The 135,418-nt window shown below is 32.4% G+C and overlaps 6 protein-coding genes and 1 pseudogene across 12 annotated transcripts; 2 read left to right on the top strand and 5 right to left on the bottom strand.

Moving 5' to 3' along the window:
* Window positions 1-50,993: 50,993 nt before the first annotated feature.
* LOC107930117 (protein LIM1) lies at window positions 50,994-51,735 on the top strand. Its single transcript, XM_016861687.2, has 2 exons — window positions 50,994-51,439; window positions 51,541-51,735. Exons 1-2 carry the CDS (start codon window positions 51,103-51,105, stop codon window positions 51,555-51,557), a joined length of 354 nt encoding a protein of 117 aa, XP_016717176.1. The 5' UTR covers window positions 50,994-51,102; the 3' UTR covers window positions 51,558-51,735.
* Window positions 51,736-52,211: 476 nt separating this feature from the next.
* On the bottom strand, window positions 52,212-53,852 carry LOC107930116 (ras-related protein RABA4c). The gene is made up of 2 exons (XM_016861686.2): window positions 53,320-53,852; window positions 52,212-53,050 (listed from the first exon to the last, which is right to left on the bottom strand). Exons 1-2 carry the CDS (start codon window positions 53,544-53,546, stop codon window positions 52,588-52,590), a joined length of 690 nt encoding a protein of 229 aa, XP_016717175.1. The 5' UTR covers window positions 53,547-53,852; the 3' UTR covers window positions 52,212-52,587.
* A 1,015-nt stretch (window positions 53,853-54,867) lies between these two features.
* On the bottom strand, window positions 54,868-58,038 carry LOC107930091 (SURP and G-patch domain-containing protein 1-like protein; annotated as a pseudogene).
* A 501-nt stretch (window positions 58,039-58,539) lies between these two features.
* Window positions 58,540-61,998, bottom strand: LOC107930081 (terminal nucleotidyltransferase 4B). 3 transcript variants are annotated; one of them, XM_016861644.2, is made up of 8 exons: window positions 61,294-61,950; window positions 61,134-61,190; window positions 60,779-60,874; window positions 60,638-60,708; window positions 59,935-59,977; window positions 59,371-59,451; window positions 59,219-59,278; window positions 58,540-58,976 (listed from the first exon to the last, which is right to left on the bottom strand). In XM_016861644.2, exons 1-8 carry the CDS (start codon window positions 61,465-61,467, stop codon window positions 58,968-58,970), a joined length of 591 nt encoding a protein of 196 aa, XP_016717133.1. In that variant the 5' UTR covers window positions 61,468-61,950; the 3' UTR covers window positions 58,540-58,967. The 3 variants fall into 3 exon arrangements, with proteins under 3 accessions (XP_016717133.1, XP_016717134.1, XP_016717135.1); XM_016861645.2 differs by lacking the exon at window positions 61,134-61,190 and having other exon boundaries at window positions 61,294-61,998; XM_016861646.2 differs by lacking the exon at window positions 59,219-59,278.
* A 608-nt stretch (window positions 61,999-62,606) lies between these two features.
* On the top strand, window positions 62,607-68,676 carry LOC107930111 (putative tRNA (cytidine(34)-2'-O)-methyltransferase). 5 transcript variants are annotated; one of them, XM_041074372.1, is made up of 9 exons: window positions 62,607-63,234; window positions 63,379-63,452; window positions 63,550-63,618; window positions 63,725-63,783; window positions 64,101-64,161; window positions 64,254-64,307; window positions 65,346-65,580; window positions 66,170-67,460; window positions 67,765-68,676. In XM_041074372.1, exons 1-8 carry the CDS (start codon window positions 63,066-63,068, stop codon window positions 66,307-66,309), a joined length of 861 nt encoding a protein of 286 aa, XP_040930306.1. In that variant the 5' UTR covers window positions 62,607-63,065; the 3' UTR covers window positions 66,310-67,460; window positions 67,765-68,676. The 5 variants fall into 5 exon arrangements, with proteins under 5 accessions (XP_040930306.1, XP_040930304.1, XP_040930305.1 ...); XM_041074370.1 differs by having other exon boundaries at window positions 62,610-63,234; window positions 63,370-63,452; XM_041074371.1 differs by having other exon boundaries at window positions 62,610-63,234; window positions 63,370-63,452; window positions 66,170-67,474.
* Window positions 68,677-79,250: 10,574 nt separating this feature from the next.
* Window positions 79,251-80,397, bottom strand: LOC107930110 (zinc finger A20 and AN1 domain-containing stress-associated protein 5). The gene has a single exon (XM_016861679.2). The coding sequence runs from the start codon at window positions 80,085-80,087 to the stop codon at window positions 79,545-79,547; it is 543 nt and encodes a 180-aa protein (XP_016717168.1). The 5' UTR covers window positions 80,088-80,397; the 3' UTR covers window positions 79,251-79,544.
* A 30,233-nt stretch (window positions 80,398-110,630) lies between these two features.
* LOC107930080 (uncharacterized) lies at window positions 110,631-111,894 on the bottom strand. Its single transcript, XM_016861643.2, has one exon. It carries the CDS (start codon window positions 111,639-111,641, stop codon window positions 110,811-110,813), a length of 831 nt encoding a protein of 276 aa, XP_016717132.2. The 5' UTR covers window positions 111,642-111,894; the 3' UTR covers window positions 110,631-110,810.
* Window positions 111,895-135,418: the final 23,524 nt, after the last annotated feature.

The raw sequence follows: 135,418 nt of genomic DNA, 5'->3' as shown, positions 1-135,418 counted from the left end.
TCTCCATTGAATCCTCTTTTGTTTTTGTACGTGAATACAAAATTTTGATGATAATAGCTTTTTTAGTCAATTGAAAAAGAAAACTAAAAAAAAGGGGAGATGAACGGGTTTTTAACTAAGATTTAGGGTTTAAAATTTTTAATTAATTAAATTTATTTAATAAAAAATCTATTCTCATCCCATTAGGAAATTCAAGTTGGCACTTAAAATCTAGTTAGACTATCACGTAGGATTACGGTTAGGAAGATAACGGAACTTAACGGAAGAGTGATCATTTCGTAACAAAATAATAATATAGGTGACTAAAACGTAACATTTCAAACATAAGTGACTACAATGTAACTTGAAACAAACAAAAGTGACTATTTTTGTGGTTTATCCAAAATATTATCTCTCTTGAAAAGAAATTTAAAATTTATACAATTGAGATATATTTATTATTTAAATAGTTATTAAATTTTATGATTTTATGCTAAAATTTGGATTACATTTTAGGAAATTATTTGGTGTAATGAGACTGAAGTTTTTACACTTTACAACAGGTAAGAGATTAATACATGTCTTATAAAATATTCTCACAATTTTTTTTATTAGTTTTGTACCATGTGCAATGCATACGAAAATCTTATTTATTTAAATGTAATTAATGATTATAATTAAAATTAAAACATCTAGTTTTAGACTGATAAATCTTAATTGTAATCCATGTATAATTATAATACTAATCTTAAAATATTTAATTATTAATTTATGTTAATTTGATAAATTTAATTTCTAACTCAATTGTATAATTCAAAAAAACTCTATTATACAAAATATTAAATTAAATTATTATTTATATACCTTTATCCATTATTAATAATTAATTCATATTATCGGTTAAATTAGTCATATATGTCAAAAATAAAAGTTTATGGGCTAAATAGGTTAATTTTTGAAAATTTAAGAAAATAGGTCCTTTTTAAAGAGAGCGTGGGAAAATGAGTTCAGCTAGGCGCGTTTTTACTTTAACTTATATTTTCTAACTTTTTTTTAATATAATTAGTTTGTTTAGTTAGATGATTAAATATTAGTGGTTTTATCTTTAAGTCCTAAGTTCGATTCTTCTCTTACTCACATTTATATTTTGGTTAAATAATAATGATTTCATTTTTGAGACCTCGGTTCAATTCCCCTCTTTTTAACACAATTGTAATTTTTATTTTATGTTATTTCAAGTTTTTTTATATTTAATTAATAAATATATAGTTTTTAATTTTTTTCTTTTTAATTAATAACTCTTTTATCGATAAAATCAAATAATAAATATGTAATTATATAATAAATATATATTTTACATATATCATTATGTTAAAAATACTTGATATTAATAACTCCTTTACATATAATATAAACGTCAACTAATTTTTTTGATATATTTTTCTTTATGTATAATATTTATATGTCAAATATTTATTTTCTTCACATATATTGTGCGTATAGTGATTTCAAATATTTTTATATGTGAAATATTTCAATTAATTAGTTCAAATACCATTATGTTTATATTTAAAATATTTTAAATGCACATACAAAAATATATAATACTAAAATTTACTACATTCTTGATATTGATTGAAAATTAAATATTATACATATAAATTTATTTACTAAAAATAATCATATTTTTAATAATTATTTGATTTTATGAATAAAAGAGTTTCTAATTAAAAAGATGAATTAAAAATAAGTTTTTAAATAACATATTTATTAATTAAAAAATAAAAAAAAAGCTTGAAACAAAAATTACAAAATAATTATTATATTTTTTAAAAAAATATATTTTTAAACAACATGAAATAAAAATTACATATATGTTTAGAGGAAGGGAATTGAACTTCGGTCTTTAGGATAAAATTATTATTTAACCATTTAACCAAATCAATTAATACATTAAAAATATTAATTAAAATATAAAAAGCTTAAAACAAAATGAAATAATATATATAAATAGGAGTGGGAGAAGAATCAAACCTGTAACTTAACAAAATCACTAAGATTTAACCGTATGACCAAACAAACTAATTGTATTTAAAAAAAATAAAAACAAAAATACAGCTTAAAGGGAAAATATGTCCAATTGGATGCACTTTCTCACTCTCTATTAAAAAAAAATCTATTTTCTTAAATTGTCAAAAAATCAATTTATTCATCCAATAATTTTTTTTTGTCATATATAATATATTTAGTCCATATTACTTATATTTAATTAACTTCTCAACTGTCTAATTCAATAATTACAAAATGAATGAACTTATTTTACAAATGCGGCTACCAAAATAAAGCAACTTCAACCTACCAGGCTATTGCTTCTTCTGAAAGCTTACCATACACATATCAAATAATAATAAAACTCAAAACTTTTTTGTGATGAAAACAAAATATATCAAATAATATTAAAAGGTTTTTTTTTGTGATTCTCTAAGTGCTACTTGAATGAAAATATTTTGCTAATACATATATTTAATAGGGTTAAATATTAATTTTAATTCGTATATAGTTATAACAATAATTAAGCGATAATCATTTTAAAATAATAAATATAATTTAATATGAATTCAAAGTTTAATTATATAATAATAGTAAAATTGAGAAAATTTAATAATAAAATAAATATAATTATAATTAAAATTATTTTATGTTTTATATAAAATTTATTAATAAAATAATTATAAAATTTATATTAACCCATGATTCTGGTCCAAAGTATCCTCCTATCTGCCGAATTAATAATATTTTACCATTCTTATGAAATTGTGAAAGTAAAAAAAAATTTATTCAATTACTTTTAATAATTAATAATTCACCTATCATTTATTTAATGGTTTTTAATTAATAGTTAATTAATATTATTTTGTTATTATCGGCTCATAATTAATATTTAATGTCAAACTAACATATATATACTATAGAAAGGTTTTCTTGCAAATATGAAAATTTTTGCTTAGTTGGCATAGTCCTTATGTGCCAAGTGTACATACTTTAATATGAATTTTTAAATTTGATATAAAGAAACATGTTAGTTTATATTTAAACTATCTATTAGTATTTCGAACATTGGTTGTGTATTTTTATTTTAATTTACAAAAGGCTTTAAAAAATTGCCATATGTCTCTCTTTTTAAGTAATTATTTTTTAATATTTTATTATATCATTTATAAGACACTTGTCGACCCATGACATTGTTTGTTTAGTCTAAATATTCCACTAACAATGTACCAAAAATTATTCCTTAAACTATTACGTTTTATTTTATTTACTATTTCTCTTATAATTTTATTATATTAAAATAGGCTATTTTGATTTTCTTTATATTACTACATAGATTATACTTCCACTATTATTCTAAAAATTAATGACGTATAAATAAAGTTTCCAGTAAGTTTTAAAATAAAAATAATAATGATATTAATTTAAAGTAGTTATTATAAATAAATAATATTTATTTAAAATCTATAATCTATTATATATATATAAGAGTGCAAGTTTGAAAAAACTTTTAAATCAATGAAAATAACATTTATTTTCTATCATATTACTAAATTAACATTTAAAAAATTTATAATATTTAATTTAGAATTATTAACTAAAAAAGTTGACATAAAATAGAACTTGTGATAACTATATATTTAAAATTAATTATAATTTAATAAAAGTTATGATCACACATTTAAAAATAATTATAATTATATATTTAAAATTTTTAGTTAAAATAATTATAATTGAAGTAAAGTTGAAATAAAAAAGTTTTTTCAATTACAATCATTTTAAAAAGTTTTTTTAAATTTATTTTTATTTTTTAATTGATATTACTTTTTTCTACATATTAATTGTGTATTATTTACAAATTATTATAATCAAATTATTGGTTATTAAGAAAATAAAAATTGAAATTGAAGATTTTACTTTACAGTATACCATTTTTTTATTGTTCCTACAAATGCTTTAGTAATAAGAATTTTTTATTCGTACTATATTTGAATTATCAGAATAATTAATATATTTTAAAAGTATTTATTAGTTATTATTTTAAATAATGATTACATAAAATAAAATTATACTGTATGTTAAAATAGTACAAATTTTTTAATTACTATTTATTTTTTTAGTATTATTAAAAATTATTAATCTACAAAATATTAGTCTTTTTAATATGATATTTAATTTTTTATTATATTTGAATTTTTAAACAAGTTAATATGTTTTATTTATATTTAATAGTTTGAATAATAAATTAAAAATTAATTAAAATAATTAAAAATACATCATTTATTAAAATAATTAAAAATTAAATGCATAAAATCACATGTAACACATGTACAATTAGAAATGAATTTGGAAAAACTTTTGAACTAAGTTGAATACCTTTTATTTTTCATCATGTTATTAAATTTACATTTAAAAATAATTATAATATTTAATTTAGAATTATTAGTTTAAAAGAGTTGAAATAAAATAGAAATTGTGATAACTATACATTTAAATATAATCATAACCTAATAGAAGCAGAGATAATTACACATTTAAAAATAATTAGAATTTAGATTACAATTATTAGTTAAAAAGAGTTGTGCTAATTTTAAAATATAGTTATTACTTGAATAGAACTCTAAGTATAAAATATAGTAAAAAATTGTTTTACCTAAACAAAGGCTAAACACTCCTTTAATATTATCACTTAATTGATACTAAAGTTCATTATTAGTTAGTTATTATTTTAAATAATGTTTCTTTGCCTTGATTACTTAAAGTAAAACTATATTGTATGCTGGATATGTTAAAAAAGTTTTAATTATTGTTTGAAAAGTTTTTTTTTATAATATTTGAATTGATAAGTTAATATATTTTAATTATATTCAATAATTAAATTAATAAATATCATCTTACTCTAATTACTACAATTAAAAATATAATATTTAAAAAACTAATTAAATATTAAATACATAAAATCACATAAAACACATGAACATTAGAATCTAGTAATACTAAATTGTAACTATAAACATTAATTTTTCAACACTAAAATTTTTATATTAAATTTGAATTAAAAAATACGATTTATTCAACTTTTCGTTATGAACAAACTAATTAAAATTAATAGATATTGAAATAGGGGTATTTAGACAAATATGCTAGTTCTGAAAGGAAACTAGAGTTTTGGCTAAACATAACATGTCATGTAACATCACGAAATTTGTGGTTAGAAGTTTTGCAATTTGTAGGTAGGGTCAGTGGCTGGATAGGACAATTGGATTTGTTGTTGTGTTTTATATCAAAATGAGCCTGCTGGTCTAACGGTTGGTTGTATGTTAGTTAGCCTCTAGGTTCGAATCCTCATATGTGTTTGAGGAATTTATTTTATTTGAGTTTTTTTATTTTATGTTATATATATTTTGTGAAATTTATTTGATGGTATTTTTATTTTTGGAAAAAAATGGAAGTTGTTTCTAAAAAAATATCATCTCATGTTCTTCTCTTCTCTCTTCACATTTTCTTCTTTTTCAATTTCCTTTGATTTTCTTTTTGCTTCTTCCGTTTTGTCGTCTGTCAAAGGAGCTTTGTTCTCAAGTGTTCTGCTTGGTTGGTTCCGAAATTGGGTAAGTTTTGTCTTTTTAATGGAGGAATGGCCTCAATTTTGTTGTGTTTCTTAAATTAAATTCTTATAGTTGTGTTTGTAATTGAGGTCTGTGAATCGGCTTAGTGGAGCAAGTCGAACAATTCTGGGTGTTTAAATCGCGAATTCAAGTGTGGGTTTCGTAACTTTTTAATTTAATCATGAATTATTGAATCAATTTGTTGAAATTCAGTAATTTTGGGTGTTCCTGTAATTGCATAATCGTAATGTTGTATTGCTGATAAATTGCGTAAAATTAGACTAGTTAGGGTGTGTTTCTGCACTTTTAGAGGTTAAAGATCTTTTGATGTTGAATTTCGTGTTTTCTAGGCTGTTTCGGTGTGGTTTTGTAACCACACGGCCGTGTGCCCCACATGGATGGCTTACATGGCCATGTGAAATTGGGAATTAGGGTTTTGGGGCGAATTTTGGTGCCACACAACCTAGCTACACAGGAATGTGTCCCCACACGGGCATGTGAAATCTCCACACGGCCGTGTCTACTTTGCACTTATTTTTAGCATTTTTGGACAGTGAATTACACGGGCTGCTCACACGGGAGTGTCCCCTTTACACGGGCGTGTGTGGCCTTCACACAGGCATGTGTGGCCTCCACATAGACGTGTAGACCCCCATACGGCCTGAGCACTTCCACACGGCCGGGGCACATGGTTTTGTGGCCTTATGTCGCCAATTTTTGTACTGTGTCTGTTTTTGACTTGTTTGTGATCCTGTGTGTTCTGACCCAAGGTTAGGCCTTAGTAAGGGTGGTTGGGACTATGTTTTGGCTCGGACATATCTATTATAAGCAATCGTTACATTAGTTAAGTGACTCGTTAATGTGATGTTGTCTAATTTTTGAGTATTGTGATGTATGATTCTGGATTTGGTCGATTGAACATGCGTACTTCTGATTCTATTTAATTGGTGTGTAACTGTCTGAAAACTGTGTACATCGATTTTGTAATTGATTGACTGATTACGAGCTTCTGTGTATGTGTGATTGACAGTGTTTGGTGTGCATTTTTTGCATTTGTATTATGATTTTTGGTTTGGGATGTGAAGAGAAGGAAGTCTAGTCTGATTTTGTAGTTTTAACTGCAATACGTCTGTATAGCGATTTACCGCACAGTACGAGACTTTTGGCAACTTAGTTGCATACTGTAATTTACGTGGCTTTGTTCCACATGCATGGTGTGTAGGGTTGGATGGGTCTTTTGAGGTCCTATGTGGTGTGCAAGGCTGGTTGAGTTTCTTATAGCTCATTTGTGGTGTGAATGAGGGACAAAGAGGTGTTTGGCTGGATAGGTGGGTTTCATGTTGACGCATTTGTAACACCTCTAACCCGTATCTGTCGCTGGAATAGGGCTATGAGGTATTACCGATCAATCACATCACAAAAGTATACATTTCTCAAACATTAAGTTTTTCCATATAAACATCAATCAAACATAATCACATTTTCCCTTAAGAGGGCCAGCAAGGCCTTAAACATGCTTTAGAAGTGGTTCGGGACTAAACCGATTATATACAAAAACTTTGGGAACTTATAAAATTTTTCATGAAATTAGGGGTCACACACCCATGTGACCAGGCCGTGTGCCTCACATGGCCACCAGACACACCCGTGTCCATACCGTGTGGAAACAGGGTATACATACTGACTTGGCCACACGACCGACCACACACCTGTGTGTCTGGCCTGTGTGCCTATTCAAAATGGTCACACGCCCACGTGCCAAGGCTGTGTGCCACACATGGCCAGTAGACACGCCCGTGTGTCTAGGCTGTGTAACTCTGACTTGACCTTTAACTAAGCTTCAGGGGACACACGGCCGTGTACCAAGGCCATGTGTCACACATGGTTGAGGCACGCGCCCGTATACTCAGCCTGTGTAGATGAAAATAGGCTTGTTTCAAACCACATTTCTCACCCAAACTTAACCACCTGCAACAGGTCATATGGAACTAATATCATACACAAATAGGTAGCCAACTATACTAATTTCATGCACAAATCATGCCATTAGATTCCAATCATTTCATTTATTCATATATAACCATTTGACTAATCAAAAACTTACCAAATCGACTTGATTTAATAACCATAATTCACCTATATAATTTGACTTAAGAATTCAACTAACTCCACATATGAATTCAACTAACTTCACATCTTTACTAACCTTAAAACACACATATAACACATATCATAATCAAGTCATGTAGCCACCAAATTGGAATTCAAATATCAAAACTAAACCAAGCATATACATGTCACTTACCTAATGACTATTTGAGCTATTTAAACCATAACCAAACTTATCAAGATATATCATTTTACAAGGCAATATACACACCAAACTAACATCATTTTCAAGCCACATCTCATGGCTAATTACATCAAACACATAGGCATCAATTCCCAAAATTTATTTATACTCATCAAATAACCACAATACCTATACATGCCATATAACCTATATCACAAAGCTTAGAAATACCAAATCATAGCTGGATAGTGTGATTAGATTTCCAACGACTTCCAACCCGAGCAAGTCTCCAAAACTCTATAAACATAGGAAAGAAAACAAAGTAAGCTATAAAGCTTAGTAAGCTCGTATGGTAATAAACTCAACTTATCGAATAAACACATATTAAATATTTACATATATCATAATGTTACTCAATGCTTTCACCTTTATACCATGAATCCATTCACATAGTTAACCAAGAGTTTCACATGTTTATTCATATCATTGTTCATATAGATATAACACATTCTTACCATTCATTCACATTTTCAAGTACATAAGCAAATATATATATAACTTCATTCAATCCAATATCCATCACATTTTATTTAGTAAAAATGAATCATGTTAAATATCATCAAATAACGGTATTTCGCACACTATGTGCCATATGTATATTTAATTAAAACAACTATAACTCATATCTCACATATCATTCAATTCATACCTCATTATAGTCAAATAAACACATTTTTGGCATGAAACATACTTATACATAAATCTTTCTCATTTCATATACATGATACACTATGAACTCACCAAATTACCTTTATTCGATTCTCACATAGGTTCTGTACATACCTGTATTACTTAATTCAATTGTACTTCCATTCTCATATTGACTATGCCCATTGAACCGTTCAGAATCGTTAAGGATACTCAACAATCACATATAACTCGTATAATGCCATATCCCAAAGATGGTCTTACATATTATCACATATCGATGCCATTGTCCTAGACAAGGTCTTACACGTAATTGACTAACAATACCAATGTCCTAGACATGGTCTTACACGTAATCACAATACAAAGCCAATGTCCCAGACATGGTCTTACATGTAATCACATCTTGGTGACCTAATGCCATGACATTTGTATCCTATACTATTCCTAAGGTTCGTACGGGACTTTCAGATATCATAACTCTGTTGATTTCGGCTCGTAATCATGACTATTCAGCATTTAATTCAATTCAATAATAAATAAGCATTTATAACACAATTTACGTACGTTTATTAGCATACAAACTTACCTCGATCGTTAAAACGACTGAACGAATCGACTCGTCCAATACTTTATATTTTCCTCGATCTATACCCATATTTCACTTTTCTCAATCTAGTTATAAACAAAATCAGCTTATTTAATCAACAATTCATTCAATTTAACACAATTTACACACTTCGAGAAAATTACACTTTTGCCCATTTAATTACACATTTTTGCAACTTAGTCCTTGTCACATAAAATTGTAACTTCATGCAATTAAGGACAAGCCCATGTTAGCCGAATTTTACCCATACCTCTAGCAGCCCATATTTTCCAAATAATCACACTTTAACCATATAATTTCAATAATTTATAATTTAGTCCAAATTTGACATTTTTACCAAAATTCACTTTACAAAACTTGTATATCTAACAACAATAATTTATTTTCTATCATCAATTATCAAAATATACACTTAATCAATAATGGTAAAATTCACATGCTTGAACAGTTCAAAAATCAGAGATACAGGCTAGCTAGATTACGAAGCAATGATCTCAAAAACATAAAAATTATTAAAAACCGAGTAAAATTGCACTTACAAGCATGAGATTATGTTGGCCAAACTCAACAACACCCATGGTTTCTTTCTCTTTTTGTTTTCTGTGAAGATGAAGTAAAAAATTGATGATATGCTTGTTTGGTTTTATTAAATTAATCTTTAATAATTAACTTACTATTTTATCCTTAAAATAAAACCATTAAACATGCATAAATAATACCCATAAATGTCCACTCACACTTCAAATGGTTTAATTACCATTTGAGGACTTCTACTTTAAAAACCATAACTAATAAACACCTTTAGCTTATAGAACTGGACTTTTACATTTTACGCGATTTAGTCCTTTTTACTGAATTAACCACTCAAACGGTAAAATTTCTTCAAGAAATTTTCATTCAACTCTAATATCATACCGTAAATATTAAAATAATAATAAAATAAAATTTTCAACGTCAAATTTGTGGTCCCGAAACCACTGTTTTGATTAACTCTAAAAATAGGCTGTTACAGCATTTGTTCCGCATTTTGTCTGTCTATCTGTCTAATTGAAAGATTAACGGTATATAGATCGATGTGTTCAGTACTGATGGTTCTGTTTTCTTTGTGATGATTATTTGGATATTGGATTGCCATTGTGGTATTTTTTTTAATTGTAGCACTTAATTTTCATTTTTCTGTCGTTTCGAACTCACACTAAGCTTGTGTAGCTCACCCCCCTTAGTTTCTCTTTTTCAGATATTTTTTTATGCTATTGCTGGACTTGGCACATTGGAGGTCTCGGACAGCCACGTTTTGTAACAGCTCATTTTTAGGTCAAATCAGAATAGTGATTTCGAGACCAAAAATTTGAAGTCAAAATATTTATTTTATTATTTTAATAAGGTTTAAAGCATGATAGATTATTTATGTGAAAGTTTCGTAAAGAAATTTTATTGTTTAAATGCTCCATTTGGTAAACAGGATTAAATGGCGTAACTTGTAAAAGTTGAGTGCTGTTGTTAAAAGTGTTTAATTGCTATGGCTTATTAAAATGGGAGTCATTTCATGTCAATTAGACCTTAAATGGAGTTAGTGGAAGTTAGTATTTTGGTATATATGTGAATATTAAAATTATTAAAGGTTAAATAGGTAATCATGGCAAATATGCTTCATTCTTGCTGAAAATACGAAGAAAAGAGAATTAGAAAAGAGTTCTAGGGTTCGGCACTCTTGAATCTTAATTCGGGTATGTTCTTTGTCCTGTTTTTGATAATTTTTACGTTTCTAAGATCGTTGCTTAGTATTCTATCAAACCCATGCCCTAATTTAAGGAATTGTTAATGTTTTCATAAGATGATGTTGATGAATATGTGAGCTTCATGATGTTTAATTAGGAATTATGAAAGCTTAGTGATGTACAAATATGTTTTGTATTGGGATTTTTAATGATTTTGCTAATTGTGGATTAAATTGTGAAAATGAGAAATTAAGGGGTTAAAATGTGAAATATATGAAAGAAGTAGGTTTATATGGAATACATGAATATTTGGCTAAGCATGGGTATAAGCAAATTTTGTGTATTTTGTGATAATGACTAAGTTGTAAAAATTGAAAAGTATAGGGGCAAATGTGTAAATTTGCCAAAATATGAATTATGGACTAAATTGAATAGCTTGAATACTGAATATGTTGAATTTGATAATATATAGACCAAGATAAGCCGAGTTCGAGTTTAGAGCGGGGAAAGGAAAAGATTAACGAGTAGCCGTTAGTTGATATCCGAGCAACTCGAGTTAAGTTCATATAATTAGAATCGAACTATAATATACTTGCAATGGTTGAATTGAATGTTTATAATTGAATTACTTGATGATATATCGAATGTGTTATCGAGCTTTAGTTGAACTATAAGAATTCATTGGATATGAGTGACATGTTACTGTAATTACCGAAATGGTCGAGCTCCTGCATTTGTTGCGGACTCACCACCCGTTCAACTCGAAAGAGCTTCCCATTCAACTCGAAAGAGCTTCCCATTTCCAGCTCAATCGAGCTCACTGTTATCAGCTCATGATGAGTTTACTGGACATGCCTCGAAAAAGCATGTATGATGATGAATTGACGAATTATTGACATTGTTCACTCGATTATCCTTTGAAGTTCTAATAGATTCAACGAGCCTAAATAATGTTTTATGAACAAGATATGGTTTATGTATTAGTTGAATGACTAACATGTGATGATTATGTGTAATTAGGTGATAGATTTATATTGAATTGTTGGCCTGTTATTATTGCATTTGACTTCTTTAAATGGTAAGTTTTATTCTGAATTATAAGGGCTTACTAATCTTAGAAGCTTACTCAATTTTTGTTTCTATGACTTATAGAGGTTTGTTAGCTCGCTCGTTCCAGACAAGTCAGAGTTGCTCGTTACACTATCCAAATTTCTGTTTAGCATTTTGAACTTATGAACCTTTGTAAGTATGGCATGTATATGCTAGTTTGATAGTATAAGTTATGGTTTGGAACCTTTTTTTGAGTAAGAATTGTATATAAGTTAAGCCATGTGATTTGGCTTATTTGGTACTATGTTTTGGTTATATATACGTATGTTTAATCATGGTATGTTTTTAGTATGATAATGTATGTATGAGATTATGCAAAGGTAGTCTTGATTTTGGAGGTTAAATGGATGAATTGTATATGATGTTATATAGGTGAATGAACATGTGAATGGTAAGTTTGGACATAGCTTTATTTGTGTGTTGAATTGGTTCATTTGGCTGTAAATTGAGTTGTTCATATAAGGTCAAATTTGAATGTATTTGCTTGTGTTTTAGGGTGGCAAATTTGGCTATTCAAATGGCCTATTTTTGTCCACACGGGTAGAGACACAGGCATGTGTCTCAGTCGTGTGCTATACATGGTCATGTTACACGGCCGTGCGTCCCCTAGGGTACCCTACGAATTCAAGTCAGTGTACCTTCCAGTTTTCACACGGCCTAGACTCACAGGCGTGTCTAGTGGTTGTGTGTATCACACGGGCTGGCACACGGGCGTGTGGTCGGCCGTGTGGCCAAGTTAGTAGCCTCCTTAATTTTCACACGGCCTAGCACACGGACGTGTCTTGTGACCGTGTGGATAAGTTAGTATGTATGCCCTGTTTTGCCACGGCTTAGACACAGGTGTGTCTAAGCCTGTTCACATGGGCGTGTGACCTTTTAAAAGTTGAAAATTTGCTAGGTTTTCGAAACTTTTATATGAGACCGAGTTGGTCCCGAATGCATGTTTAAGTATTGTATGCTCGATTTTATGTTTGTAACGAATGTGAATGAATGACATTTACTGTAATGAGATGGTATTTCAATTGTAATTGTTCTAAACTGAATGACAAGTTCGGTAATGCCTTTTAACCTATTCCGGCGACGGTTACGGGTTAGAGGTGTTACACGTTTAGAATCAGCTTTAAAAGTATTTTCATAAATTCCACATTTACAAATAAATGGTTTGAACTGTAAGTTTTATTTTGAATATTGTGGTCTGAATTTTGGGTTTTACGCACATAAGTAACTTTTGGACTAGAATTTTTATAATATCGGAATTTAACAACAAAGATTTTTACGTAACTTAAATACCGTATGTTTTCTAGATTGTTAAACTTAAATTTTACCTACGATCATTTCAGTGATCAATATAACCTCCGAGATTGGGGCGCTACATGTCACAACATCAACAAGGTGAGTATTATACCACAATCAAATCATATGATGCTATAAGTAATCAATATGCTAGTTAATGACATATTAGGTAACAATTTTTATTTCATACTCATTCAAACACATGGTTCATACTTAATTCAATATTTTTCTATTTGAACATCCAGTTCTTTTTTATCTCATTTCAATTTCTAATTTCATATAAGTTGTTTTACCCGATGAACCCTAGTTAACGGATTCATATACACAAGTATCTACGTCACAATAGTTGCTTGTCCGAGCTAAGTATATTCATTTCAAGTTACCCATTTGGGCTAAACCTTTATATCGGCACTTCCGATTGCTTGTCCAAGCTAAGTATATATACATGTCAGGTTACCCGTCTGAGCTAAACTTGTGTCACTTGAATTTGACTATCCACAACAAATGCAAAACCTCGGTAATATCTGTAATCAATCCAGTACGAGTGTGCACAAGACCTTATTGGCATGCCAATCGTATCCTAACCTTTATTAAGTTCACCCGAGCATCTTTGACATATATAAGCATTTTTTTACAATTTATTCCAACTCTCACCTTTCATACCAATTTACCACAATTAAACTCACAATTAAACATATATACAAAAATAAAATACATAACAACTTAAACACATTCATACCATGTGAACTTAATTGGTCAAAACAGGAAACAAGTTGAACCTCCATGGATTAATAAATAATTTTAGCTTTCCACAATTATCTCCGATTTGATCCAATTCTCGATCTAAACATTTATTTCATTCAATCCATCAATATCAAACATTTATACACTATATCATGATATGAATGAACCTATGAAACTTTATTTTTCAATACCCTTAATGTTTTACATATTATTCGATTTAGCCCCTAAAATTGAAATAGCCATAACTTTCAATTTTGAGCTTCGATTTTAAAATCGATTTCAATTACATCTATTAGGGACCCTCCACTATCTATTATTACTGAAATTTCACATAAATTTTATATTTTATTCACTTTAGTCCTTTTGTACATAACTAACAATTAAATATTACAATCTAGTCCTTTTTTACATGTAAGCTTAAAATCTATCAATTTAACACCAATTTCTTCAAGAAGTAAAGAATGGAAACTGTCAAAAAATTTAACTATTTTGCAAATTGGTACATGGGCTATCTAAATCAAGCTTTCATGACCTTAAAAATATAAAAATTACAAGAAAATGACTTGAAATTACCTTAGAGTTGAAAACCGAAAGTTGTAAGCTTCCAAAAGGTTTTTTCTTTCTTTCTTTGGTTTATGGGAAGAAGAAGAATTAAGAAAGATGACAACTTTACTTAATTTTTAGTTTTATACCTAGATTAGAACTTAATTAATCACCTAATTAACTTAATTAACTAAGCTTAATCATTATTAATCAAAATAAGAGGATTCTTCCATCACAAAACACTAACTCATATTTCAAAATGATTTAATTTTCATTTTGAACCTTTGGAAATTTGTAATTTAAGTCCCTAAGTCTTTGGCCAATTAAAAACCTATCGCAATAAGACTTTTACAAGTTAGTCCTTATACCCTAATTAAGCAATTAGTAGGAAAAATTGAAGGCCAAACTTTAATAAACTTTTATACTAACTCCATAAATATTTATAATTAATATTTATAGATTCGGTTTAGGGAAATGGGGTTCAAAAACTACCTTTTTTGGCACCACTGAAATTGGGTTGTTACATAATTTGTATAATTGGCTTTCAATCGGAGCATAAATTTGAATGAGCTTCTATCAAGAAAGAAGGAAAGTGTTGACATCAAGCCAGAGGAGAATTATGAGCTTGAAATATAGATATCTAATGTCATTAAACCCTATTAGATATGGTATATTTGAGATCAAAGGCGACTTGGAAGTCAAGGCGATGCTTGATAGGCATTGATCTATTAGAAAGTTATACTAGAGTTATATGCCCACTTTGTCGATGTCGAGGAAAGTGGTCTGAGTTCGACAATAGTTCTAGCAAATCAGGAATAAGAAGCAGAAAGTCTAATCGCACTATTGTGCGATGGTTTCACAACGTTGTTACAAAAATCCTATTAGAAAATGCTGGAATCATGAATGGGAAGGTATTCCTCGGTTTTAGACCTCGATTTCAACTTTGGCATACAATCAGGGTTAGTTGGTAACTAATCTACTGTAATTCAGTGTAGCAGATTAAACTAGTTTTTATATTCAATAAGCTTGAATACAAGCATTTTCATTCTATTTTAGTTAAGTTTCTTTAGTTTACTTACATTCAATAAAACATGCACATCGAGTCTTTTATTAACCTTAAGGATTGAATGAGGCCTAAGGGAGGCTAACGTACTTTGTGAGTGTGCAAGAGACTATTAGAAGGAATTTCGAGCCAATACTAGATGCTATGTTGCCACATGGGAGATTTAATGTCGCAACATAGAGAGCAGAATAGAGAAAGTGAGAAACTGCCTTCAATGTCGCGACACAGGCTGAGGATGTCATGACATACCCTTGAAAATGGCTGCAGAAGAGCATACTCGTTGCTCTTTCGCGACACAGGTCCTAGTGTGTCACAACATCAACTCTATGATGAGAATAAAACACGAAGTAGAGGCGTTTTGGTCTGCACAATCGAACTTAAAGCTCGGAAACGTCAGCTAACCTAAGGTTAAGGACGACGGCTACCTGAAGGCTATAAATAAGCTTCTTTGATTCACATTATGGACACCATTCCATTAGCTCAAATTCCTTCCTTAGGGTTTTAGATTTGATTTCTTGTTTCTCTTAGGTTTTCATAGTTCAATTTATTTGTTTATTCAAGAGATTTGATTGTAAAGCAAGATAAACTTTTGTGGATTCCTATTATTCAATATCAATCAGGCTTTCTTAAACTTTCTATTCTGCTTTATTCCCCATTATCAATTCTTCCATTCTTTCCATGTTGTTTATTAAAGTCATGATGAACTAATCCGTCTATGGAGGATTAACGAGTAGAGGCATTATCTCTTAACTATTTTGTAGGGTTACTCAATGAATCAAATGTTTGGAAAAGGAAGAATGTGAAACAAACCATAGGCCTAACAACACTGGGAAGTCATTAAGGTGGGAAATAACCCAAAATTGGTATTGCCCATTCGAGAACACTTTTAACCCAAGCCAGTCTGGACTGTGAGATCAGAAGATAAGTAGTTTTTGCTGGCTCATTATGTTGGTGGAAGATCGGACGAGAAGCTGAGACGACAGTTAATTGGGATTGCTGAAGCGAGCTAATTACATATTCTCAGATTTGATTCACTCTATTTATCTTAATTTCTTTTTTTATGTTATTTTATTTTATTATTTTACAAACCCTAAGCATATTTCTTTTTTTACTCCCGTAGTAGAACAGACCTAAAATATTAATTAGATATTTAATTGTTTAGGTTAAGATTAATTTAGTACTTGCCTCCATTGGGTACGATCCTCGAAGTACTCACCTATTTTGTTGTAAAATCTATATTACAACTCAACTGTATACTTGCGAATACCGCCTTATAACTTTTTATTTTATTGTAAGAATCACACTCTGGACGTTAGTACGTCTGGAGGCGGTCAAGTTGTTGGCCCCGTTGCCTGGGAGGTAACGTTACTAGATTAATTTTAATTTTCGCTCTTAAAAGAGTAATTAGGAAATTTCTTAGTTATAGATACGTTTTTATTTTATTTTAGTACTACTAATCTTTTCTTTCTGAGGTTGGTGTATTACTTGTAGTAGAGGTACACCTATTGTAGTAGCCACAAATCCAGAAAGAATAATCTGAAGAAATCATCGACAACAACAGTAGCAAATGTAAGATCCACCACCACCACTAGCTGTAGTTAACGTACCATGTAACAATTCATTGTTTCGCAACATTGATGATAACGCCGTAAGAGACCCACCAACACCGTAGTTTTCTGTAAATGTACAGATGGTACGAAATGAGAGGCCTCTAAGTGATTATGCCCTACCAGGCTTAGGCATGGTTTAGGAAAGTATAGCAAAGCCGGTGATTACACCTAGTAGTTTCAAAATCAAACCGGCGATGATACAAATGATCAAAAATAATCTGTAGTTTAGGGGCATTATAACAGAGGACCCTAATCAACATTTGGAACAGTTTCTCCAACTCTATGAAACTTTTGAGTATAATAGGGTCACTAATGACGTTATTCATCTTCGATTATTCCTATTTTCTTTGATTGATAACGCTTTTTCCTGGTTAGACTCGCAGGCACCAGGATCTATCGCAACATGGGATGAACTTGCTAGAAAGTTCTTATAAAAGTTCTTCCCGTTTAACAAAGCAATTCAGCTAAAAAGAGAGATTGATGTCTTTAGGCAGACGGAACTATGAGGCGTGGGTATACTTCAAAATGTTGATTCAAAAATATCCACATCACGGATTTCTTGAGTGGATGTGACTGCAGGTATTTTACAATGGGTTGGATGCAAACGCACGATCTGGACTAGACGAAATAGCAGAAGGAGCTGTTATGAATAGGATGTATGAGGATACGTATGAAATTATTGAAAATATGGCATTAAACTCCGATTAGTGGAAAATTGAACGTCTCACATATGGCTAGAAAACTGCTACGGTCAAAGCTATTCAAGAGGATGATAAGTATCAGTAGGTAACGGACAAATTAAACCGTATCGAATCTGTTTCTACATCATCTATTTATGAAGTAGACAAGCCACTCTTCCATTATATCAACAATCCTGCCAAGGATGTGAATTACATTAGGAATAGAGATGGAAACCCTTATTCGAATACATATAATCCTAGCTGGAGGGATCACTCGAACTTGAGATGGGGAGAAACCAATGAGGAGGTAACAATTTAAATCAAGTTAAAAATATAAATTACTAACCTCCTTATTTGCAGAAACCCCAGGACAAAACCAACCCAAATGACCATACTGCATTTGGTTAATGTCTGGATAGAATTGAGGGGGAAATGTAGTTAAGGAGATCAAACATCAAGTAGGTATGGTCTGAGTGCATTAACTCAATAAGAACATTGACTAAGATTGAGGATCAAATGAGCCAATTGATGAGTATGATGGGTGATATGAAAAGACAAATTGGCTTAGGTATTCCTAGTAACATGGAAAATAATCCACGGAGAGAAGGAAAACAACATATGAAAGCTATAGCACTTCGATTAGGAAAGGTACTGAGTAGCCTAGAAATACCTACCCCGAAGGTTATTGTGCATAATACTAATGAACCTCAAGACAATTCCATGGAAGTAGAAGACGGACCTCAATCAGAAGAAGAGAAGGCACCAACAATTGAAACAGGAAGAGAGACATCTAAAGATGTTGAAATCACGAAAGTCCCATTTCCAACAAGATTAGAAAAAAGACAGAAGAGGGATGAGGATGAATTCATAAGTTTTTTTAATCTATTTAAAACTTTAAATGTTAACCTACCTTTAATCGAGCTAATTGATAAGGTTCCCAAATATGCCAAAATTTTAAAGTAAGAAAATCAAGGTGGGAGAATAAGGTAATTTCAGTGCTTCCTGTAGTGTGATTATTTTAAGACAAGTACCTCGAAAGTTGAAAGACTCCGAAAGTTTCACTATTCCCATAGAAATAGGGAACATTTATTTTAATAGAGCTCTATGCGATTTAGAAGCCAATATCAATTTAATGCCCTTATCATTTTTTGTAACAACCTAATTTTCAGTGGTGTCGGAACAATGATTCGAGATCACTAAATCCGACAAATGAGTAGGAAATATTATTAATTTAGTGAGTATAAGTTAAATGTGAAGTTAGGAAAAATTTAGAAATAGTGAAATGTGCTAAAATATATATATTAAAATAATTAAAATTGAAAATGAGGTATCGAGACCTCGGGAATTTTAAATCGAGCCATAAATATTTTTATAAATATTTATGGAGTGTTAATAAGTTAGTATTAAAGTTTCGTCAAGAAATTTTAAAGTACTGATAGCTAATTGAACAAAAAGGACTAAATTGTATCAAATGCAAAATTATGGGAAATGATTAAATAGCTTAAATGATAAAAGAAAGAGGGTTTAAAAGGAAAATAGACCCAAGGTCTATTTAGGCTGGACGGCAAGAGCATGAAATCACCAAGAAAATAAGGGGAATTAAGGGTAAAATTGGAAAATTGCAAAATTTACTTAATAAAGCTAGGACTAAAGTGGAATTATCTAGATTTCTCTTTATTTTTCTACATTATCATCAGCAAAAATACCATGGAAGAGTTCCCTTAAGCTGGTTTTTCATATTTTTACTGCAAGTAAGTTCAAATCTTGATTATTTCTTGAAATTTTTGTGTTTTTGTGACTTTTACAACTAGGTCCATTTGTTGAATTCATTAGTTCTTGATTCTATGAAAGAAATTGAAAGTTTCTATGAATATGTGCTGGAAGTATATGATGATTTTACATAGAATTAGAGCTTTAAATTGTTTATATGCTGATTTTATTGAAAGAATTGAATAGAAAGTGAATGTTTGGGACCTAAATTGTAAAAGAGTTTGAAGTTAGAGTTTTATGTGGAAATTCTGAATTTCAATAGTTATGAAATAACTTATAATATCTAGGAAAAGTATTAGTTGAGAAAATTAGTTTAATTGAGGGGTTAATTAAGTAAGGACTGAATTGTATAAACTGTGAAATTTGGGGCAAAATGAAAATCAACATTTTGCACTAAAACAATTTTGGACAGCAGCAATAATCTAAATTTGAAAAATCTCCAAAAATTGTAGAAATCTAATTAGAGGATGAATAAAATATGAAATTAAAGCTTATTGAGTCTAGTTTCTTATAGAAGAAATGGTGTAAGCAATAGAATTGTAAATCATGAGATATAATAAGTTTTGTGAGACCATGTCAGAATGATTTTGGGTTCCCCTGTTCTAACTTTGGAAAATCATCAAAAATTGGAGAAAAATAATTAAGGGATTAAATTTATATGTTTAAAATCCTTAAAGAGTCTATTTTCAATAGAAATAAGCGGGAACATCATCCGAATCCCGTACGATGAGATAATTAATTCTTAGTGAAGAAGGGTCGGAACTGTCAGACAGAAGAACATGGGCAACTTTAAAGAATAAACTGTACTTATTGGCTAAACCAAAAATTCTGAAAATTTTATGGTAAGAAGATAAGTAAGTCTATTTTCAAGAAAAATTAGTAGATCTTAATTTCGAGTTCTGTAGCTTAAGATATAAATAATTTAGTGACTATGATGCAAATGGATAGTTTTGAATATACATAAGTAAATAGTGAAATTATTGATAATGTTACTTGTTGCATGTTATATAAATTAAGGATGTGAAATGGAGAGGAAGAGGAGGAAAATATGTATGAATATTCAGCTAGCATGGCTAATTTGTATGTTTTAGGCTCATGGACTAAATTGAATAAAAGTAAAATTTTATGGGCAATTTTGTAAAAAAATGTTAGAAATGACCAATTTGCATGAAATGGATTATTTTATTATTTTAATTTCAAAATTGAATGAAATTGTTAATTTAGCTCAAGATCGGGGAAAAACATGTTTTAAGGATTAAATTGAAAAGTGTTGAAATTATGGAAAATTCTGACATTTTATAGAATTCATAGGTTGTTATCAATTTGTGTGAGAATAACGACTGGAAATAAGGATTAAATTGCAATAATTTTATTTTATTTTAACCTAAGGATGAAATCGTCATTAATTAAAAGTTTAGGGGTAAAATGATAATTTTGTTTAGAGCATTAGTTGGATGTATTATGACATGAAATAAATGAAAACGACGATCAAATTTCTTTATAAAGATCCGGATGACTTGAATACGAGACTTGAACGTGGAAAAGAAAAGATATCGAATTAATAAAATATCTGATAAATGAATCGGTAACTCCGGTAATGCTCCGTAACTCTATTCCGGTGACGGATTCGGGTTAGGGGTGTTACATTTTTTGAAAAACTCAGGTTAGGGAATATTAAAATAACTCAATTAACATTACAATTAGCTGACAAGTCTTTGGTACATCCGAATGGAGTACCAAAAGATATGCTAGTCAAGGAGCGAAGTTTCATAATTCCAACAGATTTTGTAGTACCTAATTTTGAGGAAGGTCGGGAGATACTGATCTTACTAGGAAGACCTTTTTTGGCCACTTCTAGACCCACCATTGATTTAGAAATAAAATGATATAACTATGAAAATTAATGGTGAGGCTGAAATATTCAAATGTGGTTATCAATTGAATGAGGAAGAGCAGAGGATATTAGGGGAGCATTGCAAAAAATTATTTATGTCTAACGTGCCCAAGTCAAGGGGAATGATTCCTTTTATGAATGAAGAAAGAATAAATAAGTTCAAACAATAGGACAAGTGGGCAAAGGTTGAGTGGTACGACGGTCAGTGGACTAATACTGATAGAATAAAGAAATTGTTTGTGGGTGAATCGACAATATTGCTAGATAAATCTAGCAGTATAACTTAAAATATGTAAATTGCTACATGATTTTTTGTAAATTATTGTATATTTAACTAACCCCATAATTTAAATTCTAACTTTTATTTGATGTATGTTCAAGTGTTAGACCAAAACATCCTTGAGGTGGAATTTTGGACTGAACTAGAGTCATTGTCGCGACATTGCATCAGAGAGTCGTGACATAACAGACAGTCCTTGAGAATCTCTAAGCTGATGGTTCCATGTCGCGACATCACTATAATTTTTTGCAAGATTGACCTGATACGGTGCTCAACCCGACGATTTAAACACTAACTTTACCCGATTTTTAACCCTTAAAACCCTATTTTATAACCCAAAACAATATCTACTACTAATTAAGACACCCCTTAACCTTTATTTCCACAAACTCTTTCAAATCTATTAATATCCCTTAAACTCTAAACCTCGATTTATCAAATTCCCTTGCACAAACTTGGTGCAACAAGGAACGGGGACATCACCAGCAAGCAAGGAATTTGAACAAACCTTAACTATACATTCAAGGTTATGGGTTCCTAAACTAATTTTTTTTTACTATTTCGTTGAATTCATTATTTAAATTGAAATACAATGCCTCTTAGGAAAGTTAGGCGAACCATAGAAATGGAGCCATCGATGGTTCAAACTCCCTCTAATTTTCCAAATCCGAATGTTGAAAAGTATTTCAATGAACTTTAATGAAAAACATTCATTCAGGAAAGGGGATTTGATCCATCGATGGTATTGTGTAAAGAAATATGGCCTTTGGTAAGGTATCATCGATGGGAATTTTTTTGGATGATCCCAATGTATAATATTGTGGTCCTTATTGTACAAGAATTCTACACATCTTTACGAGACCACTAGTCTAGAAATACTGAAGGTTATATATGGGATACAATACTTGTGCGAGGGAAAAAGGTACGAGTAACCTTTCGAATAATTTGCAATTTCTATAATGCTCCATATTATGAGAATGATTTCGTTGATGAAACTGACTTAGAATATTTTAGAGACATAGATATGGATGTTATTATAAAATTTTTAACTGAAGGAAGGGATGAATGGAAGCATCGCGTAGGTACCGATATCCTAGTATATTTTCATCAAGCTATTATGTTTCCTGAGGCTAAAATGTGGATTCAATTTGTTTGCACATGAATTTTACCTACTTTAAATATTTCTAATGTTAATGCCTTTAGAGTAGTTTTACTCTACGCTATTCTAAAGAAAAAATAGGTATGTGTTGGCAAATGGATTCACCATAACATGGGAAGATGTATTAGTAGCCAGAAGGTGGGAGTATTCTTTCCCTATCTCGTGATGGCTTTATGAAAAAAGGTGGGTGTACCTATGACACCCATTGAGCAATCATTGAAACCATCTCGACGTATTATCGACGATACCTTGTTCCAACAATACATCAAGCTGAGGGTCAAACAAATGAAAGACGAGAACAAGCGACATTAAGAAATGACAACTATACCTACGTCGTCACAAAGGTTGGCATGAGCACAACAAGACGTTGGTAAGAGTAGTCATCCAAAACTAGATTTGATGATTCAGTGGATGCAGGAATCAGGACCAATTTTCCAAGAATTCACAAGGCAAAACAACATCCGAGTCCCTAATTATACACCTAACATGTTTCGACTGATGAGTATGGAACAAGGAAAAGAAGCATATGAAAGCGAATAAGAAGGAGAAGATGATGAGAATGATGAAAACGAGGAGATGGATGAGGAAGAGGATTGAATTATTTTAATTTTACAAAGACTTATATTAATTTTTGGATGATTTGAACTTTGTAGTAGTAGGATTAATAAGTAGATTTTTAGTTTTGTTGCATTTTGTTTAACTTTTCTATGTAGGAACCCAACACGAAAAAAACACAAATAATTCGAGCTTTACACAATCAAAGGAGAAAACACCTACCAATAGGAGTTAGAGCAACCACGATTAATCATGTAACTTCATTCCTTATCTTTTGATAGGCTACACATTGAGGATAATGTGTCAGCTAAAGTGTGGGGGTAATATAGGCTGTTTTTAAATTCTTAATTTTTGTTCATTTTTCATTGTCTTTTGGTGAGCTTGTAGAAATACAAGTGATTGGTTAGGAGCATGTACATAGGTTGCTTATGTTTATGAATAAGTTGACATGACGATAGAAGATTTTAAAATTTTTATTATTAGACTACTAAAGTTCTATATGTTACACGGTAAATAGGTATTAAGCTATCATTTGTACCAAGTGATATAGAAAATACAAGAAAACGAGCATGATAGTATGAATGATAAATGGTTGAATTTGTGTTTGTTTGGTTGATTAAATTTGTGTATAATGAGATATTTAGGGATTACCTAAGACATTTTTTAGAACACATCTAAAGTAAAAAAAGCTATCCTATTTTACTTTACCTTTAGTACCAATTTTGAGCATTGTTGACACTTCTTGATAAACCATATTACAAACCCCAAGTCAAAAAATGTTAATTTGTATATACCTTTTTTCTTTGGTCATGTACTGCACGATTATAGATGTCTGGCCATATATATTGAGGGTTAAGTAGATACATGACAATGAAGTTTGTAAAATTAGAGTGAAATAGGAAAGATTGGTGTGATATAGGAACTATAAGTTAGTTTAATGTGAAAAACAAAAAGAAAAACCCAAAAAGGGAATCAGTGTGAGTAGAAAAAGTCTTTAACTAGCAAAAAAGCATTCATGAGTAAGATGTATTGAAAAATAGAAAAGTCACAAAGTCACAAAAGAAAGAAAAACTCGTTCATTTGGCACAAAAACTCATAGGGCTAGCCATAGTTACTATGTCATGTTATGAATTCCTAATCATGGAAAGACAAGGAATATGAGATAAGGAGAAATAAGGCAGTGAGCATGTAAAGGTCACTAAGGGGGAAGAATAGGGATTAATACAATGTGCCAAACTATTTTCATGTTTGTTATGTTTTGATGTTTACTATTTTTGTATTCCATACCTATCCTAAGCCTCAGAACGTTACAAGCAAAAAACCCTATGTGACCTAAGTATCCTCATACATGAATGAACATCATACTGGACATATGCGTAAATGATTATTTTTATTCTACTTGGATAATCAAAGTACTTGTATGATTTGTTGATGGATTCCTATAGGTGAGAACCTTAATACTTGTATATTTTGTAACATATTGAACTTAGATGGTTTGTAATCAAAGTGGTAAGTCAACTACTCATCATGTTGAAATTGTTAATAAGCATGAAATGCCTAAGTCATATGCTCTAAAATCAATGCTTGTCTCATACTTGCTCAAGGGTCGTCATTTTTATTTGTCATTTTTTTATGTTGATTACGGACAAGCAATGACTTAAGTGTAGGAGAGTTTGATCTGCTGTAATTTGATGTAGCAGATTAAACTAGTTTTCACATTTAATGAGCTTAAATACAAACATTTTTGTTATGTTTTAGTTAAGTTTCTTTAGTTTTACTTACATTCAATAAAATATGTACATCGAGTCTTTTATTAACCTTAAGGGCTGAATGAGGCCTAAGGGAGAGCTAACGTACTTCGTGAGTATGTAGAAGACCATTAGAAGGCATTTCGGGCCAATACTAGATGCTATGTCGCCACATGGGAGATCCAATGTCGCAACATAGAGAGCAGAATATAGAAAGTGAGAAACCAGCTTCAATGTGACACAAGCTAAAGATGTCGCGGCATACCCCTGAAGATGGTTACAGTGAAGCATACTAGTTGCTATGTCATGACACAGGTCCTAGTGTGTCTGACATCAACTTTGTGACGAGAATAAAACATAAAGTAGGGGCGTTTTGGTCTGCACAATCGAACTTAAACCTTGGGAACATCAACTAACCTAGGGTTAAGGATGATAACTATCTGAAGGCTATAAATAGGCTTCTTTGGCACACATTATGGACACTATTCCATTTGTTCAGATTCTTTTATTAGGTTTTTAGATTTGTTTTCTTGTTTCTCTTAGGTTTTCATAATTCAATTTATTTGTTTCTTCAAAAGATCTAATTATAAAACAAGATCAACTTCTGTGGATTCATTTTATTCAATTTCAATCAGGCCTTCTTAAACTCTCTATTCAGCTTCATTCCCCATAATCAATTCTTCCATTTTTTCCATGTTTTTTATTAAAGTAATAAGGAACTAATCCCTCTATAGGGGATTAACGAGTGGAGGAATGATCTCTTAACTGTTTTATAGGGTTACTCAACAGATTAATTATTTGGAAAAGAAAGAACGTGAAACAAACCCTAGGCTTGGCAACCTGGGAAGTCACCAAGGTGGAAATTAACCCAAAATTGATATTACCCATTCGTTACCCCAAGCCAGTCTGGACTATGAGGTTGAAAGATAAGTAGTTCTTGCTGACTTATTATGTTTGTGGAAGATTGGAAGATCCTACTAGGGTAGCAACTAGTTGGTTGGCGAGAACCCGAGACGACCTAAAGTATGTTTAAGAACATAAAAACCACCAGTCACAAAGGCAGCGACTAGTTGGAAGTACAAGCTTAATTAAAAATATAAAAACATGCAAAAGCCTAAAGGATGGAAGAATTGAAAACATGCAAAAGCCTAAATACTTGTGGTTTAATATTGGAAGATCCCACTAGGGTAACGAATAGTTGGAAGATCCTACTAGGGTAGTGACTAATTGGGATTGGTGAAGCGAGCTGATCACACATTCTCAGATTTGATTCACTCTATTTATCTTTATCTCTTGCATTTTTAATTTCTTTTTTATTTTATGTTATTTCGTTTTATTATTTTACAAACCATAAACATATTTCTTATTTTACTCTCGTACTATAACTGACCTAAAGTATTAATTAGATCTTTAACTGTTTAAATTAATATTGATTTAGTACTCGCTTCCTATGGGTACAGTCCTCGAAGTATTCACCTATTTCGTTGTAAAATCTATATTAAAACTTGACCCGTATACTTGTAGATACTGCCTATAACTCTCTATTTTGTTGTAGTATTCACACTCTAGACGTTAGTACGTCCATAGACGATCAGTAACCTAAACTTAGAGACCCCGACACATATCCTATGAGTGCTTTCAATTTTAACTTCCCAATGTCGATGTTCTATGTGGGAAACACTTATACAAGTATGCCATTAAGTTTTATTTGTTGGCAATCTGCAAGTAGTTTTGATTATAACATAGGGTTTATAAGAACAGATGATGTACTCCCTACAACCTACACCGGTGAAGGGACATTCATCCTTGGACATTCAACTAAGGTTGATAATGAAGAAAAAGCTGGGAACAAAGAGGGAGAGGGAGGTGAAAACAAAGAGACTGAAGAGGGAGCTAAGAATAAAGAGGGATCTAAAACCAATGATGATCCAATCTGGGTGTTTGGGCCAGATGATTTGAAAATTGAATTATTTTCTGAACCAAAGGTTAGTCCTATTGAACCAGAAGGGAGTGGTTCTAATGGTGAAAGTTCGAATAATGTTGAAAGAACCCATCCAAATTTTACGACATTTGCACCTTCACCCTATATGCTTAATGTCAACCTTGATGCTGAAGGTGAGTTAGAATTTCCATAACTTCCTCATAGAAGATCAGGTCATGCGAGTTTTTATACAAATTTTGACGATTTACAAGTTGGAATGGAGTTTTCCTCCAAAGATGCTTTTGTTGCTACAGTGAAACAATATAACATAAAGCATGGGGTAAACTTCCATGTTATAAAATCTTGAGCCGAAAAATATAAGGCCAAGTGCGCAATGTGTGATAGCATATGTCCATGGAAAATTATGGCATCTGTGAGAAAGAAGAAGGGGTTGTGGCGCCCCAAACTTGACTGGAAAGGTCCGACCCAAATCTAGAATGTTACATTAGCCATTTACGTGACTCTGCTTACCAACAACCAAAGCACACCACAAACCACCAGTCACACCAAGCAAGTACAAGCTTAATTAAAAATATAAAAAAACATGCAAAAACCTAAAATATGTTTCATTTAGCATAACAAAAAAAAAATATAGGGGTAAAAATGTCATTTTTACATAATGATTGTGAAATACTTACAAATCATAAAATTAACCCAATAAGTGCCTTAGGAATTTTATTTCAAACCAGATGTGAAACATTTAGTTCAAAACGATGATTAAAACTCTTTCAATTTTAAAACGGAGTTTAGAGATTAAAATGCAAATTTTACAAAATATCTAAGCCTACAATTGCATTACGCAGAAATCAGGACTTAATTGCAAAATTAACAAAACTTGCCCAAACACATTGCTGGCCACGTTGAGACGACATGATTTTTCACGTCATGACGTCGCCTATATGGGGGTCCTCGTCTAGATGAAGATCACTCATCACAACGTTGTTTAAAGCTTGCCATGACGAGAACTAGAATTTTTGTAGAAAATTGCAGCAACTTATATATGACACTTTGACACTCCATTACACATACCAATTCGTGTTTTCATGCCAATTTCCCTATTCTAACATGTTATATAGCATACATACATCATTCAAATCATGCTCAATTACATTCAAACATACTTTAACATACTTTAGTATTCAATCAAATTGCCTATGCTAGCATGCTTCCTAAAGTCCCAATTCAATTTACTCAACATACCAACTTTGCATATAAGGAAATTTTAAGTGCATTATAGGCCATACCTTACCATTTGTCATTTTGCATCTGTCCAAGCATTCAACAAGTCATTTAAGCATCTATAGCCATAATTTACTAAGGCAAAAACATGTTAATCAACATATATCTTAACCATTCATCAAGTATCATTCATGCATCAATCCAATGCAATTTAAAATCTAAAAACTAGATATAAAAGTCCTTAAACAGTCCGTGGAAAGTCTATTTACAAACCAAAAAAACAACTAAAGTCTAATCCCTCAAAATGAACCCACATTGCCATCCTTTATTGTCTAAGAAAACTATCTCACATACATAATTTAGTTGCTTTGCCTTGGGTTCACAAGCTTACTTACTTTTCTATTCCACACAAGCTATATATCTGCAAAATTAAACACAAGAGAGTGTAAGCTTAAATAAACTCAGTGAGTGCTCAAGAAGCTATAATAAACCATAATATCAAGGTTAAAGGCAAGATTGGTAAGCACTTAAACACTTCTCATCACCACACATTTATTCATGTTAATATATTAGCATCTTATGATTATGAAATAGGTATAAAAACACAACACATTAGATACACAGATCTTTAGCATACCAATGACTTCTAGAGTCTAACATGTCCCAAGCAAATGTAGTATTAAGATAACACTCTCCAACACACTGACATATCCCAATGAATGGAGCAATGCTCTACATTCTATTATCCCTCCAACATGTCCTGATAACAAAAACATATATATGAGTAATCAAATACTATGAAATGTCAACTATATCCAATGATTTTCAAATGATCACAAGGCCAACATATCTATATGTCAGATTTACTTTTCTGGTTTATGCACACTTGCACATATATCACAACCACATCACTTTCCACAAATTCATATCATGCACTTTCAAGTGCAAGCACTTGCTCATTGAGCCATATTCACTTCCATATCAGATGTATGTGCATAAAACTTGCTAATCATAATGCACATTCAGACATGTATCCTCAACACATATAATCACATCACGCACTTAGGCATATCACATCACATGTAGGCTTTATTTGCAAAGTATCAAATTAACTGAGTCATAGGGAGGACTTAGTGAAGAAATAACTACACAAAAGTAGTCCAACTAGTAATAGTATCGGGTGGGAGTGCATCTAACCAAGATTTCACTTTTTCATCCAATGCAAATAGGATTAGTAATAATTTGATAGTGTCTGGTGGTACTCCAACGTAAGCGATAGTGTTGTATATATATTCAAATTATTGTAAAAAGACTATAGGATCATCCGTCTTAGGATCATTGAATGTGACATTGCTAGAAATCCACGCTAGGAAAGAAGGATTTAGCTCAAAATGTGAATTATAAATAATGAGACGAGTAATACTAGACCACGACCAGCCTGTATCAAAAAATGTCCTTAGAGTTTGTACCGTACTTCCTAGAATTTGAAGCTAAAAAGAAATAAAGGAATGTTAGTAACTTAGGATTTAAATTTTGTATCTGTAATGCATAAATTTCTTAGTTATTCTATTAATATGAAAAAAATAAAATCAATATTGTAACGTTGCCTCCTTAGCAACGACGCCAACAACTTGACTGCCTCTGGACGTACAAACATTCAGAGTAGAATCCTGCACAAAAGATATAAAAGACAGTATCCGCAAGTATACAGGTCAAGTTGTAATATAGTTACAATAGAATGGGTGAGTACTCTGAGGATCATACCCAAGAGAGGCAAGCACTAAATTAATTCTAATCTAAACATATATAGATCTAATTAGTACTTTAATTGGATTATAGTACGAAGAATCAAAAGAAAGGTTTTGGTAAACTATACTAAAAAATAATACTAAAAGAAAGTAAAGAAATAAATAAAACACGAGAAATAAAAGAGTAAATGTATCAAATTTGGGCATAGGTGATTAGCTTGCTTTAGTAATCATAACCAACTATCGTCTCGGGTTTTCTTGTTCAATCAACTAGTTAATACCCCAATAGGATCTTTTGATATTCCATTAACATATTGAGTCGACAAGAACTACTTATCTCTTAACCTCACAGTCCAGGCCGGTTCAAGGTTAAAGTGTTCACAGATAGGCCATACCAAATCTAGGTTAATTCCCACCTTAATGACTTCCTAGGGTTTTCAGGCCTAGGGTTTTAGGTTCTTTCTCTACTGAACAGCTGATTCGCTAAGAAACCCCTACAAAAAATTTAATTAATCATACCTCAACTCACTAATCCCCCACAGGAGGATTAGTTCCTCATGGATCTAATAAACAATATAAACTTGATAAAGAGAATAAACATAAAGAGCAATTCAAGAGAATGGAGTTTAGAAGAGGCCTGATTTGTATTAAATTTTAAGCGTAGAATCGTCACAGATTTTGACAGTATTTTCTAAATTTGACTTCCCCAAAAAAGTAAACAACAAGAACAGAAATAAAATCTATACCTTAATAAAAAAAATACTAAATACTAAATCTAAAAAGAAAATTGTACAATATCAAAAGGGAGTCTATAACATATGTTCAATTAGCCTATTTATAGACTTTAGGATGGTCGTCATCCTCAACCCTGAGTTAGCTACTGTCATCGTACTTAACATTTGATTGTGCAGACCAAAATGCCTCTTGCTTGTAATTATTCCGTACAGAAGTGATGTCGCGACTCACCAGGTCCTGTGTCATGACATCGAGGGTAGTATGTTAAACTTCATGGCATCTTCAAGCAAGGGTGAAGCCAAGAAAATTTTTTAGGAGGGGTCAAAATTGTAAAAATGCAATTTTACCATTTTAATAGACTTTATCTTTATAATTTTTAAAATATTAAATCAAATTTTTATCATTTTTATGGGGGAAAAGAGCAATTTTACCTTTACTAATTTAAAATTTTAAAAATTTCAAAGTGCCTAAATGGAAAATTTTCTATTTTAGAGGGGGTCGGAGGTCCCTGCCAGCCCCCCTAGTTTCACACCTGTCTTTAGGGGTATGTCGCGGCATCCTTAGGTTATGTCATGACATTTAAGGCAATCTTGGAATTCTTCTATTCTGCTCCATATGTTGCGACATCTAATGTTTTGTGTTGCAACCTAGTGACCAGTATCAAGTTACTGCACCTTCTAATGTTCTCCTGCACACTTCCAAAGTGTATTAGCTCACCCTTAGGCCTCATTCGGCCCCTAAGTTCAACAGAAGACTCAAATTACACGTTTTATTGAACTTACCTATATTTACGAAAATATAATTAAAACTTAACTAAAATGCTTATGTTCAAGCTCTTAAAGTGCGAAAACTAGTTTAATCTGCTACATCGAATTATGACAGATCAACTATCATTTCTTTTCAATTGCTGCCCCTACAATTGTAAGTTTTTTGGATTTTTCCCTCTATTTGGATCTTATTTGGATATTCCTAATTGAGTAATTAACGAAGACATTCATCCGACAACTCAGATCTGGGTAATGGGTAGTGCAAAGTGCAAACTTGTGCGAGATCTTACACTATTTCGCTTTGTTAATAATTTCTACTTTAGCCGATTACTTTAAATTCTAAATGGGGGTTTTTGTTACTGAATTTTGGGGATTAATTATGTTTAGGTGCTGATTTAAATGTCTCAGATCAGCAGTGACTATAGATCTCGTTCGTGCATATGTTTCGCATCAAATCAGTGTAAGTAGCCCAGTCGATTTGGATCTGAAAATTATTATGGTAATGCTGATTTGATTAAACCTTTAAGAGGGTATTTTAAGGATGATTTGGCAGCATTTTGACTTGATAAATATTGTATTTTAATTTAGGTTTAGTTTAAGTATAAAGGAGGAATAGCAGGTTTCGCAAATAGTGCTACAGTTGTGTGAAAATAATGTATGGGTTCTAACCTATATTATTTAATTGTTAAATAATATTTTTAATACTTAAAACAATGATTAAGCTTTCTGGTCATACTTAGTTAAATGGCTAAGTAAGTGATTTTAAGGTGGCCGAATCAAGTACGTTTCGAGTATTAGTTAAATGGCATGTTTGCAAAGTTGCATGAGTGATTGAATGTTTGAATGTCTAGTATTGGTATGAATATTTGCATGAGTGATATAATGCATGCTGGTTGTATGAGTAGCACGCATTAGAATTATGGCATATTGGAATGTTACCATATTGGTGGTGAAAATGAATGAAAGATAAGTGTTATTATCGAGCGGAAGTGAATGTTATTATAAGACCATGTAAAATATGCTATTGAAATGAGAATGTAATGGAAACATGATTTTGAAGGAAATTTGTATAACATATCGCATGTATATGGGGTGGGATTATGTGGATGAAAGAGGAGTTCCGTGGAGTAATAGCGGCATATTAAATCCACATAAATGTTGTTAGTGCACTGCACTAGGAGTAATGAGAAGAACGGAGATTATATCGAATTTATTTTGAATGTCAGTATATCTGCATTATGTATAACAGTGGTTTAACCACATTGAGTTTAGCTTGCAATGTATGGAGTTTGGCAGACGAGTTCTAGGGAACTCATGATGTGTGGCGGATGGTTGGGCTAGGAACTCATTATGCATTATGTTATGTCCATGACACTTTCAAATGGTAATGTTTATGCTATGTTTGTGTTACAATGTAACAACCCATTTTTGATGGTGTCGAAAATAGTGATTTTGATATCACAATTTAGATGAACGAGTCAATATTTTTTTATTTATTTAATTTTTATAGGGTTATATTAGGGTCGTATTAAAATTTGGTTAAGAAATTTTAATGTTTAGTTAGTTAATTAATTAAAAAGGACAAAATCGTAAAGATTGCAAAAGTGGGCTTCTATTAGTTAAATGGGTTAATGGTTATGGAAATGTAAAGTAATGAACTTAGATGGTAATTAAACTATATAAATGTGTAGTGGACATCTATGGACAAAGATTTGTTGTTTATTAATTAAATTATTAAGGTTAAAAAGGTAATTTAATAATAAATAACTTAACCAAATAAGAAATTAGCTATCATCATCTTCATTTTCCTTTTGTTTGCCAAAACCACCATTGTTAAGTGAAGAAACATTCGGCCAAGCTTGTCTTTGGTGCATGGTATGTTTTTTATCCCCTTTTTGTTTAATGATTTTTATGTTTTTGTGATCGTTTTAAATTAATTTAGCTAGCTCGGGGGTCAATTTATAAAATTGTTAACATTTTAAGGACTTACCATGAATGATGTGAATGTGTTTGAATTTGGTTGATAGAATATTAATCTTGGTATATGAATAATCTCATTTTGTTAAGTGATTTTTAGTGATTTTAATGTTTATTGATTAAATTGTTTAAATAGTAAAATTCAATGAATATTTGGTGAATTGGTGAAAGTTATGGGTTGTTTGTGAACCTATTAAAAATTAACAAGTATGGTTTTTTTTGTTAAAAGTGGTTAAGTTACAAGTCTCAGGTTTAAGTTCTAAATTGCACAAAAGTTAAAATGTTAGGGGTAATTTCATGAGTTCACGTCAAAATGGGTTATAGGTTTGAATTAGCTATTTTAAGCTATTTGAATTGTTTAATTGAGTTAAATTACTATTTAGATCAAGAAACAAATCAACCGGACTTGAATCGAGGAAAAGTTAAAGTGTCGGATTAGTCATCGACTTTACTTACAATCGTGTTAGTTGAGGTAAGTTCGTATAATGGTAAATTGGTTATTTTTTATTTCAAAATAGAGGGTTAATTAATATTATACCTTGAACAACTCATATTGAATATAAACTATTGACTAGTTGTTTTGGATGTAATTGTAATGGTTATTTAATTGTTGAATATATGTGAAAAATGTGAGATTTATGGTTATATTTATATGAATTGATATTATGGAAAGAAGTTAAAGAATTGATAAGGAAAAATGTCTCGTTTGGACATTGTGAATACTTAGGATACAAATGACATATCATTAGGGGTCATACGATTTTGAGTGCTGGTTTTGGATGTCTTACCGATGGTTAAAGTCTTGCATTTTTTGTAGATTCTCCACAGCTCGTGTGAGCAGCATCATGTAGCTTAACATCTTGACCCACAGTTCGTGTGAGTAGGCTCGTTTCACAGCTTGTGTGAGCATTACAGATATGGTTACAGTTACATGTACAAGCACACTTTGTGTGAGCATTCTCGAACATCCGATGATATTCTATTTGGTTCAATGGGTGATTAAAGTTTTAATTGAATGGATATGTATATGAAATGAGTTATGTTGTGGAAACATGAAATGAAAAATGTTGACATATGTATTTGAAATGAGAAGGGAGCAAATTGAGCTTTTGATGGATGAATCATATATTTAACTCCTTATTATGACATGTTTCAAGTTCAATTGATTTGGTATGCTTTTTAATACATTTACTAACTCTGTGAAGTGGTGTGAATAGGAAAGAAATGTATACATTTGGAAATGAATAATGCTTGAATCATTTAATCATGTATATATATTCGGTAGGTTTAAGTTTCTGTTATACGAGCTTACTAAGCATTAGTTGCTTATATAGTTGTTTTCTTTGTTTTGTAGATCATTGGAAAGCTCGACCGGTTGGAATTTTATCGGAGCACGATCACACTATCCTTCCATCATTTTGGTAGTTTTTGGTTACCTTGGTACAAGGTTATAAATGGCATGTAATAGGTGTTTTATACTAGCTTGTCAATATGGTGTGCTTTGGTCTTATTTGTATCTACTTGTATATATGGTTTGGTTTGGCTTGTAAATGTTTAAAATTGTATGGTTATGGTCATTTTGGTTATGCTTTTAAAGTGGAAAGTTATGGTCGTATAGTGATCTACCACGAATTACACTATTATTTACATTCTTTTTACACATAACTTTAGCTTGTTTAATAGCTAAACAAGACATCTTAGTATATATTTCGGTTTTCATACTTAAAGTAGCAATTTATGCCTTCTAGTGGTTTTTATTGCATTTTATAAATCTAAATAAGGTTACATGATCTTGTAGGTCAAGTTGGGAGCTAAAGATGCTTATTCGGGCCAAAAATGATGCATATGTCACGACAGCAACACATTCAACATTGAAGACAGAAGCCAAAAACAAGTTCTGAAGTGAAACTGCCCTCGATGTCGCGACGCAACCCTTCTATGTTGCAACATACCTCCTGTGGTTGGTTGCAACTATAAGGCCCTAAAAAAGGGCCTAGTAGTTTCGAGTAAGTTTACGAGGTTTCAAGTGATAATTGGGAATTAATTGGGTTAATTAGCGATTTATATTCTTAATTAGTTAGCTTAATTTCATCTAAAAATCGGTAAATAATATTCGAAAAAATAAAAATTTTTAAAAAAATTAATTTTATGGTTTTAAATAATTTTTGGGTAAAAATAAATATTTAGGGTTAAATTAGAATTTAAAAACAATTTAAAATGAGGGTTTAATTGGGTGATTTAAACCGAACCTGAGTGATCTATCCATGACTAGGATGAAGCTTGGGTGAAACTAAGTGAAGGTCTGAACCAACTAATGTTGAAGAATCAGCGGATGAGTTGTGGTTAGGGGTGAAATGCCACTCGAACCCAGAGCTAGCTGGTTCTCCCCGAAATGCATTGAGGCGCAGCAGTTGACTGGACATAATTAAATAGGACTAATTTGAAAAACAAGGGAAATGTGTAAGAGGTTTTATAGCAAATAAACCATATTTTCAGAATTTTGGAGTGACATGAGCAAATTGTAAAACAAGGGAAAATGGAGAGTGGCCAAATGGCAAATTCCCTAAATCTGAAAATCAGATGGGCATTTTCAGTTTTAAGAACTCTGCAACTACCTCACTTTTCACCCGAATTGGGAGCATTTGTTTTAAGAACTCTGCAACTACCTCACTTTTCACCCGAATTGGGAGCATTTTCTCTCATTTTTTTTACTTGTTTTCATAAATCAAATATCAGAGAATAGATCTAAACCTTTCTCTCCAAAAATTCTCTCTAAAATCTCTTGAAATAATTTTCAAAGTTGGGCAAAAAGTCATTTGAATTTCTTCAATTATTTTGATTCAAACTTCCAAATCAATGATTTGAGTTCAATTGAAGGTAATCATCATCTCTAAACTTGTTTTTAAGTTGATTTCAATCATTATTTGTTAATTAAACTGATTATAATGGATTTTCAACTTTAATTTCTTTTTTCATGAACTTGAGGATCAACAACGATAGATCTTTAATTTTGAGTTGGAATCCAAATATTAATGGATGTCTAAGCTCAAAATAGGTCTAATAAGAGGTTTTTAATCTTAAACCAAAAGATCAAACATGTTTTATGGATCAATTTTGAGAAATTCGAATTTGATCAAGAACATGGATGATTTTTTCGAAAAATATGATGAAATTCGAATTTGATCAAGAACATGGATTAAATGATGAAATTAACACTTAGAATACATGTTATTGGACTAGGAATGAAGATTGGAAGTGTTTTGAGGTGCTAAAAAGGGAGTTTAGTTGAGGAATTCCATATTTCGGCTTAGTTGTGCAACACCGGTAAAGTAGTTTAGAGCAATGATATAGATTTGTATACTTTATTAAATTTTGTGTTTCTTGTTGCTATTGTTAGTTTTTAATGCATACTTTGTCTTTGTTAAAGCTCCACATCAAGAGGAGGAACGTGCAAATCAGAATAAGCCCGAACTTGCTTGTTTGGACATTTTTTTTTTGCTTAAAGAGCTAAGTGTGGAGGTGAGTGATATTAAGAGAAATTTGGTAAATTGGCTTGATTATGTGTTACATGAAAGGTTTAATTGATGTTATTAATGACTTAATTGCATATTGGATGGTTGGCTTTGCAAAAATAGGTTTTATTTTATAAAAGAGCAAAATGACAATTGGTTTGGTAAGTTGTGTATTATGCTTTTAGAATGATTAAATTGTATGGAATAAATTGATATTTGGAGCATGAATTGCTGATTTATTGAACATTTGATGTTAAAATTATATTTTATTGATGTATGAATATTAGGAAAATGATATCTATGCTTAATTTTATTGATGTTAAAATTGCTTAGCAACATGCTTTTACTTGCATTTTCACATCCTAAATTAAGTGATTAAACAACAAATTTTATGCCTTGTATGTATGATTATATTGGCAACATTGCATGGTAAATCTATTGGATATAGTTGGCATACCATAAGATTTGTGAGTACTCACCATTATTTGTGATATTGTAAGCATATGGCTTTTGGTGGATTGATTTGTTTGGAGTAGATAAGGGAGTCTTGAGCTTGAGTCTCCATTCATTAGGTTATCTGAAGCACTATAAGGGAGCGTGTGGCTTCGGGCCGCTCAATTCGGAGGACTGTATTTGATTTGCGGCAGTTCAAAGATCCGTTTATCCAATGTATGATCATATGTTTACTTATTGCCATGGATGTATTATGCCAATATAATTGATTGATTGTGCCAATATAATTGAATGTTTGTGTTTTAAAAGATAGATTTTACATGCCATGGAAAAATTGATTCTTAATTCTTGAAATAGCATGTGATGTTATAGTGAACTGTTAACATGTTGTGACTTAAAATTTAATGCTTAATTGCTTTGATTTATGCATGATTGGGTGCAAATTACGTAATGTTTTTACTATCATTCACTAAGCTTTTTAAGCTCACACCCTCACATTTCGCGCAGAAAATTCCCGGGCATAAGGAGTCGAGAAGCGAGTGCAAGGGCGATCCAAGAATAAGGCTCGATAGTGGCTTAAGAAATTTACTTTAGAGATTATATAGGGGCATTGTGATGCTTTTGGGACTAGTGTTATTTTACTTGTAATGGACATTGGACATTAAATTTTGGACTTTAATTTTGGTGAATTTATAATTGCTTTAATACATGATTTTATGTCTATTTGATGTTTGATTTATGGTATGTTGATGAGTGTTCGTATAGTGGTTGATAACACGGTGTATGAAGCATGTAATTTATACTAGCAATGTTTAATTGAAGCTTACTATGAAGTGGGTTGCTTGCGGCTAAGGTATGTAGCTTGTATGAATTATTTGGTGTTTGCTAAGCGTGTAATTAGGTGTTAAATTTTGATTAATTGTTGCATATTTGTTGTAAATAAATTAAATTAGAGATGTGTGGATATTTATGGTAATTAATTGTAGCTATTTCAAGTTTAATGGTAAGTAAAATATGTAAAATCGGGTTTTTAAATGACACACGGGCTGGGGACACTGCCGTGTGGGTTTTTGGGGTTCAATTTTTGGTTTTTGTAATCTAGTATTCTAATTTGCTTAATTTATTATAAGTTAGTACTAAAACTTGATTAGATTAATTGAAGCCTTTAATGACAGGGACACTTGGTAATATTTTAGGATTAGACTTGTAACTGTTAGTATTTGGTAGAAACACTCTTAATTTTTAATTTGGAAAATGTACTAAAAGTTTGTAAAAGTTACGATTTAGTCTCTAATAATAAAACTTGAATTAGACATGGTAAATGAACTCGAATTAAGCTAAAAAATTTTAGGGTTTGACTAAAAAAAGGTCAGTAACTATTTAAAAATAAAATTGAGACAATTTAATCTTATGTGATAAAATGACCAAAATACCCTTAGGTTTAAATAATTAGAAAAAGTTTAAAAATGGTTCACAAATTGCTTCTACATTAATAAATGATAATTAATTAGTCATAAATGAGGTGTTATAAGTTTGGGGTGTATGTCGGGTGGTCGTCAGCTGGAGAGTTGTTTTGGTGGCTAATGTAACGCTTCGAATTCGGGTTGGTCTGTCCCGATCAAGTTTGAGTGTCAGAGCAACACCACAAGCCGGTGTTGCAACCAAGTTCCTACACAACCCAAAAACTCTAGCACGTTATAATTACGTTTTTTTAGGGAAATTAGGAGTATCTGTCCTAGCTGAACTCTAAGGACTTCAAGAATATTTTAGGCACTTTAATATTCCGAGTTTAACCTATATAAAGGCCATTATAATCAGTTTAACACACAATTTTTAGGGAGACAAAAATATACTTAGGGTTTTTATTTCATTCTTAGTTTCTACTTAGGGTATTTTATGTACTTGTAATCAGAATATCCTATTTCAAAGTGAGACTCTTGCAAGTGGAGATTGTTCCGGAGCCACGCTTTCATCGATAAATCCATAAGCATCTCTTTTCCTTTATTCTATTCTTTATATCACTTTCTTGAACATTGTTTAATTGAATATTTGTGTAAAGATTAGAATCAATTTATGCTTTATACATATCTCACATGTTTCAACTATTTTAAACTTATTAATTGATTGAAGGATATAGTTTCTTAGCAGATTAGCTTTTAGGAGAAGAAGAACTTAAGCCCAAGGCTTGACAATCCTAGGAAGTCATTTAGGTGGGAATTAACCTAAAATTGGTATAGTCTATCCGTGAACACTTTAACACAGAACTGGTTTGGACTGTGAGGTCGAAAGATAAATAGTTCCTGTTGACTCATTATTCTAGTGGACGTATCAAAAGATTCTGCTAGGGTATCAACTAGTTGATTGTTTAAAACCTTATATCAATAATTAATTAGGTAAAGCAATTGGATTTAGGCTAAAGGAACTTTCGTAGTCAAACAAGGGATAGGAGAAGCCGATGCATGAACTTAGGAGTAGATTTAGGTTTAATTCAATTTATTTAGTTTATTAATATTATTATCATCTTGCTTTCATATTAACACTACTAATTCGTGATTCAAGTCGATTAGTAATTATTTCCTGTAATTGGTTTGATAACAATCTTCCTTAAACTACAATCTCTTGGGTACGATTCTTGGAGTACTTACCTACTTCGTTGTAACTATATTACAACATGACCCGTATACTTGCAGACACCGCCTCAAATCTATATCTTTAGTTGCAGTATTCACACTTTGGATGTTATTATGTCTGGAGGTGGTTAAGTTGTTAGCGTCGTTGCCAAGGATTGTAGCGGTGATAATTGTTATTGAATCAATTACTTATGAATAACATTAGTCAAAAGACGAACATGCTAGATAGTGTACTAATTTTTTTCATTAATTGTATTATTTTCTTTTTCAAATTTTATTTACTTATTTATTGTTCACCTTATTGACTATACTATCTAATTATGGAAAATTTTGATGACAGGTGGTTTAATGATGAAAGGACCTATTGGGATGACGAATGGGACTACATAATAGGTTGGTCAAACGAAGCCACGAAGAACCAATGGAGTGATGATCAAGGGGTGTGAGGACAATGAGTACTCATACAAACCTCTTTATGAGTCATAAAACAAAGACAATTATATATCCAAACACTTAGATGAATCTCTTTGTGATCTGCATAAGATTCCTTCATGTGAAACTGCTGAGCTATCCAATTCCGAAAGATTATCAAACATGTCAGACATGATAAAACTGATGAGGAAAATACTCCAAGAGATATTTGAGGCATTACCTCCAATGGAAGAGGTCGTGCACGATATTCCCAACCTTGATCTAAATGACCCTTGTTTTATTGTTAATCACGCTAAATTAGACAATAATAGTCAACAAGAGTTTGGAATTGGAGATCATAGGGATGAATTGAATATGGCTGAAGCGATTTTCAATCCAATTGACATAGAAACAACCATAAAAGTAGATGCAACCACTGATGTAAAAATATAAGTAACCACTAAAATGGAGCTTAAACCGATTCCAAATGAAAGTGTAGAAGAGCCAATACACTTTTTGGCCATAACGGAGAAGGTGTCAGCCGAAGAGATCTATGAGTTCGACTCATTTTCATTCGACAAGGGCAATAAAGCTCGAGTGACCAAAACTTCACGCGACATGGAGGGGAGGAAGCTCGAGGTAATAATACCTTGAAAAATAATCCGGGGTTGACTCAGATTCGGTACTAAATGACTTGTAATGTGGATGTCGCGTTGGTCGAAAATAAGGCAACATCATTGGAATCGACCGAATGGGCTGGTTCATATATATCAACAAAGAAACAAACGTTGAATCAAAGTGTCGAGAACCAACTAGAAGTTCTTTTACAGTGGTGACACGGATCGTCCCAATTTTTAAAGAACTTCTATTTCCTACTTTAAATTTCGTTAGTTATTATTATTTTATTCATTTATTTTATTTTTATTAATATTATTTATTTCTATTTTTTTTCATAGTAAGGTAGATATCATGGAGTGGTAGAATTGAATCTTTTTTGAAGAAGTTAGAAACTGGGATCGATGTCGCAATATCGCACCCTAATGTTGCAACATCCTAGACAGAATGCACCTTGAAACATTGAAATCCCGAGTTCATCCAAATATTTTTAGACGTTCTGTCATCTATTATTGACACTTCTTCTTTTTATTTTTATTTTCTTTATATTATATCTCATATTGCTTGTCGTAGTATTTTTTAGTTACCTTTTCGTCCGCTTAGAGCACACAAATCCCAATATTATCATAACAACAAGGATCCAACCTACTCAAGGAAGTTTTCTTGTTTGCACTTTAACTATTTTTCGTTAAGGGCAATACATGTTCTAAAGTGTGCGGGAAATTGCATATGATTAGTCTGTGTGTTTTTGTTTTTGTGTTTACTTTACTTTAGTTGATTATTTATTTAAAAAAATTATTGTTTTGTTGCATGGTGCTTGGATTATATTAACTCTGTGAATAAATGTTGAAAATAATGAAACAATAATGAAGCATGTAATGATTTTTGTCAAGCATGAAATTTTTTATTGATATGAGATAATTTGATTGTTTTAAAGAGGAATTGATTAGGTTACTTAGTTAAATTGCATAAAAGATATGAATGCTTGAATTGATTATTAGTCATTCGATTTAATTCAAAGCATGAAAGAAATTGTGTATGGTGGGATGCTTAGGGATGACCTAAGGCATTATTTAAATAGCATGTTCTCAAATGACCATACTTTAATGCTATGAATATCTAGTCTTCTTATTTCATCATGATAACTCTTTTTTGATGAACCAATAAAATTGAACCTAATGGCCACACATAAAACTTGAACTTTTGCCTATCTTTGGTCCTTCAATACATTATGAAAGGCCATACATATTGAGGGTTTAGGTAGATACATTATGGTGATTTCAAAAAAAAAAAAAGAAGAGAAGAAACAATGTGATACAATAATTATGGGTCGAGCAAAAATATGCGAAAAAGAAAAAAAAATCTAGAAAAAGTCGAAAGTAAAAATGAGTGGAAAAAGTATCGAACAAAAGCACTTTGACTGAGAAAAGAGTAAAAAGTCAAGTGACAAAATAAAAAGTCACAAAAGTGAGAAAACATAGTAATCAGTGTACCAAAACTCGTTAAGTAGACAATAGTTGCTAGTATTATATTGTATCTTCCTACATGGAGAGATAAGGTAGGTGAGAGAGGGAGATAAAAGGCGGCGAGCTTGGATGGCACATTAAGGGGGAAGAGATGAAACAGTGTCCTGTGCCTAATTATTTCTAGTGTTTGAACCATTTTGAGCCATATTTTTCTTTGAACTCATACCGTCCTAAGTCTCAGAACGTTATAAGCCTAAAAGACCAATATGGCTTAAGCATTCTCTATGCATAATCTTCCGGAATTGCTAATAATTTTATTTAATGAATGTTTTTGATTCACATGATTGTGTTTGCTACATATTTGCTTGATTTATGTTAATGGTAATATTGTTAAACATTTGGTCATGGAAATTATTTCTAATTTGTTAGTGATGTAACTTTGTAAAACTAATCCTAATTTACTTTAAAAATTTTCAAGATTAAGTTACATGTACGATAAGAATTGTTATACATTTAATATTTGACAACCATGTTTATAGTAGTAATAAAATCCAAGGGACACATTCTTATTGCATGTTATGTGTCTAGACTTGGTTTGCTTGAGGACAAGCAAAAAGTTAAATGTGGGGGAGTTTAGGTGTGAGGTTCTTATTTACATCCATCTTCACTAATTTTAGCTTGTTTAAAGAAAGCAATTAATTCATTTTCGTATTAATTTTTTTTATTTTCTTTTGTTCCAATATATGTGCTTTGGTTGCTTGAGGACAAGCAACAAATTAAGTGTGGGAGAGTGATCTGCCACGAATTACACTATTATTTACATCTTTTTTACACATAACTTTACATTGTTTAATATTTAAACCAAAGCATCCTAGTATATATTTAGGTTTTCATACTTAAAGTAGTAATTTATGTTTTCTAGTAGTTTTTATTATATTTTATATATCTAAATTAGGTTACATGATCTTGTAGGTCAAGTAGGGAGATAAAGATGCTTATTCCAGCCAAAACTGATGCCTATGTCACGACACTAAGACACTGATGTCTCAACATCGAAGACAGAAGCCAAAAATAAGTTCTGGAGCGAAATTGCCCTTGATGTCGTGACACAGCCATCCTATGTTGCGACATACCCCCTGTGGTTGGTTGTAACAACGTAGGCCAGTGTCGCAACCAAACCCCTATGCAACCTAAAAACTCCTGCACGTTTTAATTACGTTTTTTAGGGAAATTAGGAATATCTATCCTAGTTGAACTCTAAGGACTTCAAGAATATTTTAGGCACTTTAATATTCCGAGTTTAGCCTATTTAAAGGCCATTGTAATTAGTTTAAACACACAATTTTTAGGGAGACAGAAAATATATTTAAGGTTTTTATTTCATTCTTAGTTTCTACTTAGGGTATTTTATGTTCTTGTAATCGGAATATCCTATTTCAAAATAAGACTCTCGCGAGTGGAGATTGTTCTGGAGCCACGCTTTCATTGATAAATCCATGAGCATCTCTTTTCCTTTATTTTATTCTTTATATCTCTTTCTTGAACATTTTTTAATTGAATACTTTTGTAAAGATTAGAATCAATTTATGTTTTATACATATATCACATATTTCAACTATTCTAATCTTAATAATTTATTGAAGGATAGAACTTCTTAGCGGATCAACTGTTTGGGAGAGGGAGAACTTAAACCCTAGGCTTGACAACTCTAGGAAGTCATTTAGGTGGGAATTAACCCAAAATTGGTATAGCCCATCTGTGAACACCTTAACCTCGAATTGGTCTGGATTGTGAGGTCGAAAGATAAGTAATTCTTATTGACTCATTATTCTAGTGGACATGTTAGAAGATCCTGCTAGGGTATCGACTAGTTGATTGATTAGAACCCTATATCAATAAGTAATTAGGTAAAGCAATTGGATTTAGGCTAAAGGAACTCGCGTAGTCGAAACAAGGGATAGGAGAAGCTGATACATGAACTTAGGAGTAGATTTAAGTTTAATTCAATTTATTTAGTTTATTAATATTATTATCATCTTGCTTCCATATTAACACTACTAATTTGTGAATCAAGTAGATCAGTAATTATTTCTCGTAATCCCTTGGAGTACTTACCTACTTCGTTGTAACTATATTACAACATAACCTATATACTTGCAAACACCACCTAAAATTTATATTTTTAGTTACAATATTTACACTCTAGATGTTAGTACGTCCGGAGTCAGTCATGTAGTTTGAGAATGAAATAGTCTTTTTGCTGTAAATGTTATGTGTATAAAGTGTGGAGTTGTAACTTTGTTCTTGAATTGATTTTGTGTATGAATTGTGGTGTCAATTGAGGGCATATTGGCTAGGCACATAAAATGTGAGATTTAACACATCTAGTGTGTTTGAATGTGTTTTTAACGATGTGAAATAAGCTGTGTATGGTGTGTCTTGGTGTGTAAGAATTAGTGCTTGTTTTGACTTGCATTAAGGGTTAAAAATGGAGAACATGGCTTGGGACACGGGTTTCCATATGGCCATATACTGCACACAGCCACCCCACATGGCCTTGTCTCATTTAAATTTTAGGTGCAGGTTGAACCATACGATCATAGAGAGTTACACGGTCTGGCACACGGCTTGCGACACGATCATATGACCCTATTTCGAATACCCACATGGGCAGATATAGAGGCTGGGACACGGCTGTGTGTCCCGTACTTTGAATGCCCACACGGTCATGGGGCCTCTGTTTCCCAATTTTTCCAAAATTTCTTGATTTGTTTCAAATTAGTCCCTGGATGTTCCCAACCTATTTTTCTGACCTTGTAAGCTCGAATTAAGGTTTGTATCCATGTTTATGCCATGAATAAATATTAGTTTTAATGTTATTATTTAAGTTAATTAATTGTTTATAAAGGTCATTATTTATTATGATTTAATCTTAATTTGAAGATGGGTTAGGGGTGTTACATACAATGTTATTAATGGTGAATGATATTTGAATGAATATTTGAATGTTCTTATTGTTTAGACTCACACCGAGCTAGTTAGCTCACCCCATAGTTTCAACCTCCTCAAGTAATGCTCGTGATTAGGATCGGATATGGCATGCAGAACATACGACGGGCTTTTGACTTAATTATTATTTTGCTTGAGTTTTAACTAAATTTATTTGGTTCTTGGACTGTAAAGTTATTTAGACTGTGGTTTGGGTTTTTATTCTGTTTTGGGGTTTTCATGCATGCATACTTGACATACTTTAAATTGATTTATAAGCACATCTTGAAATTGGGCAAAGCATGTTACTTGGCTTAATGATTAAATAATTATAATTGAGTTTTCCGCTATAACCAAAGATAACAAAGTTTTGAGTAAAGTAACGGTGAGCAATGTGATTTTTAAACCACGCTGATGCTAATAACATGACTTAAGATTGGTTGAATTAATTAATGAGTTGTTTTCCCAAATTAACAAAGGTAAACTGTGATTTTTCCTAAAAGAGAGGGTACTTAAGGTTTTCAACGAACGATAAGGTAGCTTTGCCGCGTAGGTGACCAATGTGAACTTTATGATTCGACCATAATGTCTAGGTCGAGTTTGAGAGGTTACAATGCTGGAATAAGTTGATATGAGATATCAACTTATTTTTTTATTGTAGTCTACTTAGAATATCAAGAAATATGAGATTAGACTATACAAGTGTGACTATTGAATGACTTGTGCCCAATCTAGATATTAAAGATAAAATCATATATATACATGAAAAGATTATCCCAGAAAGATGATGTCGAATTACGACTTCTTGTACTTGGATAGAAATAATGCATTGCTAGATGTCACTCATTACTTGTAATATTAGAAACATTTTAGTATTACTACAAACGTTACAAGAACCTAGAGGGTCACACCCTACAGTTGAAGCGAACATAATCCAAATACATTTGGTATTGAATTAATTTAATTTGATAATTAAATATTGAACACATTATATGTGCAAACTTGTTGTACACAAATAGAGAACATAGATAAAATTAATATATGAATTCATACAAAATATTAATTGTATATAGTTTATTGAAATTATTAATATAAACCGTTATAATAATTAATTTCGGTCAAAATATAAAAGATATGGAAATTGTTATTCTTTTGGAAAGAATATAATTTCTTTTCTGACTTTTCATTTGTTTCTCTAATAATGAGGGAATAATCCTTTTTTTTCTGATATGTGGTATCAAAGAAAATAAAAAGGAAAATAATCCCTTAGTGTGTTAGGGTTACCAAGAAAACACAGATTCAAAAGGTCTACTAGTCGTTCTTGAAAATATTCTCTGAAAAGTTCAAGAGAATTTTGTTGTTCATTCTTTGACTGGGTGGATTACGTAGAGGCCAATACGTTATTGTTACGGCTTGGGATCGACATCGTTCAAAGGGATCCTATCAACAATGTTGTTCGTCATTCTTTCAATTTTGAAAAAGTATCTTTCCGACCCTTGTTTCAACTCAATTCATTCCTCGTACATGGATTCATAATTGATGATCGCCGGAATATTTTCTCCGCTGTGTCAAGGGGTGTAACGGCTATCCAACAAATAGAATATCACAAACAAATACAAGAAACCTTGAAGCAATATACTCTGATTTTTCATTAACAAACTGAAAAAATAGCTTGATTACTTCTAATACATAAGAATGAATTTATACACATCTAAAAAGATGATAAATTGCTGCTAACAGGGTAACAAAATCATCAACAATATAACTGATTCTGTTGTTGAACTAACTCTAATAGTCCTTGATGCAATGATGTCGATGAAACGATGGAACATGCATGTAGGAACTGTTGGGAATAACCTGGAACTTCGATAGCTCTGTAAACCGGGCAAGAGTGGTTAGTTGACATATTCAAAGAAGCTGATGAAGACAAATATGGTAAGCTAATAATTACATTTAGAGCTTTGTGGTTGGCAGAATAAAAAAATACATGATAATGAAAAATCAACGGTACATACCATACTTTTTAGAGCAAAAAACACTAGCAATCTCAGTCACTCAAGTGGGTGGGGTTGGAAGAGTTGTCGTTTCTGATTTGATCTTCATCATACGAAGTCGGAAAGAGAGGATGGAGTTTGTAAAAGTAGTGAGTTGAGAAATTTGTAACCTTTGTTTGATGCATGTTGAAATCGTTATATGTTCCAAGCACAGATTTCAGAAGTGATTTTGGTTGGTTTTTCCCTCTACTTTTTCTAGTTTGGAGAGAATACAGTGTTGTTCTTGCCTTTTTGTGTTTTTATTTTCTTTTTTGAGTTTGATACATATGTTTATCGATTCATGCTTTTACCATTACGAGACAAACTTAGCTAGTTTTGATACTTGTAATCTCTCTCTCTCTCTCTCTGAATCAAATAAATATTTTATCTTGTGTTTTTTTAATACCAGTTAAAAGCATGTGATAATTTCTAAATCCAATTCAAGTCATCCTTATACACTATTATGACAAATCATTATTAATGGGCTAAATGGTTAAGTTATAAAGACTTTTTTGGCCCTTTAATTTAAAAAAAAATTACTTTAGTCTTATATTTAATTTTTACTTTTTTTTAGTCCTTAAATTTATATTTTTTTGTCAAATCACCTCAAAATGGATGAAAAAATTTATTTTTTTAAACTTTATTGTTGTGGCATACACATGAATAGTCAGGTAGATGACACGTCAGCATTTAGTTAATTAAAAAAAATTATCTGTAAAAATAATCATTAAAATTATTGAAAACAGTATAAAATATTTTTAAAATTTTTAAAAATTAATTAAATGATGACATGTTATCCACGTGTATGTCACGCCAATAATGTTAATAAATGACAAAATTTTCATCCATTTTAAAGTGATTTGACAAAAAAATATAAGTTCAATAAATTCAATGGCTAAAAGAGGCAAAAAATGAAATAGGTGATTAAAGTGACTTTTTTTGTAAAACTGAAGGGCAAAAAAATCATTATGTCAATGCTTAAATTGAGTCAAACCTTAAGGTTGCTTACATAAGGGCCAAACATTTTCAAATGTGCTTAAATAAATGAATTTTTAATGCACTTCACTCTAGTTTGTAGTACAAAATTAGGTGAATATTGATGTGTTAATAATAAAGCATGTCATTGAGTTAGATATGACTTAAAAATAAAAATATAATTTGAAACATGATATACATCATTTGAAACTCTCTTATTTAAGAATATTAGAAAAAGTTTGATCTTTATTTAACTATTTTAAAAGATTTAATCCCTAAAAATTTAGTTCTTACGGGAGCTAAATTGTAATTTAAGCTTTTAAAAATTTCTTTTTAATCCTTATTTTTTATACCTTTAAACATTTTTATTTGTGTTATTAATAGTAATTAATTGTACACATTTATAATTACCAAATAATTTATTATATAAATTGGTATAGATTTTTATGAGTTAATAATTAGTTCGATTAAATAATAAAATATTTAAATATTACCATGAAAATTTAAATAACTAGATTTAAGTTTAATTATATCAATTAAACTAATTATTAACTTAAAAATATAAATTTAAAAGGTTAGATCCACATATCACTTTGGAAATCGGTTTGTACTTATCTATATGAAACTTGTTTTTGTTTATTTTTAATTAATGTACTTAAAATACTTTGTTTATCCCTTTACTTGTTGATTGTTTAAGTATTTAGACTCCATTAAAATTTATTTGTTCTTTTATTTTTAAATGATAAATTTGTGGGTCATGACAATTTTTTTTTAAATGGTATACCATAACTTGCTATTTAATATAAAATCCATATCTAATTTCTAGTCATATATGTTGCAATAATATTTATATTTTAAAAATAAATTTAAATATTCTATATTATAAGATTTTTATGTGTTCACATTATGCAAGTTTAACAAGGAAAGAAAGTAAATATTTGTGCCCTTTTATATAATTTTTAATGGTATTTTATAAGTTATATCTTTATAATAAGTTCTTGTAATTTACTTATATTTAATAATTTAATTTATAATTTTACATAATAAGTCAATATAAATTTTGGAACTATTTAATATTTTTTAAAGTTTATCACTATTTTTATAAATTAAATACACTATTAAAATTGAAATAAATATTTAAAAATATAAATAACGTTACAATAAATTATTTAGAGGTCACAATATTTAAAATTAATTAACAATCTACATTCACTAATTAATAATTAAAATTAATTTAGAAAGTATATATATAAAAAAATTTCATGCCATCTATTTTTGTAATATTTATATTGTAAAAATAATTTCAAATATTGTTTATTTAAATTCAATGTAATATAAATTATCATATTTATACAATTAAACTTTATATATTATTATGTTTTAATTTATAACGAATAAAATATTATAAAATTTATGAAAAAATTTAAGAAATAATTAAATATATTTAATTGATACATACAATCAACCCGTACAATAGGAGCAATTAATTTTTTTTTTATAATTAATAAAAATTAAATAATTATAATATTTTAAAATTATTTTGAAATCGAAGTTAGAACAATTTTTTAGGGCAGATGAAATTTTAATTTTTTATAGTCTATATCTTTATAATTTGTACAGGATTAAATTAAATTTTTATAATTTTAGGGGGGTCAAAATGAAATTTTACCTTTACTAATTTTAAATTTTAAAAAATTGTAAGGACCTAAATAGCAATTTTATAGTTTAGCCCCCCCCCCCCCGGGGGGTTCTCCCCTGCCACTAGATTGAATTATTTTCAAGAACGTATAGCACTAGAATTCAGAAACAACTCAAGGAGACGAAGTAACTTTATATCATGTGGCTGGCACATGCAAACCAAAATTCACTACTGTGATTGACATGAAAGCCATGCTTCAGACACTGAACTCTTTTTTTCACAAGTTTAGGCAAGAAAAAGGTCCTGACAGTTTGGTTTACTAACTGTTTCAGTTTCATCACTGCAAGAAGTTTAAGCGAGATGATGGCATGAACTGTGTGATATGTGGTTAGGATAGAGGTACCTTATGACATGACATGACATGGAATGACTGTTATTCATGTATGTATATATAGATATATAGACACCTGCAGTTGAAGTGCAAGTGTGAAACATATAGTCCTTGTAAGAGGAAAGAGGGAAGTCTAAGCATTTCCAATATTCCAAGGGAGTGGAGATAAAGATAAGCTCAAAAAATCAAATATGAAGCTGCTACTGCTTCTTTTTGGGTCCAACTCCAACACCAAGTCCAAGGCTGTGCCTTTTATGGTGTTTGTGTTGGTCCTTACAGGTATGGTGGAACAAGGCGAGGGCACCACTTGTCACAGCACATTCTTGTCAGCACTGGTGCAGTTAATACCCTGCAGAGCAGCAGTTGCTCCCTTTAGCCGTATTCCACCAAGTGAGACTTGCTGCAATGCCATCAAAGCTCTGGGGCAACCTTGTCTGTGTGTTCTTGCTAATGGTCCTCCCATAACTGGTGTGGATCGGAACATGGCCCGCCAGCTGCCTCAGAAATGTACTGCCAACTTCGAACCATGTATTCTTCCATTCCCCTCACCCTCTTTACAAGCACTTGATATTCTTTTTCCTTGCATATTTCAACAAAGTAATAAATCTTTTTTTCTGATGCATGCGCAGGTGATGCAATGAAGTAGATGCATGTCTGACTTCTTTAAGAATAAAATTGTGCAGAGCTCCTCATCAGAACATTTCCCTGTTCGTACTATCTGTAGATTGCACAAAAATGAAAAGATCCATATATTATATCAAAAGATTGCTTAGTTAGTTGCATATTAAAGCATATTTCCTTTTATAATAGACAGTTCATTGCCACTATTTTTCTTTTAAATATGCATGTGTGTTCTTTCTCTGTCAAACTATGATACTATACTTTATATTGATGAATTTAAACCATCAACTAACAACCTAGGAACCCTTTTGCTTATATTGGAGAGTGCTATTCTTGTTGTATTCATAAACTTTGCTGTTTATCTCGTATTCGAGTCTTGTGGATGGAAAAACAATGATAGAAGAACTTTGCTTTCTTTAGAGGTTCAACTCTAAATTTAGTCGGAATCTAATGTGGCTATCTATACCGGAAAGCCTCAGACAAAAAAGAAACTTTTTTTTGGGTATAGTTGGACTTGGACGGAATGGATGGAATTATCACCATTCACCAATGGCAGTTAATTTATTGAAGCAGAAAACTTGAAATGTCTCCTCAACCCTCTGCCGTAAACCATTAACAAAATCTTAGACTTGGACTAGACTAGATAATAGACTTCAATTATTTCCATTACACCAGAACATCGGAAATAAGAATGCTTTGTATAATTGTAATAAATTAGCCGTTTGGCAACAATGACAGCTAAACCAACCAATCAGAACCACACAAGATTTCGAGTCAGATAGAGAGTACAAGACAAATCTTAATGTCAATACATTACATCTTTTTAATTTTTGAAGACAAACCTAAACAACTCTCTCTCTCTCTCTCTCTATGTGAGTGTGTGTATATATATATATCAATCAACTAGGGGAAAGGGTGTTGCAATACAAACTCTACACATGATCAGGCACACAAGGAAGGGGTGATTTTATAAAAGTATGATTAAAAAGACCTGCTAGAAAGAAGAGACAACACATAGAGAAGGGTTCAGCAGTATCATTCAGTTCCCCCTATGGCTATGATGATGACGCACAGCAACTGAAACTCTTTCCTCCAGAACCAGATTGTGGTTGGGGACCAGGGACAACAATGGTAGTTCCCTTGAGAAGTGATGCATTACCCCCGGATTCTTCTTGTTCATCATTGGCTACCAGGTTTTTCTTGCTGATGACTCGGTAAATCTCTGTTACAACAGTAAGGAAAGCCGATTCGACATTAGTGGCCTCAAGGGCTGAAGTCTCCATGAAGAAGAGGCTTTCCCTTTGGGCGAATTCCTTAGCATCCTCTATGGGAACAGCTCTAAGGGAGGCAAGGTCAGACTTGTTGCCCACAAGCATAATCACAATGTTTTTATCAGCATGTCCACGCAATTCCTCTAACCACTTGGCAACATGATCAAATGACTGACGCTTAGTTATGTCATACACCAGCATTGCCCCCACTGCTCCTCTGTAGTATGCACTCGTTACCGCCCGGTACCTGTGTTCCATCAACCACCATTATCAACATATCATACATACCGTACATATATATATATACATAGTTTCACCTATTATCAAGCTCAATTATGACTGACCAAATACAGTCAGAAATCAAAGAGAAACCAATCCTCTAATCCAAAGTCTCAAGCTTTTTAGCAACATAGATATGTTTAATGGTTGATAAAGGGCATCGTCCCAATTCCCATAAACAAATAGCAGTAAAAATGAGTAATAGGAAAAGGGTTTGTATGTATAAAGTTTATATACCTTTCTTGACCAGCAGTATCCCAAATCTGAGCCTTGACGGATTTATGATCGATAAGCAAAGTTTTAGTTTGGAATTCGACGCCGATGGTGGCCTTGGAATCGATATTGAATTCGTTTCTTGTGAAGCGGGATAAGAGCTGCGATTTCCCCACAGCAGAGTCTCCTATTAGCACCACTTTGAACACGTAATCTATCTTTTGATCGAAACCCCTTTGCAAACTAGACATTTCTTCTATTTCAGTTGGCAGCAAAGCTCAAAAAAGAGTTTCTCGATCTACCCACACCTGGATTTGCGAACTGACCCTGTCCCTAACTTCCAACAACAAGTCTTCACGGACGACTCTTATTACCAACAAACAGCAGAGACAAAAAAGAGTTTGGGGTTTCCACTTTCTTGGAAAGTCAAGGCAAAACACAAGAGCTTTGGACAATCGACATTGTAGCGACCGGGTCGAAGGAAAAAAATAATAATACTCGACGGATTCTCACTATCTGCCAACAACAATAAACTAAGGGTTAATTTTATTATACATCCTCTAATTTTGACTTTTGGTCCCCAAACTTATATAACATTCTAATTGAATCCTCTTCCATCCGACATTGATTGCCTGCTTTAAATTTATGACATAGAGAGCTTAAATTTGATGGTGTAATATCAACTTTTTTTATTATTTTCTCTTTTTTTTAACACATTAAATTTAAATTGTCTATGGGGTTGGTATATACATGTTTATAATTTGATTTGCATGTTATACTTCATGCCAAATTCAAACTAACATTTAATGCTTGAATTGAAAAATAATCTAATGAAAGAACTTAATTGATAAAATACTAATACTATAAGCATTTTGTTTTGAAATTTATAGACCAATTTAAAATTTGGGTAATAGTTTGGGACCTTTGGGTGAACCATAAAATAATACAAAGGTAATTACATTTTAAATAATAATTTGTTTAAATAAATTAGTAGATAATTATGTATGGATTACCTATGATATAACTTAAAAGGTAAACTATATTTATCGTATATTTATTGTAATCGCATTTTTATTTTTAATAATTTGGTTATTTATTTTTTAGTAATTATAAGGTTAAAATATGTCATAAATTCTTGTACTTTTCGAAAATTAAGAATTTAATCCCTATATTTCTATTTTTTTTAAAATTTAATTTCTCTATTTTTTCAAAATTCAAAACTCAAATTCAACTATTAACATTGTTAATTTTTTTAAAATTTTGTTGTTGTGAAATCTCACTTAACTTGAATTTAAAAAAAATTAACAGTATTAATAATTAGATCTAAACTTAAAAAAAATTCTAATTTTCGAAAAAGTATGTGGCACATTTTAACCTTATATTAATTAATTATGACTTAACTCCGTAAGAAAAAAAAAATCAAAGGATAATAATTATTAGTACATCTATGCCACTGTTTAGCCACAGAAAAAGCGTGTTCCTATAATTCTGTTGTTTTTAGCTAAATTGTGGCGCAGCCCAATGGCCAGAACTCGCATGTTGGTTTAGGCACATATTCTGTCTCAATTCCTTAATTAATTTAATATACTGTTGTCTGTTCCAAACATTCAACAATTTATATCATTTGATGGAATTAGTATTGAGAAAAAAATTCCAACGTAAAATTAACAGACGTTTTTCCCATTGAGACAGACTTTTTCAAATGAAAAAAGAATCTGCTAATATATCGATAACCAAGCATCATCCGCTTCTTATACTGCTCGTATTTATCATCATCTGGAGTCACCTCTCCTGGATGATGAGCACATCTTTACATCACCAGCCATTATTGGATCTGAAATACCATTTTTAGAGCTCCCTAATCCCTCCCCTGAAAACCATGCACAAAGGGAAAAATGAATGCACCTCATAACAAAAGGTATCTCTTTTGTTGGCAGCAGTAGTCCAAGGACTAAATCATTTCAGATTTGCAGAAAGAGCATAGGGTCAAGGTCACCTCTGCTAAGCTAATAATAGTTTCCACAAACATTTACATCATTCATCTTTGGCAAATTTTCATAACTCAATTACCATAATCCATTATTTAAACCAGTATTTAAAACAGAATTCAAAACTGTGGGTTAACACAGGCTGACCAAGCATACAAGAGAGAGTAAAGATAAAAAAAAGCACCTTCTTTCTAACCTATTTTGATGAGAGTTTATGCCCAACATTATCAGCTTAAATCTTTGCCTTCTCTGCAGTTTCCCTAGCAGTCTTTCGTGCGGCAGCATCATTGCAGGCAGCCAAGAACTTTTCAAGCTTTTTGGGTGGGATATAATCACCCATGTGATGACCTTTCTTAATAGGAGCATCTGCTAAGCCAGCAAAATAAAAGCAATGTGTCTAAGGAGCAAAATAAAGAATACACTTCAATCAGGGATAAAATTCACCTTGAAGAGGAGGAGGTGGCAGCATCTCATCTTTAGGCTGCTTAGGCAGTCTCATCTTCTCTTCCTCAGCAGCCTTCTTCATGTAAAACTCCATCATTGTTATAGGATCAGCGGCTGGTGGTGCACTGGATGGACCTGCAACTTAGAAATGAATGTATATATAATATCAGGCAAACAAAATTGTCCATTCCCCAATTAAGGTGATGATGCAGCACTTAAAGAACCTAACAGCAGTATCTCATGCATTATTTACTTGATTTTCCTACTGATGTCAAAGAAGATCTAGGCTCCTCATTGTTCTCATACAAAGCAGAGGCAGGCGTTGGATAGCTTGATTGCTGCAGAACTGATCTACAGGAGATGCTCGTAGATTTTGAAGCTGAAATGCCAGTACCACCTAGATAAAGCATTTATCAAGTCAGTACAGAAGGATGAAAAATATCCCTTTTAGATATTCAACAATCTGATATTTGTTAAGATCTGTGAAGTCATTTCCTAGCCTAATTGTTCGTGCCTCAATCTATTTTATCTGGTGTAGAAACAGAATAAGTGAAGAAACAAGGCAAACAAGGCAAAAGAAACTTTTCACATCAAAGAGAACCCAAAAAAATGCTTTTAGATCTCCAAGCAGCCAACCTCAAAGTGTTGCTACCTAATCTTATGACCAAGGCAGGAGAAAGACAATAATACCACTTTGCGAGTCCTTGTTCCGTAAAAGAGCTTTTTCCTCTTCAGCGAGCGGGTATTCATAGTATTTGTAATCAGAACAGCTCGTCGAAAAGGAACCTGGAGACCACAATATTAAATACACAAAACATAGGAACCAAAAAGGGAAGCAGAAAGGAACAAATAGAATGCATTCATACACGTAGGCACAGAGCATAATGAGCCAAAAAATGATGCAAAAGTGCACATACTTGAAGGGTGTCTCTCCAGGGTTTTTCTGACGTGTAACATGTTCAAACTGCCATCCATTTTTGCAACAAAACTTGCTAGTTTGTCCGCAACTTTCTTCACAATAGGATCGGTTGGGGAAGGAGGTGCTGCACGTCACTTATAAAACTGATTAATACCAAGAGAATGAAGAAGAGAATGCAAATTACTCTTGTAGCAGGCAGGCGACATATTCCAAATCTTTCGTTGAACTTCTCCTTCCACCAATGTTGTTTGGTACTTAAGGCATAAGCTGCATTCACGAGATGAGAAATATTCAAGAAATTTTGCTCTTTTCCTCAACCACTTTCAGTTCAGAGAAGACTTACCGCCAGATGACTTCATAAATCATAGCAGTTAATTAAGGGAACTATTTTACTCAGACACCGATAAAACGTTTCTTAATGAGAAGAGAAAAGAGCAATTATTATCTAGTCCCATAACAACAAATATAGATTAGTAATTCAAATATTCACGAACTCATTCTAGTTGCGAACTTGGCATCGTATCAGACATGCAGCCTAAGCATGTAAACTCCCAAAGGACTACCAAGTCACAAAAAGCAACACAACAAGATAGATAAAAGCAGAAATTACCACCATCCACTTTTTTTATCCTTGTCCAGAGTCATCTGATAGACCCAACTTTTTCCGTTTAAGTGGTCTGTCATCCGAAAACTTCCCTGCAGCTTGGTCCTCCTCCTCCTCATCATCTGCAGCCAACTTGAGAGGAGGTGCCACGAGCGTTGGTTTCTGCTTCAAGCTGAATGCAAGTTTGCCTCCGGAAGAAATTTTGGTGTTCTTATGTGAATCACTGGGCTTACATTCATGGCTATTTTGTTAGGGGCAATGGCAAGTTTGGAAGCTGAAGACCCTTTTACAAATTTGGGGGGTTTAGATTCTTCTAAAGCTGCAGCCTTGTCTTTTTCATCCTTCTGTTGTTGAAGCTGTTTAAACCTCTCCATAAAGGAACCATAATTAACAAAAAGGCTAGATGGCACTCCTTTCTCCATGGGGAAAGAGCCAACAACACTTGCTGGATAAGTAAAAGCTCTGAGCTATTCAGATATTGCAGCGGTGGGTCTTAAGGTCTGAATTTATAATAAGAGTAAGAGATGGTATTACATTTACACAAAATGTTTCACCCTTCAAATAAAACATACACACATTTGGCAAAAGCAGAATTGAGAACTAAAGAGGCACATCGATAAATTCCCAGTTCTTGAGGATAACCAGTGTCTGATCAGTCAGATAAACAACACTTCAATTTGACTTTTCTCCATCCAAAAACCCAAAGGGCAGATAAACCATTAGCATTTAGCTGGACATAATTCTTCGTAAATTAACAGCAGAGATATGAAGCATGGGTAGCATCCGATACGCCCAAATAAAACAATTAAAAGCATTCTTAATACAGATAAACTGAAACTAAGGCTCCGTTTGTATGCCAGTAAAATGTTTTTCGGAAAATAATTTCTGGAAAATAATTTACTTTTCTGGTGTTTGAATAAATCTGTATAATTTTCTGTTATTTGGCAGATTACCTGAAAATATTTTCCGAAAAAGATATTTTTACATATATTAATAAATTTATATTTTAAATTGTTTTTATATAAATTACGATGATAAATAAATCAAATTAAATATATAATAATATTCAATTATTAAGCTAGAATATACATTATAAAATAAAAAGGAGAAGAACAATGCAAAATGTGAAATATTTAAACCTTTGCTATCAAAGCACCAAAAACTATTACTGTACTTCAACGCGTGTCCTGTAAGATAGAGCTTTGAAAATTTCATAAACCATAAATTCACAATCTTGGACTAGCTTTAATTTATGAATTCTGACAAATAGATCCATAATGCCAAATACATGAAGAGAAAAAAAGCATGTATAAATAAGTTTGACATAAGTACAGAACTATCCATTCTTCTTTCAAATCTCTTTAATGAAATATTTACAATACCCTTTTGCTCAATGTCTTTGCGTCTTAGTGCATGTTATTTCAAATGTTTGTCATCAGTAACTCAATGCAAGCATTGCTAGCACCAAATAACTTTAAAACTAAAACTAGCTGTTGGCTAGTAACTGAAATAGCCTATGGCCACCATGTAGAACGTGCAATGTCGAGCCTTGAGCTGGTCATCAATGCTAAAGGGAAGAGCTACAAATCACATCTGTTGGGGTTCTGACAACAGAGGAAGGGGGACAGTGTTATACGGAACGACCTTATCATCTATGCTATAAAGATATAGCTGCGGACAGTGCAGATGGGCCTCCAAAGCTGCATCAACCACCGCTCTAAACTTTCTGCAGTAAGAACCACTAGTTGTTTATCATAAACACAAGATTTGATTGCATTCGGAGAGAGCAAATAGCATGGCACGTATGTGTTCATTTAACATTTATGTGGACTCATAAGTGAATTATAGCATAATCAATGTAATTGTTGAAAAAAAATTATAATTCTCGACATGAAAGTGAATACAGACTATGCTGATAGATCAGCCAACTAGAGTCCAATGCCTTATCGAAAATCCAAAAATGCATACCTGCAACATGGCTACGATCATTGCAAGGAGAGCATATGAACCTATTCCACTTGAATATACCTACATAGTTTCAAAAATATTGCAAATCAAGAACAGAGGAACACTATTTTTTAAACAAAACGAACAGATCATCAATATAGATAAACTCAAACCTCATTCAGGTCTCTCTGTTGTAAAAATACTTTCAAGATCAAACACAATGGTCGTAATTGAGGCCATTTTAGTACTGCTTCCTAAGAGAAAACACATAAGCAAAGTTTAAATTTAGAAAAAAACAAAGAAAATATCTAGAAAAAAGTCCAAAGTTTATGGAACATACAAATAAATAAACTAAAGAAGCAGAGCTTTAATTAACCACAGGAAAACCACACAAGTCCTAATTTTGAGGAACATGAGTTAATTGAACCAAAATGATTTACATCAATTTTAATCAACAAATCCAGAAGTAGACATAGGAAATAAATGAAAATTAAGCAGTAGTTCCCATTGGTGAAGATAAAGCAAGCAAACAATCAAACTCAACACAGGAGCACAATCTTCAAGAATAATTGCAGCCAAAAATGAAATTTGACTCAAAAGAAATCCTAATAAGAAAGAGGCTATGGTCCAACTTAATTGACTTCGTCTGACAAAAAAGGGGATTAAAATAACTATATCTTAAGCACCACTAACAAATGAAACATCTGAGCACAGGAAAGTCTGTAATTGTAACAAACCTTGATAAACTCAGCAGCTTTTGGTCCATTATCCACATCAAAGCTGCAATATTGAACACCCAATTAAATATTAAGCAGTGAGATAAAAGTGCTACAGAAAATATGAAACATGGCTTTTAAATTGCCACATCAAGCCAAGATGGAGATAAACAACTTTCTTTGGTGCACTTATCACATCTGCTATAAGTCAGTTTAGGAACCTAAACATGCCTCCACCCTCATCAAATTCCAAGCACCCCATTAGATCTTGTCAATCAAGAAAATTCAAGAAAATAGGAATCTCAATCAAGTGAATTGTTTATGTGATTAGAGAAAAAATGACCAAGATTTCTTGTTCATGAATTCTCGACAATCTCATCTTCCTGAAATAAAAAGTAAAGAAAATTTCTATGTTTGGTAAACTATTTAGCCTCATTCGCTACTAATATCCAAATACTAAATTTTTTTATGGAATTCCCAATTACTTGGACCTCCCAATTATCATGGACCTCAAAGGAAACAATAAAGACAATTCAAAAGTCCTACCATAATATCTTCCAAAAAACCTCACTGCTAAAATTTCATATTAATCCAGTGTCTTTTATGATGATATTCATACCAGAACTAAAACAAATTCAGAAATGTTCAGAGGTGAAGAGAATTTTAGATGAGATATTGGATTAAAACATACTAGAACAAGAGGGCAAGAGGAATATAGAACTACCTTATATCAAATGCGGCACCGCTTTTCTTTTCTACAAACTTAATTATTGGCACGCTAGCTTTTGCAATCACCTGATAGGAATTGAATTGTTAGCTAAATATACTCTATTGTATATGTAAAATTTCCAAAAAAATAAAATACCTGTATCTTTTTTGCAATTCCCCTTTGAGATAATACCCTGAAAAGAGCATACAAACCAGTCTGTGGATTTTTTATACCTGACTCTAGAATCATTACCTACATAAAATGGAAACAAATGGCTTAAGAATGTCAGTCATACAGAATAGGGGAGAAATACAAAAATTTGGGTCAACTTTCCTCTGCCTATTGTTTTTCTTTCCTTTCCATATTAGAAAATCTATATACTAAATTTCATAATCCTAATGAAAAACCCATCAACCATGTGATGCAAGCTACAATATAACAAGATTAAACATTGATATAGTTTGAGTTGCGAGACATAAACTTATGGGATAAAATGAAGCAAACTACTCACATCAATATCACTTGTTGGTAAATAAAGCCCTACCATGAACAACTTAAAAACTTCTGGCTGCAAAGCAACAACTCATTACCATTTGGCATTGTACACTATGTATGCATCTTTATATGTGTGTGCTTTTGTGCATGAGAGAAAGAGAGGCCGCCAATCATACCTTGCAGGCAGGCCATATGTACTTGATAACATCAAAAACAGAATGCACAGCTGCATCACGTGCTGCTTGCTCTTCGGGAGTAGGGGATAGAAAATCACAAAAGTCCACTATTTCTGCAACGCCCACCATGGTGGGAAGTATTAAAATATGCCCCATCTGCCTCAAGACCCACATCTGATTCCCCGGTGGTTCAAAAGATGCCACATCTGCCTCAAGACCCACAGCTTATTCAACAGCTTATGCCCTTGTGATTTGTTGCTTCCAAGGTTTTCGATTGGTCTTATTTCTACCCGGGTTTCAAGCCATCGTCTCAGTCATGGCCTAAGATAAGCCAACATTGAAAATGGCTTCTTCAACATTGAAAATGGCTTACCGATTTCAAAAGGGGAAGGGGAAGGGGAAGGGGAAAGGGGAGAAGAAGTGTCAATTTCCGGAAAATGTCTTACCAATTTCAAAAGAGTAAGACATTTTCCTTAAAAAAAAGCCCTCCTTTTCCTGTGTTTTGTAAAACATTTTACCCTGGAAAATCATTTTCAAGCAACCAAACATCAGAAAAGCCTGAAAATCTTTTACGGAAAAGCTTTTACAGGTTACCAATCGGACCAGGATAAAAGGGACGCAGTCGATCTAGCCGCTGATGGGTTGGGTTGGGGTGGGGTGGGGTTTATATAAAGTATTTAGATTATTTTTTTTAAGTCTAGGTCTAGCTTAAAAAATAGATTTATTTTTTTTGTTTAAATTTATTCTGATTTAAGAAAAAATAAATTCAGTCCGACTTGATTTATTCATATTTAATTTTTCTAAAAATATAATACACTAGTTAAAAGATAGAAAATCATTTGGTATTCTAAAATGAATGAATAAAAAAATTAATGAAGGAGTTATATCAATACAATTTATTTTAAAATAGATAACATAAATTAGTACTAGAGCAATGGTAAAATAGACTCAACCAACACTATCTGACTCAAAATAAATAGAATTTAGATGAAAAAAAATATTAATTCATTATCTAATTAAAGATTAAAATAATTTTTTAACACATTAAAAAATAATTATATTAAATGTTTTATTATATTAAAAAATTAAAATAAATATAATAAATATTTTATTGAGCTAAATATAAATTATTATTTTTCTTAGATTTTGTACAATAATTATTGAATTAATAATTTAATATAAATATAAATATATATAATTATTATTTAATATATATAATTAATATAATATTATTTTATAACATTGGGTTGGGTCTGGAGAAAAATATTTACTCAAAATCTAACCCATATAAAAAAATGATCTTAAATTTCATTTAAATCTATTTTTCGAATCTCTCGTATTTTGCTTAAACTCTTCTGGCGGATGAGGCGGCCCAAGTTCAAGTCGATCTCTCGATTGAGCAAAGAAAAAAGAAAAGAAAGGAGACCTGTATCTTGTTAAGATTGAGTGGAAGAGGCAGAGGGAATCGTCGTTTTGATCTGAGCCACCCAGCCTTCCTTTCCAACCAGGGAAAAACCCTTTATTTTATTTTATTTTTTAGTTTTATAAAGGAAGGAGGACATTAGGAAAGGTAGCAGGCCAAGGCCAAGAGGGTTAAAGAGAAAAAGAAGAAGAAAAACTGGGTTATTTACTTAGTGATAGTAATTAGTAAGTAATATGTATTAGTGAAGTTATCCAGTGATCCCACCCAGAGAGAAAGAAAGGTCAAACCCAATAGGTGTAGCATTTTATCTGCATTGGTATCTGTCTCTCTTTTGAGCGTAAGAGCAAGAATGAGAGCAGTCCCATATTATTCCCAATCCCATCTTCTTCAAAGCCTAAGACATATTAACAATACTTCTTCTCTTTCTTTGTTCCCAAACTTTCGCCCTTCTTCCCTACGCATACCACGCCTCTCTTCTTTCTCTAATACCAGGGCTGACACTCACACTAAGACTAAGAGTAAGACCCTTTTCTCTCTCCACTGATATATGTATATATGCTTGTTTTTTGGTCTTAATTAATTAAGTTTCTTAATTAATTAAGTTCACTGCCTTTCTTAATCTTCTTTCTTTGTGGGCTGGGTTGTTGCTGAAGTTGAAACAGGAAATGGGAACAACTCTCTGCCTGCCCCTGACCCCCAACAAAAATTGCTTCAAGTCGTCTTAGTTTCTCCTCAGGTATCTACTGTATTTTTCATCTTTAACGTGTTTTAGCTCATATACAAGCACCTCTACTTAATTGTTTTCCCTTTTCTGCCCTTGCCCATCCCTTCAGATTCCTGGAAATGCAGGTTGCATTGCAAGAACATGCGCTGCCTCAGCTGTTGCCCTTCACCTTGTTGGGGTATCTTTTTCTCTTCTCTTCTCTTCTCTCTTTTTTGTTTTACTTTACTTATTTTTGCCAACCTTGACCTTTTATTTAAGATGCTTCTGCTGTTGTATTTTTTCAGCCATTAGGATTTAAAGTGGATGATACTAAATTAAAACGTGCTGGACTGGATTACTGGCCGTATCCTCCCATATTTGTGTTCTTTAGATACCTTTTTTCCTGCTGAATGAAATGCATGGACACCCTTTCTCTCTATTTTCAATTTAAGATTCTATTCAAATTGGGCACTTCCTAATTGTTCATCAGTTCATAGTACAGTTTGGCATATATTTTTCTATCCTCGCAAACAAGTTTTCATATATAAATTATAGCCTCAAAGGCTTCCCATTTAGCATAGTTTACAAAGATTGACCCAAATCGCATTTGATCCACTTCATTTTCCTTACAACTCTGAAATATCTCCTACTCTCCTGTTTTGACCAATAACTTGATGTCAGATATGTTGTTGTTAGAATACATGGCTCATGGGCGGAGTTTCAAAACTATTTCAAGCAACAGGTTTTTTCTCTTCCTGTCCCAACAATGGATTAGAAATGTTCCGTATCTTTTGTCATTAATTTCCTCCAAATATATTTGTTCCTATGATACAGGAAGGGGATAAGCGTTTGCTGGCTTTTACTAAAAGAGGAACAGCAATTCATTCAGTATGCTTTCTTTCTTTTTATACTCTATGATATGACCATTTGGAATGCTAGAATTATCTTCTTCTTTTTTTTCTTTGTCTTGCTATCATCACTTGATGCTCTTTTCCACCTTATGTTTTATGTTACTGTTAATTGCTAGCACTTAGGTTGCAATCTTTAACATACTATTAAGTTTCCTGATAAACATTCAGCCTAGAGTCTCTAAATCTTTTATGGCCCTCATTTAAATATCTTGTAAAGAGGTCAAGCAAAGTGCTAAAGTTGATCTATCTATGCATTTATCCTATGTTGGACGATAGCCATCTAAGTACTATATTGGTGCTTATTATAATTCTTTGGAACCATGCAGAGGCATTGGTTGTCAATGAATTCAAACAAGGGCTAGTCTGTTCTTGGTTGCAACGAGTGTTCCAATCTTTCATGACTTGGAATAAACTGTTCTAACTTTGATTATCATTACCAAATGACAATTTTCTGTAACTAGAAAATCACTGAATTCACTGCAACTGCAAGAGAATGAATGTGAAAATATGACACTGAATTTGTTTCTTTACCTTTTTGACGAGATAAAAGGAGAGTCGGAAAATTTAGGTTAAACTTAACTAACTAGCTGGTCTCTGCACTATAGGCTTAGGAGCAAAATCAGTCACTCTACTATGAAAGTGAGGAACCTAGTTCTTGTACATTTAAATTTAAAGCAAATAGGAAAATCGTAAGCAATTTTAACTTTGAACATTAAAATTGCTGATTTATTGTGTTTTAAGTGACATGAAAAGAATTAAGCAATTTAGTAGTTATCATGTTTTAAAAAATGTTAGAATTTTGGGTTTTTGAAAACATGAAAATAAGCATTTTTAACTATTTAAGGTTATTTTCATTTGAAATTTTACCCATTTACTTTAAAACTGAATTGCTCATGTTTATAGTAGATGGACTGCTCCGGTTAAATTATGCTCTTAGGCGACCAATGACTATGATAAAGTTAATTTTGCATCCTAAGGGTTAGTTTTAATTATAACTTGACATTGTGTGTTGCAGGACTTTTCGTATAGAAAAGGTGATTATTTGATATTTGGCTCAGAAACTTGTGGCCTGCCTCCTGATGTGTTGTTAGATTGCAAAAGTGAAACTTTTGGTGGTGGAACCATTCGGATTCCAATGGTTGAGACGTATGTTAGATGTCTGAATCTCTCTGTGAGTGTTGGTATTGCTGTGTATGAAGCTTCAAGACAGCTCAACTATGAACAGCTTCAAGTGCCCTCTACAAATTCTGGTGATTTTGAACAATCATTGCTTACTGAGGATATTTTTGCTTGATTTGCTGCATCCATCCATGCCAATTTTTAATCTCAATCGTTAGAGATTTTTTAAAGTGAGGATGAAACGGAGTTTTTTTTTTTTTTTTCACTAACTTCTTTTTTAAAAACAGGTTCCAAATTTATTTAACTCCTTTGTAGCTATATATTTGTATCTTACATTATGATTATGTTAGAAAAAGAAAAACCCTAAGCTTAATTTGTGGTTTGCCTCCTTCAACTTTTGCTTCTTTTCTATTTTTTGTCACTTAAATCAATTTCCTTTGTGTTCTTGAGCTCTTGTTCTTTTACAATATTAGTATACAATTATTATTTTTAGTCATATGATCTTTTGGTTGTTTTTTATATTCTATAGGCTTTAGGGTTACATAGTTTTAAAGCAGTTCTTTCAGCGCCAAAATTATAGATTATTTTTTCTTTCGATTCTTACGTTATAAAAAGCTGCTCAATTTATATAAGTAACGATTCAAAACATTAATGAATACTGCAAATTATAATATATATATATGCGTGCTTATTCGAAACGCTTATGGCGCAATACTACAGCACATGGTAATAACTGCAGGATGCCGGCAGAAGAGAAGGAAGGCTTTTCCTTGAAGGAGACCAAGCCAAATATTGGTGGGGGAAGAACAACGCCGGTGGTGATGCTTGTCACCCGTTTAAATGAAGATTGGAAACTATAAGGGGAGCACCTAGTACTCGGAGATGAATAAACCAAACCCAGAATGGAACCAAGTGTTTGCCTTCACAAAAGATCGAATTCAGTCGTTACCTGTGGAGATCCCAGTGAGAGAAAAGAAAGGAATTTGTAAACAATGAGTTTATAGGTAAGATTGCGATTAACGTGTCCGACATTCGCACTCAAGTTCCGCTGGATAGTCCACTTGCCCCAGAGTGGTATAAATTGGAGGACAAAGACATGGACAAGGCCAATTTATCAGTAAGTGAGTTGATGTTGGTTATTTGGTTCGGGACACAAGCTGATGAAGTGTTCATTGATGCATGGCATTCATATGTAGTCACTGTTACTGGACTGGTGACAGCATTATGAATACTTGTTCCAAGGTCTACCTTTCACCTAGACTTTGGTATCTTAGAGTCAATATAATTGAAGCGCAGGATTTGGTAGTGCCTTGAGACAAGAATCGGAATTCGGAGGTTTATGTCAAGGGAACTCTTGGGAATGTGAAGTTGAGGACTAGAGTTTCGGCAGACAAGTCATTCAATCCTAGATGGAACGAAGATTTGATGTTTGTTGCAGCAGAGCCCTTCTATGATCTTTTGGTTCTGACCGTGGTAGATAAAAATAATGAGGAAATTAGCCATTAGCCTCGGAAGGTGCATGATTCATCTATCCGAGGTCTACATAAGGTGACTGCCTGAACCAGTTGGTGCAAAATGGTACAATCTAGAGGGAGGTGGAGATGTGGTGCAGGAGCTAAAGTTTGCTAGTAAGCTTAACGTGAGAATATCTTTGGATGGTGGCTATTCATGTATTCGATGGATCCTTTGATTGCAGCAGCGATTACTGAGCGACATTTAACGGGCTGTGGCCACCAGCACTTGGTGTGTTGGAGTTGGGGATTGTAGGTGCCAGTGTTTTGGTTCCAATGAAGTCAAGAGTTGGACCTAAATGGGTATCGACCAGAACTGCAGTCAGACAGCTTTTCTCCAAAATGTAATGAACAATACACTTGGAAGTCTATGATCTGTTTACGGTGCTTATTATCAGAATTTTCAATAGTTGCCACCTCAACGGAGAGAAAGGTCCAAGTCCAAAAGATCCAAGTATTGGGAAGCTAAGGACCAATTGTTCACCCTTCCGACTAATCAGGTTTACACCTATTCGTATCCTCTCATAGCTCTGAGATTTACATCCCCATCTTATTTGATTACTAACTTTTTAATTACTCTGTCCTTATTTGAAGTTAGTGATCTTATATGTGACACAAATTAGACCACTAAAAGTTTATATATTAGCCACGTCATCACCACATAATTTACCCATGTTTTGTAACATTTTAAAAAAAAAAATTACTCTATTTCCCTTTTTTTTTCTCTAAGTCTTTCTATTGCTTCTCACTACTCTCATGACTCTCCCACCTTTCTTTTCTCTTGTCTGCCCTTTACAATTGTAGCTGCCGCCGTCGAACCCGCCATATGAGCTCCAATCAGAGGCCATCAAAATGATCTCTTCCTCCTCTACCCATGTCTCGATTTAGAGCTTTCGAAAACATCTCAAAAAACCCCCAACTTATGGACTACCCAAGACCGAATCTCCGTCATCGGCCGTTAGATCGGCCTGATTTTCTGATATGTGCTCCTCCTCACCGATACCTCCTTCCTGACTGTTAGGATTGGCAAGCAAGTTGCCGGAGTACCTCCGACCCCTTGACCCGAATCTAACTCCTCCCTTTTTCTCTCTCTTTGATACCCTTTTTCTTTGTTGCAAGTCTAATCTTTGGGGCTTATTAATTGTTGTGTGGTTGGGTTGTTGATTGATTTAAACATGGGTTTATTTGGTGAGGGATGGTGTTGTTGGGTTTGTCATGAATAAGGTCATGGTAGTGGTGAAGATGTTAGTGGATGAAATGAAGATGATGGATGGTGGTGGAGGGTTTTGATAGTTAGCAGATGGTATGGGTTGATGGGATTTGGTTATGGGAGATGGCTTTCGGGCTTCCTTCTTCGCTATCAAATTTAGTGCTTTCGTTGTTGTTTGTGAACTTCTGTTTTCGACAATCTCTTTCGAGACCACCGGCGGCGTTGGCAGGATGCAAGTCTCCAAGCTATAAAACAGATCATTTTAAGTTACCACCGGTGGCGGTGGTCCCCTTTCTAATCTTTTTTCTGTTATGAATTGCACATTAAATTATCTGTGTTTTTCTTATGAAATTTGTGGGCTGTTGGAAATTATAATCTTTAATCTTTGGTGGCTAAAATGATGTGAATGATGGGGATGACACATCATCATTTAATGATGTTACATCATGTGATGGATTATTTTATAATTTACTAAAAAAGGTGAAAAGTAAAGTTGGGGATGCTCATCTCATGTGTTGTTCTAATCAATTTGTGCAGCAATAAGATTCTTTCCATGAAATATCTATTTGCTTTTAATTTGTCGGCATGTTTTCAATTATGCTTTTATTATTATATTTTAAAGTTAAAAATTTTAGATTACATCAAATATTTTCAATTAATAATCTTCAAAATAATAGTATTACTTCAATCCCATCTTTTAATTACACCAAGATAGATTTTTTTTACAAAAAATTATATGTATATACAACATTCTTATTCAATGATTTTTATTTTATTTAACTTCTTTATCAAATAATATAATTCTATTCAGTATTTAATTTTAAATAAAATATCAAACATATTTTTCAACACTTAATATTTCAATTTATTAAACATTATCGTTGTTTAGCCTTTAAACATTAAGTACTGTTTCAAATTTGATGGGAAATATATATATTTTTAAAAATTTAACTATTTATTTTCAATTTTTGGGCACTTTTATTTTGATAACCCAAAGAGAATTTTTTTTTAATTTCATCACTCAACTTTTAAAGCGCTTTCATTTTAATCATCTAAGTGTTAAATCTCTAAAAATGGTTGATTATACACTTGTTTACAATTTCATTTTGGTCACTCAAAAAAAATTCTTTTTTTAAGTATTGATTGAGGTCAAAAAAATATTAAGGATTAAAGTGAAAAAAACGATAAAAACTAAAATAATCCATTAAAAATTTGTTGATTTGTAATTGTTTACCCCTTGATGAAAGTTCTTAATTCCCCCCCCCTTTTTCAATATTAAAATTTTAAATTTCAAAACATCAAAATCAATTAAATAAATTGTTGAAAATTTTTTATCTCTTGGTAGTATTAATCAATATTTTACTATAATATTGAAATTAATTAATTTAATCATCTTCTAAATTTTAAAATTTTATGTTATGTTTACAAATTATCCTTAACGAAATTAACTCAAATAACTCATATTTTAATAATTGTAAGGATTTTTCTTTGCTTTTTGCTTAGTATGGAAGATTATTGATTTTTTAATATTATTTATATTTTTTTTGCGATTCATGTTCAAATTTCGCAGTTGCCCCTCCTAACAATGTTGTCTCCATAATTCGAACTTGTGCCCCCATGAAAATGTAATATGCTTTACCACTACACTTTGCAGTTGTCGATGGAATAATCGAGATTATATAATCAAAAAAAATTTAAGTTTCACAAATAATTATTAAATATGAGTTATTTGAGTTGATTTCATTAAGGATAATTTGAAAATATAAAATAAAAACTTAAAATTCAGAAGGAGATTAAATTAATTAATTTTAATATTATAGTAATAAAGCAGTTGACATTATCAAAAGATAAAAAATAAAAAAAAATCAACAATTCATTACACTGATTTTGATATTTTGAAATTTAAAATTTTAATATTGAAAATTGTTTAGAATTTTCGGTAATAGGATAAACAAGTACGATTTGACAAATTTTTTATGCACTATTTTAATTTTTACCACTTTTTCACTTTAATCTTTATTTATTTTTACCTAGATCAAAGCTTTAAAAAAAGATATTCTTTGGTGAAAAATAAAAACGACTTAAAAATTGGGTGACCAAAATGAAAATGTAAACATGATGTTGATGTAATTTGGCATATACAATCGACCGCCATTAAGGATTTAACACTTGAGACTAAAGTGAAATCGTCCTAAAAGTTAGGTAACAAAATTACAAGAATTTTTTATAGTGACCAAAATGAAAATACCTTAAAAGTTAGATGACCAAGTGAGATAGTTTACCCTCAAAAAATACATTAATCAGATTAAATATATATATATATATACTAGTTGGACACAATGTATTAAAGTCAATAAAATTTAAAATGATTACTTTTATTCTTCAAATCTATATTATTCATGACATAAATATATACATATTTAATTTTAATTTGCACACATTATATATCCTTCATATTAAATTTCAATTACATTTGAATGTTTGAGATAATGACTAAGCTGACAGTAATTTAGCATACTTTTAAAGGTTTATTATCTTATTTCCATTTTTAAAATAATTAAAAGATTCAATATCGGTACAAAATTTAAATGATTTTTTATTTTAATAATTCAATTATCATATTGCATGCTCCATTCATATAGATTATAAATGTAAAGTTTAGCATAAATTAAAAAAAATTTAACTACTTATTTTATGTAAAATAAAAAATAATTTAACTATTAAATATATATTAATATAAATAATATTTTAGATTGATATGATAGAAATATCGAAAACTTTTATATGCATGACAAGTGCAAATATATTAAAAAATTAACTATTGAATCGTTAAAATATTAATTTATAAAAAAATAAAATAATGTAAAATAACTTAAATTTTACATCTCTATTTGTGAGCAAATTTACCCATATATGCTGGATTTTTTTTTTGAGAAACTATGCTATTTTTCTTAAAATTTATCAATCTACGTTGTTTTTTGAGAGAAAAGAAAACACGTCCTACAGGGCACATTTTCACTTTGCTAAATTACTTTTCTTTTCTTATTTTTTTCTTGCAATTTGAATTTAGAAGTATGTAGATTTATTTTTTCTCGTGTTCGAGATAAACATTGTTATAGTTTTAATGTATGTTTGAATTTACAGTGGTGTCATGGAGCTGAGTGACTTATGAATTTCATCTGGCATGTGAGCATGGAGCCATCAATCGAGCAGCTAAATTGCATTGCAACTCAATGACCTGGTTGACGGTGGTTATATGGTCTTCGGTTGAAGTGTAACTAAGGCTTCAATTTTACAAAGGTTATGCCTATCAATGTGTAATAGCCCGTTTTTCAGTGGTGTCGAAAATAGTCATTTCAGCACCAAAAAATCGTAGTGTCGGTTCATAAATATTAATTAGATAATATTTATAAGTTCATTAGTGCCGTATTAAAGTTTGGTTAATAAATTTTATCGTTTTGATAATTTTGATAGTTAATTAAGTAAAAAAGGACTGAATTGTAAAAGCTGCAAAGGTTGAGTTCCATTAATTAAAGGTTCAAGATGATAATTGATAAATAAAGGAAGTTACTTAAATGGTAATTACACCATTATGGAGATGAGTGGACGATTTTAGCTTTATTTTAGCTAAAATATGAAGTCAAATTAAAAAAAAAAAGGCAAAGTTGTAATTACTTAAATAAATTTTAATTAAACTAAAACAAAGATGAATTCTATCACCATCTTCATTTACTTTTTCCTATCTTGCCGAAGCCCTAGAGAAAAGAAGAGAACTCCATTCGGCTAGTTTTGTTCCATCAATAGGTAGGTGAAACTTGGTCTATTTTTAGTAATCTTTATGTTTCTGAGCTCGTATTAGGTTAATCTAGCTAACCAGGGGACTAATTGTAAAACTGTCAAACGTTTTAGATTATGCCATTGATGTGTTTGGATTGTTTTTAAAGTTCGATGGAGGGTTATTGAGTTTGGTTGTTAGTTAAGGTTATTCTGTAAAGTAATTTTTGATGATTTTAACGTTTAAGGATTAAATAGTTAAAGTGATAAACTTTCAAGGACTTGTTGTGAATTAATCACAAATACAGGTTGAATTGGGGGTTGTTGACATCCGGCTAGGATGGGTTTTGAATAAATTGGTTTAATTGTGAATTTTGGGCATATGGACTAAATTGAATAAAAGTGAAATATTTAGGATAAATTTATAAAAATGTCAAAAAAGACTTAATTGTGTAAAATGGCTTAATTTTTTTGTTGATTTAGTTAATTGAATGAAGCTATTATTTTAGATCAAGAACATGTTACTGCGGAGTAGTCCCTACATTTGAACCATTACTGCAAATCAGTCCAGTAAGTTCGTTTATATAAGTATGTTATAGATAATTTCTTTGTTACTTGATTTTAATTTAGTAATTGTAGTGTTTCGTGATTATTGAACGTTTGATTTAACGAAGGTCAATAGTGAAATTGAAATGTATTAAGTGTATTAAATTCGGGCCTTGAGCCTAGCAAGCTTTATGCCGGTGAATTGTACTGTATTGGGCTTTGTTGCCTAGCAGGCTTCATGCCGGTGTATTTATCGAGCTAAATGCCAAACAATCTTCATGTCAATATACTCATCGGGCTTAGTGCCTAGCAGGCTTCGGGCCGATGTAACAATTCGTAATGGATATTGGTGATTAGAGAATCCTATTAAACGATGACTTGAAATTTGGATTGAATCTAACGTACTGTTCAATACTCACTTGCTGTGAGCTATGACTGACAGGAACTTGGTTATTTTAATCGTGAAATTTGCTATGTTATGCTTTAATTTGGTAAGATTATCATTTGGTTTAACGAACTTACTAAGCTTTAAGTAGGCTTACTCGTGCTTTGTCCTCTGTTTTGTAGATTAAATTTTGTTGTTGGGAGATTGGATCAAACTTGAATAATCACACTATCCAGATGACACATTTGGTAGATTTTGTAAATATTGTGGCTTATATGGCATGTAATAGGGCAATGGTTATTATGCTATATCTCATAGTTATGTAAGTTTGTTTGGTATTTGTAGATAGAATGGTAGTCCTTGAGTTTTAATATTTGGTGTTTGATGTTTTGAACGTGAATTTTAGTAAGTTTGCTTGTTATAAATTAAGCTAAATTTGTGTGAATGATCATGGAATGGTATGTGTCATTCTAACTTGGTATAAAATGGTTGAAGTGGTTTGTTGTATTCATGTTGAGACTTGTAAATGTTATCTAGGTGATGTTTTGGTATGAGCATTATAATGTGATCTTAAGTAGTTGAAAATGTCATGTTTTGGTTTTTTAAAGGTGTACTTATAGACTTGTGAACATGTATTATGAATTGGTTTAGGTACCTATGCAATTGGGTGAGGAAATAGCATGATTTTGGTCATTTTTTGGGCATAGATGGCTTGAGACACGGGCTGTCACACGGCAATGTGTTACACACGGGTATGTGCGCTGAGCGTGTTAGGTACAGGATTCACATAGGCATGTGGGATAGCCACACGATCTGGGCTCTGTCACACGGCCGTGTGACCATTGTAGATGAATTTTTAAGTTTTTCCTGAAATGTTCTGATTTGTTCCAATTTGGTCACTAATTGCTTGAAAACTATTTTTAAGGCCATGTAGGCTCGATTTTCAGCCCGTAGATGCATGATATATTCCCTTTCTAATTTTTATGTATTTATTAAATTAATTTAAAAATTAATTGTTATTGGCTATAAAATGTTTCGTTATGTACAATAATATTTTGTAACCTTATTCCGGCGAAGGAAACAGGTTATGAGTGTCACACAAGAGATGGTGCATAAATAGGGCCCTAGTTGGCAATGGTTATATGTGCACAACAATGAGTTTTTCATCATCAGGAAAGGATGCTAGTCACCACAGAAACATAAATACGAGGAAGACAAACGCAGTGGCATTTTAATACAATCGAGTAATTTTTTTTATCCATGTCCACCGAATTACTTGATTATACTAAAATGTCACTGCATTTTTCTTCCTTATACTTATGTTTTTGTGGCGAATAACTTCCTTCTTTGATGATGAAAAAATTGATTTCATGTCTGTATAACCACCACTTACTGGGGTAAAAGCCATGCTCCGTCCCTTGGCAGCATACCATTTGTAAACTTAAAGCCTTATTTACAATTCAACTCAAGACGGTATAATCACTATCAACTTGGACCTCGAGTTGCAATATGATCTTGGCTTCTCGGGTGATGGCTCGATGCTCATACGACAGGTGAAATTTGTAGGTCACCTAGCTACATTACATCACCGTGAACCTAAACATAACTTAAAACTAATACTATGTCTCTCTCAAAACAAGTGAAATAAATCTTCAAACCCAAAAAATTTAAGACGCGAGAGAAAGAAAGAAAAAAACAATTTAGAGATATGAGTGATTAGGTTTAGGTTTAGTGCATTTATATAGGGAATGAGACAGCAATCGGGTCCTTGTATGCATGTGGCGGACATGTCGATCCCTTTACAACATCTCATCCCAATTTAGGATTGATGGGTGTAGCGACGTAAAAATTTTAGCTTAGCTTGGTCGCTAATTGTGGCGATTTATTGAAATTTTTTTTGAAATTTGACGTTTGATTTTTGAAAAAAATAGGGAGTCGCCACTGATCCTTTTTCCTAGGTGTGATCGGACACCTATTAGATCTTTTATTAAAACAAATAAAAGGCTGAGTTTAGGTCTACGTTAAAATCCAGAGAAAATTTAGGGTTCGGGAGTCGGTTACGCACGAGGAAGGTATTGGCACCCTCGCGACGCCCAAAATTGGTATCTTATTAAACACATGTTGTCTTGATTTTCAAAAATACGAATTCAATTTGACATTTAAGTGTGATCCGATTGAAGGAAATGAGAAGTTGCAAGTTTTTTTGTTTTTTAGAAGGACGTCCCGTTTTTAACACGAGCCGATTAATTTCACCCAACATAGCGATGAAATCGATGACTTAATGTTAAAATTGGTACATTGCCTTATTCTTAAAATTAAAATGTAAAAAGTTTTTAAAATGATAGTAAAAAAAATCCAAGAATATTATTGTCAAAAAATGCGAACAATGATGGGAATAATAAAATATATAAAATATAAAATATTAAAATATCAAAATATTAGAATAATAATAATTAATATTGACAAATAAAAATAAAATAGAAATAAAAAAGATGTACATAATATATATATTAGAAATAATAATGATGTTAAAAAAATACTATTAATAATACTACATCAATATGTACATATATAAAAAATAAATACATGATAATATTAAAAATATGTACATAATATAGTGTTAAAAATACATACATAATATAGTTAAGATATATACATAAGATAACATGTAGAAAAAATATATATATAAATAATATAATATTAAAGATATATAAATAAAATAGTATAAAATATATATATATACGTAATATAAAATTTTAAATATACCTAATATATTAAAAGAATATATATAATATAATATTAAGAAATATAATAATAACAAAAAAAAGAGAGGGAGAGGGTGGGTGATTTTCGGCCACAAGGCCGGCCATCGTCCGGTCGCCGGACCGCCGCCGGCGCCACCGTACACGGCAGCCGGACCTCAAAAAAACTTTTTCGGTAAAAATGGGTAAGCTTCCTCCTTTTATTTTTTACTTTCGTATAAAAGAAACAAAATAAGATTGAAAGGAAAACAATAAGTAAACAAAGAACTTAAAATGAGAATAGACAAAGAAACCTCTTTTGCTTTGATTTTTGATTAATCTCCAAAAAAACTAGCTTCTCCAAAAACTAGCCTTCACAATAACTCTTCTCCTTGATTACTTTAAAAAGAAACCTCTCCAAAAATCCTTTACAATAACTTTCTCTCCCAAAAACTCTCTAAAAAATCTCCCCCTGTATACAAAATATGAGAAGGCTTATATAGCCATTTACAAAATATTTTTTTTATTGTTTATGTCTTCATTTGTAGGTACAAGTGGTGGTGGAGCAAGTGTGGTTAGTGGAGTAGGTAATGGAGCAAGTGTGGCTAGTGGATTTGGTGGTGGAGAAGGTGTGGCTAGTGGAGTTGGTGGTGGAAAAGGTGTGGCTAGTTGAGAAAAGTTTAAGTTGTGGGCTAAGTTTTTTTATTTTGATTTGGGCTTAGGGTTTGGGCCATTGGGGTTTTGATGTAAATTGGGCTTTGGGTAGTTAAGATTTTGGGTTTTGGGTTTAATTTTGGTGGGTTAGGTAAGGCTAAATTGGGTTTTGATGTAAATGGGCTAAAATTGGCCTACAACAATGGGCATTTGTATTGGCCCATACAACAATGTTGCCTACTTTTTGAAACCGGAAGTAGATATGACTTCTCGTGATGTCTAGACTAATCCATGTTATCCAGAGTTGTTGCTAAATCTAGCGTAAGAAATAGTTTACATGTTGGCAAGTAATTGTACCCATGCTGCCAAATCTCGATATACTTCTTGTGGAATGTTGTCCAATCTTCGCCAATTCTTCCCTGTAAGTCGATCTTGTGCAGGTCATCGAGTTTCTAAGGTTGCGGCAGAATACAACGTACACCCGAACTGTAGCATAACTCGATTAAATTTGTGTATCTCGATAGTTGCAAACATGATCAATGGCACTTTCACCTGCTAGATTCTATGGTTGGCCAAAATTCGTCCAGGAGGCATTCTTGAATCCTTGGATTTACGTATGGCATCCATACAAACTATAGTACGAATTTATAAATTTCAGCAAGTGTCGAATATTTAATTTAAAATGTTGGAATAAAAAAATTGATAACTATAAAATTATAAACTAAATCATCTTTTGTTTATTGGTCTAAAGCTAGTCGGATGTCCTCGAACTCGATCGGTATACTGCTATGTCTGGCGGGGTTGTTCACCTGTACAAAAAATATGTTATTCCAAAATTATAACAATGAAAATTTTGATTCGATAACGGTATTATCAAATAAATTTTACCATGTTACGAGTGGGAATTCGTAAGGGACTTGCACTTAGGGGCATAGAAATGGTAGTCAATACCAATCCCACAATTGAAGAAGTAACATGCAAATGCCTATTTTAGCTTTTTTCGAATCGTCAAACAGTTCTCGGTACAATGTCGCCAACACTGCTGATCCCCGGCTAAGTCTTCCCACTTCTTTCAAGCCGATTAGTAGTAATAGCCACCTCAAGTGTACCAGATTGCGAGATTTATCTAGCATTAGCAAGCCTCCGATCAACCTCAAGATGAATGCATGCGTGAATTTCTCATTTTCAACGTCGTTTGTTGAAATGTCGATAATTAAGAAGTTGTGCTCCAACCATCTTATCTCAATCTGGCTACCTTTAAACTTGTTCAACATTCTCCAGTAGTTCCTCGCATGTTGCAATCCAATCGACACTAACAACTAGCTCCGTAACGACATCCCTATCGACTAGTAGACCGAGTTATAAACTGACGTCCTTGAGTGTAACTGTTCACTTATCGTAGGGGAGATAAAACATGTGCATCTCTGGTCTTCATCTCTCAACCAAAGCACTAATGAGTGGGAAATCCAATTTAGTTTCCCGAGCATGCGAGTAGCGTATAAAAAGTCTACATCTCGCAAGTGTCCATGAATGACCTCCAATGCACCTTCGATTAAATTGTTTATGTATGTCTCCAAAATTCGATTTTCAGCCTAAATATAGAAACATAAAAATTGCTAATCTGAAGAGCATAATAATTAACTATTTAAAATTAAATAATTTGATATTTTTTCTGAACATCATAATCATTAACGAATTAAAATTAAATAATTAAATAATATTTTATTACCATTTGTAATTGAACGTAAGAGATGTACTTGTCATCCAAACGAATAAGCTAATATGTCATCGAAAATTGAATAAAATAAAATCAAAAGTTTTAGAATTTTTTAAAAAAAAATTGAAAATGGGAATTTAGAATAACAAATTGAAAACAATAAGTTGAGAGTTAAATTGAATGAAATGATAATTAGAGGATTTATATAGGAAAAATAGTTGTTTGGATTTATGATGTTGGAAAACTACCATTAAACAAAAAATACATCTTATAAGGTATGTTTTTATTGATGTTCCAGAGAAAATACACTACGATGTATCTTATGTAGCGCATTTTCTTTCAAACATCAATAAAAATGTGCCATTATAGGACATTTTTTTTTGAAAATAGTTTAAATCGATAAATTTGAAGAAAATAACAGTTTATAAATTATTTTTTCCTAAATTTGTCAAATAGAAGAAGTAAATATTAAATATTAAATTATAAAATGGGAAAAGTAAAGTTTGTTATTCACAGCTTTTCAGACCAAGAAAGGTCACTGCAATTAATTGGTCCCCCATGCGCAGAGGCAGTGGTATTGCTATTTGAGAAAATCAATACGGCTGTGAAACACAAATATGGACCCAATACCAAACCCGACCCGATGATCGTTTTCCTCACACGTCCCCCTCCCCCAATCTCTTTTAACATTATTTTATTGGATTTTGTTCTTCAACAGCAACCACCCAACTCATCTTTACAGCCCTTTTTTTTTCTTTTTTCATATCTATCTACACGTGCTTACTACTGATTGGGTTGAGCAAAATACAACATCAAATCAATCGTATCAAACCCCCGGCCACTTATAAAACAATTACTATTTCATTTATTTTTCATTTGCCACACCTGTCCGGTTAAAACATTTGATAGACTTTTTTCTAAAAGAACTATTATATACGTCATTTTCAAAGAGAGTATTAAGTTTTTTATTTTTTTATTTTATTAGAAAATGTGATACTAATAAATAAAAAAATAGTATAGATTTCAATACCCAAAACAACAAAATTACATCATTGCCCAAAGCTGTCCACCGAATTTAAGATACAATGCCATTTTTATCCCTTTAAATTAGTTTATGAACAAACTTCAAAATTGGCAATAATTCCATCAAACATATGGATCTCAAACAAACAAACAAACAAACAATCAATCAATCTAAACCAAAGCCTCGATATATAAGATCTCGATCATGGAAGGGGTCTAGTAACCGTAACACATATCAACTGCAACTAATAAATCTCGATAATCTTTCATTTCTAAATTAATAATAAAAAGTAAACTGAAAATACTATAGATTTGATCCAACCAGAAGAATCAGAGGAGAGAATATCTTGTTCATCTCCAGGAATTTTTGTAATCAAGATTTCGACCGACTCATTTCTCCCTCTCTGAAACAGTCTTTTTTTACTTTTTTTTTCCTTTTGAGATCGAGCATAGATCTCCACAACTTGCTATTTTCAGGTCGAAAAATGTTTTGAATAGTTTATTTAATTTAATTTGGATCCATTTGGTAAAAACTCAAACTCTGATAATCTTGGCTGCTTTAACCACGGGATTTTCTCTAGCGATGGCTTCGCGACCCGCCGCCTTGTAGTCGTAGCTACAATCGTGTCGATCCGAGTACCGATGGTCCGAACAGAAAAGCTCCCCGCATCGACACCGGAACCCGGTCAACCCAACGCGTTTTCTGCAACCAGAACATCGATTCACCGACTTCTTTTCCGCGGTATCGTATCCAGACCGATTTGAAGCGGTCATCGGACTATTCGTCGTTGCTGTTGCCGTTGTTGCAGCTGTTGTAGGTGGAGCGGAATCGGATCGATTGTCCTGTGAACGAGTCGGCGTAGATCTCGAGGATTTATCGTCGGTAGCGGAAGTAGCGGTGTTGTTGGTGGAAGAGGAAGAGGAAGAGGAGGATGTTGCGGCCGTGGTGGCACTAAAACACTTCTGGCACATGTTGTTGGTGGCTGGATTACCCGTAACCCCGCAGTTGTTAACGCATAGCGTCAGGGTTTCAGGGACTTTGAATTCAGTCTCTTCTTTTTCGGTTCTTTGAGCCATATCTCCTTGAGCTGATTTCGAAGGAGGAAAAGGAAAACAACAAATTTGAAGGGGAGGATAGAGAGGAAGGAGAGAATGAGTGTTTGGTTGGAGAGAAAATTAGGGGGCGTTGGCGTTGGAATTAAGGAGAGAGAGAGAGAGAGGGGATTTGAAGGGGTCGAGAAAGGTCGGTCAGTAATGGCGACGGAATATGGGCCTCATAGAGACGCGTATGAAACAAACGTTTTACTTCTTTATTTATTTATTTATTCATCATATGCTACTAGTATTTTACAAAACTAACCTCCCTCACTTTTGTCTATTTCAACTTGCTTCCTCGCTCTCTCTCTTTCTCTTCATTTCTATAATACAATTCCTACTTTTCTCTTCTTTCTGACGTGTCTAATGTAATGAATATATGAGTTTGTTTCACATAAATTAACTTAGAATTATGTTGGGTTTTAAAAAACATTCCTTTTTTTTACAAAATAGATTAATTTTTTTTTAAAAATTAGAAAATAATAAAATGTTATTTTCACTACAAATATTTTTTAAATTTAAAAATTATGAAACTTTAAATTAATTGGAATTGGTTCAAATTAAATACAAAATAATTTTTTAACTGTTTTACAAATATTAAATCTAGTATCTTAGTTCGAATCACATAAATATAAAAAAAATATTTTACTTCTCATGTTTCATTATTAAAATATTATTTTATTTTTATTTATTAACTTTATTTTAAAATTTTAAACAATAGAAAATAGAAGTTATTTTCTAAAATAAAAAAAATATTTACACAAATTAAACGGAGCTTTAGTTTTATTTTCTTTTAAATTAATTTTTTTTTCATTTAAAAAATGCAAGAAGTTTTTTGAAAAAAATTATGGACTAACTGGTTTTTATAGGTTAAATTTTGAGGATAGTATTTGTGCTAATTGATTTGTGCGGATATAATCTATTTATTTTTATTTAATTAAAATTAGTCTCTTTACTTTTTAATTAGCTGATTTTCAGTTTTTTAGTTAACATTTTTTGTTAACCTTGTTAAAATATTAGATACAATCATAAATTTAGCTCTTCAACCTTTATAATTTTTGTTAATTTGACCCATGCTCTTTTTTATTTTCTCTTTATAATTAAATAAAAAAATTATAGAAAAAATTAGCAATTACAATTTTTTTCCCATATATTCCAACAAATTAAGATAGGAAGAAAAACATAACTTTTAATTCTCATTTAGCGACGGTATATTAGGTAATTACATTATTATAAATTGATAAAATTTTGATTTAATCAAAATATATAATTTTACTTTTAATTATTTAACAACTTAAATCATTTAATAACATTGTTAAATTATTTTAATAATATAATTGAATCAACATTTTTACTTTGCATGTTTTTAACATACCAACAAATAAATACCTAATTGAAATTTCAATTAATTTTTTAATTTTATTTTTTTAAAGTTCGACTAGGTGACGACATAGGGTTTTAATTTTTATCTTTTTTTTTAGTGCCGACGAAAATATTAAGATAAATATTATATTAATATTAGAGATTGATGTTAGATTAATATTATATTAGGGTTTATCTTAAAATTAATAGGTATATATTTTTTAAAATAAAATAACAAGATAAATAGATAAAAAAAAGAATTAAGCAAAAGAATAAAATTTTTAAAACGAAAAGAACAAAGTTTAAAGTTAGAATTGGAGTGGAGTTTGGTTTGGATGAACTTGAAAGTAAATATAAAAACTTTGATTTTTAAAAGCTACTTTGAAGCTAGTTTATAAAAAATGGGAGGAGACAAATAGTTAAAAACGTACACAATGACTTTTGAAATTATGTAACGTTCTTGAATTTTTTTTATTTTTTATTTTGTTTGCATGTCTTATCTCATTTAGCCCACACAAAAAAAAGTTGTTGAAACTTTTTTTTGTAAAATTGGAGGTAATATTTACAAAAATATTTTTTTATAAAAATCAAAGAATAACTTTAAATACTATGAAAAATCAAGGAAATTATGAAAAAAATAAAAGGACAAACACTTCCTTTCCTTTTTCTCTTTCCAGATTTAGATTTTTTAGAAAATGGAGAGGGAAGGTTTTGGTCATTAATTTCAGTTATTGAGAGTTGAGGGAATATGAAAGGAAAAAGTGAGAAGAGTTTAAAGAGAAATACTTTTTCATTTAAGAAATTACGTACACTGCTACTTGGTAGGATACCAAGTAAATGTCATTAAAATTTTAATAGCTCAAACCCCCAAAAAAATAAATCTATTAAAATTTGAAAGTTAAAAGTTAAAGTGAAAAAAAGTAAATAAATTTAGAGAATTAAATTTATCACTATAATATTTTATAAATTATTAAATTATATTACACCCACTGTATGGGTGAAAGAAATATTTTCTATATAAAAACTGATATATTTATAATTCGTTTTCAAAGTTAAGAAAATAACATCTTCCTAAAATAGTGGTTAAGACTTCCAGTTGCAAATATAGTATTGTATTTTTTTTAAAATATTTTTGAGATAATATTTATTATTTGCTAAAAAAATTATTTTAAAATTTTTTAATCGAGTAACTTTGCGATACCAACTTATTGAAAAGCTTTATATATAATATCAAAATTAAATATTTAAATTAACTGATTCTAACGAATTTTACTTTTGTCTTTTCATTGGTTCAATGGTCTTTTAGTTTTATGATACTAATTGAATAATGTATTGGTAATTCAATTTGTTCTGACAGCCCAATAAGATTTGATATTGACAATAATGACTCTACCCAATTTATCAACTCCTTTATGGAAAGACCGTTTCTAACTATGCCAATAAATATACATATAAAAGAAGAAGAAGAAGAAGAAGAGTTCGGCTATAATAATATATTAGTTTTGGTAATGTTGGGGCAAAATGCATAATGGGGATTATGAAGGTGGTGGAATAGGGAAATGATATAATCTTAGTAGTAATGTATGAGTGGGGCATGCCATCACATGTTTGCTTCGAGATATTATATAATTGTGGGCCAAGCCGAGCAGGGGGAAAGATAAAAGAAATTAAAGGGGTAGAATTGGAAAATACGGAGAAGTTGGTAGTCGCACCCCACAGGCCACTGCCTAGGCAACTGTGACACATTGGAATAGTAGGTAGTAACAGAGGGTGGGCTTTTTTAAAGATTAACCGTCCAACTTGGGTCTGCCCCCACCACCACCCCGTTTCCTTCTCCACCACCTCGCTGTCTCTCTTTCCGCCTATACGTGTTTTATTTCATTTCATGCATGTACGTCTTTTTTTTTTTAATTCAGTTAATATTATTTGAATATTTAAAAACAAATTATTCAGTTATTATTAAAACTTCTAAAAATCTATAAAAATAACAATTCAGCAAAAGAAAAAAAATCTAAAAAGGTAAACACAGATAATCAATAATGACAATTTTTTTAAAAAATGAAAAGAAAAAAAAGGGGCTAAAGTTAAGCATGTGCAAATTGAGAATAAATACAAGAGGCCAGCACATTACAGGGGAGGTAATTTTCAACGCAAGCTATTACAATCGTTATAGAACTTACTAAGCAGTTGGCAACTTGGCATACTTGGTTCAAGTGCATACTACAAATTTGAAACTAAGGACACACTTGAGGGCAAACTTGGTTCAAGTGTACAGATTTGAAATGGGTTAATGGCATGATTGCCCCTATACTTTACAGTTTATTTTAATGTGGTACATTTACTTTTAAAATGTCCAATTTTGTACCTAAGTTAAATTTCATTAACTAATCTAGTACCTGATTATAACATCATTAGATATTTTTGATGATGTAGCATGTTGACGAACCAAAAAATTTCATGTGTCCTTTTGATGACTTTCGACTAACTCAAGGGCATCTAAGCAATAAACCCATTTTAAAATTTCCTTTTAAAAGTAATTTTCTTTCATCAAAACTCAAAATAATTTCTTCAAAATTTTCCATTTAATTTTCTTTCATCAATCATAACTCTAAAAATTTAAACTTTTGGTCTATTCATTTATTGGAATCACCACTTTCCATGGCCTAGGAAGTGGGTAATGTTAGAATACCTTATTAGAAGAGGTGACATATGGAGTTAGTAGTGAGGGAGTGATAATACTCTAGAATGACATATTTTTTGTGTTAATTGCATGTTTATTTTGAGTATGATCCTACTAATTTGGGCTATTTTATGGTCTTTTATCTTTCAGTGACTAAATTAGGGGTAAAAGGAAATTTAAGGGAAAAATTGCAAATTTGAAGATAAAATGGGCCAACATACAACATAGGGAAAAAGGTGGTGCCAAAAATACAAGCATAGACGACAAAAGGTCTAAAGTGCAAAAGAAGAGATTTTATATAACAAGACTATTTTAATTCTAATTATATTAGGATAATTTATTAAGGATTATTATTTAGATTCAATTTTAGGATTTATTTTTATTTATCTTTAATTATTTGTATTTATCTTTTGGAATTTAAGTAGGACTAGACTATCTTTCCTAGTACTATAAATAGGGGATGAAGTAACACACGTTGGGAGGATCTTTTTGGCTGTAACACTCTCTCCCCCATAAATCTAGTCTTTTTGTTCTTTACATTTTTTTTTCTTTCAATAAAAATTCCCTTTCCTTTTATTTTTATTTGATTTTCCCCAAAAATCATGAGCCACTAAATCTAATCTAGCCGAAGGTTGTCAAAATTCCCCCAAAAATATTCATGAGGCTTAGAATCCGCACTTAGCCTTCTCAACAGGATATTCATCGCTTCTCCGCATTACGGGGCTAACGCTTCCGTCCATGTCCCTTAATAGGTGATCTTTTCAACTTGTGCAAGGAACGGTCGCTTTGTACCTTTTGGGAAGGTTGCACAGTTGGTTTGTTGACTTTCTGCGTCAGAGGTTAACGAGTCCAAGAGACAAAATGGCGTGGTATTCGTCATTGGGAAGTGATAAGCTAGCAGAAGATAGTCCCACAAAAGTGATTATTGGCTAGAGTCAGGTTCCGCCAAATCTTAAGTCTAAATTCTTGGATCTGGTGGTCGTAGGCATCCTCTTCCACTATAACTGGCTTATTCTGCTTGAAAATGGTCACTTAAAAGCCAAGGATTGAACCCAAGGCGGATCGAGACAACAAGAGGCTGGAAATTCACCATAACAAATCTTTTTCTCAACTTTATTTTTACTTTTAATTTCTGAAATTTCAATTCAACTTTTAATTTCGTTTTTATTTTATTTCACTCCCAGATCAAAACTTTAAAATTCTATTTTTTTTATTTTTCCAGGAATGCAGGTTTTCTTGGGCACGATTCTGCCCAAGATTTCGAGAAACAAGTATTCGTGCAATCCAATCCCTGAGGATTCGACCCTACTTCCCCTTTATTGTTCTTTTTTATTATTTTGTAGAAAATAGGATATTTATAGTGCTCTCAACGACCGCATCAAATTTTGAGGCATTCCTCATTATTTCTGTCGTTTTAGATGCTGTTTTTGTTGTTGCTGTTGTTGCTTTGGTCGTTATTGTCCATATAATTTTTTTTAAGAATATTCTGCCTCTTTTCATGCCCAAGAATTTGACCACGACTTGTCACTGTTTGACCCACATGCATGCTTTTTGTCTACTGAGTTAGTTATGATTTTGCCTGCTTGATTTCATCTCCATTGTTTTTGTTAGAATTAAATGACCCGAATCCTTATTTAAATAAAATACAGTGGTAAAATAAAATAAAAGTAAAATCCATATAGAACTACACTTCTTTTATTTTTTTTTAGAATAAGGTTTTTAAACCTTATTAAACTCCATCTATTTTATATTGATTAGAATAAGGTGTTTCAGTCTTACTAGAATATGGCTTTACAAGCCTATAAATATACATAGTCTATTCCTCTTGTAATCATTTGAATTCGACATAGTAAATTTTCTTCTCCTCTGCTCGTGGTTTTTTCTCGAAAGGGTTTCCATGTAAAAATCTGTGTGTTCTTTATTTTATTTTATTTTATTTTATTTTATTTTTCACAATTTTATTTCTTTTAAGCTGAATAATTATGATCAATAAAGTCAACCCTATCTTGCTTGTAGTATAATTGATTAAGTCTAAATGAAAAGAGGACACTTAATACAATTGCATGCTTAAAAAATGTTCATGACTATTAAGGTGGATGCTAAAACTTATTTTTGACACTTGATTATTGCTCCTAAGTCCTCCAAATTAAATTTTCCTTTAATAATAATAATGTTTCCGTGGTTATGAGGTTTCGACGGCTAAGGAGAAAGAAAGGAGAAAATTTGGTAAATTTGTTTAAGGTTTGGGGTTTTATTTGGCTGACAAGAAGTGTTTGGTTGTAGGTTTTGAGGGATTCTAGGGCAGGAACGCGCTATTCCAGGATGGAATAGGGATGGAACAAGAGCTATTTGGCTGCAGGTTTTGTCTTTTCTCCTTTTGCTCCCTATTTATGCTTCAGTTTACCTAGACAGAGAAGAGAAATTTTATTAATAAAATAAATAATTAAAAAATAAATGATTACGATAAAATAATAAATAATTAAAATATAATAATAAATAATAAAAAAGAAAAAAAGAAAATAAAGAGAAATAAAAAATTGGGTTGCCTCCCAACAAGCACTTGTTTAATGTTGTTAGCTTGATGCCGTGAATGGTTCTATGGTGGCTCTAATTGAATTTTTTCGACCGTGTGGGCCTGAAAATTCTCGTAAAATGGCTTCAACCGTTGGCCATTGACTACGAACTGCTTTCCTGATTCGTCACTCTCTATATCAATTGCACCATGTATGAATACTTGGGTCACAACAAAAGGTCCTTGCCATCGAGATCGAAGCTTCCCTGGGAATAGCTTTAATACGGAGTTATAAAGCAAAACTCTTTGTCCTACCAAAAAATGTTTCAGAGCTATTTTTTTTATCATGAAATGATTTTGTATTGTCTTTATTAATGCGAGCATTCTCGTAGGCATCATTACAAATTTCCTCCAATTCTTAAATGTCTAATTTCCTTGCCTTCCCTGCGAGTTCTAACTCCATGTTACATTGTCGAACAACCCAATAAGCTTTATGTTCCAATTCGACTGGAAGATGGCAAGCTTTTCCAAAAACAAGCCGATATGGAGTCATGCCAATTGGTCCTTTATACGCTATTCGATAAGCCCAAAGTGCGTCATTAAGCCGAAGACTCCAATCTTTTCGGTTGGGTCAAACTGTTTACTCCAAAATAGTCTTGATCTCCCTGTTCCAAACCTCTGCTAGGCCATTCGTTTGAGGATGGTAGACCGTCGCTATTCGATGATGAACTCCGTATTTTGATAATAGTGCCTCCATAACCTTGTTGCAAAAATGAGTGCCACAGTCACTGATCAGAGCTCGAGGTGTGCCAAACTTGGAAAAAATAGTCTGTTTTAGAAATTCCACAACAGTTTTAGCATTATCATTACGAGTAGGCTTTACTTCTATCCACTTAGAAACATAGTCTATTGTAAGAATTATATATGCGTTTCTAAATGAGGAAATAAATGGGCCCATAAAATCAATGCCCCATACATCAAAAACCTCACATACATGAATCGAGGATAGAGGCATTTGATTTCATTTAGTGATGTTACCTGTATGTTGGCATTTATCGTAAGACTTACAGAATTATATGCTTCACAAAAAATTGTGGGCCAATATAGCCCACGCTCTAATACCTTGTGAGCAGTCCGTTTAGGGCCAAAGTGACCTCCGCAAGCTTCTGTATGACAAAAAGTGAGGATATAGGTTACTTTGGTTTCTGGAACACATCGTCTTATTATCTGATCTGAACAGTGTTTCCACAAATATGGGTCATCCCAAATGTAATATGAGCTTCCCGTCTAAGCTTATCCTTCACGGAACGTGCTAACTCAGTGGGCAAGGATCCTGTGGTTAAGAGATTTACTATATTCGTATACCATGTGTAATGAGCCTCAGTAAAAAATAAGCTCTTATCAGGGAACTCATCCTTTATAGGAGTGTTATCATTAGGTATTTTTAACTTACTCAAGTGGTTGGCTACAAATTTTCACACCTCTTTTTGTTATGAATCTCGATGTCAAATTCTTGGAGCAGCAAAATCCATCTAATGAGCCTTGATTTTGCTTCTTTCTTCGAGATCAAGTACTTGAGAGGTGCATAATCAGAAAAAACAATCACCTTAGAACTCAATAAATATGATCGAAATTTATCCAAAGAAAATACAACAGCTAAGAGTTTTTTTCTGTAGTAGTGTAGTTGCTTTGTGCAGCATCTAGGGTTTTTGAGGCGTAGCAAATGACATGAGGCTCTTTGTCTATCTTTTGCCCTAACACGGTATCCACATTGCGTTCGCTTGCATCACACAGAATTTCAAAGGGTTAGTTCCAATATGGTGCTTGTATTATAGAAGTGGACACCAAATTTTGCTTGAGTGTATCAAATGCCTCATTGCATTTTGAGCCGAACTCGAATTTCTTATCTTTCTGCAATAACTCGCACAACGGCTCAGCTACTTTGGAGAAGTTCTTTATAAAATGCCTATAAAATCCTGCATGGCCAAGGAAAGAACGTATCTCTCTTATAGTAAAGGGATATGGCAAAGAATTTATAATGTCAATTTTGGCCTTATCGACCTCAATTCCTTTAGCTAAAACTATATGCCCTAGAATCAAACCTTTGTCTACAATAAAATGACACTTTTCATAATTCAAGACAAGATTAAATTCTATGCACCTATTTAAAATTATCGTGAAGTTTTTTAGGTATTTATCAAAACAAATTCCATACACAGTAAAATCATCCGTGAAAACTTCGATAATTTTTCCACATATTCAGAAAATATACTCATCATGCATCTCTGGAAGGTGTCCGGTGTATTACAAAGTCCAAATGGCATTTTCTATACGCAAATGTGCCGAATGGGCACGTAAAAGTGGTCTTTTCCTGGTCCTCTGGTGCAATTGAGATTTGGAAGAAGCCTGAGTATCCATCAAGACAACAAAAATGAGTTTTGCCAGCTAATCGCTCAAGCATTTAATCTATAAAAAGAAGAGGGAAATGATCTTTTCTAGTGTAAGAATTCAACTTCTTGTAATCAATGCAGACACACCACCCATTTTGCACTCGAGTTGAAACCAAATCCCCTTCAGCATTTTTCTTTACTATCATGCCCGTTTTCTTGGGCACGACTTGTACCAGACTTACCCATCTGCTGTCAAAAATAGGGTAGATTATGTCGGCATCTAGCAGCTTGATTATCTTTTTTTTACCGCTTCCATCATATTTAGGTTCAACCGTTTTTGCGCCTATCGTCTTGGTTTAGTGTTTTCCTCCAAGTAGATTCTGTGTGTGCATGTCAAAGGGCTTATCCCTTTTAATTTGTCAATGGTCCAGCCAATCACCTCCTTATGATTTTGCAGTACTTGGATCAAACTTTCTTCTTCGACTTTAGAGAGTTTATTTGAAACTATAATCGGTAGGGTATATACCTTTCCCTAAAAATGCATACTTGAGATGTTCAAGAAGCGGTTTTACTTGAAATGTTCAGGAAGCGATTTTACTTCTAAATCTAGAGCCTGCACAACAGAAGGTAAAAGTTTAGTATTTGATAGAGACAATAACTCATTAACAGATTCATAATAATCAACTATAAATTCAGATTTATCTTCATAAATGGACTCAAAAGCCTCATCTACTAAAGAGTCAATTATGTTGACACGGTTTACACTCAGTATTTTGCTTGGATGACTAATAGCATCGTAGACATTGAACTTTACGATCTCCCCATCAAATTACATTGTAAGGGCTCCGCTTCGAACGTTGATTTTGGTGTTAGCGGTACTAAGGAAATGTCGACCCAACAAGAGGTCTGAAGATCTAGGAGCGCTATCCTCCATTTTATCACATAAAAATTTGCAGGGAAAATAAGTTCATTAACTTTTACCAATATGTCCTCGAGGACTCCTTCGGGATGCACAATGGACTTGTTTGCCAGCTGAATGATAACACTTGTTTTTGTCAAAAAAAATCTGCGTTAAGTGATTCATATATAGAATAAGGCATGACATTTATTGAGGCCCTTAACTCACATATAACCTTCTTAATTCCCAAATGGCCTATCTTGCATGGTATTGCAAACATGTCACTATCTTTACATTTTGTTTACATCTTCCGCTGTAACATTGTAGATACATTTTCACCAACACTTACTTTTTTATTACCTGTTAATTTTCGTTTGTTGGTGCAGAGTTCTTTAAGGAACTTAGCATGCCGTAGAATTTGTCTAATGGCATCCAACAGTGGTATTTGATCTTTGACATTTCTAAAAGTTTCGAGGATCTCTTTTTCTTCTTTGCCCTTTCGATATTAATTTAATTGTCCTGAAAATGAAGGTTAGATTTTCGACAATAGAGTTTTTGCTCAGACCTGTTCGTCGTTTTCGGGATTTTTCTGGGTATTTTTTGGCCAAGATTTCTGCCAAGAATTGGTTCCAGTACCTTTCCACTTTGTAGCGTCACTGCATTCGTATTTTGTCTCGGTCCGGTTCTGTTTGTGACAGTAGCTTACCTTGAGAACTCATTTTCTCAATTGATGTAGTCAATTCTCTTATAGATGCCTCAATTTTTTGTTGAAAATCAAGCATATTAGCTGCTAATTTATTGACCAAAGTTTCTAGAGAATTACCTAAATCTCGTGGCTGTTGTAGAACTCGATTTTGGTATGGCTGGTTATATCGTGGATTGACTCCATAACTTAATTTAGGGTGGTCCCTCCATCCTGGGTTGTAGGTGTTAGCGTAAGGGTCGTATCGCCTTTGTGGTAGCCTAGGAAAATTTCCCAAAGCATCTAAATGAGCCATAGTATCATCATATAAACTGGGACATGCATCAGTTGTATGTTCAGATGTAGCACATATTCCGCATACTCAGGCTGGTTTTTCTTTTTCTGCAACAAGAGAATTCACAATATTAGTAAGTCTATCAAGTCTACATTCAAAGGTAGAATTACTTAGCTGGTGAACCCTTCTAGGGGGTTCAGGATTGGCTCAAAATTGTTGAGAATTTGCAGTCATTATGGAGATCAAGTCTCTTGCTTGTTGAGGAGTAATGTTGACTAACGCTCTTCCACTAGGGGCGTCTACCATATTCATCTCCATGAGTTTCAGACCTTCATAAAAGTATTGGAGGAAAAGATTGCTCTGTTATACCATGTTGTGGGTAGCTCACACACAACTTCTTAAATCGCTCCCAATAATTGTAAAGAGACTCTGTTTCTTTTTGTCTTATTCCAACGATCTCTCTTCTTAACTCAGCTGCTCGTGATGCTGGAAAAAACCTGTTGAGAAATAAACGAGAAAGATCAACCCAAGTTGTAATAGATCTAGGAGGTAAGTAAAATAGCCATTCCCTAGCTGAATTTGCTAGGAAAAAAAGGAAAGCGCGTAATTTACAGTTACCCCCTGAGGTTTCATACTAAGGCAAACCATATGGAACTCTTTCAAATGCTTGTGGGGATTTTTATTTTGCAACCTACGAAAAGTTGGTAGTAGTCAAATTAAACCTAACTTCAGTTCAAAATCAGTATCCATAGTAGGATACACGATGCACAATGGCAATTGTTTTGTAGGAGCTCCGGTCAGTTGCCGAATCGTTTGAGCCGTTGGTTGATGTACTAAATTAGGGTTTTCATTAACCCTAGCGTCAAGTACTTCTTCTGGTGAATCGACTTATACTTTTTTGCTTTCAAATGTTTGAATAGGGTTTTCATTAACCCTAGACTCTGCTTCTTCGTCGATTCTGATTTCTGGCGGTAGATTACTTTGAGTCCCAACCACCACTGACTACTTTTTCCTTAGCTTTGTTTATTTGCGATTAGCTCTCGTAGTCTTTTCAATCTCTGAATCAAACGCAAGAGTGCTTGGAGCAGATCTAGTCATAAGAAACAAAGAACAAGATTAGTACGTTGCCAGTCCCCAACAACGACGCCAAAATTTGAATGCGATCGTTGAGAGCACAAAAAATATCCTATTTCCTACAAAATAATGAAAAAGAACAGTAAAGGGGGAGTAGGGTCAAATCCTCAGGGACCGGATTGTATGACTGCTCGTTTCTCAAAATTCTTGGTAGAATAGTGCCCAAGAAAACCTGTGTTCCTGAAAAAAATAAAAAAACAGAATTTTAAAGTTTTGATCTGGGAGTGAAATAAAATAAAAATGAAATTAAAAGTTGAATTGAAATTTCAGAAATTAAAAGTAAAAATGAAGTTGAGAAAAAGATTTCTTATAGTGAATTTCCAGCCTCGAATTGTCTCGATTTTCCTTAGGTTCAATCCTTAGCTTTTAAGTGACCCTTTTCAAGCAGAATAAGCCAGTTATAGATTACAAATGTTTGCATGTATAATTCCAAGGAGTTCATTACTTTTTGTGACATCTTTCCTTGTATGTTTGATTTGCTTTCATTTAATGCAATAGATTATGAGAAATTTCGTCCTTACCAATTTTTCATTTCTTTCCTTGGAGATGTGCTTCAACCTTATGTGCCATAAGAATGAAGAATGTTCATTAATAAAGCCCACGTTTTAAACCAATATTTGAATGCAATGTCAATAAAATTTGTGCAAATTCATAGTTCAAAAAAAAAATTATACAAGTCACCATATAAAACATCAAAACCAACTATTATTGAATTCAAACATCCCATAATTAAAATTTTATATCAAAATTAGATTAATTATTAGAGAAGTAATTACACTCTCTTATAATTACAATTATAAAGAATTATAATTCCCTAAACGTGTTTGATTGATAGAGTGTAATTACATCGTAATTCTCTATATCATGTTCGGTAGTACAAATTGTAATTACATAGTTATATAATTTATATTTTTAAAAAATATTAATTACTATAAAAATTATTAGTATGATAAAAATAATTTTGAACAAGTAATAGAAATTAAAATCAAATAATCATATGAATTATGTTTGCCTAAAAAAGTATATGATAATACGATTACTAATAAAAATAGTGAGAAAAATAAACATCATATGCAATTTTATCTATTGTTCTAGTGCATATTTGTTGGGTCATTCCCTCTTTAATATTTAACATATACTTCTTATCATCATATGTTAGTCCTTGATTGAGTTCATCATCATCTGAATTTGAATCGGTATCATGAAGATTATCAAGATCTCCTTCTTCCATGTACTCTTTTAAAGTATATGGATCATTTCAATTCTAACTATGATTGAAGTTATAAAATACACAACATGCTAGTACGGTCCACATTATTTTTTTATGCTATACTAAAGTGATGTTGTTAATATGACATATTTTTTAGAACAATAAATGTATTCTCAACCACATTTCGAAGCCTTGAATGTTTCAAATTAAAGAGTCCATTAGCTACCTATAGTGCATGTGTCTAGCTTCATTCTTTTAAATGGTATCATACCTGCAATATGGTGTAAGAAAATTTGTTCTATTTGCATAATTAATATTAACCTTATAATATTTGGGTTCATAATTCAAATAGTTTGTAATTTTAATTATAAAAGTTTATATAAACTTAATTTGGAGAAAGACTTATGCTAAGTTATATCCTCTTTTTATAATATGTAAATAAAGTAAATACAATATACCATTTATAATATTTAACCTTTATAAAAGAAAGATTTATAAATTTGTCCCAAACTTTCGTAACACTTCAAATAAATAATATGGTTTTTTGCATAAATTTTAAAAGTTATTTTTATAAATAAATTATGATAAAAAATTATAATATTTTTATGAATAAGTATATTATTTTTATAATATATAGCATGGACACTTAAATATGTTCATACTTGACCATAAATTTTTATAAATAAATATATTATAAAAAATTTATAACATATAAATTAGTTTTTATAATAAATTTTTTGGCCAGAAATTTAGAATTTTTAGGATTTAAATAATATAATTATTTGTTATAACTTTAAAAAATAAGCAAATTATTTTTATAATATAATTTTTTAGAATTTATAATATAAGAATTTTTTTGTCATAACCATCCTAAGCACTCATACATCATTCTTATAATATAAATTTATAAATTGTATAAAAATATTTTTTAAAAAATTGGATTTAGGTGTAATTATACTCTAATTGTCACCCTCTGCTAAGAATTAAAAAGACTAATTGAAGTGCTCCAATTATTCCTAATTCATTGAGATCTATAAATTATAATGGTTACCCCAACATACCACTTTATATAATTACAAATAATTACATCCAAATTAAATTATTAAATAACTTTCTAAACATAACCTAAATTTATGAATTTGTTTGATGGTTAATGGATTGATGCTTTTTATGTTTGTCAACTTATATGATTGATTATGTTGCATCATCTTCAAACGATATGTTTCTAAATCTCTAATTTAACTTCTTAAATTGTGTTGAACTCATGATTAATATATATACTTGGAATATGCTCCTGCGCTGTGGGGCTGACATTTTAACATTTTAAAATTATATTATTTTATTAATTTTTATATATTCACAAATTATATATGAAACATTTTTAAATGCAATAAAATGGTTATAAAATTTTTCATTACTAAAAGTATATATTTAAGTGAAACATAAAAGACATTTTAATGATTTAATATAGATGTACTTTCCTTTTTTTATTGAAGGTATATATTAGATTAGGAAATATAATTATATAGTAAATTTCTTGAATCTAATCATGTTGGAAATTGGAATCTCTATCTATCATTTTGCTATCAAAATTAAAATTAAGAATATACCATTTTATTAAATCACTATTACCCGCCTTTTCTCTTCTCATATTTTTATATGAAAAACTAAAATTAACATGTTTAAAAATTAACCTGTGTTTAATCGATTTATAAACAAATTTTTTATCATTATATTAATAATAATTCTTGAATTGTTATAAAATAAAGAGAGATGGAGAGAACAAAGAATAAAGAAAATATGGAAGCAATAGAGAATGTACTTTATTGATCAATTGGGATGATTATAATGCTTCATCAGAGTCTCTATTTATAGTTACAAGAAATATAAAAAAAGTAAAGATTTAATTCTAATAACTATTAGAATTTAAACTACACCAAAACTTTATCTTGATCATTATGGACATCCACTTAATAAGATATTCATAACACTCCCCCTTGGATGTCCATTGGTAGATAATGTGCCTCGTTAAAACCTTATTAGGAAAAACCCTGTGGGATAAAAGCCTAATGAAGGAAAAAGAGTACACGATCTATAATACGCATCATATGCTGCTTCATTAAAAACCTTACCAAGAAAACCCAATTGGACAAAACCTTGGGTAAGAGAAAAAGAGTACAACGCATTTACTCCCACTCATGAAAACATCATATACTTTCTCAAATCCTACATATTCAACCTTGGATACTAGTTTTTCAAATGACTATTTGAATGTATTGCTAACCATTTATATCACCGTTCTTTTCAAAGTCTTGAGTGAAGGAAATTTGGGAAAATGTATTTTGATCTCTTCAGAAGATTCAATAATAATCATAACAAACTTTAATAATGATTCTTTTATAAAAACACAAATAGGTATTTTGGATCATTTTATAATTCTCCTTCAACTATTATTCATTCAGTCAAATTTACCACATATGTTCAATTATTTCAATTCATATAAATGAATAATTTCCCGAGAATTTTAATATCCTTCTAGCATCCTAAATCCTTCAAGGGTTTTAATATAAACTTTACTATATAGTGATTCATAAAAGGTTGTAACAATAACCATTAGACGCAAGTTAAATCTTTTATGAATTGTCAATTTAATAATATATCTAAAGGTTTATTGCTTCCACCATAAAAGAATATTATATCTTTTCATAATCAATACCAGTACTTAGTGAAAAACTTTATATTTTTATTCCTCTTTTGCAAAACTACCTCATTTGCACCCTTATTAGCTTTATACCTTTAGATATTTGGACCACTAGTGTAAAAAATCTACGAATTTAATTGTACTTGAGTTGTGTCTTTCTATTTTGATCAATTTATTCCATATTTATATTTCTCAATAGATTTATTCAAGATCCTCATTTTATTTCATTATTTCCATAATAATATTGCATGCAAAATCATTGTCGATCACTTTTATTATTCGATTCCACATTTTCTCGAATTGACATAACTTATCGAGATTTCTTATTTTTATTATTTTAAAATTCAATTTTAGGTACTTGAATCTCTTCTGGAGTTTTACTTATTAGTTATGTCTTGGGTCTCTTCTGGAGCACCCGCCTCTACTATATGACCATCCAGAAGAATTTTTCATCTTTGGAACCGATCAATCTATATAAATGCTTATCAAATGCATCTAATAGTTAACTTGTAATGAGTTGTCCTTATTGAACTTCTGGTTTAAATTACTCTCTCCCTAACTCATTATAAGTTATTATTTCTCTTCCCCTAATGTCGGGAAAACTATTGAATCAAAATTGTAAACACAAATAATGTCATAATTGAATCTCCAATGCATTCAAAATATCTAATAATACAAAGAAACTTGTCATTAATATATATTTCCCACTTTCTTTGAGGATTCACTCATCTTTGTGAGCTATGGTGGAGCAATTGGAACATATATGCATATACAAAAATTCAAAGATAAGAAATATTTGGCTCTTGACCAAAAATCAATTGTAATGGGAGTATTTATAACTTATTGGCTTGATGCGTACAACATATAAATCAACATAATCTCATACTGAAATAGAAAGTTTAGTTCTCATAAGTAATGATTCAACATATAAATCAACATAATCTCATACTGAAATAGAAAGTTTAGTTCTCATAAGTAATGATTTAACTATTAGTTGGAGGCATTTGATAAACAATTTAGCTAAATCATTTTGTGTGTGAACATGAGCTGTAGGATGTTCAACTTTTATCCCAATTCACATGCAATAATCATTGAAAACTTGGGATGTAAACTCACTAACATTAGCAAGATGAATTTTGTTAATTGCATGATCTGAAATTAATTATTTAAACAAGAAATCTTGCAAACAACAGGTTGCAAATTAATAACACATATGTGATTATTTTGTAGATGCATCTACCAAAATCATATAATATCAAAATCATCCACATGATGAATGAATGAACCCATATTCATTTCAGAAATGCAAGACATTAAATTTCAACTTTAGCTAGTGAGTTTCTAATAATCAATTTTCATTGTGAACAAACAACAAATGAGAATTCTTTAAATTAAAGAATCTTCCGGTTCTTTAATTGAATGTCCATATAAATTCTCAATAAATTTTCGCATCATATATGATCTAGGATGGTTTAATTGGTCACGACAAGTAGTAAACGCATTTATATTAGTAAACTTTTGGTCTACTTTAACATGTGTTTTAATTGTACTAAATTGTAACAAATTGATAATTTTATTATCATTCATACATATAAGTACTATTGTGGCATTTACTACTGGAAATGTTTAAATCAATGTGAAGTCTATAATTACACCAAGTCAATAAATATAATTTCTAAATAATTGTATGCAATATTCGCTTCAGGAAATATGCCAAAATCTTCAAATGCCCAAAAATCTATTAATAACAAACTTTGAGAGTGGATCTTATTTTCCAGGTGTACAATAGGTACATAACCAATGACTTTTCATACATAAGTTTTCTCTCTTACAAGTTCTCATCAATAATATTTTACCACGCAATTTTAATTGAGAACTTATTCTAAATACTGTAGAGTTATACTTACAGTTTTTCAAAAAAACTTGCAACTCTAGGTGCATCCAACCATAATAAGCTTTAGATAGAATTATCATGATATGAGATCCATTACAAATAACTTTTAAAAGTAATGCTTTAACCATCATAAATTTTGTGCTTTTTAGATATTGATATATTAGCTCTTTTGGAGCTTTCAACTAATTTTGTACTATCAAATATTGGAATAATATTTGTTTGTTTCAGTACCAAATAAGATAAATATTTTCTATCTTATATGATAGAATTCATTACTACATTTTCATATCCTTCCTCAAAGAATATTAACAGAAACAAAATATTTGGGCATATGCCACATATATGGCCAATAATATTTTCATATCACATTAATAGCAAAAGTTATCTTTATCCTTTGAAAAGTTATCTTAAGAATTCTCATTGTTCTCTTATTTATTACTATGTTCCCACTTTTAGTGGTCAATGAGTATATCTTTTATTTTTTTTATGTTTACATTCACTTCAGGGAATGTAACAAATAAACATCTCAATAGATTCTTTATTTCATAATCACCATCACAAACATGCGTGAAATTTCAAATCAAAATCGATCTATTCATGATTATTTTCTAACTATAATAAACATAATATAATAAATAAAACACAGTAAAATATACCTGAAGATATTTAACATTATTGTTATCACCTTGACTATTATCACTAGCACAAATCTATATTTTACCCATGCTTGTACAATAAATCAAAGATTGGGAATAAAAACCATAATCCATTCTAAGATTGAATCTTTCAACATTCCGAAGATGAAGTTTTAAGGGTAAAAGTTTAAGATGAAAAAGAATCTGATCTGTGGTACGACTTTGAAAATTTTTGAAAAATATAGAGAATCATCGTGCTGATAACGTGTTATAAAATAAAAAGAGATGGAGAGAATAAAGAACAAAGAAAATATGGAAGCGATAGAGAATGTACTTTATTGATCAATTGGGATGATTACAATGCTTCTTCAGAGTCTCTATTTATAGGCATAAGAAGTATAAAAAAAGTTAGAGATCTAATTCTACAATTTAAAGAAGTATAAAAAAAGTAGAGATCTAATTCTACAATTTAAAGTACTCCAAAACTTTATTTTGATTATGATGAATATCCACTTAATAAGATATTCATAACATGAATAAATTTTTTGAAGAAAAATTTTAACATAAAATATCACTAATTGTGTTGGTGTCACAAGTCAACTTGATATTTAATGTAATGCCCCAATAATTCTATTTTTATTTCTATGTGATTTTGAGATAAATGTGTATCTGCTTCAGTGGTTAAGTGTTCTGCGTGTGTGTGGGAGGTCCCAAGTTCAAGCCTTAGTTGTGGTAATTTTTATTATTTTTGGATTTAAGCCCTATCTCTATTCAATGGACTTATATTAAATTGTCTGTAGTAGCATGTCAAAATGAGCCTATTGGTTCGAGTGGTAAGGGAGTTTGTGTATTGTGTAAAGGTTTTGTGTTCGAATCCCTGTGCGAGCATGGGAATTTATTTTTGCTCGTTTAATCGAGAGAGTCCTATTAAACAGAAATTTTGAGGAGGTCAAGCAGTGTGTTAGTCGGAGTAAAATTACGGGATTTAGGGATAATTGGATTTTATTCTTTTTTTTCAAAATCTTCTTTTTTCCAAAAAAAAAACTAATGTTCTTTCTCTTATCGCCCTTTGCCAAAATTCTGTCACTTTCTCTCCTAACTCTTTTGATTTTTTTCTGAATCTATCTTCTCTTTTGTGCTACAGTTCATTGTGTTCGTTCGGTAAGTACTGTTTTGCCATTATCTTGTTGTTTCATAGTTTGGTTTTTATGAGGGTTGATGTTCGATTTTTGATTAGGGGAAGGTCAAGTTTCTGCTAGTGCTACTACGGCGAATTGAGACTTAGGAGGACCCTTTCGTTACTGGTAAGTATTCGTGTGCATATTTGGATTTTGTGAGTTTCGTTTATGGAATTTTTGTTAGTGTTCGAAGGTGTAACTGAAAATTGGGCATTTGGATATGCTGATTTTAAGTTTCGGGAGGCTTAGGAATGGTTTTGCATCAAATCGATACTAAGTGTGTACCTGAAACGTAGAAAAACGAGATTCAACGAAAGCAAAAAAACCCTACAGTCGATGCCACACGGCCATGTGATCGATAAAGGCCAAGTCGTGTGCAAGACACGACCGTGTAAATGCTAGAGTGTGGCCGTGAGAGCCACATGAGCTACGCAAAATTGGGCGTGTGGGCTACACGGGTGTGTGGTAACTGGGCTAGGTCGTGTGATTCACACCAGCAAGGCTATTATGGGCGTGTGGGCCCACACGAGCATGTGGGCCCATTATACTAAAATTTTTTGTAGGGTTGCACGGGTCGTCCTGATCCACTGTGGACCTACCGTAAGGTAGGTAAAGGCTTACTAAACCCTAAAGCCATGTGCTATATTTGACTAATGTACTATTCTGAGCATGTTTATGCCATGTATATTTGCTATCTGTTTATATAAGCATGTTAAGCATGTTCTGTCTGTAATTCTGTATGTATGATCTGTTTCTGTTACTATTATTGGGGTGGGATGATTTGTACTGGAGGAAGTGTTCTGAAAGGTAGTTTTTGCCTATTATTTGGCAGCATGGTTGCATTATATCTGTTATGTACCACATCGGTACACATGGTGTGCGGGGCGGGGTGGGTGTTTTAAACTCCACATGGCGTGTAGGGATGGTCGGAAATGGTGTGTAGAGGATGGGGGTAAGATTATAATTTCTGATTTTGATTTGAGTATTTGTATCTATATCTGTGTCTGTAATAGGCTCAAGCCCAAATCTGTATCTGACCGGTTCTATTTTCCTATATATGTGTACATGCTTAATTTTGTGGGGTTACACACTGATTTTACGTAAACTCACTCTTTTCTATTTAATCTGTCCAGGTAATCCACAGAGTTAGGTAGATCGGTGCAGCAGAGAGTCAGTGGTGACCACTTTATCGTAAAATGCTAGAACTTGGTATTTTGGTTAGTTAAAATTTAGACTTTTTGAGAGTTGTAAATTTTAGGAACTCTTTGGACTATTGATTTTAACTTAATTTTGGATTTGAACGCTCTTTATTTTGCATGCTTGATAAATTGCTTACGAAAAAGAATTTTACACACAAACAGAATTTTTATAAAATTACAAACCAGGTTTCAAATTATTGGTTTGATAAGCTTCCGCTATATTATGTTTTGATAAAAGAATTAACTAAACATCGTTTTCGATTAAACTTGGAAATTCTCTAACATGACAACTTCGTTTTCAAAATCCATTCTATGTGACATCTCCAGATTCAGTCATAATGTCTAGGCCGGGTTTGGGGTGTTACTTTTAGTGGTATCAGAGCCAGGTTATAAAACTCAGCTGTGAATTTTGGGTTCCATAATATGTTTAAAGAAGTGGTTTTTTTAAATGGTTTAAAAATAATTTGATTAAGTATGTGGCACACCGAGTCTCCGGTGCCGATCCATAAGTATTTATGTACTTAGTTAAAATTATTCTGAAACATTGTAGATAGTACTTATTGAGACTATACTGAGATAATTATAAAATTGAAACTTCTGAAAACGGCTCTTAAACTTCTGATAAATTTACATAAAATATCTGTTAATAAATACTGAAATTGATGAATAAAACTCTTAATATAGATAAAACTTCAAATTTACAATGAGAGCACGAGGTATCCGTGGACGTTGTACTCGAGGCTGAGGTAGAGGCCGTAGGGGGGCTCAAGTTGAGTCCTGTGTCACCTGTTACTGAGACTAGGTCTCAAAGTCGTTCGGCTGGGGACGACGCACTGTCTTAAGCCATGCTGAGGATATTGGAGAGGGTCGCTGGGCTTAATTCTGGATCTGGGGGCTGAGGGTCGATAACTGAGTGACTCCGGTTTAATGGAGCTGAGTTGTTTAGGGGTGTCACAAGAGTCGCCCCTACTGTGACTGAGTATTAGTTGGAGGCCACTGAGAGGATTATGGGTGATTTGGATGTACCCCCGAGCAGAAATTGAAGGGTGCAGTATCCCTGCTTCGTGATGAGGCTTACTAGTGGTGGTTGACGGTTAAGAAAGACACTCAGCCTGAGCACTTGACTTAGGTGTTCTTGAAGACTACGTTTCAGAGTAAATATATGGGGGCCAGTTACGTTGATGCTCGTAGGCATTAGTTTTTGAACCTCATGCAAGGTGACTGATCTATGGCCGAGTATGAGGCTGAATTTCTGAGGTTGAGTCGCTACACTCGAGGCATGGTGGCGTCCGAGTATGAGAGGTGTGTTAGGTTTGAAGACAGCTTAAGGGATAATCTGAGGGTTCTGATTGCTCCGCAGAGGAAGCGTGAGTTTTCTATTCTGGTAGAGAAGACGAATATCACCGAAGATATTAAGCGCGCGGAGCACCAGAATAGAGAGAGGGAGAAATGTAAGAACAAGAGGGATTCGAAGCCCTTGAGTTCTTTGTAGTGGCCTAAGAAAATGACCAGATTTGATGGGCTAGTTAGAGTGGGGGCTCTTGCTGCTTCAGTTGGGTTAGAGCCTTATGGTGATTGTGGTAGACACCATCTGAGTGAGTGTTGGAGGAGGATTGGAGCCTGTCTGAGATATGGGTCTTTAGAGCATCGTATCAGAGACTATCCACAATGGGCAGATCAGACGCAAGCTTCGGTTTTTGTGCAACCTTAGAGGGCAGTTCAACAACCACTTAGGGGTCATGGTCAGGCTAGGGGTGGTAATGGTATTGGCCTTGGGCAAAGTGTACTGGGCAGAGTTGCTGGTCAGACTAAGGCGAGGTAGCTTGCTTTAGCTTATGCTGCACGACGTCGAGAGGATAGAAATTCTCCTCACATCATCACTGGTACGTTCTTTTTATTTGATTTACCTTACATTGCTCTAATAGACATAGGATCTACTCATTCCTATATAGCCAGTTTAGTTTCTAAACACCTAGGGATTTCTGTTGAGAGTACTTCTAGTGAGGTTACTGTGATAAGTCAGTTGGGGCAGTCTGTTCGGGTTAGTAAACTGTATAAGGATGTTTCGTTAGAGATGTAAGGGGAGATATTTTTTCCTAATTTAATGGAGCGTCTGTTTGGGAGTTTGACCTGATTCTAGGAATGAACTGGTTGGTTAAGCGCCGAGTTAGTTTAGACTACGCGACTAAGATGGTCGTTCTGAGAACTGAGGATGATAGAGAAGTGGTCATAATTGGTGAGCGTCAGAATTATTTGTCTAACGTGATCTTCGTGCTTGTGGCTGAGAAACTGGTTCGGAAAGGGTGTAAGGTGTACTTGACCTATATAAGTGTTTCTGATTTTGGAGACTCTTCTGTTGGGAACATTAGAACAGTAAATGATTTTTCAGACATCTTTCCTGAGGAGTTATCGGGATTACCTCTTAATCGAGAGGTTAAGTCTGGGATCGAGCTTCTTTCGGGTACAGCTCCGATGTCTATCGCTTCCTATTGTATGGCATCGAAGGAGCTTACAGAGCTTAAAACTTAACTACAAGAGTTTTTAGACCATCGTTTCATTTGTCCTAGTGTGTTTCCGTGGGGAGCACCAGTCCTGTTTGTTAAGGAAAAGTATGGGACCATGAGGATGTGCATCGACTATTAGCAATTAAACAAGCTAACTGTAAAGAATAAGTATCTACTTCTGAGGATCGATGACTTATTTGATCAGTTCTGAGGGGCTTCAGTGTTCTCCAAAATTAATCTTCAATCTGGGTATCATTAGTTAAGGTTTAAGGATGCTGATATTCATAAGACTGCATTTAGGACTCGTTATGGACATTACGAGTTCCTAGTTATGCCCTTCGGTTTGACGAATGCACCGACTGCATTTATGGATTTGATGAACCGAATGTTTTAGCCCTATCTAAATCAGTTCATCGTGGTCTTCATAACCAATATTCTGTTATACTCTAAGATTGAGGATGAGCATGATGAGTATCTTAGAGTAGTACTTCAAATTCTTCATGAGAAATAGCTCTATGCTAAATTTAACAAGTGTGAGTTCTGGTTACGTGAAGTGACTTTTTTGGGGTATGTAATTTCTGCTGAAGGGATTCGAGTTGATCCTAGGAAGATTGAGGCTGTGTTGGATTGGAAACAGCCCAAGAATGTGTCTGAAATTTACAGTTTTTTGGGTCTGGTAAGATATTATCGGCGTTTCATTGAGAGGTTCTCCTTGATTACTATGCTACTGACTAAGCTTCTGTGTAAAGTGTTTCATTTGTTTAGACTGATGCGCAACAATCGAGCTTCGAGAAGCTCAAACCTATTCTGACTCAGCCTCCTGTTCTGAAACAGCCTAAATTCGACAAGGAGTTTGTGGTATACAGTGATGCATCACATGTTGGTTTTGGATATGTGTTTATGCAAGAGGGGAAAGTTGTGCCCTATGCATCCCGTCAACTTAAGACGCATGAGGTAAATTATCCAACGCATGATCCCGAGTTAACTGCAGTAGTCTTTGTGTTGAAAATCTAGAGACACTATTTGTATGGTGAAATGTGTATCATCTATACCATCACAAGAGTCTCAAGTATCTCCTTACCCAGAAGGAGTTAAGTCTTAGGCAGCGTTATTGGATTGAGCTGCTTAAGGACTATGACTGCTCGATAGAGTATCATCTGAATGAATCTAATATGGTAGCCGATACTCTAAGCCGAAGAGCAATGACTGATCTGAGGGCAATGTTTGCTCATCTTAGCTTGTTCAACGATGAGAGTCTGTTAGCCGAGTTACAGGTTAAGCCGACTTGGATTGATTAGATTCGGGATAAACAGTTAGGGGATAAGTTTTTGAGCTTGTAGTTCTGACAGATTGAGAGTGGTACCTTCTAATTTTGGGATAAGTAGTGATAGTGTGTTATGCTTTTGAGGGCGGATTTGTGTGCCGAGCGATTCTGATCTAAGGCAGTTTATTCTGAGGGAGGCGCATAGTAACCCTTATGCTATATATTCCTGCTGTAATAAAATGTATCGTGACCTCTGCGAGTTGTATCGGTGACCGGGTTTGAAGCGTGAGGTTACTGACTTTGTGGCTCGATGTATGATGTGCCAGCAGGTTAAGACTGAACACCAATTGCCTTCGGTTTTATTGCAGCCAGTCAAGATTGCCTTATGGAAATGAGAATGTGTGATGATGGACTTCGTTAATGGGTTGCCCTTAACACCTACTAAGAAGGATTCTGTTTGGGTTATCGTGGATCGATTGACCAAGTTTGCTCACTTCATTCCTGTTCGGACAGACTTTTCTCTTCAGAAGTTGGCGAAACTGTACATCTCTGATATAGTTAGACTGCATGGGGTTCCAGTGTCGATTATTACAGAAAGAGATCATCATTTTACATATCAGTTTTAGAAGAAGTTACATGAAGTTTTGAGGTTGAGATTGGACTTCAGTACTGCGTTCCATCCTCAGACCGATGGTTAATCTAAGAGGGTGATTCAGATTCTAGAGGATATGCTTCAGAGTTGTGTGATAGATTTTCGAGGTAGTTGAGAGGATTATCTGCCGTTAGCCGAGTTCGCCTACAACAATAGTTTCCAGGCTAGTATTCAGATGGCACCTTACGAGGCTCTATATGGTCGTAAGTGTCGTACTCTACTGTATTAGACTGAGTTAGGTGAACGTCGAGTTTTGGGTCCTGAATTGGTTTTCGAGACTGAGGATAAGGTTTGACTAATTTGGGATCATCTGAAAGCGGCTTCTGATAGACAGAAATCGTATACAGGTTTAAAGAGGCATGAGATTGAGTATTCTGTGGGGGACTTCTTCTTTCTTAAGGTTTCTTCGTGAAAGAAGGTTTTGAGATTCGGTCGCAAGGGCAAGCTGAGCCCTAGCTTTATTGGGCCGTATTGGATTCTGAAGCATGTAGGGCATGTTGCTTATTAGTTGGAGCTATCTCCAGAGTTAGACCGTAATCATGATGTGTTTTACGTATCAATGTTGAGGAGGTACCAATCTGATCTATCTCATATAATCTCTATTGAAGATGTCGAGGTTAGGCCGGATTTGACCTTTGAGGAGGAGCCGGTTCAAATTCTGGAGTAAGACGTTAAGGCTATGAGGAGGAAGTCCATTCCATAGTAAAGGTTCTGTGCCAGAATCATAGCACTGAGGAGGCTACGTGGGAACCTAAGGACTCGATGCGTCAGCAGTATCCTCATCTGTTCTGATCAGGAAAATTTTGAGGTTGAAATTTCTTTTAGGAGGTAGAGTTGTAACGCCCCAATAATTTTATTTTTATTTTTGTGTGATCTTGACATAAATGTGTATCTGCTTCATTGATTAAGTGTTTTGGGTATGTGTGGGAAGTCCTAATTTTAAGCCTTAACTGTAGCAATTTCTGTTATTTTTGGATTTAAGCCCTATCTCTGTTTAATGGGCTTATATGAAATTGATTATAGTATCATGTCAGAATGAGCCTGCTGGTTCGAGTGGTAAGGGAGTTTGTGTGTTGTATGAAGGCTTTGTGTTTGAATCCCTACGCGAGCGTGGGAGTTTATTTTTACTTGTTTAACCGAGAAAGTTCCGGTCAAACAGGAATTCTGAGGAGGTTGAGTAGTGTGTTAGTAGGAGTAAAATTAGGGGATTTAGGGATAATTGGAATTTATTTTTTTTTAAATTTTCTTTGTAAAAAAAAACTGATGTTCCTTCTCTTCTCTCCCTTTGCCGAAATTCTGTCACTTTTTCTCCCACCTCTTTTAATTTCTTTTCTGAATTCGTCTTCTCTTTTGTGCTACGGTTCATTGCGTTCGTTCAGTAAGTACTAATCTGCCACTATCTTGCTGTTTCACGATTTGGTTTGGATGAGGGTTGGTGTTTGATTTTCGATTAGAGAAAGGTCAATTTTCTACTAGTGCTACTGTACTGATTTGAGCTTTAGGAGGACCTTTTTCGTTACCGGTAAGTATTCGTGTGTATGGTTAGATTTTGTGAGTTCCTTTTGTGGAATTTTTGTTAGTGTTCGAAGGTGTAACTGAAAATTGGGCATTTGGATATGCTGATTTTAGGTTCCGGGAGGCTTAGGAGTGGTTTCGCATCAAATCGATACCAAGTGTGTACCCAAAACGCTGAAAAATGAGATTCAACGAAAGTTGAAAAGCGCTACTGTTGACGCCACACAGCCGTGTGGTAGGCTGTGTGCGACAACACGGCCGTGTGATTGATGAAAGCCAAGCTGTGCGCAAGACAAGACCGTGTGATGGCTAGAGTGTGGTCGTGTGAGCCACACAGGTTAGGCCAAATTGGACATGTGGGCCACACGGGCTTCTGGGCCCACACGGGCGTGTGGTAACTGGGCTAAGCCGTTTAATCCATACGAGCAAGGCCAATCTGGGCGTGTGGGCCCATATGGGCATGTGGGTCCGTTACACTAAAATTTTTTGTAGGGTCGCAGGGGTAGTTTTAATGGACTGTGGACCTACTGTAGGGTCAGTAAAAGCTTAGTAAACCTTAAAACTATATGCTCTGTTAGACTGATGTTCTGTTCTGAGCATGTTTATGCCATGTATATCTGCTATCTGTTTACATAAGCTTGTTAAGCATGTTCCGTCTGTAATTCTGTATGTATGGTCTGTTTCTATTACTGTTATTGGGGTGAGATGATTTGTACTGGAGGAAGTATTCTGAAAAGCAGTTTTTGCCTATTATCTGGCAGCATGGCTGCATTATATCTGTTGTGTACTGCATCGATACACATGGTGTACAGGGTTGGGTGGGTGTTTACCCCACATGGTGTGTAGGGATGGTGGAGATGGTGTGTAGAGGATGGGGGTAGGATTCTGGTATGCATATTTGTATCTATATCTGTGTCTGTAATGGGCTCAAGCCCAAATCTGTGTCTGTAATAGGCTTAAGCCCAAATCTGTGTCTGACCAATTCTGTTTTACTATATGTGTGTGCATGTTTAATTCTGTGGGGTTACACACTGAGTTTACGTAAACTCACTCTTTTTTATTTAATCTGTCAAGGTAATCCATAGAGTTAGGTAGATTGGTGCAGTAGAGACTTAGGGATGACCACTTTATCGTAAAATGCTAGAACTTGGTATTTTGGTTAGTTAAAATTTGGACTTTTTGAGAGTTGTAAATTTTAGGGACTCTCTGGACTATTGGTTTTAACTTAATTTTGGATTTGAACGCTCGTTATTTTGCATACTTGATAAATTGCTTACGAAAAAAGATTTTACACATAAACATGATTTTCATAAAATTACAAACCGGGTTTCAAACTATTGGTTTGATAAGCTTCCGCTGTATTAAGTTTTGATAAAAGAACTATCTAAATGGCGTTTTCGATTAAACTTGGAAATGCTCTGACGTGACAACTTCGTTTTCAAAACCCATTCTAAGTGACATCTCCAGATTCGGGTATAACGTCTAGGCCGGGTTTGGGGTGTTATATTTAATTTTTTTTTTAAAAAATAGAATTTTAATATTGATTATTTTTCACTAACTTGATAGCTTTTTGACATGATATTAGAAAAATGAAAATATCACAAGCAATTGGATTGCATTTAAAAATATGATGTATTTACTTATTTCAATTTTCTTTTACTTACAAGTTATACTATTTTTATATTTTAGTTTCATACATATTGCATATGTGTTATAATTGTCAGTTTCAAACATTACATTTCGTTATTTATTGTATGTTATGTTTAAACACACACACGTGTTCTAAATATGTGGTTTTCACATGTATATACGTGTGATAAGATTTTTAATGTAAATAATATCACCGGTTGAGTTGATGTCACATAACAACATGGCACGAACTCAAAATTGACGACAACACTTATGATAAACAATTGTAATGTATTTTAATATTGTTAATCTAATATATTTATGTGTCTAAAATTTGTTTTACTCACAATTTAATTTATTTTTTAATTTTAATATCGTACATATTTCATGTATTATTATAATTAGTTAGTTTCAAACCTTACATTTCATTATTTATTATATGTTATTCTTAAACATACATCTGTGTTCTAAATTCGTATTTCCACAAACATACGCATGTGATTAGATTTCTAATAATATTTGAAAATTTCAAAATGCTTAAAACTCAAAAGATTCAAAAGGAAGTTGGAAATGTAATGTATATCATACTAAATGTAACTATAGAAAAATAAAATACAAAGAAAAATATATAAGAGACATAAAATAATTTTAAAACACAATTAATTTAAAATATTAATACAAAATTTAAAAGAACAATAAATCATATAATAAATTTAACTGTTAAAAAATAATTTAATAATAAATATGATATTTAAAATATAATTAATCCAAAGAAATACTACAAAGACAACTTCCAACAAATTAAAAATAAAAAATAGAAAAACACACAGATAATTAAAATAATTAATTAGCTTACCCTTAGCTTCCTATACTTAAATTACTCCTTTTTACTCGAGTTGGTTTTATATTATATGTAGATATATAAAAGAGAGGAGCTAAACAACTTTACTTCTTCCGTGAGGAAAATCTCTTACCAGTGAACAATCAACATCATTCATCTCTGGTACCTCTACCGCAGATGATGATATGAAATACTAGAAATTGAACATCCACTCCATAATGAAAAACATTAAGAAAATTAATAATTGATTTTGGCCAACTGTTGCATTGATAGTGAAGTTTGTTCTGCATTTTTGCTAGTTGTGAGAATTCGCTTGGGTTTCAGCCCTTCCCAGTTTAGTCTTTTAGAAATGGTATTTGATTCACTTGAGTAGTGATTCCAACTAATGCATTGAAATCTAATTGGTAATTGCATTTGATGCTTTGTTGGTAATTTCCACACTGACCCAGTAGGAAATTATAAGCCTTCACTTCCATTTTTCTTTTCCTTAATACTGCCATTGTTTCTTGCATTAGCTGCAGTATGCAGAGCATTGGTGAACCTGCAAACGGGCTTGAACTTCTAGGTTCATTATCCTTGATTAGTTGAGTGGGAGACAATTAAAAGTGGACACCTGTGACTGGCATGCTGAATTTGGAGAATCTGTTGCTGACGATTTATATCTTAACCTTCGAAGAAAACCAAATCAGCATATCATCAAAGAGATTATGATGGACAACTTATTTACTAACATAACATCAACAGAAAGTGAGGCTGGATTGTCTCTGTCTTCCTATTGTCTTTCTGGCAATGTCTCTGTCTTCCTATTGTCTTTCTGGCAATAAGGATATGATGGTGTTAATATTGTTGGCCATGGAATTATGGAATGTCTCAGACCGGTATATCAAGTGAAAACAAGGGAGAGAAACCACCTATGGTGCAATACAGTGTAGCTAAGGAAGCGACAGCCAATCCTAAACGGGTTTAGCTTAAGTGAAGTTTATGCCTAAGGAAGCAGCAGACAAAGCTTCATCCCTGGATGGTACCACATTCATGTCACGGATTCTTAAGGTATTTAATCATTGTCATCCATTCTTTAATCACTATTATAATGCAAAAGGGATGATCGATAACCAGAACATATTTAGACCTAGACTAATAAATTTGGACAAGACTTGCGCGCACGATGAGACTTAAACCAAAATAAAATTTAGACCTGAAACTCACACATGATATTTACACATTGTGAGACTCAAACCTAAGCACTTAATATCCCAGAGCTTAACTTTGCTATTTCAGCCAAGGACTCAATTGCCATTCAATGGGCATAACAAAACATCAGCGCAGTTGGTTGGATCTTAGACTAGTAAATGAAATCAACAAGGAATTCACAGCCTTATTATTAGCAAATGTAACATAAGGAGATATTTCGTCCCGTGTATGTTCTATTTTTAACCAACAAAAACAATCATCTTATCGCCAGTTAGGCAACACATAGCACATTCAGTAGAAACAGAAACAGGGAGCTCAAATCTGAAATATTCAAAAGGTTCACTTAGACAACACGTTGAACAACAACCCAATTGACGCCCCTGCAATACACAACACAGAAACCACACGGAACCGAACAAACAAAACATTCAAGCTTTTAGCAACCTGTAGAGTAAGAGTCAGAATCTGTAGCCTACCTCGCTCCTCCATCATCTTGAAGAAGTACATTGGCTTCACTGATTGCCGTAGCATAAACGCCAGCGTAAAAGGGAACCCAAATGCCATGATACTTTGAACGGAAACCTCACCTAATGGGTGTGCTCCAGAACCATAAGCATAGGATATCCAAGCTCCAAGACCAAGGTGGACCAGACCCAGAACAGCCACTGCTTTACTAAGTCCATATATGTTCTTCATCATTGCTTCAAGAGCCTCTCTTGTCTCATTTGCCAATGATGATAAATCACGTTCCACAGTTGGTCCCTCGATTTCTTGGTGCTTGAAATCAGGGTTTTGACTCGGATGGGATTCACTGCTACTGGTGTGTGATTTCTCATCGTCGGATTTTGGGCCAGGGCTAGAAGAAGAAGAAATTGTTGAAAGATATCTGGGACCAAGTAGTACACTTTGGGTTCGTTCAATTGAGGAACAATTGAAGTTAAGCAGCGCTTTGGGTTTGGAACAAGAACACGATGAGAGTGATCTAACAGAGTAGAAGTGAGAAGCGATTTGGTTTAGGGTTGAGAGAGAGGGAGAGGGATGGGATTGGATGGAACCGAAAGTTGTGGAAGTGATGAACTTAGGGTTGAAAGGAGGAGGAGAGATGAAGAAAGAAGATGAATTGCAGCGGAGGGGGAGCTTCGAGATTAAATTACGAGTACGAGAGATCATTGTTGCAATTTCAAAAATTAGGAGGGGATTGGGATTGGGATTGGATTGGAGACTGAGAAAGTTATATAAATTTGAGAATCACAACCGCTGCAATTTGTTTTCCTTTGATTTAGAGTATAGTATTTTGCACGACCAAAACGGAAGGGCGGCTAGCATTTGCAGAGCAGTAGCTGCTCCTACTCAAACGTCAATGGCAGTGTTGTTATTAAGTTAAACTTTATTCAATATTGAATGAAAAGTTTCATTTCATTCCTCAATCATTATTAATTACCTAATTTTTGTTAACCTTCCCTTTTTAAGCACTAAATATTTTGGTCATTTATTCATTATATCAATAATAATGAAATGGCATGAGACATTAACTCATAGGTTTAATACTTAATTTGATTAAATTTATAATTAAAATATCAATTTAATTTTTTAATGATAAATCTAGAAAATCTAAAAATATAAAAAAAACTTAAAAATCCGAAAAATCTTAATATATCTTTTAAATTTATAAAAATCCAGGTGTTGCAAACCTACCAACTCTCATTTTTTGTCTCACTGTTTCAATATCACTCTTGTTGGGTGTACCTAAACCTCCCCTTCTTGTTTTATTGGGATGTTCTCTCTACTTTGTCATTGACATCAGTTTAGTTGAGGTAAGTGAAATACGACTATAATAGAATAGAACTGTAATTAGTAATTTAATTATTTAGTTTAATGGAATAGAATCGAGCTGTAATAGTATTTTTGTGTTTGGTTGAATATAATAGATAGTATAATAACTTAAGGAAAAAGACTTAAATAACCAAAGTATCCTTAACAAATTTTATAGGTATATGATTATTATTATTATTATTGTCATTAAATTTTAATAAGATTATTACTATATATTTTAATAAAAATAAAAAAATAATTTAATCATATTTTAACATAATTATTATTAAATGAAATTTAATAAAATAATATATAATTTAATAACATTTTTAATATAATTATTATTAAAATATAAATTAATAAAAATCATAACATATAATATAATAAAATAATATATAATCTACTTTATTGTTTTTAAACTGCAATACATATTTAATGTGTTAAAATATCATTAGCGAAATAAATAATTTAATTATCTTCTAAACTAAAAAGCAAAAGATTAGAAGTAATAAATAGCTTGAGAATTATATTTTACATGTAATAACCCATATCTCTGAAGTGTCGAAATAGTGGTTTTGGGGTCACAAATCGATGTGTGAGTTAGTAAATATTATTATTTAATATTTACGAATATTATATGGCGTATTGATAAAAATTTGATTTAATGATTTGTGTTAAATGGAAGAACAATTAGGTTCAAGTGGTAAGACCCCAAAGTCAAGTGGCTTTAGATAATGAGGTATTGGGATCTCGTTTCTATAAACTAAGCCGTAAATATTTTTATAAATATTTACGAAGTGTTATTAAGGTTGTATTAAAGTTTTATTAAGAAATTTTAATGTTTCGATAGTTAATTAAGCAAAAAAGATTAAATCATAAAAAGTGTAAAAGTTGAATTCTAATAGTTAAAAGGGTTAAATGACTACAGAAAAATAAGTAGATGAACCATTTAAGGAATTAGTGGACTAAAATGAATATGGATTTGATGTTTTGTTTAATTATTAGCTAATGTTAAAATGGTAATTTGATAAATTAAATAAAACATAACTAAAAGATGAATGGTTGTCATCTTCTTTCCCATTTTGTTTCAAACGATTCTTCCATGGAAAATAATCTAAATTCGGCCAAATAAAAATGGATGCATGTAAGTGGTTTATTTATCCATTTTTAGTAATTTTTATATTTTTGAGATTGTTGCAACTAGGTCCAGTTAGCCTGTACTTTTGTTTTTGAAACTGTTAAAGAGTTTGAATGTTGAAATTTATGAATCTTTGTGATTTTAGATGTTAAGGGTCCGTTTGGAAGCCAAGAAAACATTTTCTGGAAAATGTTTTCCTGGTTTTACCGTGTTTGGATGCTTGAAAACATTTTCCAAAGGGAAAATGTTTTACTAGACATGGGTAAAATGGACTTCAATTTGGGGAAAACGTCTTACTGATTTCATTTGTGTAAGACATTTTCCATTTCCTCTTCATCCAAGTAAGCCTTGTTTTTCTTCCTTTCTTAAACTTTAAGCTTTCTTTTTCTTCCATTCTTCAACTTTTTCCATCTCCTTCTTCATCCAGGTAAGTCTTCTTCTTCTTCTTCCGTTCTTCAAATATCTTCCCTTTTTCCTTAGTTCATTGCATATCTTCTCTTCTCAGGCAAATTTTACACACTGCTATTTTGTTTTCTATCTTCCCCTCTTTCTCAGGATCTCATTCCTCTTCGCAAGGTATGGCATCTTCTTTAATTCTGCTTTTTCATTTTGTTTTGGTGATGGGTTTTGTGATGTAGGGTTGTGGTTTTGGTGCAGGAACTGATATAGTTCGTAACCTGTATTTATCCAGATCCAAAACCTTAATCACCATTTTTTGGTCCTCTTTAATCTCAGGTTTACTCTACTTTTTTTCCTGTTTAATCATTTTCTCCTTTTCATTTGCATGTATTATGGATTATAATAAAATCAATTAAAATAATGCCTTAAAAAGAAACACAAAAGGAACTTAAATTCTACGGAGTAACTAAAAAAATAAATCACTTGTATTACTGTTTAGGGTGAGAATTTTCACCATCGCCGTAAAAAGAAGAGGCGGAGGAAGAAAAAGAACTAACCCAATTTGTAATGGCGTAAATTCAATGTTATCGCAACAGTGGTTTCGTAACCACAAATCCGATTTAAAGAGAAATTTATTTCAATATTTTTTCTTGAAAATTTATATGATAGGAAAATCGTATGAAAATATTGATAGGAAAATTTTATCAATTTACTGATTAGTTAGAAAAAGAAATTATTGAATAAATTGGGTAAAATAAGGTATCGAGACCTCTATCTCGTAAAACCGAGTCAAAAATAATTTTATAAATATTTATGAAATGTTATTAATGTGGTATTAAAATTTCGTTAGGAAATTTTAATGTTTGGGTAGTCAATTAAATAAAAAGGACTGAATTGTAATAAGTGTAAAAGTTGCTAGAGTGATTAAATAGCTTATTAGTCTAATGAGAAAGGATATAAAAGGCAATTAAACCCAAAATTTATTTGGGCTGGACGGAAAGGGTATGAAATTAGCAGAAAAATTGATAAATTAAGGGTAAAATTGGAATATTGCAAAATTAACTAAATAAAACTAGGACTAAATAGGAAATATCTAGATTTCTCTTCATTTCTCTTCAATTCCAGCAGCTAAAAACGCCATAGGAGGGTTCTCTAAGCTGGTATTTCATAATTTTTGCACCAAGTGAGTTAATCCTTGCCTTTTTCTTGTAATTTTTGTGTTTCTAAGACTTTTACAACTAGATCCTACTATTAAATTCATTAGTTTTTGATTTCATGGATGAAATTTAAAGTCACCATGGTTGAGTTCTGTAAGTTTATGATGAAATAGAATGAAATTAAAGCTTTAATTTGTTTATGAGATGCTTTTATTAGGCAATTTCAATGGAAATTGATTTTTGGGACCTAATTGTGAAAATGTTTGGAATTAAAGTCTATTGCTGAAATTCTGATTCCTAAAGGTTGTAAACTAGTTTAAGGTGATAGAATAAAATGTTAATTGAGAAAAATCAGCTCAATTGAGAGGCTAATTGAGTAGGGACGAAATTATCATTTATTAAAAGTTTAAGGGAAAAATGGTAAAAACAGCTTGCACTAAAACAGTTTGGACATCAGCAGTAGACTAACTTTGAAAAATCACCAAAAATTGTAGGAATTGAATTAGAAGATGAAAAATATATGGAATTAAAGCTTATTGAGTCTAGTTTTTCATAGAAGAAATATTGTAAGCAATGGATTTGTAAATTTTGGGATATAATGAATTTTGTGAGACAAGGTCAGAATGAATTCGGGTTCCCCTGTTCTGACTTTGAAAAATTATAAAAAATTGAATAAAAATTAATTCGTAAACTCCGGTAATGCCTCGTACCCTATTCCGGTAATGAATACAGGTAGGGGTATTACATTTATTGGTATCAGAGCTACGGTTTAGCCGGTTCTAGGACCGATGTAGCAAATACGGGATTAGCTATACATGCCATTTAAATTATTATTGATAGTGTGATATCTCCTGACCATTTAAAATGTATTTTTCTTATAGTAATGTCATCTGACTGAGCTCAATCTGAGGAAGCTGGGAGTCATGCTCCGGCTTCAGTACAAAGAGAAGAAACTAGCAGTAGAAGGCCCGAGACAGAGGGTTGAGGGGAGGAGGCAAAAACAGCCTTCTTTCAAATAATGAATGAATGGTTTAATCAATACTTAAGAACTAACCCTGTAGTGCAGCAAGTTCAAGCTCCCCCTCATGCTCCTTCACCGGTTCCCGAGATCCCACAAGGTACAGGTACTGAATCTGTCAGAAAAGGGAAAGCTCCAGTAGATAAAATTCGAAAATATGGGGCCGAAGAATTTCGAGTAGCAGTTGATGATGATTCCGAACGGGCTGAATTCTGGTTAGAAAATACTACTTGGGTTCTGGAAGAATTATCTTGTACACCAGAAGAATGTCTGAAATGTGCCGTCTCACTGCTAAAAGATACAGCTTACCATTGGTGGAATACTAAAGCTTCAGTTGTCCCGAAAGAAGAAATTACATGGGAATTCTTTCAGACCGAGTTCAGAAAAAAATATATCAGCCAGAGGTTCCTTGACCAGAAAAGAAAAGAATTTCTTGAGCTAAAACAGGGCAATAGATCAGTATCTGAATATGAAAGAGAATTTGTTCGATTGAGTAAATATGCTCGAGAATGGGTACAGTCAGAAGTTGAAATGTGCAAACGATTCGAAGAAGGGTTGAATGAAGACATTAAGTTACTGATCGAAATTCTTGAAATTCGAGAGTTTGCTACATTGGCAGAGAGAGCTTATAAAGCAGAAGAATTGAGCAAAGAAAAGAAACAGGCTGAGAGGGAAGCTCGAATTTTTAGTAAAAGACCGATGGGAAAATCCCAATTTTCTGCTTCAAAGAAATTGAAGAAATATCAGGATCGTTCTACTTCAGCCATTGGGTATTCGGGCAAAGAGCGAGGTTCTCAACGCACTAATCCAAGGCCTTCTACTCCATCAGTGACCAGTGTTGGCAGTGTTGGCACTCCTAAACCGAGATGCCAGTACTGTAATAAAGCTCATTTTGGTGAATACCGATTTAAGAGTGGGGCTTGTTACCGACGTGGTTCTTTTGACCATTTCCTCAGAGATTGTCCAGAAAGGGTTGAAAAAGAAGTTGAACATATATCGAAGTCGAGTAATCTAGTTTCGAGGGGCAGACCACCTCGACCATCCGGTAATGTCAGTGGTAGTCGAGGAGCTACAAAAGATACTATAGGTAGGCCTGAGGTACGAGCACCTGCTAGGACATATGCCATTCGTGCCAGAGAAGATGCTTCAGCACCCGATGTTATTACTGGTACATTTTCTTTACTTGATACTGATATTACTGTATTGATTGATCTTGGTTCTACGCATTCATATATATGTGTTAAACTTGCAAATGTTAAAAATTTATCTGTTGAACCTACTGAATTTGTGGTTAAAGTCTCGAACCCCCTAGGCCAGTCTGTGTTAGTGGATAAAATTTGTAAAAATTGTCCACTGATGGTAAGAGGTTATTGTTTCCCGGCTGATTTGATGTTACTGCCATTTGATGAATTTGACGTGATATTGGGTATGGATTGGTTAACCCAGCATGATACGGTAGTAAATTGTAAACAAAAATATATTGTGTTAAAATGTCATAATGGTGAGTTGCTCCGGGTTAAATCTGATCAGACAGAGGGGTTATCTGATATGATTTCAGTAATGGCAGCACAGAGGTATGTCAAAAAGGGGTATGATGCTTACTTGGCTTATGTACTCGACACCAAGGTATCTGAGTCAAAGATACAGGCAGTTCCAGTGGTATGTGAATTTTTTGATGTGTTTCCAGAAGAATTACCAGGATTGCCACCAGAAAGAGAAGTGGAATTTTCTATAGATTTGATTCTGGGAGCTACTCCGATCTCCATAGCTCCGTACCGAATGGCTCCTATAGAATTAAAAGAGTTAAAGACACAATTGCAAGAGCTTGTTGACAGGGGTTTTGTTCGACCGAGTCATTCACCTTGGGGTGCTCCAGTTTTGTTTGTGAAAAAGAAAGATGGGTCTTTGAGATTGTGTATCGACTACCGGCAGCTTAATAAAGTAACCATAAAGAATAAGTACCCGTTACCCGGATTGATGATTTATTTGATCAGCTGAAAGGTGCTACTATGTTTTCAAAGATTGATCTTCGATCAGGTTATTATCAGTTACGGGTAAAGGAGTCAGATGTGCCAAAAATAGCCTTTAGAACCAGGTACGGGCATTATGAGTTTCTAGTTATGCCGTTTGGGCTAACTAATGCACCTGCAGTATTTATGGATTTGATGAACCGGATATTTAGACCGTACTTAGACAGATTTGTAGTAGTATTCATTGATGATATTTTGGTTTATTCTCGGGATGGAGAAGAACATGCAGAACATTTGAGAATTGTGTTGCAAATTCTACGAGAGAAGCAGTTGTATGCTAAATTCAGTAAATGTGAATTTTGGCTTCGAGAAGTGAGTTTTCTTGGACACATTGTATCTGCCGAAGGCATCAGGGTGGATCCAAGTAAAATCTCAGCTATTGTCAATTGGAGTCCACCGAAGAATGTATCTGAAGTTAGAAGTTTCTTGGGTTTAGCTGGTTATTATCGGAGATTTGTACAAGGATTCTCTATGATAGCTTCTCCAATGACTCGATTATTGCAGAAAGATGTAAAGTTCGAGTGGACTGATGAATGTCAACAAAGTTTCAACCGATTGAAAGACCTATTAACGAAAGCACCTGTATTAGTGCAGCCTGAACCGGGTAAGGAATTTGTTATTTACAGTGATGCCTCATTAAATGGTTTAGGTTGTGTTTTGATGCAAGAAGGTAAAGTAATAGCCTATGCTTCAAGACAACTTAAACCACATGAAAGAAATTACCCAGTACATGATCTTAAATTAGCTGCTATTGTATTTGCGCTGAAGATATGGCGGCATTACTTGTACGGTGAGAAATGTCATATTTATACTGATCATAAAAGCTTGAAGTATTTGATGACACAGAAAGATTTGAATTTGAGACAGCGCAGGTGGCTTGAACTGATAAAGGACTATGATTTGATTATTGATTACCATCCGGGTAAGGCTAATGTTGTAGCTGATACTTTGAGCCGGAAATCTCTGTTTACTTTACGAGTTATGAATACCCGGTTATCATTGACTGATAATGGTTCAATCCTAGCTGAATTGAGAGCTAAACCGACATTTTTGCAGCAAATATGTGAAGCTCAGAAGAATGATGAGAAGTTACAGGTTAAACGGGCACAGTGTGAGTCAGGTAATGATTCTGAATTTCAGATTGGTTCTGATGATTGTTTATTATTCAGAGGTAGGGTATGCGTACCTCAGAATTCAGAGCTCATACAGAAGATTCTACGCGAGGCCCACAGTAGTACTATGTCTGTACATCCGGGGAGTAATAAAATGTATAATGATCTGAAAAAGATGTACTGGTGGTCGGGAATGAAACGTGATATCTCTGAGTTTGTATCAAGGTGTTTAATATGTCAACAAGTTAAAGCTGAACATCAGGTACCTTCGGGGTTACTTCACCCAATTACTATACCGGAATGGAAATGGGAAAGAATCACTATGGATTTTGTATCGGGGCTACCTTTGTCTCCGAGGAAAAAAGATGCTATTTGGGTGATTGTAGACCGATTGACAAAGTCAGCTCACTTTATTCCGGTACGTATGGATTATTCTTTAGATAAACTAGCTGAATTGTACATATCTGAGATTGTCAGGTTACATGGAGTGCCTGTCTCCATTATATCAGATAGAGATCCCCGATTTACGTCTCGTTTCTGGGACAAATTGCAAGAAGCCTTGGGTACTCAGTTGTATTTCAGCACTGCATTTCATCCTCAGACAGATGGTCAATCTGAGCGTGTAATTCAAGTATTGGAAGATATGCTTCGATGTTGTATACTAGAGTTTGAAGGTAATTGGGAGAGGTATCTACCTTTGATTGAATTTGCTTACAATAACAGTTATCAGTCTAGTATTAAAATGGCTCCGTATGAAGCTTTATGTGGTAGAAAATGTAGAACACCGTTATATTGGACAGAGCTCAGTGAAAGGAAGATACATGGGGTTGATTTGATCCGGGAAACAGAAGAAAAAGTAAAGGTTATTTGAGATAGTCTAAAAGCAGCTTCCGATCGTCAAAAATCATATGCCGACCTTAAGCGAAAAGAGATTAAATTTCAAGTCGGTGACAAGGTATTTCTGAAAGTGTCTCCTTAGAAGAAAGTTCTTCAATTCGGTCGAAAGGGTAAATTGAGTCCAAGATTTATCGGGCCCTATGAAATCATTGAAAGAATTGGACCGGTCGCTTATCGATTGGCATTACCACCGGAACTTGATAGAATCCATAATGTTTTTCATGTATCTATGTTACGACGATATCGATCAGATACTTCACATGTTATTTCTCCGACAGAAGTAGAGATTCAACCGGATATGACTTACAGTGAAGAACCGGTCAAGATATTGGCACGGGAGACAAAAGAGCTTAGAAATAAAAAGATAAATTTGGTGAAAGTATTGTGGCAAAAGCACGGGATTGAGGAAGCAACATGGGAACCGGAGGAGGCAATGAGGAAACAATACCCAAACCTCTTTACTGGTAAGATTTTCGAGGACGAAAATCCTTAAAAGGGGGGGAGAGTTGTAATGGCGTAAATTCAATGTTATCGGAACAGTGGTTTCGTATCCACAAATCCGATTTAAAGAGAAATTTATTTCAATATTTTTGCTTGAAAATTTATATGATAGGAAAATCGTATGAAAATATTGATAGGAAAATTTTATTAATTTAGTGATTAGTTAGAAAAAGAAATTATTGAAGAAATTGGGTAAAATAAGGTATCGAGACCTCTATCTCGTAAAACCGAGTCAAAAATAATTTTATAAATATTTATGAAATGTTATTAATGTGGTATTAAAATTTCGTTAGGAAATTTTAATTTTTGGGTAGTCAATTAAATGAAAAGGACTGAATTGTAATAGGTGTAAAAGTTGCTAGAGTGATTAAATAGCTTATTAGTCTAATGAGAAAGGATATAAAAGGCAATTAGACCCAAAAGTTATTTGGGCTGGACGGCAAGGGTATGAAATTAGCAGAAAAATTGATAAATTAAGGGTAAAATTGGAATATTGCAAAATTAACTAAATAAAACTAGGACTAAATAGGAAATATCTAGATTTCTCTTCATTTCTCTTCAATTCCAGCAGCTAAAAACGCCATAGGAGGGTTCTCTAAGCTGGTATTTCATAATTTTTGCACCAAGTGAGTTAATCCTTGCCTTTTTCTTGTAATTTTTGTGTTTCTAAGACTTTTACAACTAGATCCTACTATTAAATTCATTAGTTTTTGATTTCATGGATGAAATTTAAAGTCACCATGGTTGAGTGCTGTAAGTTTATGATGAAATAGAATGAAATTAAAGCTTTAATTTGTTTATGAGATGATTTTATTAGGCAATTTCAATGGAAATTGATTTGTGGGACCTAATTGTGAAAATGTTTGGAATTAAAGTCTATTGCTGAAATTCTGATTCCTAAAGGTTGTAAACTAGTTTAAGGTGATAGAATAAAATGTTAATTGAGAAAAATCAGCTCAATTGAGAGGCTAATTGAGTAGGGACGAAATTATCATTTATTAAAAGTTTAAGGGAAAAATGGTAATAAACAGCTTGCACTAAAACAGTTTGGACATCAACAGTAGACTAACTTTGAAAAATCACCAAAAATTTTAGGAATCGAATTAGAAGATGAAAAAAATATGTAATTAAAGCTTATTGAGTCTAGTTTCTCATAGAAGAAATATTGTAAGCAATGGATTTGTAAATTTTGAGATATAATGAATTTTGTGAGACAAGGTCAGAATGAATTCGGGTGCCCCTGTTCTGACTTTGAAAAATTATAAAAAATTGAATAAAAATAATTAGGGACTTAAATTTATATGTATAGAATTCTGAATGAGTCTATTTTTAATAGAAACAAACAAGAACATCATTTGAATTTTGTATAAAGAGATAATTTATTTTTAGTGAAGAAGGGTCAGAACTGTTAGACAACAGAACAGGGGTGACTTTGAAGAATAAAATGTACTGATTGGATAAAAAAAATTCTAAAAATTTTATGGTAAAAATATATATGAGTCTAGTTTCAAGGAAAATTAACGGATCTTAATTTGGAGTTCCGTCGCTCAAGTTATAAATAATTTAGTGACTATGACTCAAGTAGACAGCTTTGAATGAACTATAAATAATAGTTGAATTATAGAGAATGTTGCATATGAACATGAAATATATTAAATTGATAATTAAATTTATTTATTTAGATCCAGAAGATTCAAATACGAAGTTAGATCGAGGAAAGGAAAAAGCTCGGGATTAATAGATTTTTACTGTTTACAAACAAGTATCAAGGTAAGTTCGTGTAACTTGAATTATATTCTTAAATGCTTGAGATTGTATGTTATTGATGTGAATATGATTTGAGTGTTCATTGTATGAAAATTAATGAAACATTGATATATTTGATAAAATGGGAAGAAATCCCGGTTGAATGAAAGGAAAATTCGATGGATTTCTGAAAAGGAATTGACGGTAAAAAGGATCTAGACCGGACGGGTGATCCTATCCTGATATAGCCCTCCCGAAGAATATGTGTAAAATGGATTTAGCCTGGACGGGTAATTCGAATTAGGGTCTGAATTTAGCCTGGACTGGTAATTCAGATCCAAGCTCATTAGAGTAATTGTCGTTGCAGGGGATTTAGCCTGGACTGGTAATCCCGACAATACTCTATGAGTTTATATTGTAGGGGATTTAGCCTGGACTGGTAATCCCGCTGCAAGGTTGAGGTTCGCGGGAGTGTGCTATCTGAAATGGAAATGTGGGCACATGAATATGAATTGACGGACCCGGAATTGTACACTAAAAGTATACCTCTGAAAATCCATCGAAATTCTGATAAATTCAACGAGATAAATATGAAAAATAATAAGGGAATGAAAATCATGGTATTGATGAGTACATCAATCATGGTATATATATTATTGATACATGGAAATTATTGTACTAACTTGAATGTTGAGTTTGTGCATGTTAGGGTAATAATGCATTGAATGGATATATGAATGTTTATTATATTGTATTGAAAATATTAGGTAAGTATAATTCTTGTTACATGAGCTTACAAAGCACAAAGTGCTTACCCCGTTTCCTTTTTCCCTGTTTTGTAGTGTTAAGAGCTCGGAGGTCGGATTTGGTCGGAGACACATCACACTGTCAACCTCAGGATTTCGGTATATAAAGAAACTTTATTTTGGAAATCAATGGCATGTATAAGCTAACAAAGTAAATGTTAACATGAAATGAATGTAAAGTTAGCCATTAGTATGGTTAACAAACCTGGTTATAGATATGTGATGACGTTATCTTATATAAATGCATGAATCTATCATGAAAATATGTTGAATTGAAAAAAAAAAATTAATTCGTAAACTCCGGTAATGCCTCGTACCCTATTCCGATAATGAATACGGGTAGGGGTATTACACAATTGCAGGTAATTTGACAAGGCTTCTACCTTCTCTTTTAATTTACTTTAATTAAAACATTTTACTGAGAGCTTAAAATTGGACACTTTAGAGTTAATTACAGTTTAATAATAATAGTAATTTCACTATTTAGATCATAATAATTGGTGATGGCGACTTTATAAAATTAGGAAATTTCGAATTTACCTTTGATTTTCATTTACCCAAACTCCCCATTCTCTCTGTCTTGTTTATACTTTGTATTTATTTGTAGGAATTCTACGTTTGTTCAATTATTTATTTGTTTGTGCGTGTGAAGTAATGTAAACGAATAATGTGATGATTATTATTTTTAAATAATTCATGTAAAACTTCAAACTGAAAAAATTGGCTCGAGGCCTTGAACATGTGTTTGTGTTCATAGTTTAACTTTATGCTACCCAGACACTAGTACACTTTTTTTTCTTGGTTTCTAAAATTTTCTATATATTTGGATATTATCTCATGGTATTTGTGTTCGAATATGCATCAGACATAGGTGTTGTACACGTTACATGAGTACTTTAAAGGAAATGAAGAGCTTAGATGACATAGGTTGAACTAGGGTTGTAAACAAGTTGAGTCGTAGATGAGTCTTTCGTTGGTAAGTCTCTAGTAGTATATGGAAGTGAGCTAAAGTATTTCAACATCGGGGCACTTGTTGGTTCTCAAGTCTATCACTGTTGTTTTTTTATATGATATTTAGTGGTCTTTATTGAGGTGTATTAGTTCATTTCAACTCTATTTTTATACCTCACTTGGTTAACAGTCGGGGGGTTGTAGTTTATGTTTTATGCACCTCTCTTTGTTCATTTTGTCATCTAATGGGATTTAATCCTTTCATTAATTATGACATCTATTCTGCTTCCTAATTTAAGGAGATTGGTTCTATTGACTTGAATTAATTTTGGATATCTCTAAATATCATAGCCTTTATGAGGATATTCTTGATGCTACTTTTGTTGCTACTTTTGGGGATTGTATTATGATTGATCTCAATGTTAGCAAGTCCAAAAAAGCTTTATATTCAAGACTTGCATAAGAATTATATATCAGTATCAGTAGACTTGCATAAGGAGGAAATAGTGCCCTTTTTTTGAAATAAGTTGTTATGCTATATCTTAGATCCTAGGTTATACTTGGAGTCATATGACTTATCTCAACATTTGTATGTATGAATCGTAACAGGGTCGTCGAGATAGCCCTTCAGAACGACTGATAGGCCTGCCAACTACAAGAAAGCTAGCATTGAAAAACAAGATTGTGTTTGGAACTGGTGATTACTGGCGTTCCTCAACTTTGACTGCAAATATGGCATTCGTGAGAGCAGTAGCACAGCCAGGGATGTCTTTGTTTACTATTAAGCATAGTCCACGGGCTTTAACCGGTAACTAGCTGCACTAACCAGTCAGACATGCCAGTAAGAAGAGATCCATTTTTGGTTAAAGCACTCTTGGGCTATGTTTATTGTTGTTACCTATAACTTGTATACAGTTAACCAGACTTGCTTTTTTACTAACATTTTGGCTATTTCAATTAATGAAAGGCATAGTTAGAGAACATTTTAAAGGAAGATGGCCACTTTTGCTCATTAGATAGAGACAGATATATATAATAATTTAACCAAGTAGGCTTAAGCTTTAGAGACATTAGCCTTTATGCTTGATTATATCATATTATGGTTAACTAGCTACCCTAGAAGCTCTGAAGTTGCAGTAATAATTTGCAGATCCTCTTCAGTTAGAAGCTTGACTATTATTTTGCAAACTTTATTATATGTCTTTGTCACTAGGGTTGAAGAGAAGATTGTAAAAACCAAAATGAACTGTAGTGTTCAGTTTGCTTATGTATGGCTTTCTGCTTCTTTTTTTTTTTTAATAAAATGATTCACAATACTGCGTATTAGTTGGATTTTTACTCTAGAAGAACGGAGTAAAACCGTGATTGCTCTTATTCTTCACTTTTGCTTGATAGAGTAACAAAGTTTGAGTTGGTTAGATGTTGTGAGAACCAACCCACAGAATAATGGAATTGGTATAATGTGCAACATTAAGGCTTTGCTTTTATGTTATCATTTCAGTTATGTATTAAGGTAGAAAACGGCTATCTCTTTCATCTCATTTTTCAAAGAATATTATGTAAAAGCTATGTTTATAAAAAAAAATTCATGTAAAAAATCAACAATTAGGCTTTAATTGAAAGGGTAGAGTTGAGGTTTATGAAAATCTTATTGTCTTAGGTTCATATCTAAGATTTATTTTGGGTTTAATTTGTTTTTTTTATATATAAATTTTATATAAAAAGACACAAATACGGTTATAGTAATATATATTTTTAAAATGTCTTTTAAATTTTTTTATAACTAAATTGGTGTTCAATTAACTCATGAAATTAACTCAGTCAAAATAGTAATATAGATAAAAAATACAATAGGAAAAGGTTACACAAACATAATACATATACAAATATTAAAATTTGTATAAAATAGAAATAAAGTACACGAATTGCCCAAGTTAGGGAGATTTCCACATTTATTGATACAATCCCATAAATGGAAAACTTTTGCATGTGAATGACACATTGCAAGCATTTTCCTTCTCTCATCAGAGTGAAAGCTAGCTTTGTTGATGTCCTCAAATGGCAGATTATGTGTGATGAACTCATCAACCTGTATTTCCTGTAAAAACAATGATAAATTTATATATAGATAGATAGATGTATGGATGCATGCATGTATGTATAAGATAAAATAACATTCACAGATATGCATGGTTGCCACCTTCAAGCTTGCTGAATGTTCTACAGATTCACAACTATGGAAAATCAAGGTTTATTGTGAAGCACCTAAGTCTTGCCTTTTTCTTCTCAAGATTTTTCCTTTTAGGTTTTCGTCCATATATTATACTCACTTTGATGATTTAGTCTTTATACTTTAATTTGACATGATTTGGTCTTACTATTATTAATGTTTATGCCTTAGTTCAAATCACCAATATCGTTACGAAGTTCCATTAATCGAGTGATGTGGAATTAACCCCCCCGAAATTTTTGTTATAAAAATAAGTTATTTTTTCACTAATTTATCAATGAAGTAATAAGTACGAATCAATCTAACAAGATGTTATGGAAAATCTTACCCGGTTCATGTACTTATTTAATAATGAAGGAAGATCAGATTTAGGTTTCCATCCTCAAAATAGGGACCCTTTCAATGTTTTCCCAGAAAGAAATGCTGAATAATGAGATGCTATTTCTGGGTTTGTTTTTGGTACACTGAGCGTAACTGTTAAACCCCATCCCTATGGAATGGATGGAAAAGAAACTGGTGAGTTTCGGTTTTGATGATTAAGAATCTTCTTTAAAACAGAGAAGAATTATCAAATCATGAGTCAAGGAAATTATGTCACAGCACGATTGCAGTGCAGTTGTTACCATTCCGGTGTTGCCTATGCATTCGAAGGAGTAATCCGTCCCTCCACTGGATATTCGCTTAATAACCTCTTTTAAAATATAAATTTATTAATATATGTAAAAAAAATTAAAATATAAATTTATTAATATATGTAAAAACAAATTTTCCAGAAAATATTTTCAGAAAATCTGCCAAACAATAGAAAATATTTTACATAGATTTATCCAAACACCAGAAAAGTAAATCATTTCCAGAAAAGTAAATCATTTTCCAGAAATCATTTTCCGAAAAATATTTTACTGCCAAACAAACAGAGCCTAAATGATAAATTTTAGGTGTTATTTGTTATTTATAATTATTTTATTAAGTGATTTTGATGAATTTAATGATTATGGATTAAATTATTGAAATAGTAAAAATACAAGGACTAGATATGAAATTGTTACACATGTGGGCTGTATTGGATGCTGGTAACATACAGCTAGTATTAATTTTAAAAAAAATGGTTAATTTGCATGTTTTAGGCTCAGGGACTAAATTGAATAAAAATGAAAAGTTTAGGGAAATTTTGTAAAAATGTCAGAAAGGACTAAATTGCATAAAATGGAGTGATTTTGCTGTCTAAATTATTGAATTTAATGAAATTATTAATTTAGATCAAGAACGAGTGGAAAATCGAGAATAAGGGAAAATTACCAAAAAGCCCCTTTACTTTGACATTTCTACAATTTAGCCAGGTAAGCTCGTAACTTGATTAAATCAATTAATTGTTGTTTTAATTGTTTAATATCTAATTGTTTATATATGAATTGAGTTGATTGACATGAAGGAAAATGATTAAAACCATAGTTGAAAGACACTATGGCACTATACCGGAAAATAAATAAGACCATATTTGTAAAACATTATGGCACCATACTAGAAACGAGTAAGACCATGACTGAAAGACGTTATGGCATCATGATTCTATTCAGTAAGACCATAGTTGATAGACGCTATGGTATCACGAATCAAACGAATAAGACCATGGTTGAAAGACATTATGGCAACACGACGGAAAATGAATAAGACCATGGTTAAAATACACTATGGCATCAAGACGAGAATAAATAACCCCATGACTGAAACACACCATGGCACACTACGATCATTTGATATTCAGGTAATACATTTCAAGTGAGGTATGTATCGTAAGTATGAATATTAGTTGAAGGTTTGACTAGTATAGTTTGATAATGTATGTTAATGCCTTAATGTAATTATATAATTCTTATTATGTCTATAAATACATTAAATCGTGATGTTGTAATGTGTTTAAAGAATAAAATGGTTACTTGAGTGTTTGCCTAATATTCGATGTTATTTCATTTGATTCAACGAGCATGAAAAGGGAAGGAATGGTAAGTATTCAAATGACTTATATTATGAAAACTATGAACAAGAATTAAAAAGGACATGTTAAATGAAAGTACGACTATGATCATGAAATTGATGATTTCAAGCGAGGTTATTCATGTTTAATGACTTATCTTATGTTATTCAAGTGAATTATGAATTGATGCATTAACATGTGTTGTTGATGATGCTTATGCTTGTGCCAAGCTATTGGTTGGATTGTATTATGTTGGTTTTAAAGAAATGCATTTAAATAGTAAGTGACCAAATGGAAAGATGCTTATGTGCATGAAAGAGTGGTAAGAATCAAAGTATGTATTCTCATGAAATGGTTTATTGTATTAGATTCTAAAAGAGTTATGCTTAAATGCACTAGCTTGTAGTTATGGTTAATGTTATGTTTATGCCTTGTATGTTATGCAAATGAAATGGGTGAGAACAGGTAACGAAATGATAAGTTCATAGTTGAAATGTAATGTGATGAAAAGAAATGACTGTTGAGTTAAAGGACTTACTTGTAAGGAAGATATTTACTTATGCTATATGTGAGTTTACTTATGTCATGAATAAATACACTAGTTCGTGAGTTAATAATGTAATTAAGTTTATGCTAAGTAAATGAAATGGTAAGTAAGTAGATGAAATGGTTCATCATTTTAAGGAAAGGTTGATAATTATGTAAGTCAACCTATGAGACCTTATTAGGTTATGAATGAAAGGTGTATGTAATTTTTATAAATATACTCAATTGTGAGTTGAATGGTGTTCAATAGGTTTATACTAAGTTTAAAGTATTGGTGTTGAATCATGTTTAATCAATGTATGATAGTATTGAAGTGATAAGTTATGTTTCAAGTTTATACGAACTTACTAAGTATTCATTGCTTACGTAGTCATCTTCCTCTTACTTTACAGATTATCGGAAGCTCAATCTATTTGGAAACTCATTGGAGATCTATCACTCTATCCAACGATTATATTGGTAGACTCTGATGCCTTGATCAAGGTTATAATGGAATGTATTGGTGGATTTGTGTATAAATGATCTAGTTATTATTTTTGTACGTATAAGTGTTAATACGGTTAATGTACCTATGGTATCTTGATGGTTGGTGTTAATATGGTTAAGTTGATGCATGGTTTTATGACTAAAGAGGTAAGTATGACATGTTTGCAATATGGTTAATTAAGGTATGCTTGAATATGAAATTTAGTTAAGTGTGTTTGTATAAAAAATGACCAATTGTTTATATGTTCATGTAGTTCAATGTGGTCAATTATGGTATAACTTGGTATGGATAAGCTAAATATATATGGATAAGTTATGGTCAAATATGTATAAGTTTAGGTATATGTGTGTTTGAGATGCATGAGAACAATAGTTTAATTGGTAAGTTACATTGACATGGTATAAGTTAAGTATTGTATGTTTTAAAATGGTAGCAAGGTGACCAATTATACATATGTGTAGTTAAGTCGAATGCTTGCTTTTTAGGTGCCTATATGAAATATTGGTTGAATAAAATTTGGTCATTTGAATTGGTCATATTATGTATGTTTTGGTATGTTTTGATACTTTGGTCATATGTGCAAATGGCTTGTAAGGGTGTGCTTGAATTGGGTGAAAGAAATGGCTCAGATTTAGCCTATTTCTAGTCCATATGGCCTAAGACAGGGGCGTGTGTCGCATGGCCGTGTGTCCCCTGTAGGTATTAATGGTTGCATTTCGAAGGTTACATGGTCTGGCACACGGCATGTGGCTTGGCCGTGTGGTCTAAGTCAGAGAGTTACACGGGTACGAACACAGTCTAAGACACGGGCGTGTGCCTCAGCTGTGTGACCCCTGCGGTGTGAAATTTTCCAACTTTTTCCTTAGAGTTTTATATGTTTTTGATTTAGTCCCGAATCATTTATAAAGTGTTTCTAAGGCCTTGAGGGCTCGAATAAGAGACAATATGCATGTGTTTGAATGAATTATGCTATGGTTTATCTAATGCTTGAAAATGAATGTTTTAAGTTACAATTTTATAGTAATAGTCCATAACCCTATTCTAGCGACAAATACGAGTTAAGGGTGTCACATTACATCCAAACATAATGTTCATACATTAACAAAAAATTACATGTTTCCATTAGCTTATATGCCATAATCTATATGTTAAATTTTACAACATCAAAAAGTTACAACAGCTTGTGGCATTCTATCATGTCATTATACCATTCAAATATTACATATACAAAAAGTTACCAAAACATCAATTTCATAACTGTGATTTTTAATGGCCAGAAAGAAATATTCTCACCCATTTTAATCGCACAGAAAAAGATATACTAAAGAAAATGAGCATTTACGTTGGATGGTCTAGAATTTTGCTCAATACACAATAGTGTTTATCCTCAGTTAATCCTTCTACTTCACATAAGGTTAGACATAATATTAGAACACTTTATTGAATGACCATTTCTGACTTTTATTGAATCAAACCTTCGGAGGCAATGCTCCTACTTATTTCAAGGCCAATAACCTGTTTGTTAACCCCTAATAACATGGCAACATTAGTAAATGAAGTAGAAGAAATTTGTTCACTTGCATCAGAAATATTTTTTTCTTCTTTGAAAATGTGGAATCATCTTGGTTTCTAGGTGGTTGCGGTTGTGTAGCTGAGGATGTAACAGCCCAATTTTGGTAAAATCGGAAGAGTGGTCTCGGGACCACATATTCGAGCCAAAAAGAAAATTTATTTTTATTTCATTACATGGTCTGTAATATGATAGAAATTTCATGTGAAAATTTTGATAAGAAAATTTTACCGATTATGTGTTTAATTACAAGAAGGACCAAATCGCATAAAATGCAAAAGTACAATTCTAGTAGATAGAAAGCTTAAACAACTATGGAATTCAAAACTTGAGGTCCGCATATGGTAATTAGACCATTAATTAAAAGTTAGTAGATATTTTTGAATGATTCATCCATGGAAAATTAGAAAAAGGCTAAGGACTAAATTAAAAATCAAAATTATTAAAAGATGATAAATTATTAAATAGAAATAAAAATAATTTTTATCATCTTCTTCCCCAAAATAATACATGGAAACCCTAGGAGAAAGAGAAAAAACTTTCTTGGCCAAATTGGGTAAGTTTTCTTGTCCCGTTTTTTAGTAATTTTGATATTTTTGAAATCAAGATAGCTTAATCTATCTATTTAGGTGATTAATTTGAAAAGTTATCAAAGTATGAAATTTGGGTCATGGATGTATATGCTAAAAATTAGAAATTTATGGTAGAAAATGAAAGGTTTTTGATAGATAAACAATTTTTACAAAGTGATTTTTGATGAAAACATGGATTAAGGACTAAAATGTAAAGTTGTGAAATTGAAGAAAAATGCTGAATTTTTATGAATACATGTGCTGTAAATTTTGTGATGGGATTTTGGTTAGGCTTGAATAGGGAGTAAATTGCACAAACATTATTTTCCGAGCCTAGGGACGGAATTCGAATTTATGGAAAAGTTAGGGGCAAAATGGTAATTTTTCCTAGGATGTAAATTGAGTCCACTTGAATATGAAATGTGATAAATTGATGTAAAATTTACTCGTATAGATCTGGATAGACCAAATTCGGAGTTAGAACGAGGAAAGAGGAAAATGTCGGATTAGTAGATTTTACGTACACGAACATTGTCGAGGTAAGTTTGTGTAACTAAATTGTGTTTATTTGCATGCTTACATTGATTGTGTTTATGTAAATTGTATAAATGTCATAAATATGTGAAATGATTACATATTCGATCAAGCCCGATAAATAAAAATGTTTAAATTAAATGATAATGCCTGATTGATGATAAATGATAAACGATAAGAATGTTACTTATATGCTTGAAATAAATGTGGAATGTGGTTATTTGAATTATATGAATGTTATGGATGTATTAAATAATCACATGCTCGAAAATGTTTGAAAAATGTTTAAATGCCGGTTTAATGAGTGGAAAGTAGATGGATATGTGATTTCCGAAAATGAATGAGGTCCTCCATTTGTTGCTGACGGGATTTAGCTTGGACGAGTAATCCTATTGACCTCATTAAAGAAAGGATTTAGCCTGGACGGGTAATCCTGATATAAGTCCTCTCGAGCATATGTGATGGATTAGATTTAGCCCGGATGGGTAATCCAAATCAAGTTCCTTAGAGCATAAGTCATAAAAGGATTTAGCCTGGACTGGTAATCCTGTTGTATACATGTGTGGTTTGAGAGTGTAGTCTCTGATATAGTACCTTATAGGTACCATTGGACATGAATTGATGGATTTTGATTCATATACCTAGAGTGTACTACTTGCGTATACATCAATATTCCAAATAAATTCAACGGGTGACAATTCCAAACATGAGAAGATATGAAAAATAAAATGAGTTATTACAGGTAGCTGTCTGAAATACAAGAAAATGATGATACATGACAAATGATATATGAAAACATGAGATGATGATATTTGTACATGGACTTTATTTGATGAAAATATGTTCATTCTTGATTATGGACTTGTACACGTTGAGTGTACTAATCATGACATTGATATTCCGAGTAATATGAATAAGTTTTGATATGAAATGATCTGAACTAGAAATGAACTATTATGAAATTACACTTGTAATAATGAGATGAATTTGACATGTTGAATGAATACATGTTGTGGAAAGCATATGTGCTTGGAAACTTGATTGTTGTTGAGCTCATATATGTTTTGATGTTATTATGGAATATATGACTAACAAAGGCAATGAGGATGTGTGTAGGGCTTGAGGTCAAATTGATTGAATATGCCTTACATAGTTATTTCAAAATAGAATGAATTGTAAGTTAAGTACCATGTCATACGAACTTACTAAGCATTTTATGCTTACTTAGTTTTATTTCCTTGTTTTATAGTAAATTAGAAGCTCGTTGGATTAGAAGCTTGGCGGAGATCACTCACACTATCCATCGACCCATGTCGGTATAATATGGTAAAACAATTATGGTTACAATGGCATGTATAGGTTATGTTGGTCATATTGGCATGTAAATATAAATGTAAATGTAAATGATTATTGTAATCTAGCCATTGGAATGGCTAGTGATGATTATGTTTTGGTACATGTATATATATGTATTTAAGTTTACTTTATGAAGATAACATAAGTGTTTATTATTGATTGATTGGGAAAGGTTAAATGAGTATGCTTATAAAAGGTAAGATTAAAAGCATGAATGCATGTATCAATATATCATGTTAGATGCTATAAATTGCTTGAATTCAATGCTTGGGCAGGTTGGTATTTGGATGTAAGTTTGGTGCAGGAATGTGGTATGATTTTGGGTGAGAAATGAAGCTAGGAATGACTTTATTTTGTCCACACGGGCAGACACACGGGCGTGTGCCTAGACCGTATATGACACATGGCTTGGTACATGGGGGTGTGGTTAGGTTTTGTGTCCTCTACACCTTAAATTCGAGAAAATAGAATGCTCAGAATTGAACACACGGGTAGAGACACGGGCGTGTGTCTCAATCATGTATGTTACACGGCTTAAAACACGGGCGTATGTCTTGGCCGTGTGAAACCTGCACCTAACTTCGAAAGAAATTAATTAACCACATGGGCGTGTGGCATGGCCATGTGCACAAGTCAGAGAGCTACCTAGTTTCAAGCATGGCCTGTAGAACGGGCATGTCCCAGAGTCACACGGGCGTGTCTCTTAGACCACACGGGCATGTGAGCCCTACACATTGGAAAATTTTTGAAAGTTCGTGAAAAATTCTTAGAGTTTTTGATTTAGTCTAGACTCGATTCTAATGCTCGTATTGGGCCTCGAGGGTCCATTTAAGGGAAGTTATGAATAATCTCGAAAAAAGAACAGTGATTAACATGATTTTTTTGTAAATGTTCTGAAAGTTTCGGTAATGCTCTGTAACCCTGTTTCGGCGACGGATACGGGTTAGGGGTGTTACATTTAATGGTATCAGAGCTACAATTTAGTCGATTCTCAGACTAAACGTAGCATATGTGGAGTCTAGAAATACATGCCATTATATAACCTATGATAGCGTGATATCTCTCAACTATGATGAAAATTGTTTCACAAATAGATAGAGACACTTTCCAATCGAGATAATTTCGATGATTCCGAAAGAGATACTCAAGTATCTGAGTAAAATGTAAACTTATGATGAAACAAAATTCGAAAAGGTATGGATAAATGTTTTATATTACATCAGATTTGTAACAACCCGATTTTGGGCCTAGTCGGAACAGTGGTTTCGGGACCACAAATTCGACAAAGAAAATTTTATTTTTATTATATTTTTATGGTCTACGATTTCACGGAATAATTTCGTGAAAATTTCGTTCGAAAATTTTAACGTTTGGGTACTCAATTTAGTCAAAAGGACTAAATTGTAAAATGTTACAAAATGTGTGTTCTAGTTCACAAAGGTACTAAGTACTTGTGAGTAATGGGTTTTTAAATTAGATATCCTTAAATGGTAAATAGCCCATTTTGTAATTAGTGGACAAAAATGGACATGACATGGTATGTTTTTATTTATTTTTCATTAAGGGTATTTTAGTAATTTGGCAAATAAAGCCAAAATAACTAAGAAAAAGATGTCATCTTTTTCATTTTTCTCATGCCATAACCATATATGGAGATGGGAGACTTGACTAGGGTTTTTAAAACTTTCAATCTTGATTGTAAGTCCATCTTTGCCCCGTTTTTAATGTTCTTTGCATTTTTGAAATTCTCGTAGCTCGATTTACCTATTTCTACCATTAATTTGAGCTAGGGTTCATGTTTGAAAATTGAACCATATATGACATGCATGCATTTTGATGTCTAATGGTAGAAAATGAGTTTTGGGTGTTAGATAAACAACTTTTGCTAAGCGATTTTACTTGAAAACGAGTAAAACGACATAATCGGTAAAAATACCTAATGTTCATAAGTACATGCTAGAGTGAGAATTTGATGTTTCCATAGAAGGGAAAAATGATCAGCATGTCATAAAACATAAGAAAATAGGATGAAGTTTAATTTCTGAACGTTGGGGCAAAAGTGCAAATATGCAAAAGTTTAAGGGTCAAAATGAAAATTTGTAAAAATATG

The sequence above is a fragment of the Gossypium hirsutum genome, chromosome A08 (genome assembly GCF_007990345.1).
Source record: "Gossypium hirsutum isolate 1008001.06 chromosome A08, Gossypium_hirsutum_v2.1, whole genome shotgun sequence".
NCBI lineage: Eukaryota > Viridiplantae > Streptophyta > Magnoliopsida > Malvales > Malvaceae > Gossypium > Gossypium hirsutum.
The sequence above is the reverse complement of the archived record's forward strand: the minus strand, read 5'-3'. Positions and strand labels throughout refer to the sequence as shown.

Bases quoted from the DNA above. Each gene is read 5' to 3' on its own strand.
- LOC107930117 (XM_016861687.2), top strand. From the start codon at position 51,103: ATGAAGCTGCTACTGCTTCTTTTTGGGTCCAACTCCAACACCAAGTCC.
- LOC107930116 (XM_016861686.2), bottom strand. From the start codon at position 53,546: ATGTCTAGTTTGCAAAGGGGTTTCGATCAAAAGATAGATTACGTGTTC. The intron at 53,051-53,319 runs GTATATAAACTT...GATGGAACACAG, and splicing joins GATACTGCTGGTCAAGAAAG to GTACCGGGCGGTAACGAGTG.
- LOC107930081 (XM_016861644.2), bottom strand. From the start codon at position 61,467: ATGTGGGTCTTGAGGCAGATGGGGCATATTTTAATACTTCCCACCATG. The intron at 61,191-61,293 runs GTATGATTGGCG...GTTGCTTTGCAG, and splicing joins ACATATGGCCTGCCTGCAAG to CCAGAAGTTTTTAAGTTGTT. The intron at 59,978-60,637 runs GTAGTTCTATAT...TCAATATTGCAG, and splicing joins GGTGCCGCATTTGATATAAG to CTTTGATGTGGATAATGGAC.
- LOC107930111 (XM_041074370.1), top strand. From the start codon at position 63,066: ATGAGAGCAGTCCCATATTATTCCCAATCCCATCTTCTTCAAAGCCTA. The intron at 63,235-63,369 runs GTAAGACCCTTT...TTGTTGCTGAAG, and splicing joins CACTCACACTAAGACTAAGA to TTGAAACAGGAAATGGGAAC. The intron at 63,619-63,724 runs GTATCTTTTTCT...GTATTTTTTCAG, and splicing joins TTGCCCTTCACCTTGTTGGG to CCATTAGGATTTAAAGTGGA.
- LOC107930110 (XM_016861679.2), bottom strand. From the start codon at position 80,087: ATGGCTCAAAGAACCGAAAAAGAAGAGACTGAATTCAAAGTCCCTGAA.
- LOC107930080 (XM_016861643.2), bottom strand. From the start codon at position 111,641: ATGATCTCTCGTACTCGTAATTTAATCTCGAAGCTCCCCCTCCGCTGC.